Below are 144,179 nucleotides of genomic sequence, written 5' to 3'. Positions count from 1 at the left end.
ATTTCTGTGTTTCATCGTCAATGTGATGGTCGAAGGGTAACAGTAAACCTGCTGTGGTGCATCGGAGTCTAACACTGAACCCCAAGGGAAGAGTCAAAGACAGATTCCGCGAAACGTTACTCTCGTCAATATTAATCGGCATTGTGAATTTTTTATTGAATACGGATGCAATTTCTGTGCTTCATCTTCAATGTGATGGTCCAAGGGTAACAGTAAACCTGCTGTGGTGCATCGGGGTCAAACACTGGGCCCCCAGGGAAGAGCCAAAGTGCATACTCTTCGAAACGGAACTCCTGTGGACACAAATCAGCATTGTGAATATTGTGTTGATTCCCGATGCAATTTCTGTAATTCATCGTCAATGTGATGGTCGAAGGGTAACAGTGAACATGCTGTGGTGCATCGGAGTCTAACACTGAGCACCCAGGTAAGAGCCAAAATACAGACTCCACGAACCGTTACTCTCGTCAATATAAATCGGCATTGCGAATTTTGTATTGAGTCCGGATGCAATTTCTGTGTTTCATCGTCAATGTGATGGTCGCAGGGTTACAGTAAACCTACTGTTGTGCATCGGAGTATAACACTGGGCCCCCATTGAAGAGCTGAAAAACAGACACCCCGAAACCTTACTCTAGTCAATATAAATCGGCATTGCGAAATTTGTATTGAATCCGGATGCAATTTCTGTGTTTCATCGTCAATGTGATGGTCGAAGGGTAACAGTGAACATGCTGTGGTGCATCGGAGTCTAACACTGAGCACCCAGGTAAGAGCCAAAATACAGACTCCCCGAAACGTTACTCTCGTCAATATAAATCGGCATTGCGAATTTTGTATTGAATCCGAATGCAATTTCTGTGTTTCATCGTCAATTTGATGGTCGAAGCGTTACAGCAAACCTGCCGTGGTGCATCGGAGTATAACACTGAGCCACAGGGAAGAGACAAAAAACAGACTCCCCGAAACATTACTCTCGTCAATATAAATCGGCATTGCGAAATTTGTATTGAATCCGGATGCTATTTCTGTATTTCATCGTCAATGTGATGGTTGAAGGGTAACAGTAAACCTGCTGTGGTGCATCGGAGTGTAATACTCGACCCCCGTTGAAGGGCCAAAGTACTTACTCTTCGCAACGGTAATCCTGTGGACAGACATTGTTATTGTGAATTTTGTATTGATTCCCGTTGCAATTCATGTGCTTCAACGTCAATGTGATGGTCGAAGGGTTACAGTAAAGCTGCTGTTGTGCATCGGAGTCTAACACTGGGCCCCCAGGGAAGAGCCAAAGTACATACTCTTCGAAACGGTACTCCTGTGGACAGAAACCGGCATTGTGAATTTTGTTTTGATTCCCGATGCAATTTCTGTGTTTCATCGTCAATTTGATGGTCGAAGGGTTACAGTAAACCTGCTGTGGTGCATCGGAGTGTAACACTGAGCCCCCAGGGAAGAGCCAAAGGACAGACTCCCCAAAAAGTTACGCTCGTCAACATAAATAGCCATTGCGAATGTTGTATTGATTCCGGATGCAACTTCTGTGATTCATCGACAATGTGATGGTCGTAGGGTAACAGTAAACCTGCTGTGGTGCATGGAATACTAACACTGGGCCCCAGGGAAGAGCCAAGGTACATACTCTTCAAAACAGTAGTCCTGTGGACAGAGATCGGCATTGTGAATTTTGTTTTGATTCCCGATGCAATTTCTGTGTTTCAACGTAAATTTGATGGTCGAAGGGTTACAGAAAACCTGCTGTTGTGCATCGGAGTCTAATACTGAGCCCCCAGGGAAGAGCCAAAAAACAGACACACCTAAACGTTACTCTCGTCAATATAAATCGGCATTGCGAATTTTATAATGAATCCGGATGCAATTTCTGTGTTTCATCGTGAATGTGATGGTCCAAGGTTTACAGTAAACCTGCTGTGGTGCATCGGAGTCTAAAACTGAGCCCCCAGGGAGGAGCCTAAAAACAGTCTCCCAATAACGTTAGTCTTGCAATATTAATCGGCATTGCGAATTTTGTATTGGACCTGGATGCTATATCTGTGTTTCATCGTCAATATGATGGTCGAAGGGTTACAGTAAACCTGCTGTAGTGCAACGGAGTCTAAAACTGAGCCCCCAGGGAAGAGCCAAAAAACAGGCTCCCAATAACGTCACTCTTTTCACTATAAATTGGCATTGCGAATTTTGTATTAAATCCGGATGCAATTTCTGGATTTCATCGTCAATGTGATGGTCGAAGGGTTACAGTAAACGTGCTGTGGTGCATCGGAGTCTAGCACTGAGCCCCCAGGGAAGAGCCTAATAAAAGACTCCCCGAAACGTTGCACTCGTCAATATAAATCGGCATTGCGAATTTTGTAATGAATCAGGATGCAATTTCTGTGTTTCATCGTGAATGTGAAGGTCGAAGGGTTACAGTAAACCTGCTGTGGTGCATCGGAGATAAAAACTGAGCCCCCAGGGAAGAGCTAATAAACAGACTCCCAATAAAGTTACTCTTGCAATATAAATCGGCATTGTGAATTTTGTATTGAATCCGGATGCAATATCTGTGTTTCATCACGAATGTAATGGTTGAAGGGTAACAGTAATCCTGCTGTGGTGCATCGAATTCTAACACTGGGCCCCCAGGGAAGAGCCAAAGTACATACTCTTCGAAACGGTACTCCTCTCGACAGAAATCAGCATTGTAAATTTTGTGTTGATTCCCGATGCAATTTTGTGTTTCATCGTCAATGTGATATTCGAAGGGTAACAGTAAACCTGCTGTGGTGCATCGGAGTCTAACACTGAGCACCCAGTGAAAGGCCAAAAAAACAGACTCCCCGAAAAAGTACTCTCGTTAATATAAATCGGCATTGCGAATTTTGTATTGAATCCGTATGCAATTTCTGTGTTTCATCGTCTATGTAATGGTCGAAGCGATACAGTAAACCTGCAATGGTGCAGCGGCGTCAAACACTGGGCCACCAGCGAAGAGCCAATGTACATACCCTTCGATACGGGACTCCTGTGTCAGAAATCGGAATTGTGAAATTTGTATTGAATCCCGATGCAATATCTGTGTTTCATCGCCAATGTGATGGTCCAAGGGTTAAGGTAAACCTGATGTGGTGCATCAGAGTCTAACAGTGGGCCCCCAGGAAAGTGCCTAAAAACAGACTCCCCGAAACGTTACTCTCGTCAATATCAATCGGCATTGCGAATTTTGTATGAATCCCGATGCGAATTCTGTGTTTCATCGTCAATGTGATGGTCGAAGGGTTACAGTAAACCTGCTGTGGTGCATCGGAGTCTAACACTGAGCTCCCAGGGAAGAGCCAAAAGGACAGGCTCCCCAAAACGTTACTCTCGTCAATATAAATCGGCATTGCGTTTTTTGTATTGAATCCGGATGCAATTTCTGTGTTTCATCGTCAATGAGATGGTCGAAGGGTAACAGTAAACCCACTGTGGTCCATCGGTGACTAACACTGGGCCCCAAGGAAGAGCCAAGGTACATAATCTTCGGAACGGTAGTCCTGTGGACAGAAATGGGCATTGTGAATTTTGTATTGATTGCCGATGCAATTTCTGTGTTTCATCGTAAATGTGATGGTCGAAGGGTTACAGAAAACCTGCTGTGGTGCATCGGAGTCTATCACTCAGCTCCCAGGGAAGAGCCAAAAAACAGACTCCCCGAAACGTTACTCTCGTCAATATAAAACTGAGCCCCCAGGGAAGAGCCAAAACACAGACTCACCTAAACGTTACTCTCGTCAATGTAAATCGACATTGCGAATTTTTTAATGAATCCTGATGCAATTTCTGTGTTTCATCGTGAATGTGATGGTCGAAGAGTTACAGTAAACCATCTGTGGTGCATTGGAGTCTAAAACTGAGCCGCCAGGGAAGAGCCAATAAACTGACTCCCAATAACGTTACTCTTGCAATATTAATTGGCATTGCGAATTTTGTATTGAATCCGGATGATATATCTGTGTTTCATCATCAATGTGATTGTCGAAGGGTTACAGTAAACCTTCTGTGGTGCATCGGAGTCTAACACTGAGCCCCCAGGGAAGAGCCAAAAAACAGACTACCCGAAACGTTACTCTCGTCAATATAAATCGGCATTGCGAATTTTGTATTGAATGCGGATGCAATTTCTGTGTTTCATCGTCAATGTGATGGTCGAAGAGTTACAGTAAACCATCTGTGGTGCATTGGAGTCTAAAACTGTGCCGCCAGGGAAGAGCCAATAAACAGACTCCCAATAACGTTAGTCTTGCAATATTAATCGGCATTGCGAATTTTGTATTGGACCTGGATGCTATATCTGTGTTTCATCGTCAATATGATGGTCGAAGGGTTATAGTAAACCTGCTGTAGTGCAACGGAGTCTAAAATTGAGCCCCCAGGGAAGAGCCAAAAAACAGGCTCCCAATAACGTCACTCTTTTCACTATAAATTGGCATTGCGAATTTTGTATTAAATCCGGATGCAATTTCTGGATTTCATCGTCAATGTGATGGTCGAAGGGTTACAGTAAACGTGCTGTGGTGCATCGGAGTCTAGCACTGAGCCCCCAGGGAAGAGCCTAATAAAAGACTCCCCGAAACGTTGCACTCGTCAATATAAATCGGCATTGCGAATTTTGTAATGAATCAGGATGCAATTTCTGTGTTTCATCGTGAATGTGAAGGTCGAAGGGTTACAGTAAACCTGCTGTGGTGCATCGGAGATAAAAACTGAGCCCCCAGGGAAGAGCTAATAAACAGACTCCCAATAAAGTTACTCTTGCAATATAAATCGGCATTGTGAATTTTGTATTGAATCCGGATGCAATATCTGTGTTTCATCGTCAATGTGATTGTCGAAGTGTTACAGTAAACCTGCTGTGGTTCATCGGAGTCTAACACTGACCCCCTAAGGGATGAGACAAAAAACAGACTCACCGAAACGTTACTGTCGTCAATATAAATCGGCATCACGAAAATTGTATTGAATCCGGATGCAATTTCTGGGTTTCATCACGAATGTAATGGTTGAAGGGTAACAGTAATCCTGCTGTGGTGCATCGAATTCTAACACTGGGCCCCCAGGGAAGAGCCAAAGTACATACTCTTCGAAACGGTACTCCTCTCGACAGAAATCAGCATTGTGAATTTTGTGTTGATTCCCGATGCAATTTTGTGTTTCATCGTCAATGTGATATTCGAAGGGTAACAGTAAACCTGCTGTGGTGCATCGGAGTCTAACACTGAGCACCCAGTGAAAGGCCAAAAAAACAGACTCCCCGAAAAAGTACTCTCGTTAATATAAATCGGCATTGCGAATTTTGTATTGAATCCGTATGCAATTTCTGTGTTTCGTCGTCTATGTAATGGTCGAAGCGATACAGTAAACCTGCAATGGTGCAGCGGCGTCAAACACTGGGCCACAAGCGAAGAGCCAATGTACATACCCTTCGATACGGGACTCCTGTGTCAGAAATCGGAATTGTGAAATTTGTATTGAATCCCGATGCAATATCTGTGTTTCATCGCCAATGTGATGGTCCAAGGGTTTAGGTAAACCTGATGTGGTGCATCAGAGTCTAACACTGGGCCCCCAGGAAAGTGCCTATAAACAGACTCCCCGAAATGTTACTCTAGTCAATATAAATCGGCATTGCGAATTTTGTATTGATTCCGAATGCAATTTCTGTGTTTCATCGTCAATGTGATAGTCGAAGTGTAACAGTAAACCTGCTATGGTGCATCGGAGTCAAACACTGGGCCCCCAAGGAAGAGCCAATGTACATACCCTTCGAAACAGGACTCCAGTGGACAAAAATCGGCATTGTGAATTTTGTATTGAATCCCGATGCAATTTCTGTGTTTCAACGTCAATGTGATGGTCGAAGCGTTACAGTAAACCTGCTGTGGTGCATCGGAGTATAACACTGGGCGCCTAGGGAAGAGTCAAAAAACAGTCTCCCCGAAACGTTACTCTTGTCAATATCAATCGGCATTGCGAATTTTGTATGAATCCCGATGCGAATTCTGTGTTTCATCGTCAATGTGATGGTCGAAGGGTTACAGTAAACCTGCTGTGGTGCATCGGAGTCTAACACTGAGCTCCCAGGGAAGAGCCAAAAGGACAGGCTCCCCAAAACGTTACTCTCGTCAATATAAATCGGCATTGCGTTTTTTGTATTGAATCCGGATGCAATTTCTGTGTTTCATCGTCAATGAGATGGTCGAAGGGTAACAGTAAACCCACTGTGGTCCATCGGTGACTAACACTGGGCCCCAAGGAAGAGCCAAGGTACATAATCTTCGGAACGGTAGTCCTGTGGACAGAAATGGGCATTGTGAATTTTGTATTGATTGCCGATGCAATTTCTGTGTTTCATCGTAAATGTGATGGTCGAAGGGTTACAGAAAACCTGCTGTGGTGCATCGGAGTCTATCACTCAGCTCCCAGGGAAGAGCCAAAAAACAGACTCCCCGAATCGTTACTCTCGTCAATATAAAACTGAGCCCCCAGGGAAGAGCCAAAAAACAGACTCCCAATAACGATACTCTTGTAATATAAACCGTCATTGCGAATTTTGTATTGAATCCAGATGCAATATCTGTGTTTCATCGTCAATGTGATGATCGAAGCGTAACAGTAAACCTGCTGTGGTGCATCGGAGTCTAACACTAGGCCCCCAGGGAAGAACCAAATCACATACTCTTCGAAACGGTACTCCTGTGGACAGAAGTGGGCATTGTGAATTTTATATTGATTCCCAATGCAATTTCTGGGTTTCATCGACAATGTGATGGTCGAAGGGTTACGGTAAACCTGCTGTGGTGCATCGGAGTCTAACACTGAGCCCGCAGGGAAGAGCCAAAAAATAGACTCCCCTAACGTTACTCTCGTCAACATAATTCGGCATTGCGAATTTTGTCTTGAATCCGGATGAAATTTCTGTTTTTCATCATGAATGTGATGGTCGATGGGTAACAGTAAACCTGCTGCGGTGCATCAGAGTCTAACACTGAGCCCCCAAGGAAGAGCCAAAAAATTACTCACCGAAACGTTACTCTCGTCATTATAAATCGGCATTACGAAATTTTTATTGTATCCGGATGCAATTTCTGGGTTTCGTCGATAAGTAATGGTTGAAGGGTAACAGTAATCCTGCTGTGGTGCATCGAAGTCTAACACTGGGCCCCCAGGGAGGAACCAAAGTAGATACTCTTCGAAACGGTACTCCTGTCGACAGATATCAGCATTGTGAATTTTGTGTTGATTCCCGATGCAATTGTGTGTTTCATCGTCAATGTGATATTCGAAGGGTAACAGTAAACCTGCTGTGGTGCATCAGAGTCTAACACTGAGAACCCAGGGAAAGGCCAAAGAAACAGACTCCCCGAAAAGTTACTTTCGTCAATATAAATCGGCATTGTGAATTTTGTATTGAATCCGGATGTAATTTCTGTGTTTCATCGTCAATGTGTTAGTCAAGGGTTACAGTAAACCTGCTGTGGTGCATCGGAGTCTAACACTGGGCCCCCAGGGAAGAGCCAAAAAACAGCCTCCCCGAAACGTTACTCTCGTCAATATAAATCGGCATTGCGAATTTTGTATTGAATCCGTATGCAATTTCTGTGTTTCATCGTCTGTGTGATGATCGAAGCGATACAGTAAACCTGCAATGGTGCATCGGAGTCAAACACTGGGCCACCAGCGAAAAGCCAATGTACATACTCTTCGATACGGGAGTCCTCTGGACAGTAATCGGAATTGTGAAATTTGTATTGAATCCCGATGCAATATCTGTGTTTTTTCGCCAATGTGATGGTCCAAAGGTTAAGGTAAACCTGATGTGGTGCATCGGAGTCTAACACTGGGCCCCCAGGGAACAGCCTAAAAACAGACTCCCCGAAATGTTACTCTAGTCAATATAAATCGGCATTGCGAATTTTGTATTGATTCCGGATGCAATTTCTGTGTTTCATCGTCAATGTGATAGTCGAAGTGTAACAGTAAACCTGCTATGGTGCATCGGAGTCAAACACTGGGCCCCCAGGGAAGAGCCAATGTACATACTCTTCGAAACAGGACTCCAGTGGACAGAAATCGGCATTGTGAAATTTGTATTGATTTCCGATGCAATTTCTGTGTTTCAACGTCAATGTGATGGTCGAAGCGTTACAGTAAACCAGCTGTGGTGCATCGGAGTATAACACTGGGCGCCTAAGGAAGAGCCAATAAACAGACTCCCCGAACTGTTTCTCTCGTCAATATAAATCGGCATTGCGAATTTTGTATTGAATCCCGATGCGAATGCTGTGTTTCATCGTCAATGTGATTTTCCAAGGGTTACAGTAAACCTGCTGTGGTGCATCGGAGTCTAACACTGAGCCCCCAGGGAAGAGCCAAAAGGACACACTCCCCAAAACGTTATTCTCGTCAATATAAATCGGCATTGCGAATTTTGTATTGAATCCGGATGCAATTTCTGTGTTTCATCGTCATGAGATGGTCGAAGGGTAACAGTAAACCCGCTGTGATCCATCGGTGACTAACACTGGGCCCCGAGGAAATGCCAAGGTACATACTCTTCGAAACGGTAGTCCTGTGGACAGAAATTCGCATTGTGAAATTTGTATTGATTGCCGATGCAATTTCTGTGTTTCATCGTAAATGTGATGGTCGAAGGCTTACAGAAAACCTGCTGTGGTGCATCAGAGTCTATCACTGAGCTCACAGGGAAGAGCCAAAAAACAGACTCACCTAAACGTTACTCTCGTCAATAAAAAACGGCATTGCGAATTTTGTAATGAATCCGGTTGCTATATCTCTGTTTCATCGTCAATGTGATGGTCGTAGGGTTACAGTAAACCTGCTGTGGTGCAACGGAGTCTAATACTGAGCACCCAGGGAAGAGCCATAAAACAGGCTCCCAATAACGTTACTCTTGTCAATATAAATCGGCATTGCGAATTTTGTATTAAATCCGGATTCAATTTCTGGATTTCATCATCAATGTTATGGTCGAAGGGTTACAGTAAACACGCTGTGGTGCATCGGACTCAAGCACTGAGCCCACAGGGAAGAGCCAAAAGACAGACTCCCCGAAAAGTTGCAGTCGTTAGTATATATCGGCATTGCGAATTTTGGAATGAATCCGGATGCAATTTCTGTGTTTCATCGTGCATGTGATGGTCGAAGGCGTACAGTAAACCTGCTGTGGTGCATTGGAGTCTAAAACTGAACCGCCAGGGCAGAGCCAATAAACAGGCTCCCAATACTGTTACTTTTTCAATATAAATCGGCATTGCGAATTTTGTATTGAATCCAGATGCAATATCTGTGTTTCATCGTCAATGTGATGTTCGAAGCGTAACAGTAAACCTGCTGTGGTGCATCGGAGTCTAACACTGAGCCCCCAGGGAAGAGCCAAAGAACAGACTACCCGAAACGTTACTCTCGTCAATATAAATCGGCATTGCGAATTTTGTATTGAATCCGGATGCGATTTCTGTGTTTCATCGTCAATGTGTTGGCCGAAGGGTTACAGTAAACCTGCTGTGGTGCATCGGAGTCTAAAACTGAGCCCCCAGGGAAGAGCCAAAAAACAGACTCCCACTAACGATACTCTTGCAATATAAACCGTCATTGCGAATTTTGTATTGAATCCAGATGCAATATCTGTGTTTCATCGTCAATGTGTTGATCGAAGCGTAACAGTAAACCTGCTGTGGTGGGTCGGAGTCTAACACTAGGCCCCCAGGTAAGAACCGAATCACATACTCTTCGAAACGGTACTCCTGTGGACAGATGTGGGCATTGTGAAATTTATATTGATTCCCGATGCAATTTCTGGGTTTCATCGACAGTGTGATTTTCGAAGGGTTACAGTAAACCTGCTGTGGTGCATCGGAGTCTAACAATTAGCCCCCAGGGAAGAGCCAAAAAATAGTCTCCCCTAACGTTACTCTCGTCAACATAATTCGGCATTGCGAATTTTGTGATGAATCCGGATTAAATTTCTGTATTTCATCGTCAATGTGATGGTCGATGGGTAACAGTAAACCTGCTGCGGTGCATCGGAGTCTAACACTGAGCCTCCAGAAATGAGCCAAAAAACCGATTTCCCGAAAGGTTACTCTCGTCAATATAAATCGGCATTGCGAATTTTGTATTGAATCCGGATGCAATAACTGTGTTTCATCGTCAATGTGATGGTCGAAGGGTTACAGTAAACCTGCTGTGGTGCATCGGAGTCTAAAACTGAGCCCCCAGGGAAGAGACAAAAACAGACTCCCACTAACGATACTCCTGCAATATAAACCGTCATTGCGAATTTTGTATTGAATCCGGATGCAATATCTGTGTTTCATCGTCAATGTGATGATCGAAGCGTAACAGTAAACCTGCTGTGGTGCGTCGGAGTCTAACACTAGGCCCCCAGGTAAGAACCAAATCACATACTCTTCGAAACGGTACTCCTGTGGACAGAAGAGGGCATTGTGAAATTTATATTGATTCCCGATGCAATTTCTGGGTTTCATTGACAATGTGATTTTCAAAGGGTTACAGTAAACCTGCTGTGTTGCATCGGAGTCTAACACTGGGCCCATAGGGAAGAGCCAAAGTACATACTATTCGAAACGGTACCCCTGTGGACAGAAATCGGCATTGTGAATTTTGTATTGATTCCCGATGCAATTTCTGTGTTTCATCGTCAATGTGATGGTCGAAGGGATACAGTAAACCTGCAGTGGTGCATCGGAGTCTAACACTGGGCCAATAGGGAAGAACCAAAGTACATACTCTTCGAAACGGTACCCCTGTGGACAAAAATCGGTATTGTGATTTTTGTACTGATTCCCGATGCAATTTCTGTGTTTCATCGTCAATGTGATGGTCGATGGGTTACAGTAAACCTCTTGCGGTGCATCGGAGTCTAACACTGAGCCCCCAGGGAAGAGCAAAAAACAGGCTCCCCGAAACGTTACTCTCGTCAATATAAATCGGCATTGCGAATTTTGTATTGAATCCGGATGCAATTTCTGTGTTTCATCGTCAATGTGATGGTCGAAGAGTAACAGTAAACCTGCTGTGGTGCATCGGAGACTAACACTGAGCCCCCTGGGAAGAGCCAAAAAACAGACTCCCCAAAACTTTACTCTCGTCAATATAAATCGGCATTGCAAATTTTGTATTGAAACCGGATGCAATGTCTGTGTTTTATCGTCAATGTGTTGGTCGAAGGGTAACAGTAAACCTGCTGTGGTGCATCAGAGTCTAACAATGGGAACCCAGGTAAGAGCCAAATTACATACTCTTCGAAACGGTACTCCTGTGGACAGATATCGGCATTTTGAATTTTGAATTGAATCCGGATGCAATTTAAGTGCTTCATCGTCAATGTGATGGTCGAAGGGTAACAGTAAAACTGCTGTGGTGCATCGGAGTCTAACATTGAGCCCCCAGGGATTAGCCAAAATACCGTCTCCTCTAAACGTTACTCTCGTCAATATAAATCGGCATTGTGAATTTTGTATTGAATCCGGATGCAATTTCCGTGTTTCATCGTCAATGTGATGGTCGAAGCTTTACAATAAACCAGCTGTGGTGCATCGGAGTCAAACACTGAGCCCCCAGGGAAGAGCCAAGAAACAGACTAACCGAAACCTTAGTCTCGTCAATAAAAATCGGCATTACGAATTTTGTATTGAAATCGGATGCAATTTCTGTGTTTCAACGACAATGTGATGGTCGAAGGGTTACAGTAAACCTGCTGTGGTGCATCGGAGTCTAACACTGAGCCCGCAGGGAAGAGCTAAAATACAGACTCCTCTAACGTTAATCTCGTCAATATAAATCGGCATTGCGAATTTTATATTGAATCCGGATGAAACGTCTGTGATTCATCTTCAATGTGAAGGTCGAAGGGTAACAGTAAACCTGCTGTTGTGCATCAAAGTCCAATACTGAGCCCCCAGGTAAGAGCCAAATAACAGACTCCCCGAAACATTACTCTCGTCAAAATAAATCGGCATAACTAATTTTGTATTGAATCTATGCTATTTCTGTGTTTCATCTTCAACGTGATGCTCGAAGGGCAACAGTAAACCTCCTGTGGTGCATCGGAGTCTAACACTGGGCCCCCAGGGAAGAACCAAAGTACATACTCTTCGAAACGGTTCTCCCGTGGACAGAAATCGGCATTGTGAAATTTGTATTGATTTCCGAAGCAATTTCTGTGTTTCATCGTCAATGTGATGGTCGAAGGTTTACAGTAAACCTGCTGTGGTGCATCGGAGTCTAACACAGAGCCCCCAGGAAAGAGCCAAAAAATAGACTCCACGAAACGTTACTCTCGTCAATATAAATCGGCATTGAGAATTTTGTATTGAATCCCGATGCAATTTCTGTGTTTCATCGTCAATTTGATGGTCGAAGTGTTACAGTAAGCCCGCTGTGGTCCATCGGAGTTTAACACAGACTCACAGGAAAGAGCCAAACAACAGACTCCCCGAAACGTTTCGCTCGTCAATATAAATCGGCATTGAGAATTTTGTATTGAATCCGAATGCAATTTCAGTGTTTCACCGTCAATGTGATGGTCGAAGGGTAACAGTAAATCTTCCGTGGTGCATCGAAGTCTGCCACTGACCCCCAGGAAGAGCCTAACAACAGACTCCCCGAAACGTTACTCTCGTCAATATAAATCGGCATTACGAATTTTGTATTGAATCCGGATACAATTTCTGTGTTTCACCGTCAATGGGATGGTCGAAGGGTAACAGTTAGCCTGCCGTGGTGCATCGGAGTCTAACACTGTGCCCCCAGGGAAGTACCAAAAAACAGACTCCCCGAAACGTTACTCTCGTCAATATAAATCGGCATTGTGAATTTTGTATTGAATCCGGATGTAATTTCTGTGTTTCATCGTCAATGTGATGGTGGAAGAGTAACAGTAAACCTGCTGTGGTCCATCGGAGTCTAACAATGGGCCGCTAGGGAAGAGTCAAAGTACATACTCATCGAAACTGTACTCCTGTGGACAGAAACCGGAATTGCGAATTTTGTATTGAATCCCGATGCAATTTCTGTGTTTCATCGTCAATATGATGGTCGAAGCATTACAGTAAACCTGCTGTGGTGCATCGGAGTCAAACACTGAGCCCCCAGGGAAGCGCCAAAAAACAGACTCACCGAAACGTTACTCTCGTCAATAAAAATCGGCATTACGAACTTTGTATTGAATCTGGATGCAATTTCTGTGTTTCATCGACAATGTGATGGTCGAAGGGTTACATTAAACCTGCTGTGGTGCATCGTAGTCTGAGCCCACAGGGTGAGCTAAAATACAGACTCCCCTAACGTTACTCACGTCAATATAAATCGGCATTGCGAATTTTATATTGAATCCGGATGAAACGTCTGTGTTTCATCGTCAATGTGATGGTCGATGGGTAACAGTAAACCTGCTGTGGTGCATCGGAGTCTAACACTGAGCCCCCGGGGAAGAGCCAAAAAACAGACTCCCCGAAATGTTACTCTCGGCAATATACACTCCTGGAAATGGAAAAAAGAACACATTGACACCGGTGTGTCAGACCCACCATACTTGCTCCGGACACTGCGAGAGGGCTGTACATGCAATGATCACACGCACGGCACAGCGGACACGCCAGGAACCGCGGTGTTGGCCGTCGAATGGCGCTAGCTGCGCAGCATTTGTGCACCGCTGCCGTCAGTGTCAACCAGTTTGCCGTGGCATACGGAGCTCCATCGCAGTCTTTAACACTGGTAGCATGCCGCGACAGCGTGGACGTGAACCGTATGTGCAGTTGACGGACTTTGAGTGAGGGCGTATAGTGGGCATGCGGGAAGCCGGGTGGGCGTACCGCCGAATTGCTCAACACGTGGGGCGTGATGTCTCCACAGTACATCGATGTTGTCTCCAGTGGTCGGCGCAAGGTGCACGTGCCCGTCGACCTGGGACCGGACCTCAGCAACGCATGGATGCACGCCAAGACCGTAGGATCCTACGCAGTGCCGTAAGGGACTGCAGCGCCACTTCCCAGCAAATTAAGGACACTGTTGCTCCTGGGGTATCGGCAAGGACCATTCGCAACCGTCTCCATGAAGCTGGGCTACGGTCCCGCACACGTTTGGCCGTCCTCCGCTCACGCCCCAACATCGTGCAGCCCGCCTCCAGTGGTGTCGCGACAGGCGTGAATGGAGGGACGAATGGAGACGTGTCGTCTTGAGCGATGAGAGTCGCTTCTGCCGTGGTGTCAATGATTGTCGTATGCGTGTTTGGCGCCGTGCAGGTGAGCGCCGCACAGGGCCAACACCCGGCACCATGGTGTGGGGAGTGATCTCCTACACTGGCCGTACACCACTGGTGATCGTCGAGGGGACACTGAATAGTGCACGGTACATCCAAACCGTCATCGAACCCATCGTTCTACCATTCCTAGACCGGCAAGGGAACTTGCTGTTCCAACAGGACAATGCACGTCCGCATGTATCCCGTGCCACCCAACGTGCTCTAGAAGGTGTAAGTTAACTACCCTGGCGAGCAAGATCTCCGGATCTGTCCCCCAGTGAGCATGTTTGGGACTGGATGAAGCGTCGTCTCACGCGGTCTGCACGTACAGCATGAACGCTGGTCCAACTGAGGCGCCAGGTGGAAATGACATAGCAAGCCGTTCCACAGGACTACATCCAGCATGTCTACGATCGTCTCCATGGGAGAATAGCAGCCTGCATTGCTGCGAAAGGTGGATATACACTGTACTAGTGCCGACATTGTGCATGCTCTGTTGCCTGTGTCTATGTGCCTGTGGTTCTGTCAGTGTGATCTTGTTATGTATCTGACCCCAGGAATGTGTCAATAAAGTTTCCCCTTCCTGGGACAATGAATTCACGTTGTTCTTATTTCAATTTCCAAGAGTGTAAATCGGCATTGCGAATTTTGAATTGCATCCAATTGAAATTTCTGTGTTTCATCGTCAGTGTGATGGTCGAAGTGTAAGAGTAAACCTGCTGTGGTGCATCGGAGTCTTACACTGGGCCCCTAGGCAAGAGCCAAAGTACATACTCTTCGAAACGGTACTCCTGTGGACAGAGATCACTCCCCACACCATGATGCCGGGTGTTGGCCCTGTGTGGCGCTCAGCTGCACGGCGCCAAACACGCATACGACCATCATTGGCACCACGGCAGAAGCGACTCTCATCGCTCAAAACGACACGTCTCCATTCATCCCTCCATTCACGCCTGTCGCGACACCACTGGAGGCGGGCTGCACGATGTTGGGGCGTGAGCGGAGGACGGCCAAACGGTGTGCGGGACCGTAGCCCAGCTTCATGGAGACGGTTGCGAATGGTCCTCGCCGATGCCCCAGGAGCAACAGTGTCCCTAATTTGCTGGGAAGTGGCGCTGCGGTCCCTTACGGCACTCCGTAGGATCCTACGGTCTTGGCGTGCATCCGTGCGTTGCTGCGATCCGGTCCCAGGTCGACGGGCACGTGCACCTTCCGCCGACCACTGGAGACAACATCAATGTACTGTGGAGACATCACGCCCCACATGTTGAGCAATTCGGCGGTACGTCCACCCGGCTTCCCGCATGCCCACTATACGCCCTCGCTCAAAGTCCGTCAACTGCACATACGGTTCAAGTCCACGCTGTCGCGGCATGCTACCAGTGTTAAAGACTGCGATGGAGCTCCGTATGCCACGGCAAACTGGCTGACACTGACGGCGGCGGTGCACAAATGCTGCGCAGCTAGCGCCATTCGACGGCCAACACCGCGGTTCCTGGTGTGTCCGCTGTGCCGTGCGTGTGATCATTGCTTGTACAGCCCTCTCGCAGTGTCCGGAGCAAGTATGGTGGGTCTGACACACCGGTGTCAATGTGTTCTTTTTTCCATTTCCAGGAGTGTATATTGACGAGAGTAACGTTTCGGGGAGTCTGTATTTTAGCTCTTCCCTGCGGGCTCAGTGTTAGACTACGATGCACCACTGCAGGTTTACTGTAACCCTTCGACCATCACATTGTCGATGAAACACAGACATTGCATCCGGTTTCAATACAAAATTTGCAATGCTGATTTTTATTGACGAGAGTAAAGTTTCGGGAAGTCTGTTTTTTGGCTCTTCCCAGGGGGCTCAGTGTTAGTCTCCGATGCACCACAGCAGGTTTACTGTTACTCTTCGACCATCAGATTGACGATGAAACACAGAAATTGCATCGGTAATCAATACAAAATTCACAATGCCGATTTTTGTCCACAGGGGTACCGTTTCGAAGAGTATGTACTTCGGTTCTTCCCTATGGGCCCAGTGTTAGACTCCGATGCACCACAGCAGGTTTACTGTATCCCTTCGACCATCACAATGACGATGAAACACAGACATTGCGTCGGGAATCAATACAAAATTCGGAATTCCGATTTATATTGACGAGAGTAACGTTTCGGGGAGTCTGTCGTTTGGCTCTTTCCTGGGAGTCTGTGTTAAACTCCGTTGGACCACAGCAGGCTTACTGTAACCCTTCGACCATCAAATTGACGATGAAACACAGAAATTGCATCGGGATTCAATACAAAATTCGCAATGCCGATTTATATTAACGAGAGTAACGTTTGGGGAGTCTGTTTTTTGGCTTTTTCCTGGGGGCTCTGTGTTACACTCCGATGCACCACAGCAGGTTTACTGTAAACCTTCGACCATCACATTGACGATGAAACACAGAAATTGCATCGGAAATCAATACAAATTTCACAGTGCCGATTTCTGTCCAAAGGAGTACCGTTTCGAAGAGTATGTATTTTGGCTCTTCCCTGGGGGCACAGTGTTAGACTCCGATGCACCACAGGAGGTTTACTGTTGCCCTTCGAGCATCACGTTGAAGATGAAATACAGAAATAGCATCGATTCAATACAAAATTAGTTATGCCGATTTATTTTGACGAGAGTACTGTTTCGGGGAGTCTGTTATTTGGCTCTTACCTGGGGGCTCAGTGTTAGTCTCCGATGCACCACAGCAGGTTTACTGTTACTCTTCGACCATCAGATTGACGATGAAACACAGAAATTGCATCCGGATTCAATACAAAATACGCAATGCCCATTTATATTGACGAGAGTAACGTTTCGGGGAGCCTGGTTTTTGGCTCTTCCCTGGGGGCTCAGTGTTAGACACCGATGCACCGCAAGAGGTTTACTGTAACCCTTCGACCATCACATTGACCATGAAACACAGAAATTGCATCGGTAATCAATACAAAATTCACAATGCCGATTTTTGTCCACAGGGGTACCGTTTCGAAGAGAATGTACTTTGGTTCTTCCCTATGGGCCCAGTGTTAGACTCCGATGCACAACAGCAGATTTACTGTTACCCTTCGACCTTCACATTGATGATGAATCACAGAAATTCCATCCGGATTTAGTTTATAATTCGCAATGCCGAATTATACTGACAAGAGTAACGTTTGGGGAATTCTGTTTTTTGGCACATCCCTTGGGGCCCAGTGTTAGACTCCATTGCACAACAGCAGGTTAACTGTTACCCTTCGACCATCACATCGACGATGAAACACAGAAATTTCATCTGGATGCAATTCAAAATTCGCAATGTCTATTTATATTGACGATAGTGACGTTTCAGGGAGTCTGTTATTTGGCTCTTCCCTTGGGGCCCAGTGTTACACTCAGATGCACCACAGCAGGTTTACTGTTACCCTTCGACCATCACATTGACGATGAAACACAGAAATTGCATCCGGATTCAATGCAAAATTCGCAATGCCTATTTATATTGACGAGAGTAACGTTTCGGGGAGTCTGTTATTTGACTCTTCCCTGGGGCCCAGTGTTAGACTCCGATGCACCACAGCAGGTTTACTGTAATCCTTCGACCATCTCAATGACGATGAAACACATAAATTCCATCGGGAATCCATACAAAATTCGCAATGCCGATTTATATTGACGAGAGTAACGTTTCATGGAGTTTGTTTTTTGGATCTTCCCTGGGGGCTCAGAGTTAGACTCCGATGCACCACAGCAGGTTTAGTGTAAAGCTTCGACCATCACATTGATGATGAAACACAGAAATTGCATCCGGATTCAATACAAACTTCACTATCCCGATCTCTGTCCACAGGAGTACCGTTTCGAAGCGTATGTACTTTGGCTCTTCCCTGGGTTCCCAGTGTTAGACTCCGATGCACCACAGCAGGTTTACTGTAACCATTCGACCATCACATTGACGATGAAACACAGAATTTGCATCCGGAGTCATCACAAGATTCACAATGCCGATTTCTGTCCACAGAAGTACCGTTTCGAAGAGAATGTACTTTGGCTCTTCCCTGGGGGCCCAGTGTAAGACTCCGATGCACCACAGCAGGTTTACTCTTACACTTCGACCATCACACTGACGATGAAACACAGAAATTGCATCCCGATTCAATACAAAATTCTCAATGCCGATTTACACTCCTGGAAATTGTAATAAGAACACCGTGAATTCATTGTCCCAGGAAGGGGAAACTTTATTGACACATTCCTGGGGTCAGATACATCACATGATCACACTGACAGAACCACAGGCACATAGACACAGGCAACAGAGCATGCACAATGTCGGCACTAGTACAGTGTATATCCACCTTTCGCAGCAGTGCAGGCTGCTATTCTCCCATGGAGACGATCGTAGAGATGCTGGATGTAGTCCTGTGGAACGGCTTGCCATGCCATTTCCACCTGGCGCCGCAGTTGGACCAGCGTTCGTGCTGTACGTGCAGACCGCGTGAGACGACGCTTCATCCAGTCCCAAACATGCTCAATGGGGGACAGATCCGGAGATCTTGCTCGCCAGGGTAGTTGACTTACACCTTCTAGAGCACGTTGGGTGGCACGGGATACATGCGGACGTGCATTGTCCTGTTGGAACAGCAAGTTCCCTTGCCGGTCTAGGAATGGTAGAACGATGGGTTCGATGACGGTTTGGATGTACCGTGCACTATTCAGTGTCCCCTCGACGATCGACCAGTGGTGTACGGCCAGTGTAGGAGATCACTCCCCACACCATGATGCCGGGTGTTGGCCCTGTGTGGCGCTCACCTGCACGGCGCCAAACACGCATACGACCATCATTGGCACCACAGCAGAGGCGACTCTCATCGCTCAAGACGACACGTCTCCATTCGTCCCTCCATTCAGGCCTGTCGCGACACCACTGGAGGCGGGCTCCACGATGTTGGGGCGTGAGCGGAGGACGGCCAAACGGTGTGCGGGCCGTAGCCCAGCTTCATGGAGACGGTTGCGAATGGTCCTCGCCGATACCCCAGGAGCAACAGTGTCCTTAATTTGCTGGGAAGTGGCGGTGCGGTCCCTTACGGCACTGCGTAGGATCCTACAGTCTTGGCGTGCATCCGTGCGTTGCTGCGGTCCGGTCCCAGGTCGACGGGCACGTGCACCTTTCGCCGACCACTGGCGACAACAGCGATGTACTGTGGAGACCTCACGCCCCACGTGTTGAGCAATTCGGCGGTACGTCCACCCGGCCTCCCGCATGCCCACTATACGCCCGCGCTCAAAGTCCGTCAACTGCACATACGGTTCACGTCCACGCTGTCGCGGCATGCTACCGGTGTTAAAGACTGCGATGGAGCTCCGTATGCCACGGCAAACTGGCTGACACTGACGGCGGCGGTGCACAAATGCTGCGCAGCTAGCGCCATTCGACGGCCAACACCGCGGTTCCTGGTGTGTCCGCTGTGCCGTGCGAGTGATCATTGCTTGTACAGCCCTTTCGCAGTGTCCGGAGCAAGTATGTTGGGTCTGACACACCGGTATTAATGTGTTCTTTTTTCCATTTCCAGGAGTGTATATTGTGAATAGGAACGGTCCTACGACACTCCCCTGCGGCACATCTGAAATCACTCTTACTTCGAAAGACCTCTCTCCATTGAGAATGACATGCTGCGTTCTGTTATCTAGGGACTTGTCAATCCAATCCCACAATTGGTCTGATAGCCCATATACTCTTACTTTGTTCATTAAACGACTGTGGGGAACTGTATCAAACGCCTTGCGGAAGCCAAGAAACACGGCATCTACCTGGGAACCCGTGTCTATGGCCCTCTGAGTCTCGTGGACGAATAGCGCGAGCTGGGTTTCACACGATCGTCTTTTTCGAAACCCATGCTGTTTCCTACAGAATAGATTTCTAGTCTCCAGAAAAGTCATTATACTCGAACATAATACGTGTTCCAAAATTTTACAACTGATCGACGTTAGAGATGTAGGTCTATAGTTCTGCACATCTTTTCGACGTCCATTCTTGAAAACGGGTGACCTGTGCCCTTTTCCAATCCTTTGGAACGCTACGCTCTTCTAGAGACCTACGGTACACCGCTGCAAGAAGGGGGGCAAGTTCCTTTGCGTACTCTGTGTAAAATCGAAGTGGTATCCCATCCAGTCCAGCGGCCTTTCCTCTTTTGAGCGATTTTAATTGTTTTTCTATCCCTCTGACATCTATTTAGAAATCTACCATTTTGTCATCTGTGCGACAATCCAGAAAAGAAAATAGAGTGCAGTCTTCCTCTGTGAAACAGCTTTGGGAAAAGACATTTAGTATTTTGGCCTTTAGTCTGTCATCCTGATACTTCTGATAAAAATAGAGAGGATGCATCTGATAACATTTACTGTAGACGCTGAAATGTAGCTTCACAGGCTCGTGCATGGAATATTAAACATTCTGGATGTCTTCGGTTTGGCGTGAGCCGGCTCTCGCCTTGCAGACGACGTCCGGCCACCAGCGTGAACAGTGGGTTTGATATCCGAGGATGACACAGGCCAGCCAGGCATGTCTCGGCCTGGCAAGTAGTGTGAACACACCATAATACTCTTCACTGTCTCTGTAACACCAGCTGGGGTGCAGACCGCTCGAGACTTTCTCGGAGGTCTCAGTGCTCTGGTCCAGTCGTGTCGTGGTTACTGGAGCCAGGTGAATGGATCAGTATGGCCTGTAGCACTGTGGATGCTCTATGCGATACACCATTGTGGTGTCTGACTTCTGACAAGCGCCTTCTGGACCTGCCCTGTGAACAGGTTACTCTCATTAGCTGGCATCCCTCCCCGACAGATAGTGTGCCAACAACTGCTGCTCAGCTGTGCAATACGCGTCTGCCACTACCTGGAGCATCCAAATTAATTTGTCCTTTTTCCCAGTAGTGAGATCCACCTGCTAAGACAGAGGTTGGGTCCGACCCCTGTTTGCAAACAGAATCTCTGCCCCCAACTCCACCTTTTCCCACGGTCACCTCTTGTCGGGGAGACATCCCTTGCATCCCCACGGTGTGGACTCCGTCCTCAGCTCTTCCTCCACCTCTTCTGTGGATAAAAAGGCTAAATTGACCCTATAGCTTTTCATCACCTGTTACTGTCCATCCACGATGCATTTCCCAGCTCAGACATGGTGTCCACTGAAAGCTTAATGTCAACAGACAAGCTGCTTTTGGCTACACACGTACACGATACAGTGAACTATGCTCCCTGCCAATCATATGCAGTGTATTCACTGGAGAATTGGTGGCTGTTGCTCGAGCACTTAATTGGCAGTGACTCACTTAATAATCTTCAGGCTGTCAACCAGTGCTACCTTCGATACCCGTCGGTCGTGACTATCTGAGTTCTCATGCGTGGCCTCCATCACTCTGAAGGGCTGGTCATCTTTGTAGAGACCACTAGTCGTCACATTGGGGTCGCAGGGAATGAAAGTGCTGGCCGGTTTCCCAAGTTGACTACCAGGATGCCGACTTTGGAGACGGCAGTACCGGAGACAGACTTTCAGAAGAGTGTACGCCAACAATTGTTGGAGGCTCAGAATGTGGATCATGTGCTCTGGTTTCTCAGAATAAACTGTGAACTGCAAAGGAGTCCACAAGTATGTGGTATAATTTGGTTCATGCTGTACTATCCTCAGTTACCTTCGCATTGGCCACACTCGGCTGACACATGGTCACATCCTCCAGTGTGAAGATTTGCTCCACTGTTTATATGGTGTCCATCTTGTGGTGGACCACATCCAACTGGACTGCCGTAATTTGACATTTCACAGTGAAACCTTAGACTTGCTGAGATACTACCCCTGGTACTAGTGGACAACACCAAAGTGGCTGACTGGTTTTGTGTTTCACCTGTGAAGGAGGCTTTTGCTCCTCTCTGAGACTTGGGGGACAACAGCCTCATCAGCCGCTTGAGGATTTGGAAGTGTGTTCCGTAGCCTGTTCAGCCTGAGATGCCCGTGGCTGCCCTTGCTCGGTGGTGTGGCCTGGCTCCTGCCCTTCTCACCTTTAAAATTCATTTCATCCTTGTACATTTGTCGGTATTTGACATACTGGTCGTCTAATTGTAAAATGTAAACCTTCGTGGCCAGAATTGTCACAATTAATAAAATATTTCGGCCTATTATGCCTGATCGAAGGGATTTCACTTTAAAAGCCGACATTTCGTCCCCATCTGCGGAGGAGATTTTCAAGGGGGATCGTAGCTTTGTTGAATGTCCAATTCACACCCTGGCTCGCTACCAACTGCAGCAAAAATCTGCTTACGCGAGACCCTGCGCAGTGGCCTGATGTCACACGTTTTGAATAAACGATTACAATTGGCCATTGTTGACTGCTGTTGTCCGCTGTTACTATATCCCGTGGGGGAAGACTGGTACAAATATTCTTCAGCACCTGAATCCAGATTTCATTCAATTTCACACAGTCCACCTCTTCGTACAGAAATTCCTGGCGTGTTTCACAATCTTTATGGTCTTCCCATATAGCCTTCTGTGGTATCCGATTGTGGCTGCCAGTACTTGTGTGGTATCAAAATGAATGTGGTGGTATCTTGGCTGTAAAGTATGTTCCACAACAGCTGATCTGTCAGTCTCCCATCTCATGCGATTTCCGTTATGCTCTCCGAGTCATTTTTTGACAAAGAGATTGTGAAACACCAGAGGAATTTCAATAGGAAGGAAGATCGCATGAAATTGAATGACTTTTGAATTATGTTGCTGAAGGAGGTGTGTAGCAGTGTAGCAGTCTTCCGCCTTGGGTGATAGTAGCAATGGAAGACGGCTGTCGACAGTGGCCAATTGCAATCGCGTATTGAAAGCATGTGGCGTCACTGTCCGCCGCTCGTGGTCTCGCGGTAGCGTTCTCGCTTCCCGAGCACGGGGTCCCGGGTTCGATTCCCGGCGGGGTCAGGGATTTTCACCTGCCTCGAGATGACTGGGTGTTTGTGTTGTCCTCATCATTTCATCATCATCCAGGAAAGTGGCGAAATTGGACTGAGCAAAGATTGGATAATTGTACGGGCGCTGATAACCACGCAGTTGAGCGCCCCACAAACCAAACATCATCATCTCTCATGTGGCGTCACTCCCCAGAGCGGGAACTCGCTGAAGCTGAATTTTGCTGTAGTCAGTAGCGTAGTCGGTAGCGAGCCAGAATTGAATCACGCGTTAAACAAAGCTACGATCCCCCTTGAAAATGTCCTCAGTAGATGGTGACAAAACGTAGGGTTTTAAAGTGAAATCGCCGACCACGGCATAATAGCCTGGAATATTTTATTAATTGAGATTTGTTGTCATTGTTCTGTTTCGTGAGATTTTATCCCGTCCTTTCAGCTACTTTTATTGTGGTAATGGAGGGTGTCCAAGCAACTGTTGTATGACGAGTGCGTCTCCAGTTGCATACGGTGTCCTGGGGGCCTCCCAGAGCAGCTCTCTCATTTCTATTTGGTTTTAAGCCTTGGCTTTCTACTTTCTTGGATACAATTGAGTTCATTGGGATTTGTTTCTTTTCCCTCTCTGGGGTTTAATGACTCCAACAATATCCTCGAGGCTTATGCAATAGCCCAGCATCCGCATAATGGCGAGACAGTTCCTGAGGGCGGCATTAGTCTCTTGCATAGACGTCGGCAGGGAGACTGTAGTATGCAGTCAGGAACAAATTGCTGTGTCACATCGTCAATGTGAGGCTGCGAGGTTGACAGTAAACTGGTAGCGGTGAATCGGTTACAAGCCACTGGACTCCCAGGGCAAGTTCCATATGGAAACCGCAGCCGCGCCAGTATCATAGATGTACGCTAGCAGAATGACTCTGACAACGCCCTCGAGACTTATGCAATAGCCCAGAACCCGCCTAATAGCGAGACAACTCCTGAGGGCAGCATTAGTCTCTTGCATAGACGTCGGCAGGGAGACTGTAGTATGCAATCGTGAAGCAATTTCTGTGTCGCACCGTCAGTGTGCGGGTTGCGAGGTTTACAGTAAATGGCCAGTGGTGCATCGGTTAGAAACTACTGCAATCCCAGGAGAGGTTCCATGCGGATAGTAGCCGCACCTGTATCGCAGATGTACACAAGGAGCATGATCCTGACAATGTCCCCGAGACTTACGTAATAGCCCACCAACCGCGTAATTGCGAGACGAGTCCTGAGGGCCGCAATAGTATCTTGGAGAGAAGTTCGCAGGGTGCCTTAGTATGCAATCACGAAGCAATTTTTCTGTCGCATCGGCAATGGGCAGCGATGCATTGGGTACAAGCAATAATACTCCCAGGCGAGGTTCCATGCGGCGACCGCAGCCACGCCAGTATCATAGCAGAATTACACCGATGATGTCCTCTAGGCTTAAGCAATAGCCCAACACCCACCTAATGGCGAAAAAATACCTGAGGGCGGCACTAGTCCCCTGGAGAGACGTCGGCTGGCAGCCTGTAGTATGCAATCGCGAAGTAATTTCTGTGTCACATCCTTAATGTGAGGGTGAGAGGGTTACAGTAAACCGGCAGCGGTACGTAGGTTACAAGCTACTGGACTCCTAGGAGAAGTTCCATGCAGCGACCGTAGCTATGACAGTATGACAGACGTACAATAGCAGAATGGCTCCAACAATGTCCTTGAGGCTTAGGGAATAGCACAGCTCCCTCCTAATGGCGAGACAACTGCCGAGAGCGGCAATTGTCTCTTGGAGAAAAATCGTCAGGGAGCCCGTAGTGTGCAATCGTAAAGCAATTTCTTTCTATTTTTTTTATTTATTTACACCTCAAGTTCCGCCGGACCAAATTGAGGAGCAAACCTCCAAGGTCATCGAACATGTCAGTACATGAAATTGCAACATAAAAGTAATATCAGATAAAAATAAAATATTTGTGAACCTGAAAAAAAGTCCGTCCATAAGTCCAAGAAAACCCAATAAATGGTTCAAATGGCTCTGAGCACTATGCGACTTAACTTCTGAGGTCATCAGTCGCCTAGAACTTGGAACTAATTAAACCTGGCTAACATAAGGACATCACACACATCCGTGCCCGAGGCAGGATTCGAAACTGCGACCGTAGCGGTCGCTCGGCTCCAGACTGTAGCGCCTAGAACCGCACGGCCACTCCGGCCGGCAAAGAAAACGCAATCCAGAATACAACGAGAATCAGCTTAATTTTTTCAAGGAACTCCTCGACAGAATAGAACGAGTGACCCACTAGGAAACTCTTCAGATTCGATTCCAAAATGCGTGGATTACTGCTAAGATTTTTGAATTCGAGCGGTGGCTTGTTGAAAATTGATGCAGCAGTTAATCGCACACTTTTCTGCACAAGGGTTAAGGAAGTCCAATCCACATGCAGGTTGGATTTCTGCCGAGTATCATGTTGTGACTTGGCAAGACAGCCAAGCCACTATGATTGGTAGCCGAAAGGAACGCGTTAAGCTCACGCAGGCTGGCGTGAGGTCTGGAACATTTAAGGAAGTTAGACTTTATCAAAAAAGGTCGTAGCTGTTGGAATACTTAACTTTAATCCATAATTGGTGAACATCGGTCTGACGGTACATGCATCACAAGATAAATAGCAAATGATAATGGCGCCTTGCTAGGTCGTAGTCAATGACGTAGCTGAAGGCTATGCTAACTATCGTCTCGGCAGATGAGAGCGTAATTTGTCAGTGAACCATCGCTAGCAAAGTCGGCTGTACAACTGGGGCGAGTGCTAGGACGTCCCGCTAGACCTGCCGTGTGGCGGCGCTCGGTCTGCAATCACTGATAGTGGCGACACGCGGGTCCGACGTATACTAGCGGACCGCGGCCGATTTAAAGGCTACCACCTAGCAAGTGTGGTGTCTGGCGGTGACACCACATATTAACTGTGTGGGGATTAGCTAATATTGTTAACAATAAGTGACAATAAGGAATACATATAGTGAGAGGCCAATATCAAAACACCCAGACTCGTGAACAGGGGTCGACAGGAGGTTAGTGAACTTACACCACTTATTGCCCGAACCACCCGTTTCAGAGCCAAAAATATCCTTTCAGAATGGGGAGAGTTACCCCAAACTGTAATACCACACGACATAAGCGAAAGGAAATAAGAAAAGTAGACTAATTTTCGTGACGAATGATAACTCACTTCAAATACCGTAAGAATAGTAAAAATGGCAGCATTATATCTTTGAACAAGATCCTCAATCTGGGCTTTCCACGACAATTTACTATCATTCTAGAAATTTGACTGTTCCGTTTCACTAATCATATGCCCATTCTGTTAAATTAAAACGTCACATTTAGTTGAATTGTGTGTAAGAAACCATAAAAACTGAGTCTCACTGAGATTTAGCATTGGTTTATTGTCTACAAGCCATGAACTTATGTCATGAAATGTGCTATTTGAAATCAGGCCAATGTTGCACAGAACATCCTTTACTACCAAGCTAATTTCATCAGCAGACAGAAATATTTTAGAGTTACCCGTAATACTAGAGGGCATATGATTTATACATATATCAAAAAACGTTTTGCATCACCGCAGTTCCCAGAACTCCTGAAGACAGACGTTGACTGTGGATATTGTATCACACACTCAGTCCCTTCGACTGTTCAGAGATCTCACTAAATACGCCCAAAGATGTAAACAACCATGCATGAGCAGCAAATATTAGACGGATGGGGTGCGACAGCCGACCAGTTCCAGTCATTTCACTGTGAAGGAGGTACACGCCTCATGTTGTCTGTAGTTCAGTCATGAACAGACGGTCAATACCGCTGTTCGATCGCGTCCGCATTGTTGCTTTGTGCCAGGAATGGCTCTCAACAAGGCAAATGTCCAGGCGTCTTGGACTGAACCAAAGCGATGTTGTTTCGACGTGAAGGAGATACAGTGAGAGACAAGAACTGTCGATGACATGCCTCGCTCAGGCCGCGCAAGGGATACTACTGCAGCAGATGACTGCTACTTACGGATCATGGCTCGGAGGAATCATGACAGCAAAGCCACCATGTTGAATAATGCTTTTCGTGCAGCCACAGGACGTCGTGTTACGACTCAAACTGTTCGCAATAGGCTGTATGATGCGCAACTTCACTCCCGACGTCAATGGCGAGGGCCATCTTTGCAACCACAACACCGTACACGGCGCTACAGATGGGCCCAACAACATGCCGAATGGGCCACTCAGGATTGGCATCACGTTCTCTTCACCTATGAGTGTGCATATTCCTTTAACCAGACAATCGTCGGAGACTTGTTTGGAGGCAACCCTATCAGGCTGAACGCCATAGACGCAGCAAGGTGGTGGTTCTCTGCGGTTTTGGGGTGGCATTATGTGGGGCCGACGTACGTCGCTGGTGCTCATGGAAGACGACGTAACGACTGTGCAATATATGAATGCCATCCTCCGACCGATAGTGCAACCATATCAGTAGCATATTGGCGAGGCATTCGTCTTCATGGACGAAAATTCGCGCCCCCATCGTGTACATCTTGTGAATGACTTTCTTCAGGATAAGGACATTGCTCGACTAAAGTGACCAGCATATTCTTCAGACATGAACGCTATTGAACATCCCAGGGATAGATTGAAAAGGGCTGTTTATGGACTACGTGACCCACCAACCACTCTGAGGGATCTACGCCTAATCGCTGTTGGGGAGTGGGACAATCTGGACTAATAGCACCTTGATGAACTTGTGGAGAATATGCCACAGGCATGCATCAACGCAAGAGGACATGCTAGTAGGTATAAAGGTACCGGTGTGTACAGCAATCTGGACCACCACCTCTGAAGATCTCGCTGTATAGTGGTACAACATGCAATGTGTGGTTTTCATGAGCAACAAATAGGGTGGAAATGATGTTTATATTGCTCTCTATCCAATTTTCTGTACACGTTCCGGAACTCTCGTAACCGAGGTGAGCCGGCCGCGGTGGTCTAGCGGTTCTGGCGCTGCAGTCCGGAACCGCGGGACTGCTACGGTCGCAGGTTCGAATCCTGCCTCGGGCATGGGTGTGTGTGATGTCCTTAGGTTAGTTAGGTTTAAGCAGTTCTAAGTTCTAGGGGACTTATGACCTAAGATGTTGAGTCCCATAGTGCTCAGAGCCATTTTGAACCGAGGTGATGCAAAACTTTTTTAAATGCGTGTATAAATAAGGAAAGGGAGTGGTCCCAACACTGATCCCTGGGGCAACCCCCCCCCCCCCCCATTAGGCTGTACCCCTCTTAGACCCCACATCACAGACATTCTTAACATTGTGGGTAATGACCTTCTGCTGTCTGTTGCTAAAATACGAGGTGAACTAATTGTGAGATACTCCCCATATTCCGTAATGATCCCACTTCTGGAGTAAAATTTTGTGATCCACACAATAAACTCCTTGGTTAAAACAAAAAATATGCCTAGCGTTCAAATCATTTTGTTTAACCCATCCTTGACCTCACAGAGAAAAGAGATTAATGCATTTTCAGTTGTTAAGCGACTTGTAAAGCCGATTTATACATATGATAGGAATTCGTATGATCTAAAATGATCAATTATCATTACGTACATAGCCTTTTCAATAACTTTAACAAACAATGAAACCATAGAAACAGCTCGAAATTGTCTACATTGTCCTTTTCCCCTTTTTATAAATTGGCTTTACTACTGAGTACTTAAATCGTTCAGGATATTGACCATTCCTAAAGGAAAAATTACAAATATGGCTAAATACAGGGCTAACATGTGCAGCACAGTACTTTAATAATCTGCTAGGCACTCATTCATATCCATGAGAGTCCTTAGACTTCATGGATTTAATTATTAACTAAATCTCCCCGTTGTCTGTATCACAGAGGAGTATTTCACACATCAATCTCGGAAAGGCATTTGCCAAGAAAGTTATATGATTCCCTGTAAAAACTAAATATTTATTTAACTCACCAGCAATGCTCAGAAAATGATTGTTAAATACTGTACCTATATCTGATTTATCAGTAACAGAGATATTTTGGCAATGAACTGACTTTATATCGTCGACCCTGTGCTGCTGACCAGACACTTCCTTCACAACTGACCGTATGGTTTTAATTTTATCATGTGAATTAGATATTATATTTGCATACCAAATACTCTTTGCTTGCCTAATAACATTTTAAGGACTTTACAATACTGTCTGTAATGGGCTACTCTAGCTTGATTGTGACTACTTCTAAAATTTTGATATAATTCCCACTTTGTTCTACATGATATCCTTTGCCCACTAGTCAGCCACCTAGGCTACCTATTACTGCTGCTACCATGTTTAGAACGTTCTAATGGAAAGCAATTCTCAAAAACCATGAGAAATTATATTAATCACCCATGTTATCGGCACTATAAACATCCTGCCACTCTTGTTCCTTGACTAGGTTTAAAAAACTCTCTATTGCTGTGGGATTGACTTTCCTACATAGTTTGTAATTATATGTGACATTTGCTTGAGTACAAAAACCTTTAAGTGTTCAAATTTGTGCATCATGGTCTGAAAGGCCATTCACCCTTTTGCTAACAGAATGCCCATGTAGTAATGAAGAAGGAATGAACAATATTGTCTATGGCTGTGCTACTATTCCCCTGCACCCTAGTTGGAAAAAACACAGTCTGCATCTGATCGTATGAATTTAGATCTACCAACGTACTTTTCCTTCCACCATCATATACAAAATTTACATTGAAGTCACCAAATATAACTAGTTTCTGATACTTGCTACAAAACGAATCAGGAACCGTCTCTAGCTTGTGCATAATTGCTCCAAAGGCAGATTTAGGGGACCTATAAAGAACAACAATTAGAAATTTAGTTTCACTAAATTCGGCTTCCAATGCACATCATTCAAATATCTGTTCAGTGCAGTGGTGTGATACATCTACGAACTCAATAGTGTCTGTTACGTACATAGCCACACACCCACCCCTCATGTAACTCCTTGAAAAACAGCCAGCTAATCTGTATCCTAAAGGATAAAGGAAGCCGCTGAATTGTCAAATTATGTAAGCAGTGCTACGATATACCAATAATTTCAGAGTAAATATCCATAAGAAGTCCACTAACCGTATATCTAATACCTCTTGTATTTTGATGAAATATGCTAATTCATTACATATACAGGCAGCGGTGCATTGGTTATAAGCTATAGCACTCCCAGGATAGGGTGCATTCGGTGACCATAACCGCCCCAATATCATAGATGTACACTATCAGAATGACTCTGACAATTCCACAAGGCTTATGCAAAAGCCCAGGACTTGCCTAATGACGAGGTAACAAATGACAGCAGTAATAGTCTCTTTAAGAGAAGTCGGCAGGGAGCATGTAGGATGCAATCGCTAAGCAATTTCTCTGTCTCAAACGGTCAGCAGTGTATGGGTTACAAGCTACTGGACTCACAGGATAGGTTCGATGGGGTGACCGTAGCAGCGCCAGTATCACAGATGTACACCCACAGGGTGATTCTGACAACGTCCTTGGGGCTTATGCATTAGCCCAGCACTCGCCTAATAGTGACACAACTGCTGACGACAACAATAGTCTCTTGGAGAGAAATCGGCAGGGAGCCTGTACTATGCATTCGCGAAGCAATTTCTATTTTTTTATTTTCTTTATTTATCTACACGTCAAGTTCCGTAGGAACAAATTGAGGAGCAAATCTCCAAGGTCATCGAACAAGTCAGGACATGAAATTAAAGCATAAGTGAAAAGAGATAAAAAGAAAATGTTTATGAACCCGAAAAAAAGTCAATACATGAGTTTAAGTAAACACAGTCAACAATACGACAAGAATCAGCTTAATTTTCCAAGGGGCTCCTCGACAGGATAGAAGGAATCACCCTGGATGAATCTCTTCAGTTTCGTTTTGACACCACTTATTGCCCGAATCTCCCGTTTATGAGCCAAAAATATCCTTCTACAATGGGAAGATTTATCCCAAAGTACAATACCATACGACACAAGAGAATGAAAATAAGCAAAGTAGACTAATTTTTCGCGTCGACCGATCACTCACTTCAGATGTCGTTCAAATAGTAAAAATAGGAGCATTACGTCTTTGAACAAGATCCTGAACGTGGGCTTTGCACTACAGTTTACTATCTATCTGAACATCTAGAAATTTGATCTGTTCAGTTTCAGCAATCATATGTCCTTTCTGTGAAATTGAAATGTCAGATTTTGTTGAATTGTGTGTAAGAAACCGTAAAACCTGAGTCTTACTGTGATTTAGCGTTAGTTGATTTCCTACAAGCCGTGACATTACGTCATGAACTCCACTATTTGAAACCAGGCTAATGATGCACACAACATCCTTTACTACCAAGCTAATATGAGGGGGCATACATTTATATAAATAAGGAACAGGAGTAGCCCCAACACTGGTGCCTGGGGCACCCCCCCCCCCCCCCCCACCCACTTGACAGTACCCCACTCAGACCCGACATCACATCCATTCTTAACACTGCGAATAATGAACTTTTGCCGTATGTTGCTAAAGTAAGACGAGAACCAATTGTGAGCTACTCCCTGTATACCGCAATAGTCCAACTGCTGGAGGGAAATTTTGTGATCAACACAATCAAACGTCTTTGTTAAATAAAAAAAAAAGCCTAGCGTTCGAAACCTTTTGTCTAAGCCATCCAGTACCTCACAGAGAAAACAGAATATAGATTTTCAGTCGTTAAACGACTTCTGAAGCCGATCTGTACATTTAGTAGTAAATCATATGATATAAAATGATCAATTATCATTACATACACAGCCTTTTCAATAACCTTAGCAAACACAGAATCCATAGAAATAGGTCTAAAATTGTCTACATTTTCCTTCTCCCCTTTTTATAACTCGGCTTTACTACTGAGTGCTTTAATTGTTCAAGAAACTGTCGATTCCAAAATGAAAAATTGCAAATATGGCTAAATATAGGGCTAACGTGTGCAGCACAGTACTTTAATATTCTGCTAGGCACTTCTTCATATCCATGAGAGTCCTTAGTCTTCAGTGATTCAGTTATTAACTCAGTCTCCCCCTTGTCTGTACCACAGAGGAGTAATTCAGACGATAGTCTCGGAAAGGCATTTGCCAAGAGAGTTATATGATTCCCTGAAAAAAATAATTTTTATTTAATTCACCAGCAATGTTCAGAAAATGATTGTTAAATACTATCCATATATCTGATTTATCAGTAAAAGAAATATTTTTACTACGAACTGACTTTATATGGTCGTCCCTATGCTGCTGACCAGACACTTCCTTCACAACTGACCATATGGTTTTAATTTTATCCTGTGAATTAGCTATTCTATGTGCATACCACATTATCTTTGTCTGCCTAATAACATTTTAAGCACCTTGCAGTACTGTTTGTAATGAGCTACTGTAGCTTGATTGTGACTACTTCTAAATTTTGATATAATTTCCACTTTGTTCTACATGATATCTTTTGCCCACTAGTCAGCCACCCAGGCTACCTGTTACTGCTAGAGCCCCGTTTCGAACGTTCTGATGGAAAGCAGCTCTCAAAGAGCATGAGAAATGTGTTAAGGAAAGCATTATATTTATCATCTATGTTATCGGCGCTATAAACACCCTGCCACTCTTCTTCCTTGACTAGGTTTTAAAAAACTCTACGGCTGTTGGATTACCTTTCTTACATACTTCGTAATTATAAGTGACATTTGTTTGAGTGCCCAAGCCTTTCAGTGTTATGATTTGTGCATCATGGTCTGAAAGGCCATTCACCCTTTTACTAACAGAATGCCCATGTAGTAATGAAGAATGAATAAAACTATTGTATATGGCTGTGCTACTGTTCCGCTGCACCCTAGTTGGAAAAAACACAGTCTGAATCAGATCATATGAATTTAGGAGATCTACCAACATCCTTTTTCTTGCGCCATCATATAATAAATTTATAATGAAGCCACCACGTATAACTAATTACTGGTACTTCCTACAAAGTGAATCAAGAACCGTCTCTAGCTTGCGCAAAAGTGCTCCAAAGGCAGAGTTAGGGGTCCTATAAACAACAACAATTAGAAGTTTAGTTTCACTAAATTCAACTGCCCCTGCACAACATTCAAGTATCTGTTCAGTGCAATGGCGTAATACGTCAATGGGCTCAATACTGTTTGTTACGTATATATAGCCGCCCCAACCCCTCAAGGAACTCCTTGAAAAACAGCCAGCCAATCTATATCCTGGTAAAGGATGCCTCTGAATTGTCAAATTATGTAAGTGGTGTTCCGATATACCAACAATGTCAGAGTCAATATATATAAGCAGTTCACTACCTTTGTCTCTAATACCTCTTATATTTTCACGAAATAAGCTAATTACTTCTCTACTTGGATACCTGACCTACTGTGAAGGTGATTCCTTTGTTAGAGGGACTTCCTTTAAGCAGAGATACCTATCAGCTGACTTCAGTCTAAAAAAAGGGCAGCTCTAACACCAGTTTCATCAGGAATTTTTCAATGAGTGATCACACCTCCACGCACTACACTACCATCTGACTTCTGTGCAGTTTGCGAACAGCCTTTCGCTCCCTGTATATCACAGCTGTTAGCTTCAGAATATCAAAGAGAATATACCAGTCAACTTTCTCAAAAGCTTTCTCGAAGTCTACAAGTGCTATAAACGTAGGTTTGTCTTTCTTTACCTTTGTTCTAAAATATGTCGTAGGGATAGTGTTGACATCTGTGCTCTTACATTTCTCCGGAATCCAAGCTAATCTTCTCCAAGGTCGGCTTCTGCCTCTCTTTCCAGTCTTCTGTAAGGACTTCATGTTATTATTTTGCAACCATGACTTATTAAAATGGTAGTTAGGGTTTATTCACGCCTGTCAGTAACAGCTTTCTATGGAATTGAAATTTTTACATTCTTCTTGAAGTCTGGGGCTATTTAGCCTGTCTCATACATCTTGCACACCAGATCAAAGAGTTTTGTATGGCTGGCTCTCCCAAGGCTATCAGTAGTTCTGATGGAATATCGTCTACTCTCTGTTTCGACTTAGATCTTAGAGAGTTCTGTCAAATGCTTCTCGCAATCTCGTACCTTCCATTTCATCTTCATCTATATCCTCTTCATTACCTTCAAGTTCATCTCCCTTGTAACGATCCTCCGTATACTGCGTCCACCTTTCAGCTTTCCCTTCTTTGCTTAGGACTGTTATTCCATCTAAACTCTTGTTATTCATACAGTTGCCTCTCTTTCACCCAAAGGCCTTTTAATTTTCCTGTAGCCGGTGTCTGTCTTTCCCCTGGTGAAATAAGTCTCTGAATCCTTACGCAGACCGCTGGTGAAACGCCGTGACGTCATTAGGAATAAGGTAAGCGGGAAGCATTGTTAAAGCCAATTTCCAAATCCTGCGTTGAAACAAACAAAATGCAATAATTGTTTACTTGCTGTTCGTCTTGGTGGTCTCTTTGTTGCATTACGAGCAAAAGTACAAAACATTGTGCTGTTGCTGAATGCTAAAATGCTTAACATAAAACTGCTTATGTCATTTACCACAGATTTCCTAAAGTTAAGGAAACTGCAGCGCAAATGAATGCCTTGCTATAAAAGAACTGCTCTTGCATGTGAACAATGCAAGAATTTCTTGATATAGTTGCCTTTCCAAAGATTATGAACAGGGTGTTTCGTTTGAAAGGATAATTAAAGGGTGACTTTTTGCCATCACAAAAAATTCCAAACTGGCTTGGAGATGCATTCGAGGTGGTTGCTAGGACAACGTACAGGAAACTGTCAGATATTCATCCTGTTTAGAATTAAGTTTCCATGTATTATCGGTTTTGGAATTACTCGCGAATTGTTTATTTATAGCGTTGCAGTCTAATTTCTTGACCAATGATAATGCTGTTCTAAAATATTATGTATTAATAAGTATTATGGGCAAGAGATCGCCGATGTGAAGAGAAAAGCGTACGCTGCCTGCCTTAAAAGCTTTATCTCCTAAGAAAACTAAATAAGATCAGACGACCGCTACAGACGTAGTTCTTGACCTAGACGTTGGTTCTAAACTCGAAACAGACAGACTAAAAACTGAGATAAAACTGTTGAAGAGAGAAAACTACGCTCTGAAAAGAAGTAAGAAGGGCCTCCAAGCAAAATACTCGAAGTATGTTGTGGAACTAAGAGACATGCTTATTCTACATCCACATGACTTCACTGCATTTCACAATTAAGTGGCTGACGGTTCATCCAATAACCTTCAAGCTGTTCCTCTTTTATTCCACTCTCAAACAGCGCACGGGAAAAGCGAGCATTTAAATATTTCCATACGAATTCTAATTTCTCTCATTTATTACGCTGTTCGTTTCTCCCTATGCAGGTGGGCACCAATAAAATATTTTCCAATTCGGAGGAGAAAATTGGTGGTGGAAATTTCATAAGAAGATCCTGCTGCAACGAAAAAAGGCTTTGTTTTAACAATAGCCATCCCCATTCCCATATCATGTCCGTGGCATTCTCTCCCCTGCTTCGCGATAGTACAAAACAAGCTGCCTTTCTTTGAACTTTTTCGATGTCCTCCGTTAATCTGACGCGGATCCCGCGCTACGCAGCAGTAATCCAGTAGAGGGTGGATAGCCGGTCGTAGTGACCGAGCGGTTCTAGGCGCTACCGTCTGGAACCGCGTGACCGCTACGGTCGCATGTTCGAATACTGCCTCGGGCATGGATGTGTGTGATGTCCTTAGGTTAGTTAGGTTTAAATAATTCTAAGTTCTAGGGGACTGATGACCTCATCAGTTAAGTCCTGTAGTGTTCAGAGCCATTTTTTGAGGGTGGATAGGTGTAGTGTAAGCAGTCTCTTTAGTAGATCTGTTGCATTTTCTAAGTGTTTTACCAATAAAATGCAGTCTTTGGCTTGCTTTCTCTCCCACAACATTATCTATGTGATTTATAGTCTTTACATTTGCGTCATTTATCGTGTAACGGGAATTTAGAGGATTTCTTTTAGTACTCATCTGGATGACTTCATACTTTCCATTATTTAGAGTCAACCGTTCGTTTTTTCTGCAATAAAACAACAAATTAGACAGTTTGCCACACGAGGCCAGATTCGATCTTACAGTGGCAGTCCCTTGGGTTCAGTCTCAGAATCTTTTCCGGATTCAGGTTACATCACTGGTAATGGCAGGACGTCAGTAATTTGTAGGGATGGCCTCACTTCTCCCTCAGTTGACTGGTTCAGTAAAATAATGAGGTTTGAAGTGATATTTTACAGTTTTCATGGGCGGCATGTTGCTAAGTGCGACGGAGTGATGCAACAGATAATTTCTACAATACCTTCAAAGTTTCCAGAAATGCATCACGAAGTGGTTTCCCTCTACGTCAGACCAGCAACCTTCGTTAGAAAAAGGCATATGTGCACACAAGCTAGTACAGGGAACATATAAAATTCCTTGAGAAGAAAAATCTTCAATGGGTTACAGCGAGTATTTATGAACGCAGGAAGATGTTCTAGCTCTTAATATTACGTCTTTGAAGGTGGTTTTTATTGTAACATACAGCTGTTTATTTATTATAATTTTAGATTTAAGCGATGCTTAATAATGTGCATCAGCACTTAACAACTAGAATTCATGAGGCTGGTGTTACAACTCTCGCGTACCGCGGTAGAACAATATACATCAAGTAAAACCTTCTCAAAAGTTAATTCTTATTATCCTGCAAATAAAAATGCCAAAATTATACTTTGTCTTTTTACAAATTGAGCACTTATCCCACGGCGTTTTTCAATTGCAAAATGTACCAGTTACTGAAAGTCATGTAATCAAAAACATTGAAAATAAGAAAGTCTGAAGGTTCAGACTTGTGTTTTTAGGTCCAGTTTCCTCAAAAAGCGTCCAAATTGTGAACAAACCAAAATATCAGTCCGGACCAAGGACAAAATATTTCCACATTTCTGGAACGAATCACTAAACGCTCAAACGTTTTACGCAAAATAGTCAGTTTTTATTAACTTGTAAGTATATGTGAACGAAGGAATCTGTGGGTAATCTAATCAAATAACCACCCCCAATTTCAGCCGAATGCTAGAAGTGAGATGTTATACGGTAGCTTCCAGAATTCAGAAGGTCACTGAAGCGTAACTTAAAAAAAGAAACTTTCAAATCTTAAAAACTCTTGTGTCATGAATAATACATATAGTGTCAATGATTAACTAACCGATGTTAATAAAAAACTTATAGCCTATATGCACGATACGTAAAAGGAAACCTCTGTAGTAAAAACAAAATTAATTTTTCTAAAAAACCAAGTGATTTCGGAAAGAACGGAGACTTTCTCTTCTTATGATTCGCTTCTGTTTTGACACTCGATTTACTAAGAGGTAAGTTGCCGAAATCCTTATGTTATATATTTTTTATGGATTAATACGATAATCATTCATAAATATCGGCACCTGCAGTTATTGTAGTAAACCTTTTAATATTACCACCTTGAATTACTTTGAGGATTTTATATTTTTCAGCTAGATATATCACGAAATTGTGGTCACGTTATTTGAAAGCAAAATGAACGACTGTTTATCGCGTTGTGCCGTTTAAGTATATTATTCTCCACAGGTCGGACGTGAATATCTGTTTTTACGAAGTGCGGTCGATTATTCACACTAGTGTTTTACAGTCAACGAGCATTTAAACAGCGGTAGTCGATGGTGTTCAGTAACAACCAGGGTCTAATACATCGAAAGAATGTAACAGCGTTGGCCTAAAGGTTAAAAAACAGTAATGGTTCATTTTACTAAAACAATTAATTATATACATGTAGATGTGCGTAGGGTCACTAACCACACCGTGGCATAGCATTTATAATGTGTCCTCCCCGTGGCAATCTCATAACCATGTACAGAATATTTTTTTTATTAATTTGAATATTTCTCTCACTTTTAACTACCAATAAGGAAAGAAACGTTACAGTGGACACTAGTCTGCCATCTTCCTTGCTTAAGTGGAATATCGCGTTGATTAAATTTCCTTCATAGGTTAACTGAAACTGTTTTCCATAGCCCAGCAAACTGCTACAGCTAACATCTCATCCATATCTTAATACGCTGCACAGTACCAGAAACTAAGACTCTTCATATTAAAACATACATGCGATAGCGACAAACATAACTGGAATGTCTGCCCTGAGAGTTGTCTACCGAATTGAAAATTGTGAGTCTGTCTGATATCGAGAAGTGATCCGTGTCGATTGCTGCTACGGAGGGCGCTAGAGTCGATACACGTGGTATCTGTCGCGCGATGTTACCCCATTAACTCTCGTAGTATTGAGTGCAGCGCTTCGGGCTTGCGGCGTGAGGCTTTCGTTTCCTTTGGGAGTGTAAGCAGTAGTGCCAGAGTTTACGGTAGAAAGTGCGTATTTTGGACGGGAGTTCCGTTTCTGGGTGTTCGGCCGCCAGCTGCGGATAATTTTATTTGACGCCGATCCGGCGAATCGCGTGTACATAACGAAAAGAAGACGAGGGCGACAGCTACGGAGGCGGCTGATCGTATTCTGCGAGCGGAGAGTCCTGGGTCTGTATCTCACTGCTGTTGATTGACGGCGCAGTTCTTGGTGAGTACGGAACGTTCTTTCATGATACCACGCACAGTGCAACTGTTACAAAGTACTGACTTTTTATTGGCTGGCTACGAAACTGCTAATTCCTGATTTCATTAAATGCTGTGTTTAGAGAAATTTGGGAACTTTAATTCCTTAAAGAATTTTCACTTACATTTGGGAAAAAGATAAGTCAGTTGCTTCAACATACTCTTAGAAGCTAAATGAAAATTGTTAGAGCAAATGTTAATTCGGGATTTCTGGCGGCTTGTGCAATAAATGCTTAGGCAGATTTAGTTAGTAGTCAAATGTAGAATTTTCACTGCATATAATGCTCACTCAAAAGATCAAAATGAAATTGGCCAGTGTTGGAAGGCGGGCGGAAAGGGTGTCCCATAACTGCAAGTAACTAATGATGCGGACATGTTAAGACTGTTACAGCTTCCACGAATAGCTATTACGTGGCAACTATAACGTGCCCGTTTATGACGGGATGGTGGTTAGACTACAGTAGCGTGAAGACGCTGCCCCCCCCCCCCCCCTCCCTCCCTCCTACAGTACCAAAGAATGTCACTCTACTGTATTTGATAAACGTAAACTGCAACTTTACGGTGCTGTCCAACTTTGTCAAGAATAGGTCGTGTTGGTGAGAAATTTTTGACGAAAAGCTTGCCAAGATGCCGGATGTTGTCGAGGTTTTGCCGCACATGTTTAATGAGATAGTGTTATTAAAACTTATCTCACTGTATCGTTACTTTCAAAGTATGGAAACTACAATCAAGGGTAAAAACAAAGCAGCACTGTCAATTACCAAAATGGCAGTGGTGTATCTTTCAGGAATAGGTTAAGATCGGAATATTCATTCTACCCATAACATACAGGTGGAAGCACAACGAAGTAAAAAGTAATCAGAGTTGGGTCAACGGAGGCGTGAGATCCCACTCGGCGGCTTTGACCCGTGACGTAAGGATGCTGTGACGTCATGACGGCGCGGAGTTCAGTTTGAGTGAATTGGCAGATGACTTGTTGTGGTTGGTGGTGTCCCCTGGTGTGTATGGTCCGTGTGTTATGTGGTGTATTGGGTTCATTTGGGTGTCGATGCTTGAAGTGTGCATTTATCGGTCGTGACTGTTATAGAACGGAAGTTACTGTCAGAGTTAAGAATTAAGTTTCCGTTTGTTGCTGCAGTGTCGTTTGTTACTCGTTCGTCGCGCAGTAAGTCGTTTAATTCAATTTGTGGCTTGTTATTTATGGATATGACTTCTAAGTATAGTAGTGTGCGTCTGCCGGCTGAAATGGGGGATGACATGTTTTGACATTTTCTGCAACTTTTTGGGCTTGTTACGGAAATAGTGAAATGCGGCGTATGCAAGCAGATATGGGAGTTGGGGATTAGTGTGGAGCGTCGGAGCTTTTTTATTGTAAGTAGTTTCTTTGGGTCATTATTCGCGTGTTATGATCTTCGGTGGGATTTTTGTTGTCGGTGTTATTTACTGCATGTGTTGGTGGTTGTTTTGGTATCTGCACTTGGGGTTCATTTATGTATCGTACGGGAAGTACTAGATTTCAGTTTTTTTGTATCGTTAGCTGTATGGGAAGTGACTGATTCCCATTTTTCGTAGCTATGTTTTGGTATTGAGCTGTTGTTGACCTATGTAGGTCAAGGGAAGTGTCAGATTCCAATTTTTATTGGTTCAGGTGTTCGTTTGTGTTATCTATAGTTGCGATGTGGTTACAATTTTTGTAGTTGGTTTCTTAATTTGTGGTATCAACAATTGCGGTTGAGCTATGTATGTGAAGGGAAGTGAGATTGCTGTCGATATAAGTGTAGCGGAATTTGGCAGTTTTGTGGTGTTCCTATGTCGTTTTGTGTCGTTTGGGATCGCGGTGTCTGTTTATATTTAGTTTGTACCCACGCAAAACCCCAAATTTCCCGCGCTGGTCCTGTTAGTTTCATTATATTTTTGGAGAGATGTTTCTTGGTTTTGCGTGTATTTTCGTGTTTATGTAATGACGTCATGGGCGCCATATTGGAGACGTTGAGAATGGTAGTTTCCGCCATATTGGTGACGTCATGGGTCAAAGCAGATGAGTGGAATCGGACGCTTCTGTAATATTTCCTTTCGAAGAGTTTCGTGCGTAAATATCGCCATTCTAAGCCATTACCTGAACCAGCGCCCTTTTTCATCTTTAAACAGCGTCGAAATAGAAACCACAGCTGCTTTATCTGCATTAATGGCCATTCTCACTGTCAAAATACGAGTAGGGCCTGCTTCAAAGTGTGGTAAAACTGACCAACTTCTTGCCTGTACGGGTTTGTTCGTTAAATTTGCCCTTGTCCAGCTGCGGATTCGTCATAATTGTCGTTTATGGGGTCTTTCTCTCAGCACAAGGGATTGTAGGTCCCTGTGATAATGATTCATAATGCTTTCGCAGAACACAGGTGTTGGCAGCCAGCGCCAGGAAGTGGAGAGCCATGGTCTGGTGTCACTCCCACCTCGTATGTAGGAAGGACTAAATTCACATTTCCGCTCGCGACAGACTGCCAGTTTTGGCGTCTGCAGGGTAGGTGAGATTTTGCGACCCCACACTTCTCTGCCCTAGCCCCTGTAATCTTCGTTGACAGATTAATATGCAGCATGGCTAGAGGTTTAAATTATGTTGAAAGGTGAATTGGCGAAGCTAATGGATGTGAATGACAGGTTGTGGTAAGGCCCCTGCACACGAACCGACCGATCGACATATTGAATATGTGTAAGCGTTTTGACCGACCGACAGTTTCCTTGTAGGGATATTGGGCGGTGGTGCTAACCGCCTGCAACACGTTTGTTGAGGAATCTGCAGATGTTTGTGAGACACGTGGAGTATATCAATATAGATAACTGTTCCCTCAGTTTCTAACGAATCCATCGTGACTCCGTGCAGCACAAAGTCGGCCGACCTGTATTTTTCATACCCGATACTTAACGGAAATTATTCCGAAAAATGAAATATCGACACTCAGTTGACGTAAATTGATGAAATATGCTTGCTTCATTGTTAGTCCAGCCTATATCCAAGCCCTCAATGAAGAGCAAACTAGGGGATAATTTTGTTCCAACAGATTCTGAATGCTTAGTTTATGTTTGCTGTATTAATTACATGTGAGCCACCGATGTGGGTAGTGTTGGTTGTTGTCCATTGATCAATCGCACGGTATGGTAGCCGTTACAATGTGGAACATGTCAAGTGCACAAGAAATGCAAATGTAAAATAAGATTTTAATATATATAACAATAGTTACAGATTAATACTTCTATTTATCCCATTCTCTTAAATGGCACAAAATGCGTCTACTATATTTATAGATTTATTCCTGTTCAAGAATTCGTCTGTGGTATAGGAGTTGTCAAGGAAATAAGATTTCAGTTTATTTTTGAAGCTATTACTGCTGTCATAATTTTTATTTCATCTGGTAATTTGTCGAAAACTTTTATAGCAGCATATTTGACCTCTCTGTGTGCCAAAGATAAGTTGAGTAAAGGGTAGTGTCTTTCATTTTTCTGGTTTTACAATCATGGTCACTGTTTTAAACTAGTCCATGTTGAGAACAAATTTCACTAGTGAGTAAATGTACGGTGAGGCTGTTGTAAGGGAAATATGGAAGCGTCCGATCCCGCCCGTCTGCTTTGACCCATTACCTTTATTTGGGTTCTTGGCCATGTCAGTATCCCTGGGAACGAAGCTGCAGATGCCGCGGCCAAGGCTGCGGTCCTCCAGCCTCGGACAGCTTATTGTTGTGTGCCTTCGTCTGATATTAGCAGGGTTATTTGTCAGTACATTTTATCGCTGTGGAATGCCGATTGGTCTACACTAACTGAAAACAAGCTTCGAGCCTTCAAACCTATCTCCACAGCTTGGACGACCTCTTCACGCCCTTCTCGGCGGGGGAGGTCGTTTTGGCCGGTTACGGATTGGACACTGCCAATTCAGCCATCTGTTGACGACTGCACCGGCGCCGTTCTGCCCATGTGGGCAATTGCTGACGGTAGGCCACATTTTAACGTCCTGTCCGAATTTTAATACACTGCGCATTGATCTTGGCCTGCCATTTACTCTGGATGAAATTTTAGCAAATGACCCAGCAATAGTTACTGGAGTTCTTCGTTTTATCCACTTGACAAACCAAAGGAAATTTGATTAAGCTGTTTTCTTTTAATCCCTTGCCTGTTAATGTGCCTTTTATAGTGTTGGCCTTTTTAGTTGCTGTTTTAACATTGTGCCGCGCAGTGCATTCATAATTTAGTTTGGGCGCTAATGACGACTAGTTGTGCGCCCTAAAACCACAAAAATCTTTCGACAATGATCATTTTTCCAGTTTGCATTGTAGATCTACTTCTTGAGCTGCCTTTATTCTTCTTTACTTACTGTAACATAAACATTGACTTTTCGGCTCATTGCATCAGCATTCACATGTTGTTTACTAGGTTGGTGAATAACCTTAAATTGGTACTCAGTCTTACTGCCTATCTTGTTAAATCTCCAACTTGGATTCTTTAAGCTCAATAAAAAATTAAGTGCAGCATGATATGTAATAACTGTAAATTCTCTTCCTGTTAAGAAACATCTGTTACGTGTTATACCAAAAACCAACTCCTCCTCAGTAGTATAATTACATTCTTTAATTGTCTGAAAGCCCATGAGATTGGACGTCCATGACCAACTTCTTGAGACAAGATTTGTCCATGGCAAAATTGGATGCATCTGTTCAAAGAATAAAAGGTTTACTGAAATCTGGATAGGCTAACACTGGGGCTGTGATTAGAGCAGTTTTAAGTTCTTTCATTGCCTTTTTGCATTCTGTGGACCAATTGAATGTGGCTCCTTTCTTCAGTAGCTGTGTCATTGACCGTGCTATATTCGCATAACCGGCTATAAAGTCTGTGGAAATGACTATCTCAAGAATAATTGTAGTTCTTTAAAATTGTGGTTCAGGAAAATTCTTTACATCTTCAATTTTGGATCAGGTCGACCACCTTCACTGGCTATATCATTAACAAGATAGTTAACCTTACTTTGTGCGAAATGACATATCTATTAAGACAGGTTTGCTTTTCTTATACGCTCAAAAACAGTTTGTAGCCTCAGTATGCTGCTTAATGTTTTCACCAAAAATTATTACATCATAAAGGTAAAAAAGTGCTTGTGTTGGGGTGAGCCCTGATAAAACTGAATCCATCAGACATTGAAATGTAGCTGGAGCAATACGAAGTCCAAATGGCATACGGAGATACTTTTATACTCCTGTTGCTGTTAAATAGGTTTTTGCTTGATCTGGATGCACTGTTAACTGGTGATAACTCGTTAAATCACATACTGAAAAAATTAGGAATCTGCCCAAGAAATCAAATGTTTCCACTAAATTTGCTAAGGGGGAAATGTCAGGTGTGGTCACAGCATCCAAAGAGCAGTAATAACACAAAAATGGAACTGTGGTTCTCCAGGAATTGATTTCTTTACATTTAAAACAGGTGAACACAAGTGGGTCTGAAGGATCTCTTGGTTGTATGATTCCAGCTTCTAATTGTTCTTTAACCATGTCTTCTACCAACTCTTTGACTGAATGGTATTCGGTAAGGTTTCTGTGAGATTGGGGCAGCATTCCCTGTATGAATACGATGCTGACCTAAATGAGTGACAGGTAAATTTGCACGTTCTCGGAATAAATCTGCATACTCCAACAAGACAGGTGCTGAAATCTTCTGTTCATCAGCTGTCAAATGTTCCATATTCTTCCAAATCTGGCGCTTCAGTTAATAATTAACTTAGTCTCCTTGTTGCAATTTTGTGGTACTGTTACAAAAATCTGTGTTTACAACTGCAGCATTTGTTACCTCACCTGGAATCTGTATTACATCAGTGTTATCAGTGTTACTTAAGCTTGATACTTCAGCAACTTTCGTTCCTCGTGGCAAAACAGCATCCTCATTGCTCATTTGTTGTTGTAACCAGGACTTTCACGACATTCTCACCATTGTAGCGACACCTACACTTCTATTACAATAACAATGCATTGTATCCAATAACTCGCTTTTCTTGGATCACTCAATACCAAAGGTCCTTCCTTGCATTGGGGTGACTTAACTTCAACGTAGATTGTCTTTCATGCTCCCTTGGGAATTTGCTGAGGCTGATCAATTTGAACATCGATTCGGTGTGAACGATGCATCGTTTGGGCGGTCCATTTCCATGTCGTCAGTATTGCTGCTCCTTTGAGTACGATCTGAAGAACTATTTACTAGGTTGTAGTTGCTAAGGCTAGTCTAATCTTCCTTTCTGCGACAAATATCTGCCTCGTTAGTGGACAAGAAATCAAATCAAAGTACACTGTTGTAATGCATTTCGTTATTTGAAACTACTTGTACCCTTGCTTTGTATTTCTTTATTTTCGCCTTGGCCCAGAATTAATTCAATGGTGAGCTAAGAAAAGAAAAGGCTGCGCTAGTTAATACTGCGCGCTGTGGGCGGCGCCCAGTGGTGTACTCGCTGTCTCTCATTCGGCCGGACGCACGTGTAAGGCCGGTTCCCACTAGGGCTGCCGCGCGGCAGCGGCGAGGTTGCCATAGAAATGCAGTCAGCGGCGCGGCATAGAGGCCTCTTCGTCGCGGTTTGACCATGTCGAACCTCTGCCGCGTGCCGCGCACCAGGTCCGCGCCGCCAATCACAGAACGCACTGAGCGTGACGTCAGACACAGAACCCCGGCTACACGAACTTTCGCCAAAGCGCGGACGCGGCGGCAGCTATGAAACACTTATCCGATTCCAAAGAAACTATTTGGTGAAAAAATTCATTCTTGTCTCTTACAGACTGATATCTTTGCTCGATAAAGGAATAAATTTCTTTTAGTTATTCGTCGTGGTTACTTGCTGTATCGCTTTTATGTAAACCACTACCCGAAATTTTGAGTATGCAGAGGCAAAAACGCATTGCGTGGACTTTGCGTATAGTTCATTTTAGGTAGTATATTATTGCGTATGAAATGTAGTAAACATACCGAAATTGTTTAAGTTAAGAGCAGAACGATAGCTATCATCGTTCTCGAGATATTGTATGACATGTCGGCGGACGGACCGCGAGCGGGTCGCCCTCGAAGCAACCGATACTTCGTCTTGCTCGTCGTAAGCCATATCGTTGTATCAGCCCCAAATTTCGTGAACGTTTCAAGAAATCGAAATGTGGTATTTTTGCAAATGGTAGGTCGTAAGGAGTTACATATTTAGTTGCATGGTAAGTATGTAAAATCTATTGACATGTGAAAGTACCTACAGTTTCTCGGAATGGATCAATGATTTTTTAAACAGCATTTAATAGCATGTGAAATGAGAATTACAGCGACGTGGAACACACATTTACAATATTCTGTATAGACCTACAGAAGTTAAACTGAAACTAATTTGCTGGTATGTCATAAGATGTAATTTCCTAAGTATCTACAGCTATTGATTATTTTGTTTGGTAAGCAACAAATGCTTCGTTCTTAGTGCGGTGTACTTTATTTGTTAAAGGTGCATTTCACCTTTCACTTTAAGGCATCTTCGGTGGAATCTAGAATGACTCAGTTTTGTATTGATGTGATATTTTCAGAGTAGAAAACAGTTCACATCTTATTCTTTAGCGTAAAGAAGTGCTCATTTACAGTTAATAGTTTTTGGCGGACTTTGCGTTTCCTTTCATGTGGTCACATGCTGCAGGTTGAATTAAAACTTAGCTTATGGAACATAAGCACATTTTCATGTTCGCTCTTTTTTCACAATTTTCGTATTCTTGGCGCTAACGGTTGTGGAGTACAATTACTGTTCTGTCACTAGCTGTAGACATTTTACTGGAAACCGATTTAAAGTCGTAACTATGTGTTCGCTTTAAAACTAACCTGTTTCTTTCTGCTCCTTACATCTGTATGGTGTGTGGCTACTCAGCGAGGTACAGAAAGTTGAAAGTGAATGCAGAATTTCAGTGGTTGAAAATTTTGGCGTTCGGCTGGTTTGAGTTTTGGTTTAAATGTTCTATGGAGGGGTTCATGTGAGTAGACTGAGAGTATCACTGCTTGCCTTAATAAATGAGATAATAAAATATTTCATCACATGATTATCTACTAGCAAGCAGCTCCTGTGTCCTCGCTCTTATGTGAATCCTACAAAATATTAAACCAAAACCTGAATCAGCTTAACATGAAAACTTTCACTCACGCACGCACACACACACATATATATATATATATATATATATATATATATATATATATATATATATATATATATATATATAAACAAAGCAAATAACAAGACATAAATTGACCACAAAGTAGTTAAGACTTTGCTCAAATACCTGCAGCTAGCAACAGATCAATAATTGTGCTCCACACCAATTGGCACAAAGGAACTGAAAATTTGAAGAAAAGTCTAACGTGAAAATGTGCTTATGTCTCGTAAGTGAAGTTACAGTGCGACCTACAGTCTGAGACAAAGTGAGAGGAAACGCACATGCCAACCAAAAACGATTAACTGTATGTAGTCAATTATTCACTTTTAAAAAATATTTGAACTGTTTCACAATCTGCAAGTATCGCAAAAAGTCCACAGGAAATGGCGGTCAGACAAAAGCGTCTAGAACAAATTATATACATCATAGCAAGAAAATGGCGTTTGTTATTTACTAAACCCATATTTCTGTGCTTGCTGCAGGTGATATCCACTTAAACCTCTTATTTAGTTTTGCCTTAAAACATTGTTTATTTGTAACGTTTAAAATACTTTATAATTACATGCAATAACAAGATTGTCAATTACTCTTTCCAGAATCGCTAAAACCGTCTTCACAGGCAGGGTATACAGCCTTAGATAAGTCTTTCTTTTACTGAAAGATTTTACGTCGCTGATCGAATCTTTGTCAAACACCTTGGCATAAAGTACCAAGTATTGTATTAGGTGAATCGTGTACAATAACCTTAGTCTGACTGATCTCGGTCTTGCAAGTAGTTATGAAGGACCAATCGTAATAACTGGTTTCATAGTTACCACTTCGGACGTTATAATCCAATTCCCGATTCGATATTTCATTGTCAAAATGCTGTATTTATTTTTTGATTAACCTGCTTTCCCCGACAAACGGGAATGAAAAATAGTTCCATGCGACGTTAGTGCTTTTGTGGCGGCGTTCGTAGCGACAAACACTTCGCTGTAGAAACGGCTTACGAAGTCACCGCCACACTTTTAATAGCGGGCCGACCGGTCCGCTGGAACAGTGAACAGAAAGATGAAAACCCTAACACTCTGATTAAATAAAAGTCGGTACTTATCTTTATTAACGAAGATACAGAAACACAGTAGTGAACTCCGTGTCTACAGAAATCTGTCTAGTTCGAGTCGGAGCGGCTAGGTCTGCGTCGGCTGACGACAAACAACTACTCTGCTGCGATGAACACACAGACTAGCAAGTACACAAATCGGTGGCGAGTATAAAACTGAGCGGCGAATACAGAACTGTCCTAGCGCTCGCGACTCCAGCGCTTAAGAAGCCAGAAGCCAGCGGTGGCGCGCGCAGACTTGCGGCGATTTCCTGTATCGCTGGCGCTGCTTATGCGGACGGCATCCGGACTTTGATGCTGCCAACCTTTTGGCAGCGGGCTCGGTTGGCATTACTGGCTAGGATATAACACTCCTCCCCCCCAAATCGCCGCACCGTCGTTGAATAATGACGTGGCGAGCGTCGACGGCGGGGGAGGGGTCTGGCCGCAGGCGTAGCAGAAGAGACCGGGGCGGAGACTGTTGTCGGTGGCAGTCCCCGGTCCGCACCCCAGCATTGGCTGCGCGGGGCCTCGGGAAACACCGACTGAAAACCGAGGTCAGGGTGCACGCCTGTGACCACGGGCGCAGCTTCTGGTACTGGACGCGACGGGGCGTCGGGACCCACGAAGAGAGGCAGCGTCTCCTGACGGCTGCTGAGTGGGCGCCGGACAAGGCGCTGCGGTGTCATACTCCTTGGGGGTGCCCAAGGAAAGCGGCTGCAGGACAGGCTGCACAGCCACCGCTTGGGATGGCGGCCCGGCTGAGGGGTCGACGTCCATCTGCTCCGAAGGCGGTGGCGACTGAAGAGGGACCGCAGGCGCCGGAGCGACCACCTGGGGCGCTCCCGAATGAAGCTGCACGGGAGGCATCAACGGGACGGGCTGTCGGCGTGGTAGCGGCGACGGCTGCTGCTGCTGCCCTGGTGGCGGCAGCGAAGTCGGAAGGCGCGGCTGGAACCCGCCGCGGACCAAATCTGTGGACAAAGAACGATCGGCAGAATCCGGGCGGCCAGCGCGGCGCAACTGGTTCTGATGCCTCCTGTGCACCCCAGTAGCACCTTGAACAGTATAAAAACCGCGACCCTGGACACTTATCACGGTGCCTCGTTCCCAACGACGGCGACCGTGATAAACTCCGAAAAAAAGGGCGTCGTTGCGCTGAAAACGCGTGCGATGCTCAGAAGCGGCGGGTCGATCCGGGGGGGGGGGGGGGGGTGCGTGCAACAACCGTAGTAGGGTGCGATGACGACGGCCGTGGAGAAGCTCCGCAGGCGAAGGGCCGTCGCGTGGCGTGGTCCGGTCCGGTACGACGACAGGAGCGTGATGAGGGCCTGCTGACGAGAGTGCGTAGCACGAAGGCGGTCCATATGATCCTTGAATGTGCGTACAAAACGTTCCGCTGCACCATTCGATTGAGGGTGGAACGGCGGAGTAAGAACATGGCGAATGCCATTGGCAGAACAAAAACTTTCAAATTCAGCAGAGGTAAATTGTGGACCATTGTCAGACACTAAAACTTCTGGAAGACCCTCAATACAAAAAATTGAAGTCAACGCCTGTATAGTTTGTCAGACGTTGTAGACTGCATGGGCACAACAAACGGAAAATTACTAAATGCATCTATCACGATGAGCCAACGATAATTCCAATATGGACCAGCGAAATCAATATGTACTCGCTGCCAGGGACCGGCAGGGCGTGCCCACTCAAAATAGCGTTGAGGCGGAGCAGCTTGGTGTTCGGCAGACGTCGAACAATCTGTAGACATCTGCGTAATCTGCTTATCAATGCCGATCCATGTACAATGACGGCGGGCAAGCTGCTTGGTGCGGACCACTCCCCAATGACCTTGATGCAATAAGTCGAGGACCTTGGTTTGGAGCACTTGGGGAACCACTACACGAAGCTGGTCATTCTCGGTGCGTAACAGCAAAACTCCTTGTGAAACAGACAACAGATAACGTTGCGGATAATAGCGACGAACCACAGGATCCGATATGTCCTTTGCCTTGGACGGCCAACCACGTTGAACAAAACGTAATAGTAAACTCAGATGAGGATCCGTAGCTGTCTCACGTGCCACCTGACGATAATCAATCGGAAAATCCCGGAGGGATTGATGCTCATCGGCGTCAATCTGATGGCAAGAGTCTTCAGAGGAATCGAAGACATCATCCGCAGCAATCGGCAATCTAGAAAGCGCGTCAGCGTTTGCATGCTGAGCTGTAGGGCGATACAGTATCTCATACTGGTATTGTGATAACAAGAGCCCAACGTTGTAGTCTCTGAGCTGTCCGCTGAGGAACTGGTTTAGACGGATGAAACAGTGACGTCAGAGGCTTGTGATCCGTTACTAAATAGAATGGTCTACCATAGAGGTAGTGATGGAATTTTGTGACACCGAACACAATAGCCAACGCTTCCTTGTCCAATTGGCTATAATTACACTGAGCTTTGTTTAGCAATTTAGATGCGAACGCAATAGGACGTTCGGTGTTACCGACTCGGTGAGACAACACAGCACCGAGGCCGAAAGAAGAGGCATCACAAGCTAACACTAGAGGCTTGTTTGGGTCGTAATGGACCAAACAACGATCATTCAATAAAGCCTCTTTAAGCTGCTGAAAGGCTGATTGGCAATAAGCTGACCACACAAACGGAACATTCTTACGGCGGAGACGATGCAACGGTGCAGCAATCTGTGATGCATTAGGTATAAACCTAATATAATATGTCAATTTGCCAAGAACTGCTTGCAATTCATGCAGATTGCGAGGGGCGGGCAAATCACGAATAGCTGCTAAATGTGACTGGGAGGGATGAATGCCTTGAGCATTAACATGTCCCAGATACTCCATCTCCATAAGGAAAAATGAACATTTATCGATGTTGCAACGTAGGCCTGCCTGAGACAACACTGTAAACACACTCCGAATTACGGAAATGTTCAGCAGGCGTCCGACCGGACACAACAATATCGTCTAAATAGTTGCAACACGATGGCACATTAGCCAGAAGTTGTGACAAAAAACGCTGAAAAACAGCTGGAGCTGACGCACAACCAAAAGGCAAACGCAGAAAACGGAACAACCCCAACGACGTGTTTATGACAAAATACTGTTGTGATTGCTCGTCGAGGGGCAATTGCAAATATGCTTCACGGAGATCAATTTTGGAAAAGAAACGAGCTTCCCCTAACTTATCCATCAGCTCGTCCGGTCTAGGCAAAGGAAAAGAATCAATGACAGTCTGAGGATTAACTGTCGACTTAAAATCAGCACACAAACGTAACTTGCCAGACGGTTTCTTTATAATAACTAAGGGAGAAGCCCACTGGCTCGCTGAAACGGGTTGAATAACACCGTTGTTTTGCCAACGACGAAGTTCATCTTCTACGGGTGCCCGGAGGGCGTGAGGCACTGGACGAGCACGAAAAAATCGAGGCTGAGCATTATCTTTTAACGTAATATGAGCGGCAAAGTTCGCAGCACAACCTAGTTCGTCTTTAAATATGTCACTGTATCGGTTACACAAATCGGTTATGCTGTCTTGAGGAACAACAACAGAATTAATTTGCAACACATTGTCTTGGATAGACAGGCCAAACAAGTCAAAACAGTCTAATCCGAAAATGTTTACACTGTCTGTAGCGCGGAGCACTGTGAATGAAACTGTTTTTGTATTGCCACGGAATGTGGCTGGCACGCGACATACACCTAACACAGGAATTTGTTCTCCACTATAAGTAGCCAAAGAATGTTTTGCCGCTGAAAGTTTAGGGCGGCCTATAGCTGCATACGTAGCACTATTTATTAGTCACAGACGCACCAGTGTCTAATTGAAAATGGAAGGTCTTATCCTGGATGCGTAGCTTCACAAATAGTTTATTACACTGTCTCGGGATCGGTGCAGTGGAGGCGGAAGACAACAAATCAGCGCGTTTAGCGCGTGTTCGCTGCTTACAACTCGTGGGTTGGGCAGGTGGGACAACAACTCCCGCTTCACTTGCAGTCTGTACATCACTTTTTACAGCGTTTGAATTACGCTTGGGTCGCATAGCAGAGGGCTGGGTGGGTGGCTTATTGCGAACAAGTTTATTACCCACACGAACCGTGGAAGAGTCTTTAAACGCGACCTTCTGGGCGGGTTGGCTTTGAATAACATGAATATCCATGGGCTGGGCAGCACTAGAAGTGTTCCTGCGTTTACGCAAACAAACAGTCTGGATGTGTCCTTTCCTTTGACAAAAGTGACAAACCGCGGTTCTTAACGGGCAACGTTCACGAGGATGAGCAAGAACACACTTAGGGCAAGACTTAACTCTATCATTTTGCACACGCGGCCGACGAATGTGTTTAACATGAAGCGGCCGGCTAGTGTTTACAGTCTGACGCTGCTGGTGGGGCCGCGGGCGTGACATAACTTGCTTAGCACAGGCAATTTGAGAAATACATGGCTGATCTAACTCACACTCAGCATAGTCAAAAGTATCTTGGGCTTCAATGATGTTCATCAGTCTGTAATGACGGGTCAGGCAACTTTAAGATAGCAGCACGAATACGAGAATCGGCAATATTTTGAGTAATAGCGTCTCGTAACATGACATCACTGTAGGAAGCTCCACACACACAATTAAATCGGCACTGACGGGTGAGGCCCCGTAAATCTGTTAACCACTGTTTATTCGATTGATGTGGCAGTTTCTTTAATCCGAAGAACTTGAATCTGGCTGCTGCCACTTGAACTCGCGACTCGAAATACTCAGCAAGCTTGTGAACAACGTCATAGTCCAAAGCTTCTGGCTTGGATTCCGGGAACAACTTACAAAGTAGTCTATAGACTTCCACGCAGGCAGTGGAAATTAAATAAAGCTGCCGCTCATTACCTGTGATTTTGTAGACTATCATGTGCGCCTGCAACTGCGCGAAATATTCTCGCCATTCTTCTCTTGATGCATCAAAAGCACGGAAAGGTGGTGCTGCCTGTGCTTGTTCCTTTTGTGTTCGTGGATTAGCCGCTTGTTTGGCGATTCCTTCCTCCAGACTTTGTATTTGCTGACTCTGTAACAAGATCAACTGTTGTAATTCGGCAGACATAGTGAACACAAATTAAACCAGCCCCCAAAATTTTATCGCTATAATTAGTATAAGAAGAAACAAGTTGAACCAGCCCTGCACACGAGTTCGGAAGTCCTCGTCGCCAGTTTTGTGGCGGCATTCGTAGCGACAAACACTTCGCTGTAGAAACGGCTTACGAAGTCACCGCCACACTTTTAATAGCGGGCCGACCGGTCCGCTGGAACAGTGAACAAAAAGATGAAAACCCAAACACTCTGATTAAATAAAAGTCGGTACTTATCTTTATTAACGAAGGTACAGAAACACAGTAGTGAACTCAGTGTCTACAGAAATCTGTCTAGTTCGAGTCGGAGCGGCTAGGTCTGCGTCGGCTGACGACAAACAACTACTCTGCTGCGATGAACACACAACTGACTAGCAAGTACACAAATCGGTGGCGAGTATACAACTGAGCGGCGAATACAGAACTGTCCTAGCGCTCGCGACTCCAGCGCTTAAGAAGCCAGAAGCCAGCGGTGGCACGCGCAGACTTGCGGCGATTTCCTGTATCGCTGGCGCTGCTTATGCGGACGGCGTTCGGACTTTGATGCTGCCAACCTTTTGGCAGCGGGCTCCGTCGGCATTAGTGGCTAGGATATAACAAGTGCATCCTTTAATCTGCCTGAGAACGGTCACATGATATTTGAAGTCAGCGGAAAAGCGTCCACTGCACAAAAATATGGCAGCATATGTAGAACTGCGTTATGATACGTTTGGCACGGATGACTTCTACAGTTTCAGAACTGCCATGCATTAGACAGTCATGGGTGATAGGTAACCAGTAATTGGTTGTTTCATGAACACGTGTCTTATGGAAAATGATACAAATGTCAGTGGCCAAAACAGTAGTACAACTTCATCATTTGCCGACAGTCGCCATAAGAAAACTGCATTCTAGTTGTAAGTTTTCTAACGTAAGGCTGTTTGCAGATAGTAATAGGGATGTATTGGTGTATACATCACAGGCATATGTGCTAGAGGCTATATTAAACATTCTGGCAATGAATGCGCAACAGACATACCTAATGAAAGGTGACGTTATTTGCTGTTGGCCTGTATTAACCAGAAATAAAATTAGTCTGTTGATACAGTGTTTCGCAGTAGTCGAGCCTGTGTAGGCCTCTTCACCTCTACGTAACTACTGCATCCTACACCCATTCTAATCTGCTTACCGTTGGCCAGCCGTGGTGTCTCTCTACAATTTAGCCTCCATTACCAAACTGACGGCTGGCAGGGGTGGCAGAGCGGTTCTAGGCGCTTCAGTCTGGAACCGTGCGACTGCTACGGTCGCAGGTTCGAATCCTGCCTCGGGCATAGATGTGTGTGATGTCCTTAGGTTAGGTTTAAGTAGTTTTAAGTTCTAGGGGACTGATGACCACAGATGTTAAGTCCAATAGTGCTAAGAGCCATTTGAACCCAGCTGGAGATCGCTTGAGGCCTCATATGTCCTGTCATCTGACCCCTCTTTTAGACAAGTTGTGCCATAACTTCCTCTTCCTCATCTGTTTAATTCAGTACCTCTTCTTTAGTTATATGATCTTTGTATCTAATTTTCAGCATTCTTCTTTATCCCCCAGGGGCAGACAGTTCTTTTGTGGGTATGCATGTGGCACGCATAGGGCCCCAAGCTACTGCAGCTTCCTTTCCTTTCCTTCGAAGACTGCATTACCATCCCTGTTCCTCTTCCTCCCTCTCCTTGTTCCTTTGTCCCTGCCCCCTCTTTTCCCTCTTAGTGGTCTTCATGTCGACCTGGCTATCCTCCTGGCCTTTTTTGGTCTGTGCTATTGTTTAATTTGCTGTTTCCATCTACATTTCGGTGTTTATGGTCCCCTTGGGCATTTCCAAAAATTTTCAGTGTGGTACATTTGGGGATCAACTCCCTACCTAGTTAGGTGCAGTTCTTCTCCCCCCCCCCCCTTCCCCTTTGCACCCTGGCCCCCATCCTGCTAGGTCACCAGCATGATAGCCAGTCTGTGTGGTGGGGCTGTTAAGTACCCACTTGGCTGAGCCCCCTGAAACCACAGGGATTGGAGTGGGTGGTACTAGGGCGGACACCTTGCGCATGAAGCAACAAAAGCTTCACCATCCTGGCCATCTCTAAGAGTGGTAGCAGACACTCCTTCCTCTGATCCTTCAGCCTTTCCCTCCCTGGCCACCCCGTGAGAGGAGGGGCAAGCTTGGCAGTCTTCGGTTGAAACCTTTCCTTGGTACCTGTTTTGTACCCGGATGGATGGCGGTAGTTTTGCCACGACCAAGCCTTTGTTTTTCGTGGAGATAATTGAAGAAAAGTATGGCGAAGTTGAATTGATGAGTAAAATGCAGTCCGGTGCTTTGCTCATAAAGACATCATCTACTGCCCAATCTGACGCCCTGTGCGCTTGTGACAATCTCGGTGACATCCCAGTCTACATCACGCCCCTACCAATCTTTGAACTCAGTACAGGGCATTGTTTTCCACTGAGGTCTCCTCCTGCAAACTGACAAGGAGCTCCGTGCTAACCTCGAGCGGTGAGGGGTTCATTTATCCGCCATGTGCAGCGAGGCCCTCCAAACAATTGCATCGCTACTGGCACTTTTATCCTGGCCTTCGAGTGGGATATCATCCCAGAGGTCAAGGTAATGGTGTATTGGTGTTCTGTCAAACCTTATATTCCACCACCGATGAGATGTTTTAAATGCTTGTTTGTGCATGTCTTTCTGCTGCACCACTGATCCCGTCTGTGGTGACTGTGAGTGCCACCTCCATGAGGGGAGTGCCTGTGCTCCCCTGACAATGTGTGTAAATTATAGTGAACAGCATTCTCCATGCTTGCCTACATGTACGGTGTTCGTGATAGAAAGGAGGGTTAGAAAGGACAAAATCTTAGATCGGCTCACCTACACGGAGGCTTATCAAAAACGAGACAAGCCCATTCCATGTCTGACCTCTACTTTTGCTTCAATTACGTCCATTCCCCTCCTACCCCCTCCTCTTCCCATCCCCACCCCATTCATCCCATGCCTTCAGTCGCCTCCCCCTCCTTCTCCTCCTCCCCCACTCCCCCTCCCCGTCAGTGCTCATACCCACCTCTTCGGGTGCTGCTCCCCCTCCCCTGCCAGAGAAGTGCGCCTCTCCTTTGGCAGCCGCTGGTACTGGAGCTCCCTCACAGGTCCCCCTGCGGGTTCAGGGGTTAGAATAGGTCCGCAGTATTCCTGCCTGTCGTAAGAGGCGACTAAAAGGAGTCTCACATGTTTCGGCCTTATGTGATGGTCCCCTCTCGGGTTTGACCTCCATCTTTCTAAATTATTCCGAAGAGCGAGCCAATTGGGGAAGGGCGCCTTACGTGGTGCACTGTATCCGTCGTGCATTGAGACCTTTAGCCGGCTTTTTCGTCGTTGCAATGGTGTCCCGCTCGTTTTCCATCTCTTGGGCGAGGATACGTCCCTGGGTGCGATTCCCACGCTGCACTCCGCAGTGTTTCTTTTAACTGCGACGACGACCTTGGACAGTTTTGCACCTAAGATCCAGCACGGTAGCCAGTCCGTTGTGGTGGGGCCGCCATGTACCCTCTTGGTTGTAGCCCCCTGACAACACAGGGATCGCTCTACTGATGCCTGCGCCGTTAACTCCCCACGTATGCCAAGGAGTAGATGCCCGTCTCCCTGGGGCATCAGGACTCCCGGCAATGGACATCCTGCCAGGTGGCTATTGCTGCGGCTGGGTGGCGCCCGTGGGGAGGGCCCTTGGTCGGAGTAGGTGGCATCAGGGCGGATGACCCCCCCCTGCGGGTCCGGGGATTAGAATAGGCCCGAGGTATTCCTGCCTGTCGTAAGAGGCGACTAAAAGGAGTCCATCCCCCTCACGGGGGTAGTTAGCGCCTGCGTCCGGAGACGGACGGTTTCACGACCTATAATCGTGGTCTTTTTGGTTTTAAACTTCTCGTTTCTTCCTTCCTTTTGTTGGTCCCTTTCTTTGCTCTTCTCCACCTCACTGTCTTCCTTAATCTTTCCCTTGACTTCTCCTTGCCTTCTCATTGCCTTTTTCTCCTTGCCTTCTCATTGCCTTTTTCTCCTTGCCTTCTCATTGCCTTTTTCTCCTTGCCTTCTCATTGCCTTTTTCTCCTTGCCTTCTCATTGCCTTTTTCTCCTTGCCTTCTCATTGCCTTTTTCTCCTTGCCTTCTCATTGCCTTTTTCTCCTTGCCTTCTCATTGCCTTTTTCTCCTTGCCTTCTCATTGCCTTTTTCTCCTTGCCGCCTTCTCCTTGCCTTTTTCTCCTTGCCGCCTTCTCCTTGCCTTTTTCTCCTTGCCGCCTTCTCCTTGCCTTTTTCTCCTTGCCGCCTTCTCCTTGCCTTTTTCTCCTTGCCTTCTCATTGCCTTTTTCTCCTTGCCGCCTTCTCCTTGCCTTCTCTGGTCTCCGCCTCGGCGTTTGAGACAGTCTGTCCTCTTTCCCCCTCTCTCTCTTCTTTTTCATCTTCTTCCTTCCTCCCTGTGCGTGTCTGAAGGCCGACCCACGCGTTCGCACGCGTAGCCAGTGACGGGGTAACGCGTAAGTCCCCGCCCTGGGTAGACATGTAAGGCACGCGCGTACCCCCTGGTAAAGGCCAGGCCCGGGGAGGGGTGATTGCCTGAGCTGATACTTTCTGACCATGCCGATTGGTCCCTCCGTCTGTTTCTCGGGAGGTGTGACCTGAGGTGTAAACATTCACCTAAGGCGGGAGTGCCCTCTGAGAGGGTCCCCACAAGGAAGGAGCGCGCCATCGGAGACGCTGGCAATCATGGGGGATTCCTCCGCAATGGATTCTACTCCATCGCTTTCGACTTCGACCCAAAAACGGAAACGTGACCAGCCAACAGTGACAAAAGTACTACCGCCTGCCCCACAGTTCCTCGTAGTTTCTCGCACTGAGGACGGAAAGGATTTTTCCTCTGTCAACCCTTTTGTTATTCAGAAGGGCGTTGATGCCATAGCCGGATCTGTCAAATCTTGTACCAGGTTGCGTAATGGCACCTTATTACTAGAAACTGAGAGTGCCTTTCAGGCACAAAAACTGCTTCGGGCCACCCTCCTGTACACGTTCCCTGTCCGGGTGGAGGCCCACCGTACTTTGAATTCGTCTCGTGGTGTAGTGTATACTAGCTCCCTCGACGGATTGACTGACGAGGAGCTTCAATCTTTCCTCGCTGAGCAGGGCGTGACGGCTGTCCATCGGGTCATGAAAAAGGTCAACAACGACCTTGTACCGACCCGGACACTCTTCTTGACCTTCGATAGTGTTAAGCTGCCATCGCGCATCAAGGCGGGCTACGAGGGTATTTCTGTTCGCCCCTATGTCCCGACACCTACGCGCTGCTACCAGTGTCAGCGTTTCAATCACACTCGACAGTCTTGTTCCAATGCGGCTAAATGTGTCACTTGTGGCAGGGATGCCCATGAGGGTGACTGTCCACCTCCGTCTCCTCGCTGTGTGAACTGTCAAGGTGACCATGCCGCATCCTCCCACGACTGTCCTGTCTATAAGGACGAACGTTGCATCCAAGAAATTCGTGTCAAAGAGAAAGTGTCCACCTCGGCTGCTCGCAAGCTATTGGCTAGTGGGAAGCCCACGCTGCTCCCAGCGGGGAAATATAGTACTGTCCTCGCCTCTCCTCGGACTACCCGGGAGGTCGCAACCCAGACATGCGATCTGACCTTCAGCACCACGGTCGTCCGTTCGGCCAGTGCTAAGATCGCGCGGTCGACGTCTCCTCTTCCTCCCATCACACCACAGACACCAGCCACTTTCTCAGCTTCTGCTAAGTCGAAGCCCCCGAAGTCAGATGCACGGTCCTTCAAGAAGGAACCATCCCGTGCAGACTTCCTCCGTCCCTCGACCTCCCAGCCTTCGACCGGTACTTCCACCAAACGTCCTTCCAAAAAGGCTCATAGGAAGCACAGTTCTCCTTCTCCGCCACGGTGCATCTCTTCTCCTGCGCCACCCAGCAGTTGCCGCCCCAGGCCGTCATCCGTTTCGCCTGGCCGCACCGCCGGTAGCCGTACATCTGGCCGTTCACCGGCGGAGGAAGCTCCCCCTCCCGGCCATCCTCCCGAGATGGCCGATGACCCTATAGATCCCATGGACGATGACTGTCCGCCTACTGATAGCGGCGGCAGTGCTCGCTCGAAGCCAGGCCCTAAGCGGCCTTCGAGGTGACCCCTTCTCTCATCTTCCTTTTCTTACGATGGCACTTATTCACTGGAATATTCGCAGCATTCGCTCCAACCGAGAGGACTTGAAGTTGCTGCTCCACTTGCATTGTCCGCTCGTCGTAGCCCTCCAGGAAACGAAGCTACGCCCATGCGATCAAATTGCCTTGGCACACTACACCTCTGTGCGTTTTGACCTACCCCCTATGGTAGGAATCCCAGCTCATGGAGGGGTTATGTTGCTGGTCCGGAATGATATTTACTACGATCCCATCACATTGCACACCGGCCTGCAGGCAGTCGCCATCCGCATTACTCTCCCCACTTTTACGTTTTCCTTTTGTACCGTTTACACTCCCTCGTCATCTGCCGTTACCAGGGCAGACATGATGCAACTTATTGCTCAGCTACCTGCACCGTTTTTGTTAACTGGAGACTTCAATGCCCACCATCCCCTTTGGGGCTCTTCAGCCTCCTGCCCGAGGGGCTCCTTGTTAGCAGACCTTTTCAACCAGCTCAATCTTGTCTGCCTTAATACTGGCGCCCCTACTTTTCTTTCTGACACATCTCATACCTATTCCCATTTAGACCTCTCTATATGTACTCCCCAACTTGCACGCCGGTTTGAGTGGTATGCACTTGCTGATACATATTCGAGCGACCACTTCCCGTGTGTTATCCATTTCCTGCAGCATACTCCCTCTCCGTGCTCCTCTAGTTGGACCATCTCCAAGGCACACTGGGGGCTCTTCCCATCCAAGGCGACCTTTCAGGATCAAACCTTCACAAGCTGCGATCGTCAGGTCGCACACCTCACGGAAGTCATTCTCGCTGCTGCTGAGTATTCCATCCCTCACCCTACTTCTTCTCCACGTCGCGTACCGGTCCCCTGGTGGACCGCAGCATGTAGAGACGCTTTACGTGCTCGTCGACGTGCTTTACGCACCTTTAAACGCCACCCTACAGTGGCGAATTGTATTAATTATAAACGATTACGTGCTCAGTGTCGTCGTATTATTAACGAAAGCAAGAAAGCCAGCTGGGCTGCTTTCACAAGCACCTTCAACAGTTTTACCCCTTCTTCTGTTGTCTGGGGTAGCCTGCGCCGGCTATCAGGCTCTAAGGTCCACTCCCCAGTTTCTGGCTTGAAGGTCGCGAATGAAGTCCTTGTGGCCCCTGAGGCTGTCTCCAATGCCTTCGGCCGCTTTTTCGCCGAGGTTTCGAGCTCCGCTCATTACCACCCTGCCTTCCTCCCCCGCAAACAGGCAGAGGAGGCTAGGCCACCTGACTTTTGCTCCTCGAATTGTGAAAGTTATAATGCCCCATTCACCATGCGGGAACTCGAAACCGCACTTGGCCGATCACGGTCCTCCGCTCCAGGGCCTGATTCTATTCATATTCAGATGCTGAAGAACCTTTCTCCTGCAGGTAAAGATTTTCTTCTTCGTACATACAATCGCATCTGGATTGAGGGACATGTTCCCGCATGCTGGCGCGAGTCTATTGTTGTCCCGATTCCTAAGCCGGGGAAGGACAAGCACTTGCCTTCCAGTTATCGACCTATCTCACTTACCAGCTGTGTCTGTAAAGTGATGGAGCGAATGGCTAACTCTCGATTGGTTTGGCTGCTCGAGTCTCGAAGCCTACTTACCAATGTCCAATGTGGCTTTCGTAGGCGCCGCTCTGCTGTTGACCATCTGGTTACCTTGTCGACCTTCATTATGAATAACTTCTTGCGGAAGCGCCCGACCGCGGCTGTGTTCTTTGATTTGGAGAAGGCTTACGACACCTGTTGGAGGGCGGGCATTCTCCGCACCATGCATACATGGGGCCTTCGCGGTCGCCTCCCTCTTTTTATTCGTTCCTTTTTAATGGATCGACAGTTCAGGGTACGTGTGGGTTCTGTCCTGTCCGACACCTTTCGCCAGGAGAATGGGGTGCCACAGGGCTCAGTTTTGAGCGTCGCTCTGTTCGCCATCGCGATCAATCCAATAATGGATTGCCTCCCAGCTGATGTATCAGGCTCCCTTTTTGTGGACGATTTTACCATCTATTGCAGTGCGCAGCGTACACGTGTCCTGGAGCGCTGTCTTCAGCGTTCTCTTGACCGTCTTTACTCCTGGAGTGTCGCCAATGGCTTCCGTTTTTCTGCCGAGAAGACGGTCTGTATTAACTTCTGGCGCTACAAAGAGTTTCTCCCACCGTCCTTACGACTTGGTCCCGTTGCTCTCCCAATCGTGGAGACAACCAAATTTTTAGGTCTTACCTTTGACAGGAAACTTAGCTGGTCTCCACATGTGTCATATTTGGCCGCCCGTTGTACCCGTTCTTTAAATGTCCTCCGTGTTCTCAGTGGTATGTCGTGGGGTGCTGATCGAACCGTCCTACTTCGTCTATATCGGTCGATCGTCCGCTCCAAGCTGGATTATGGGAGCTTCGTATACTCCTCTGCACGGCCATCCATCTTACGCCGCCTCAACTCCATACAACATCGGGGTTTACGACTTGCGATCGGAGCATTTTATACCAGTCCCGTAGAGAGTCTTCATGCTGACGCTGGCGAATTGCCACTCACTTACCGGCGCGATATACTGCTTTGTCGGTATGCCTGTCGGCTACTGTCAATGCCCGACCATCCGTCTTATCGTTCCTTTTTTGACGACTCTCTTGACCTTCAATACGGGTTGTATGTCTCTGCCCTGCTACCCCCTGGAGTTCGCTTTCGTCGCCTCCTTCAACACCTTACTTTTTCACTCCCTGCAACCTTTCGAGTGGGCGAGAGCCACACGCCACCTTGGCTCCAGGCTCAGGTCCGCGTTCACCTTGACCTCAGCTCGCTCCCAAAAGAGGTCACCCCCGGTTCGGTCTACCACTCCCGTTTTTTGGAACTTCGTTCGAAGTTCATCAACATGACTTTCATTTATACAGATGGCTCTAAGACCAATGACGGGGTCGGGTGCTCCTTTATAGTCGGGGCACAAAGTTTCCAATACCGGCTCCATGACCATTGTTCGGTCTTCACAGCTGAGCTCTTTGCCCTCTACCAGGCTGTTCTTTACATCTGCCGCCACCGACATTCTGCTTATGTCATCTGCTCAGATTCGCTGAGCGCCATCCAGAGCCTCAGTGATCCGTACCCGGTTCACCCTTTCGTACACCGGATCCAACGCTCTCTTCAGCGGCTGGTGGACGTCGGTCCGCCGGTTAGCTTTATGTGGGTTCCTGGCCATGTCTGTATCCCTGGGAACGAAGCTGCAGATGCCGCGGCCAAGGCTGCGGTCCTCCAGCCTCGGACAGCTTCTTGTTGTGTCCCTTCGTCCGATTTTAGCAGGGTCATTTGTCGGCGCGTTGTGTCGCTGTGGCATGCCGATTGGGCTGCACTTACCGACAACAAGCTTCGGGCCTTAAAACCTCTTCCCGTGGCTTGGACGTCCTCCTCACGCCCTTCTCGGCGGGAGGAGGTAGTTTTGGCCCGGTTAAGAATTGGGCACTGCCGGTTCAGCCATCGCCATCTGCTGACGGCTGCGCCGGCGCCGTTCTGCCCATGTGGGCACTTGCTGACAGACACATTTTAATGTCCTGTCCCGATCTTAACCAACTGCGCCTCGATCTTAACCTGCCTAATACTTTCGATGCCGTTTTAGCGGATGACCCACGAGCAGCTGCTCGTGTTCTTTGTTTTATCAATTTGACAAACCTCGCTAAGGACATTTGATGTTGTTTTTTAATCCTATGCCTGTCAGTTTCTTTTAGCGTGTTTTCCCTTTTAGTTGTTGTCCACTTGTGCCTCGCGGTGCATTTTTAGAGTAGTCAGGGCGCTAATGACCATTGAAGTTGTGCGCCCTAAAACCACAAAAAAAAAAAAAAATGGCGCATGACCCGCAATGAAGCGTGGTACATCATCTCTCGCTGGCGGCCAGCCGCCAGCAGTCTCCAAGCGTTCTCGGGCTCAATTTAATGCTGAAAAGTACAATCCGAAAACGTTGCCCTCTCTGGCCACGCCGTGGGAGGAGCGTAAGTCTCAGGATGGAGGTAATAGTTATTCGCCCCGATTCTTAGTTTGTACGAGAGCCGATGGGGAGTCTTTTCTCTCCACAAAGCCTCAGTTCTTCGTCGAGCATTTAGAGGACAAGTTTGGGGAGGTGGAGGGCTTGTCAAAAATGCGCTCTGGATCGGTCCTGATCCAAACGGCATCCTCTGCCCAGTCACGACGGTTGCTTGCTTGTGACAAGTTGGGGGATGTCGCTGTTACGATCACGCCGCATAAGAGTTTAAATATGGTTCAGGGAGTTATTTACCATAAGGACCTTCTTTTGCAGTCTGATGACGAGCTGCACGCCAACTTACAGTACAGGGGTGTACATTTCGTCCGGCGCGTTCATCGGGGTCCGAAGAAAAATCAGATAGCTACCGGTGCCTTCATCTTGGCCTTAGAGGGTGATACGTTACCGGAAAAGGTCAAGGTGATGGTCTACCGATGTGACGTCAGGCCCTATATTCCTCCCCCGATGCGGTGCCTTCAAGTGCTGGAAGTTCGGCCATATGTCTTCCCGCTGCACCTCCAGCCTCACATGTCGAGATTGCGGACGCCCGTCTCACCCCGATACTCCATGTGCCCCGCCTCCCATCTGTGTCAACTGCGGGGAGCACCATTCACCTTGCTCGCCTGACTGCGAAGTCTTTCAGAAAGAGCGCAAAATTATGGAATATAAGACCCTGGACTGGCTGACCTATATTGAGGCCAAAAGGAAATGGCAGACTCCATCCTGTGAGGATGACATCTTCTTATGCAGCTGCTACGACAACTGTGCTAGCCCCATCAGTTTCGAGACTTCCAGCCAGCTCGATAAGCAGTAAGACTCCTCCTGCCCCCTTGCCTGTGGGGGCTCTACCCAACCGGTTGCTCCTGCACCACCTACCTCAGGAGCAACCTCCTCCCACCCGTCGGGGACGTCCGTCCCCGCTTCACAGCCGGAGAAGCGTCTAACTTCTTCAGCTACCCTCGCCTGTAAGAGTTCCCTTGGGACCCTCCCTTCCCAGGGTTCCACCAGCGGGAAGGATGACGGCCGCCAGTGGCATAAGTCCTCGCCAGCGGCCGGGCGTAGGGCTTCACGATCCTCCTCTTTCCCGGAGACTGAATCAGTGAAGCCTTCCCAGCCGGTGCAACCCAAGGTTCAGCGAGAGAAGTCCAAGAGAAAGACCTCTAAGGCCAAAGAACTTGCGGTGGCGCCAACCCCACCGCACCTTTCGCGCTCTGCGTCTGAGGATGCAGTCGAGATACTAGCGCCCGCTGAGGACCTTGATCTCGCTGGTCCCTCAGACGCCATGGATGCCTCTCGTATGGGTACTGAATCGGTGGCAGTGAGTGAACAAGCGGCGTAAATTGCCTTCCCAGTCCTTTCACGCCTTTCTCAGCCATGGACAATATCATCCTCCAGTGGAACTGCGCGGTTTTCTCCACCATCTAGCTGAGCTCCAACAACTTATCAGCCTTCACCCTTTCTTCTGCATTGCTCTTCAGGAAACTTGGTTTCCAGGAATGCGAACCCCCGCCCACCGTGGCTATCGGGGTTGTTATAAGAACCGGGCAGCATATGAAAGGGTGTCGGGTGGCGTCTGCCTCTATGTCCTTCACACTCTGCACAGCGAGTCTGTCCCTCTCCACACACTTTTAGAGGCTGTCGCTGTTCGGGTGTGGACGCCACAGGCTGTTACCGTCTGCAGTCTTTACCTTCCACCGGATGGTGATGTCTCGCAGCATGTCCTGGCTGCGCTGATAGCCCAATTGCCGCCACCTTTCTTGCTATTGGGCGACTTCAACGCCCATAACCCTCTGTGGGGTTGGTGAGTGGCAACAGGTCGAGGCGCCATCATTGAGCATTTATTTTTGCAGCTCGATCTCTCGATTTTAAATGATGGTGCCTTCACACACTTCAGTGTGGCGCATGGCACATACTCCGCCATTGACCTTTCAATATGTAGCCCTAGCCTCTTACCGTCTGTCCAATGGAGTGTGCATGACGACCTGTGTGGTAGTGACCACTTTCCGATCTTTCTGTCACTACCACAGCGTCACTCTTCTGGGCGCCCTAGCAGATGGGCTATTCCCCCTGCGGGTCCGGGGATTAGAATAGGCCCGAGGTATTCCTGCCTGTCGTAAGAGGCGACTAAAAGGAGTCCATCCCCCTCACGGGGGTAGTTAGCGCCTGGGTCCGGAGACGGACGGTTCCTCGACCTATTATTGTGGTCTTTTCGGTTTTTCACTTCTCGCTTCTTCCTTCCTTTTGTTGGTTCCTTTCTTTGCTCTTCTCCACCTCACTGTCTTCCTTACTCTTTCCCTTGACTTCTCCTTGCCTTCTCATTGCCTTCTTCTCCTTGCCTTCTCATTGCCTTCTTCTCCTTGCCTTCTCATTGCCTTCTTCTCCTTGCCTTCTCATTGCCTTCTTCTCCTTGCCTTCTCATTGCCTTCTTCTCCTTGCCTTCTCATTGCCTTCTTCTCCTTGCCTTCTCATTGCCTTCTTCTCCTTGCCTTCTCATTGCCTTCTTCTCCTTGCCTTCTTCTTGCCTTCTTCTTGCCTTCTTCTCCTTGCCTTCTTCTCCTTGCCTTCTTCTCCTTGCCTTCTTCTCCTTGCCTTCTTCTCCTTGCCTTCTTCTCCTTGCCTTCTTCTCCTTGCCTTCTTCTCCTTGCCTTCTTCTCCTTGCCTTCTTCTCCTTGCCTTCTTCTCCTTGCCTTCTTCTCCTTGCCTTCTTCTCCTTGCCTTCTCCTCCTCATTGCCTTCTCCTCCTCATTGCCTTCTCCTCCTCATTGCCTTCTCCTCCTCATTGCCTTCTCCTCCTCCTTGCCTTCTCCTCCTCATTGCCTTCTCCTCCTCATTGCCTTCTCCTCCTCATTGCCTTCTCCTCCTCATTGCCTTCTCCTCCTCATTGCCTTCTCCTCCTCATTGCCTTCTCCTCCTCATTGCCTTCTCCTCCTCATTGCCTTCTCCTCCTCATTGCCTTCTCCTCCTCATTGCCTTCTCCTCCTCATTGCCTTCTCCTCCTCATTGCCTTCTCCTCCTCATTGCCTTCTCCTCCTCATTGCCTTCTCCTCCTCATTGCCTTCTCCTCCTCATTGCCTTCTCCTCCTCATTGCCTTCTCCTCCTCATTGCCTTCTCCTCCTCATTGCCTTCTCCTCCTCATTGCCTTCTCCTCCTCATTGCCTTCTCCTCCTCATTGCCTTCTCCTCCTCATTGCCTTCTCCTCCTCATTGCCTTCTCCTCCTCATTGCCTTCTCCTCCTCATTGCCTTCTCCTCCTCATTGCCTTCTCCTCCTCATTGCCTTCTCCTCCTCATTGCCTTCTCCTCCTCATTGCCTTCTCCTCCTCATTGCCTTCTCCTCCTCATTGCCTTCTCCTCCTCATTGCCTTCTCCTCCTCATTGCCTTCTCCTCCTCATTGCCTTCTCCTCCTCATTGCCTTCTCCTCCTCATTGCCTTCTCCTCCTCATTGCCTTCTCCTCCTCATTGCCTTCTCCTCCTCATTGCCTTCTCCTCCTCATTGCCTTCTCCTCCTCATTGCCTTCTCCTCCTCATTGCCTTCTCCTCCTCATTGCCTTCTCCTCCTCATTGCCTTCTCCTCCTCATTGCCTTCTCCTCCTCATTGCCTTCTCCTCCTCATTGCCTTCTCCTCCTCATTGCCTTCTCCTCCTCATTGCCTTCTCCTCCTCATTGCCTTCTCCTCATTGCCTTCTCCTCATTGCCTTCTCCTCCTCATTGCCTTCTCTGGTCTCCGCCTTGGCGTTTGAGACAGTCTGTCCTCTTTCTCCCTCTCTCTCTCTTCTTTTTCCTCTTCTTCCTTCCTCCCTGTGCGTGCCTGAAGGCCGACCCACGCGTTCGCACGCGTAGCCGGTGACTGGGTAACGCGTAAGTCCCCGCCCTGGGTAGACATGTAAGGCACGCGCGTACCCCCTGGTAAAGGCCAGGCCCGGGGAGGGGTGATTGCCTGAGCTGATACCTTCTGACCATGCCGATTGGTCCTTCCGTCTGTTTCTCGGGAGGTGTGACCTGAGGTGTAAACATTCACGTAAGGTGGGAGTGACCTCTGAGAGGGTCCCCACAAGGAAGGAGCGCGCCATCGGAGACGCTGGCAATCATGGGGGATTCCTCCGCAATGGATTCTACTCCATCGCTTTCGACTTCTGCCCAAAAACGGAAACGTGACCAGCCAACATTGACAAAAGTACTACCGCCTGCCCCACAGTTCCTCGTAGTTTCTCGATCTGAGGACGGAAAGGATTTTTCCTCTGTCAACCCTTTCGTTATTCAGAAGGGCGTAGATGCCATAGCCGGATCTGTCAAATCTTGTACCAGGTTGCGTAACGGCACCTTATTACTAGAAACTGAGAGTGCCTTTCAGGCACAAAAACTGCTTCGGGCCACCCTCCTGTACACGTTCCCTTTCCAGGTGGAGGCCCACCGAACTTTGAATTCGTCTCGTGGTGTAGTCTATACTAGCTCCCTCGACGGATTGACTGACGAGGAGCTTCAATCTTTCCTCGCTGAGCAGGGCGTGACGGCTGTCCATCGGGTCATGAAAAAGGTCAACAACGACCTTGTACCGACCCGGACACTCTTCTTGACCTTCGATAGTGTTAAGCTGCCATCGCGCATCAAGGCGGGCTACGAGGTTATTTCTGTTCGCCCCTATGTCCCGACACCTACGCGCTGCTACCAGTGTCAGCGTTTCAATCACACTCGACAGTGTTGTTCCAATGCGGCTAAATGTGTCACTTGTGGCAAGGATGCCCAGGAGGGTGACTGTCCACCTCCGTCTCCTCGTTGTGTGAACTGTCAAGGTGACCATGCCGCATCCTCCCGCGACTGTCCTGTCTATAAGGAAGAACGCTGTATCCAAGAAATTCGGGTCAAAGAGAAAGTGTCCACCTCGGCTGCTCGCAAGCTATTTGCTAGCAGGAAGCCCACGCTGCTCCCAGCGGGGAAATACAGTACTGTCCTCGTCTCTCCTCGGACTACCCGGGAGGTAGAAACCCAGACATGCGATCTGACCTTCAGCACCACGGTCGTCCGTTCGGCCAGTGCTAAGATCGCGCGGTCGACGTCCCTCTTCCTCCCACCACCCCACAGACACCAGCCCCTTCATCAGCTTCTGCTAAGACGAAGACCCCGAAGTCAGATGCACGGGCCTTCAAGAAGGAACCATCCCGTGCAGACTTCCTCCGTCCCTCGACCTCCCAGCCTTCGACCGGTACTTCCACCAAACGTCCTTCCAAAAAGGCGCATAGGAAGCACAGTTCTCCTTCTCCGCCACGGCGCATTTCTTCTCCTGCGCCACCCAGCGGTTGCCGACCCAGGCCGTCATCCGTTTCGCCTGGCCGCACCGCTGGTAGCCTTACATCTGGCAGTTCACCGGCGGAGGAAGCTCCCCCTCCCGGCCATCCTCCCGAGATGGCCGATGACCCTATAGACCCCATGGACGATGACTGTCCGCCTACTGATAGCGGCGGCAGTGTTCGCTCGAAGCCAGGCCCTAAGCGGCCTTCTAGGTGACCCCTTCTCTCATCTTCCTTTTCTTACGATGGCACTTACTCACTGGAATATTCGCAGCATTCGCTCCAACCGAGAGGACTTGAAGTTGCTGCTCCGCTTGCATCGTCCGCTCGTCGTAGCCCTCCAGGAAACGAAGCTACGCCCATGCGATCAAATTGCCTTGGCACACTACACCTCTGTGCGTTTTGACCTACCCCATGTGGTAGGTATCCCAGCTCATGGAAGGGTTATGTTGCTGGTCCGGGATGATATTTACTACGATCCCATCATGTTGCACACCGGCCTGCAGGCAGTTGCCATCCGCATTACTCTCCCCACTTTTACGTTTTCCTTTTGTACCGTTTACACTCCATCGTCATCTGCCGTTACCAGGGCAGACATGATGCAACTTATTGCTCAGCTACCTGCACCATTTTTGTTAACTGGAGACTTCAATGCCCACCATCCCCTTTGGGGCTCTCCAGCATCCTGCCCGAGGGGTTCCTTGTTAGCAGACCTTTTCAACCAGCTCAATCTTGTCTGCCTCAATACTGGCGCCCCTACTTTTCTTTCGGACACATCTCACACCTATTCCCATTTAGACCTCTCTATATGTACTCCCCAACTTGCACGCCGGTTTGAGTAGTATGCACTTGCTGATACATATTCGAGCGACCACTTCCCGTGTGTAATCTATCTCCTGCAGCATACTCCCTCTCCGTGCTCCTCTAGTTGGACCATCTCCAAGGCAGACTGGGGGCTCTTCTCTTCCAGGGCGACCTTTCAGGATCAAACCTTCACAAGCTGCGATCGTCAGGTCGCACACCTCACGGAAGTCATTCTCGCTGCTGCTGAATATTCCATCCCTCACCCTACTTATCCACGTCGCGTACCGGTCCCCTGGTGGACCGCAGCATGTAGAGACGCTTTACGTGCTCGTCGACGTACTTTACGCACCTTTAAACGCCACCCTACAGTGGCGAATTGTATTAATTATAAACGATTACGTGCTCAGTGTCGTCGTATTATTAAAGAAAGCAAGAGAGTCAGTTGGGCTGCTTTCACAAGCACCTTCAACAGTTTTACTCATTCTTCTGTTGTCTGGGGTAGCCTGCGCCGGCTATCTGGCACTAAGGTCCACTCCCCAGTTTCTGGCTTGAAGGTCGCGGATGAAGTCCCTGTGGCCATTGAGGCTGTCTCCAATGCCTTCGGCCGCTTTTTCGCAGAGGTTTCGAGCTCCGCTCATTACCACCCTGCCTTCCTCCCCCGCAAACAGGCAGAGGAGGCTAGGCCACCTGACTTCCGCTCCTCGAATTGTGAAAGCTATAATGCCCCATTCACCATGCGGGAACTCGAAAACGCACTTGGCCGATCACTGTCCTGATTCTATTCATATTCAGATGCTGAAGAACCTTTCTCCTGCAGGTAAAGATTTTCTTCTTCGTACATACAATCGCATCTGGATTGAGGGACATGTTCCCGCATGCTGGCGCGAGTCTATTGTCCCGATTCCTAAGCCGGGGAAGGACAAGCACTTGCCTTCCAGTTATCGACCTATCTCGCTTACCAGCTGTGTCTGTAAAGTGATGGAGCGAATGGTTAACTCTCGATTGGTTTGGCTGCTCGAGTCTCGACGCCTACTTACCAATGTACAATGTGGATTTCGTAGGCGCCGCCCTGCTGTTGACCATCTGGTTACCTTGTCGACCTTCATTATGAATAACTTCTTGCGGAAGCGCCCGACCGCGGCTGTGTTCTTTGTTTTGGAAAAGGCTTACGACACCTGTTGGCGGGCGGGCATTCTCCGCACCATGTATACATGGGGCCTTCGCGGTCGCCTCCCTCTTTTTATTCGTTCTTTTTTAATGGATCGACAGTTCAGGGTACGTGTGGGTTCTGTCCTGTCACACCTTTCGCCAGGAGAATGGGGTGCCACAGGGCTCAGTTTTGAGCGTCGCTCTCTTCGCCATCGCGATCAATCCAATAATGGATAGCCTCCCAGCTGATGTATCAGGCTCCCTTTTCGTGGACGATTTTACCATCTATTGCAGCGCGCAGTGTACACGTGTCCTGGAGCGCTGTCTTCAGCGTTCTCTTGACCGTCTTTACTCCTGGAGTGTCGCCAATGGCTTCCGTTTTTCTGCCGAGAAGGCGGTCTGTATTAACTTCTGGCGCTACAAAGAGTTTCTCCCACCGTCCTTACGACTCGGTCCCGTTGCTCTCCCAATCGTGGAGACAACCAAATTTTTAGGCCTTACCTTTGACAGGAAACTTAGCTGGTCTCCACATGTGTCATATTTGGCCGCCCGTTGTACCCGTTCTTTAAATGTCCTCCGTGTTCTCAGTGGTATGTCGTGGGGAGCGGATCGAACCGTCCTACTTCGCCTATATCGGTCGATCGTCCGCTCCAAGCTGGATTATGGGAGCTTCGTATACTCCTCTGCACGGCCATCCATCTTACGCCGCCTCAACTCCATACAACATCGGGGTTTACGACTTGCGATCGGAGCATTTTATACCAGTCCCGTAGAGAGTCTTCATGCTGACGCTGGCGAATTGCCACTCACCTACCAGCGCGATATACTGCTTTGTCGGTATGCCTGTCGGCTACTGTCAATGCCCGACCATCCGTCTTATCGTTCCTTTTTTGACGACTCTCTTGACCGTCAATACGGGTTGTATGTCTCTGCCCTGCTACCCCCTGGAGTTCGCTTTCGTCGCCTCCTTCAACACCTTAATTTTTCACTCCCTGCAACCTTTCGGGTGGGCGAGAGCCGCACGCCACCTTGGCTCCAGGCTCAGGTCCGCGTTCACCTTGACCTCAGCTCGCTCCCAAAAGAGGTCACCCCCGGTTCGGTCTACCACTCCCGTTTTTTGGAACTTCGTTCGAAGTTCATCAACATGACTTTCATTTATACAGATGGCTCTTAGACCATTGATGGGGTCAGGTGTTCCTTTATTGTCGGGGCACAAAGTTTCAAATACCGGCTCCATGGCCATTGTTTGGTCTTCACAGCTGAGCTCTTTGCCCTCTACCAGGCTGTTCTTTACATCTGCCGCCACCGACATTCTGCTTATGTCATCTGCTCAGATTCCCTGAGCGCCATCCAGAGCCTCAGTGATCCGTACCCGGTTCACCCTTTCGTACACCGGATCCAACGCTCTCTTCAGCAGCTGGTGGACGTCGGTTCTCCGGTTAGCTTTATGTGGGTTCCTGGCCATGTCGGTATCCCTGGGAACGAAGCTGCAGATGCCGCGGCCAAGGCTGTGGTCCTCCAACCTCGGACAGCTTCTTCTTGTGTCCCTTCGTCCTATTTTAGCAGGGTCATTTGTCGGCGAATCTTATCGCTGTGGCATGCCGATTGGGCTGCACTTACCGACAACAAGCTTCGGGCCTTAAAACCTCTTCCCGTGGCTTGGACGTCCTCCTCACGCCCTTCTCGGCGGGAGGAGGTCGTTTTAGCCCGGTTAAGAATTGGACACTGCCGGTTCAGCCATCGCCATCTGCTGACGGCTGCGCCATCGCCGTTCTGCCCATGTGGGCACTTGCTGACGGTTCGACACATTTTAATTTCCTGTCCAGATCTTAACACACTGCGCCTCGATCTGAACCTGCCTAATACTTTCGATGCCATTTTAGCGGATGACCCACGAGCAGCTGCTCGTGTTCCTTGTTTTATCAATTTGACACACCTCGCTAAGGACATTTGATGATGTTGTTTTTTAATCCTATGCCTGTCAGTCTGTCTTTTATCGTGTTTTCCATTTTAGTTGTTGTTGTCAACTTGTGCATCGCAGTGCATTCTTAGAGTAGTCAGGGCGCTAATGACCATTGAAGTTGTGCGCCCAAAAACCACAAAAAAAAAATACGAAGTTTAAATTGTAGAGTTCCTCACATTTCTTGTCTCTGCCTGGAATATATTCTTTAGATATCTTCAGGGTATATGCATCTTTGCTGTTACAGTAACTGCCCTCACAAAGCTGTTGCTGTCATGGGCAGAAAGAAGAATTAAATCCAGGCACTAATCAGTTTTTTACACGAAGTCATACCAATCAGCTGTTGTACGTTCTCTTTGCACAGAGGAATTAATATTGAGATAGTTGCCCTGATTTCTACTGGAGTGAGGAAGTAGTAAATGGGGGAAAGCTGACAATTTTGAGTTGTGACAAACTGATGGTTCCCATCAGCAATGACAAAACAAAAGTGTGTGTCGTTCTCTAGTTCCAAGTGGCTTAACTGAAGCCATCTGTCTACAGCGTTGAAAACAAAATGCTTTTTTCCTACGGCCTCCTTAACAAATGTTCGAAGAACATGTCGGCCAAAGGAAGAGATAGTAGATACCAGTTGAGATTAGTTCACCAGTTTTGGTGGTAACTTAAGTGTCTTGAGATGGTTAGCAGGTAAGCATTTCTATTGTAGTCCAGACATGTTGGCTACTCCGTAGGCATGATGTATGTCGCAACAACAGTGTTGTATCACAGTATGTTCTCCTCTAGAGATTAATTGATCTCCATTACCTGTATGACTTCCCTGTAGGACATATCGTTGCTTTTGAACAGAATGTTCCGTAGAATTTCTGCTAATGCTCTCGATGTTCATTTGACAAATACTTGCTCCCATTTTCCTAGAGATATGGCCCTGTGAAAAGATCTTTTGATGTACTGTTGATTCATTCCTTCTATGTTAGATGTCTTGGCATACATTCAGGAGACGTGCAGCTATCGTCTGGCACACAGTTGTTGCTCTCCCAGTACCACATGGGGGTCACATGTAGGACACTTTTAGGTAACACCTATGGATGTGAAGCTACATAGACCCCTGAAACAGCTGTAAATTGTGAAACTTCTATGCTTCATGTTACTTTAGGTAAGAACTCCGTTCACAACAGAGTAGCACAAGTGGTGAGAGACAATGCTGTAGTTCACTTATGGAGTAATATTCCATGAACTTTTGAGCTCAGTGGAAAGGAGAGGAAAAAGTTACAGGGCAGCATATTTAGCATCTCCACAGAGCAGTGACCTGTTATCATTTATTTGGTGTTACACATGTGAAATTCTGAGTTGTTCAGACAATGGAATCCTTGATACTGAAACACATTAGAGAACTATATGTATTTAGGTGCACTGGCAAATCAGTTTAGCCAACTGAGAATACTGCAGATTCTTGTGCTTACTTTACACATGAGTCTACTCACTTCACTAAGCAGTGAAGATGGTCTGGGAAGGAGAATAGGTGGTCCAGAAGACAATTACGTAAGACTTATAGATGGCATGGAAACAAACTATGCTGCTTTTGTGACTGTTTCTCCAATATGAGAGAGCCTTCTTGATGCAAAAGTTGCTGAGCTCTTTTTTTCTCAGTTTGATGAGTGTCACGCTCCCAGTGTAGTTCAGTTGGCACAAATGCCCAGGAATGTGGTGCTACCAACTCACCTGGTGGCTGTTGACTGTCTTTTTCTTATGACTTGATCTAAAATTTCTTAAATCGAAAGGTAATCATACGTGCAAGTCAGTAAACAATTCGGAATAAATTAAAATATCAACACTGTTTACACACCTTAGACCCAAGAGAACCTTGAAATGTATGATACAGCAAATACAATAACAGTGATTTGAGACACAGGAATAAAAGTTTAACAAAATGCAATGTAGCTTTCTCTGACGAAACCTTGGCCAATGCAAGACACCACAGTCAACTTCGGGGTTCAGTGTTGCTAACAGCTGTTAACCTACAGTTGGTGGCAACTGATGTCACATCATTTCAGATGCCAACATTTACTGGACCTCAAATGCCCATCCAAGCACATGTTGGATACATTTTACACAATCTCAAATGAACCTTAGTTAGTTTCTGGAAACCAACATTCATAAAATTGATAGCCATAGCAAGGACAGTCACAAGATAACAATGACAGCATTAATGAGGCTATCCTTACTTTAAAATTCACTTCCCTTGATAACCGCATGGCTACTTCCATCAGTTCGTCACATTCTCCTACATTATACAGGTAAACCCACATCTCTACACAGTTACATCAAGCCCATCAAAGGTTAGCAGCAATGCTTCAGGAACCTTCCATTCAATAAAACTAGTGAGAACCTATGTTTAACATAGTCATGTTCTCTGTCCATCGGTTAATGAAATAAGAATTGACTACCAACACTTCCCACGCACAATGTCATATGCTGTATCTGACAAAGATGTGGAGTGTTAGGTAACACTCTGGAAGGGTATTGTGAGATGAGAAACATCTTAGGTAACTCAAACTTACTATCTTGATACTGCCACGACCATCAGAAGTACATTAATACAGGGAATAATCTGCCTTCTGCTACACCAGTTGTGAGCCACCCAAGTGCAAGAGGTCTTTAATCACAGTGAAAGTATAGAAATGTATAGGGATGTGCAAGCTGATATAAAGAATTAATCCTTTGCCTGCCAAAAGTAACACCATATTTCGCCATAGGGAAGTCCAATAATCTTGACTAATTTCTGCCTAAAATCTGCAATTGTAAGAAATCTTACCATGCAAGTAAGGTAAGCACTGGCATATCAGCAGAATCAAGTCAGTGCCATTCATCAGACACATACTTCAAATGCACCATCATTGCTCATACACTGCAGCATTGTCTTGCCCAGCCAGCCTCCATCACTTGACTCCACACTGCTCTCCTTTGATCCCCTTTGTGCCACCAATGCATGTTAAGGGGGCTGTAATTTGCAGATGTCACTCATCGTCCTAACAGATATACTGTTACAATGCTAGTGTTATGTGCAAATGTAAGTTTATTCTACACAGACAACTGCATGCAGATCATGAAAATAAATCAGATGAGGATGGACACAGGACCAAAGACAATTTTTTCCAATGACTATTCCACTGATCTTACTAAAAAGGCTAATCAGATTCATGACAGTACCAGTTCCATCTTGGATATGTGATAGCTTCCTGGGTCAACAGAAATGTAATCTTCTGAGATAAAAATATATGTAATATTGAAAATAAAATTGCCATGATTTACTCAGTAATAGGTATGATCTTCCATCAAGCATTCAACATATGAAGAAAAGTATTTGTCAGAAACAGTGTGTCGTCAGGCAGTGCAAAACTTAAGTGTTCCATAATGAGCACTTCATTGCTTCCACAAACATTAAACATAATTTCAAACCTTTCCTAAATGCTTAATGGCAGACATGTAAAACATTATAATCCCCAAAGTATCAGAAGTTTAAAGAAACTGCAGTGTATAAAACTGCTTCAAATAATTGTAAGTTAGTGAGCAGCAATTAGAAACAATAGCAAACGTTTTTTTTCTCCTAGTTTGTATTTGCCGTCCTTCCATAAAGTTTCAAAGTTAGTGCTAGTAAATCCTCGCCAATGAAAACCATATTAGAAGTGTGAGATTTTAGCACACTTCTGTTCGAATTCGATCATCCATTTAAAATAAAAAGGCTTAAAACAAATGTATTAAATTTCTGCTTTGTGCCCTGTAGCCTTTTCATTATCCATGGTTTTTATTGCATTCTGTTGAAACTTTAAGAACATAGAAATAATAATATAAAACTCTTGTCCTTGTCATTAATAGATTATAGTTATGTATGAGGGTTGAATGAAAAGAATGCCTCCACCTTCGTTAATTGGGTTTGGATGGGAATATTTCAATAAACCAAATCCAGAAATAAAACATAAAATGTAGTCTTTAATTACAAATATTCATTTTTCCACATACTCACCAGTGAATTGGATGCATTTCTGCCAACGACGAAAAAGTATTCTGAAGAAGCCGACACTGTTTCCGCAACCAGTCTGTTCTCTCAGCATCATCAGAAGCATGATGATGATCATGCTGATTGTCCTTCATTATGGGGAACAGATGGAAGTCAGATAGTGCTAAATCTGGACTGTATGGAGGATGCTGTACAGTGGTGAGATTGCCTCTCAAGTTCTGCTGTGGTGTCATGCATTATGCATGTGAAGTAACAATGTGACACACATGTTCTTGTGAAATGCTCATTGTGCTTGCATTTTCTCTCAGCGTGATAAGACGATCGTCCTGAATCGGTCAATATTCTGCTAGCTAAATTTGGTGGTTGCTGTCACAGGACGTCGTAATCTTTGTTTGCCATGCAGGTCAGATGCTCCCACCTCAAAATCTTTAAACTTACTCGCCCAACGACTCAGTGCTCACATCAACACAATCACCATAAACTTTCATTCTCTGAATATCCTTTGGGGTGACACCTTCTGTCAAGAATTCAAGGCCTGCATGTTGTTTAAATCACATTGAGTGACCGTCTGCACAGGGTTCTATACTTTATACTGTAAATACAAAACTGTTCAATTCTAAGGCTTCCTGCCAACTGGAGCTGTAGAGAAAAGGCTACAAAACAAGTCAGTACTGGCTGCATACCAGTGCTGCTAACTGTTTAGGAGTTACAAACGTGGAGGCATTACTTTTCAGTCAACCCTCGTTAATGACACTAGTTAGAGCTAGTTTCCTATTTATAAATGTAATGTCTATAGTGTTAACTGAACTGTGAGCGTGTGTGTGCCAAATTTGTGGTCTTCATATTATATTTTCTTGTAAGTTTTTGTACACACTACTGTAATTCAGTTGCAAACGGTTAACTTTAAAGTGAACAATTGTGCATAGATAAATGCCACAAGCACTTGCCTGTTGTTCACCTCCCACCCCTGGTCTTAAGTACTACCACATTGATGTATGGTTAAATTATAAAGAACTCGCTGTTATTTTGATGGGTTGTTTGTCTATTTAATGTGATTATGCATAAGCTCATGGAAGGCTAGTTACTTAATAAGATTGTTAGATACACACACTGCCATTTCTTCATGTTGTTATACTTCATAAATAATAGTAGTAATGCATCTATGTTTCTTAAGATATAATTACATCGGGGACTTCAGTGTGTTTAGTGATTGAGCTGCTTGTGACAGGAGTTTTGTTCCTCCTACATATGTTACAGTTTGTACACTGCTTTTTTACCTTTGTATGGCATGTATACATCATGTGGCCCCTGTACATGTCATGTGGGTGATTTTTAAAAATGCTTTTGTTGAACAAAGCTTTTTTACTGTCATACATTTGTACAAACATAACTTAAAACTGTTTCTACCTAATATTATGTATTATGCACATTTGTGCTCTTTGTTCGTATTTGCTTCAAATTGTTAACTTTAGCACTTCATATGGTACCTGCATACCTCAAAGGCAGTGTTTTGCTTTAGAATTAAAAAATTACGTTCACTGTTCCATACATTTTCATTATGATTGCTCTTCATATACGACAATGTTTCAGTTCTGATGTAATAGTAATTTTCTCAAAAAAGTCAACTTAGTAATGTTACTGGTTCTCCTGTTCTCTTTTGATGTTAGATTCCATTTCTTCTGTTTCATCGTTTACACAAATGGTAATGACCAAAACCAGTCGTAATAAAAAGTAACTTCACGTTACAGTTTTCTGTCTGAAAAAGGAATTATTGGTTTAAGAAGCCATAATGGTCTGTTAAATTTTTCTGTTATTACTGTCTTCATATGACTTGCATTCACACTGTTACAGGACATGTATTAAACAGTTGATATAAAATTAATTTTTCATGTTAATTATTCTAGAATGAAATTTTCACTCTGCAGTGGAGTGTGCGCTGATATGAAACTTCCTGACAAATCAAAACTGTGTGCCAGAGCAAGACTTGAACTCAGGACAGAGTTAGTCTCGGTCTGGCACACAGCTTTAATCTGTCAGGAAGTTTGTTTACATTCTGACAACTTGAATTTGTAGTATACACTTGCAGTTTCAAAAGTAGTTAATGAAATTGGAATTTGTGTGCTTGGACATGGTTCCCTTATCCAGAGACACTCATCAAAATATTTGTATTCCACAAATTTGTTTAAATTTGTACTACTAGTCTTTGCAATTTGTTCTCTTTCAAAGGAAACAAGAGTACTTCCCATTGCCATTACTGAAGCTCTTAAATTAGTGTTCATTCTTGCAAACACTGTAAAATGTCTGTTGCAAACATTTAAACGAATCAGAACTTCATAAAGTTCAGTTAGATGATGCAGAGCAAAGCAATGGAATGCAATGTTATGGAGTCTAGATGTAACAATATTTGCAGATCAACACAAGAAATTGTAGACTGTTGATGTAGAAAATGTTCGTTACTCTTCATGTAACATACAGCTACTATTTAGCTTGCATGTTCCATAATTTGAAAATATTTAAATTGTTATTCTTCACTTGCCTCAAATCTTCACTCAGCTAGATGTAAAACATCCTATCTTACCTTTAAGGATGTACATTATACCTTTTGTTACGGGTGCTTACATTGATTGACTTGCATATTGTCTTCAATTTATGTTTGGCAGAAGTTAGAACAGCTAACTAGGACTTAATGCTGTATGTTGTTACTAGTAGATCAGTTGTGGTTTGCACATTGAGTGTGGTTCTGAAGTAAAAGGCCAGAATCTTTCATAAAATTATATTGTCTACCATTCTTCACATTGTTAAAAGCTCTTCTGTTGCTATTTGATAAACATACCATTATGCATACATGGCTATATATGTGGACTGATGAGTGCACCACATCTTGTGGGACATAATGCATACTGTTAATATATTTTTAAATAATGCAAACTGAAATTAGGATTGTCATGGGGTTTCTGAGTTTTCTAGACAGAATAAAAGTTACATATTACTCTGTTGGTATGCTCTCTTCATAGGTGGTTTATAATAGCATGGTAGTATAAACTGGCCAATAGCACACTAAATCAATTGTAAACATTCAACTTACATTTTCTTTTGTGCAGTACTTGAAGAGTCACACAAGTCAATAACAAATGATAAAATTTGATAAGCAGTAGATAAAAATTGTTAGCCCAGATGGTGTAGCTACAGTGGAGGTGTTAACATTGTAAATGTAATTTGTAAATTTTGAAATTAAAAAAAAACCATTACTACTTCTGTAAGTATTATAGAAACACATGGAAACTACAGAAAAATTTTTACTCTTCTATAACCTATGTATTAAAGTCTTGGTTGAAGTCAGTTGTTACCCAAACATGCATGGGCTGTCATGACAATACATTTCACTACAAAATTTTTCAGCTGATGGAGACACATCAGCTCTAAAATGTCAGGTTCATGTTGAATATTCAGTGTTACTGCTGTATGATGCATTTCTGTAGGTACACATTGAATATCTAATTTAGTATTTTAGACAAAGATTATAACATCTCAATGTGGAACCATTTCAATTTTCTAATGAGGAATATTATCTTTTGTACCAGACCAAACACCATGTGTAGTTATTTCCACTACAATTAAAATGAGGAAAATAATTTAGTGTGAAGTAGTTCTAATTTTTAGCTAATGAGTGACCTGTGTGTAGCAAGTAAAGTTTTCAATGTCAAATTGAATCATACATGTAACAAGTATCTGTAAAATGTCAGCATGTTGTAAAAATTACATTTATTGAATAACAGTTCGGTTCCTGTTAAACCTTATTTTTTATGTGCTGACAGAAAAACACTTAGTACTTAAGTTTGCTTACATGGATTGAGTGTACTATTCATCGTCTAACAATACAAGAATCTTCCTTCTCTTTGTGTCAAATAGCCTTACATGATCCAGTGCTCAGACACTGCTTCTGCTCACTTGCAGACTTCTGTTTTCCTTTCCTGTCGGTCTCTCTTGGCCAACTCTTGATTTTTCGACCCCGACGGTATTAGGTTGCGAGGCCCGAGGGTGTCGTTCATTTTCTTTCTCTAATCTTAGATTACATGGGGGAGGAGGGCTTCCATAGATGAAGTCAGCCCTCCTTGGGGTGCAAGCCTGTGAGACAAAACGTGGTCCTCCAAACTGAGTGTCATGACAATGCTGGTAATCTGTGCAAGAATCTTAGTACTCAGAAGCTGCAGAACAAGCCCCAGAATATGGAGGTTCATGAAGAGATCGTGAGAACAGGCCATACTTCGTGTGTACACATCGTTCGCCTCGACTACTCTCATTTGGGAGCAATGTGACCTGAAGTTGGGGACATATCTCTGCATCAAAGTGGACATGTCAACGACATCAAATGGTAACTGTTGCTGCCCTTGTAAGTATCATCACCAAAAGAAGTGGGAATAATGAGAACTGGTAACCCCCATCTTGGAGCCATTACTAGAGGGACAATCCTGGAGAGAAGCAAAACACTGTGCCGAGAGAAATGAACAAATGAGACAGAAGAGGTTGGTGTTCCAAAACTACTGTGAATTCATGCACTGGGTTGGTCATTATGGAGGGACAGAATGAAAGTAATGTTGTTGGTGCTAAATGTGAAGAGAAGACTTGAGTGAAAGTGACAAAACATTGTGGGGGACTGTCGCTGAAATTGAGGCACCAGTTTTCATTCCAAAACAGTTCAGTACACAGCCTCTCAAAAGATGCAATGTTCCAGATTGTCAACCCAGACCTAATGGATGTATGCACTAATAGCCTTCATTTGGAATTTGGTGATCACTACTAGGAGAAATGAATGTTACTAAAGAAGATGGTTCTGCACCTTTAACAGGAAGATGACATGATGTACAGTCAGCTTGAGAAGAGGCCTGATGTATCTTCACCTGCAATCTTCTATTTGGGAGAGGGACATACATTGCCTGTAGGTCAATGTGGTTCAACAAGTGTTAAAACTGTGACAAATCAGCTCTCCCTGCCAACCAGCCAGCTCGTTACTTCCTGCTGTGTACTTGTTTCACCTTTGCTGGAACGTCCAGCAGAAGAGCCAAGAAACCAAGGTACAAAGAACAGTTGACGACAACTACCTGTGGCTACATGCTGTGAAATTGACGTGCTTCTACATCAGTCACTCGTAACACATCGTATCTCAGAATATTCAGCTGAATGCGGTCTTAAATACCAGTGTACTACTACTTTATCCAGTTTGGAAGCAGACAGCTTAGAATTTATGTAGTGCGAGATGCCAGTCTAGGCCGTCTCATCCCAATCAGCGAGATATGTTCGTACTGTGCATGTTCTATAAAAAGTCAAAGAACAGTTATAGCTCCATGGGTGGCTGTTCCTAAGTTGGCCTGGCCCTGGATTTATATCTCAGTATTGCTTGAGGGTGACAGGATAACAAGAAGAGTGCAATGTGCTGTGTGGCACAAGAAACTACCACGTTTTCAAAGATCTGTAGACTTTGCACTGAACTACACAAACAAAATACCATCCAGAAGTTGTAATACATGGTAATAGGGTACAAAGAAACATGGTGTGAGGAGGAAATTGCCCCCAATCACTTCTGTTAACATGTCTCCAGTGTAATATCAGCCACAGTTACCACAGGTGTGATGTATTGTTATGACATCAGTTGTGACCAGGACACAAACACCTCACGAGCAAGAGCAGTATTACTGTAAAAACAGGTTGTTTCACTTCATATATTCCTCACAAGCTATTTATGTATGTGCATTTCCTGCAGCTTTGCTATTTCTTCTCTTATTGATTGTATTTAATCATAGAATATTATGTACATAAATGTTACCTGAGCATTGTTCTCCACCTCTGCTCTGCAACAATTTTGCAGCAGATAGCCTGTGGAAGACCCCAACTGATGCAAGTGATGAAATGTTAGACTAACATGCAGGCAATAGTGTTAACATCTTAAGATAACCTATGTTGTGTATGCATTGAATAAGTGAGGTAAATTGGCAGCTATAATATAACAAAACCTATGTATATTTTTCTGATAATAGGTGGCAGAAGGCCATGATTTAAGAATTGAATATACTGGAAGTAACTGGACATTATTTTGGCCATTCACTTAAAAACGCTGAACCAGTTTATTGCTCCTCATGTTCAGCACTGATAAAAACATTAAATATAGGTTTATTTTGTAGTAAAAGTAGCACTCAAAGCTGTTGAACGTTATTTTATTACTCTGGCTACCTTGGCGTGGTTATTTCACACCAAAATGCGTTCAATGCGTTCCATGCAGTCTGTGCAGCAGAACTTTCATATTTAAGTGTATGTGTTCTGATCCTATGTTTTCCATTGTCATATTTAGGGGTCAGTGATAGACTTAACAGGTGATTGAGCTAGTGGAATGATGTTTCTTTAATACAGTAGTTTGTAACAGATAACCATATGAATGTAGAGTTCCTATTTAATACTTTATAACGTGAAAATTAAGAGGCTCGTTTGCACATTATAAAGTGCAGTTATCCACTCAATTTTTGATTACAAAAATAATATCTATGAATTTGAACCTTACCAGCTGAATGGGACTTGTTAGTTGTGGCACTACAGTCAAGTGACTCGCTATAATACTGCCAAGCTATACAAGAATTGATGAGGAGTTGTAATTTTGTCAATACACAAATTATGTTGAAGTATACTGAGAAATTCTGAAAAATTTGGAGACTGCCAATTCGGCAGTTGCATCTGTTCATTAAGGAAGTCTTACTGCTCACTGTTTGTATGTGCTGAAGGTGATCCACAGTAAGTTTCTCCTTGCCAGCCCAAGAAAGATAAAAAATCTAAAATTTGCTCTCGCTATTGTCCCCTGTGTGGAGGGTGTTCCACAATTCCTAATACAGGTCTTCAGGGGTTATAGAGGACACTCTGTACATTTCTAGACATGAGTTCCTTACCAAAACTTCATCTACTGAACTTTCTATCTAAGCCTGTGACAGGAATCGTGAAATGCCCTGCGTTTATTAGTGATCAGATTGATGACAAATGGTTTGCATGGATTATTGTGCCTCAGTAATACAGTGTCTTATCTAGTTTTGAAACATCTGCTGCTATGTAGCAAGTGGAATTATGTGGAATTATTAGATTAAAAATTATGAAGTTAACGTCTAATTACTGTTTCTTCCAATGTTGGGTTCTTTGGAAGTTTGTTGTTCTTTAGAAATTAGTTGTTTGTTGAAAAGCTAACATAAGTAATAATGTAATGAGTGAAGTTTGGATATTTTTAGATGATGGAATCTTTGTTCGGGAGAAATTTACTTGGCGGTCAAAAAAATGTGCTTCCACTTGACAAGCTTTCCGTCAGTCCTCCTTAATGAACATCAGTATGCAGTAATAGAAATACCTTGTTATTATGTGGTGCTAATACAATTGACTGTTGTGGTTTCACTGTAGAAATATTACCGAAGTCTGCAAAATTTATAGCAAAGTTCCCCATACGAATTAAATCGATGACTTTAGTGTTTATGAATGTGAACAAAACACTTAGTTTCTTCGTAGCAGTATTCACACTCCGATAATGTTTACAAATGAAGTAATGTATTATGCAAATACTGGTTTGCAATATACTGTAATTCTCTTACAAAGAAAAAATAAGTTTAATTTATTGCTAAGCGGGCTTATGTAATTTTGAATGCAAATGTATTACTGCAGTGATATTACCATGTTTGTGTAATGTGTGTGAAAATTCTGTGCCTTACACGGGTCTTAAAATGTACCAATAAACCTTGTCTAAAGATGCCCAAGCATAAGCGGAGCAGACTCACCGCTCTGTAAATTGTGTTAATTGACTTGAAACATGTAGTGAAGGAAAGATCAGGAAAGGTTTGAACTTAAGTGTCAAGTTTGATGGAAGTCGGTAAGTTCTCTTTTGCCAACACTAGATGGATAGTTCACGTATATACATGCAGTCTAGTGTTATGCAGTGTGGGTCAGCCATGGTTAGACTGGAAATAGAACCCTACTTTGGTTCCATCACAATTGCAGGTGGTAGAAGTACTCCTTCCATCTTATGGCGATTGCAGTTGTCCGCAACGATTTTACAATCTCTGACAAAATCTTTTGTAGCCTGTGACCCTTTAATAAAACCCTTCACCATTATAAGCTTAACTGTGATCCTGTTTGCTCTGAAATGTTTCTGCCTCCATGATGCCTCGATACTTCCACTTGACTCTTCTCAGAGTCATTAGGGTAGCTAAACCTCCTGAAATAATGCTTAATCCTGAACAAGATTTGTCTCCAGCTACCACCTTCTCATGGTTTCAGAACAAATTAAACCTCAAACAAGATCTGGTCACATTATTGGTAAATGCTCTGTTGCTAGTTGACCCAGTGGCATCACAGAGAAGATAAAGCTATACGTGATATTAAAGCGTTAACCGAAGTTAGAGGTTTTTACGTATTTTTCTGCAAACAGTTTAGCTCCTTAGTGATGAAAAATGCAATTTCAACTTCTAAATAGCAAGGAATTTTGTGAATGCTGATGGTGGGAGCCTTGCAAAAGAGGATTCTTTCATGTTCCACCTATTTAAAGTGGCGATACTCACAATCAAGAGACATTTTTTCCTCTGTTCCCTAATGAATCATTAAACTCACTTAAAACTAAGGAACTGTAAATTATTTTTTTTGAGAATGGGGTCTGTATAGTATAGGTACAGTGACTGTCATAAACTAATATCCAAAACACGATAAAATCATTCTAGGCAAAACTTAGAGCTAATTTCCTGTTCAGAACACCCTTCTTAGCAGTGATAGTGCATCCAGAAAACTCAGTGGCGCAATGGATAGTGCACCTGACTGTAAAAAATGGTCATATGTTCAAATTTAGGAGGGTCATATGTTTTTAAGTCTTACACGAAATATGAAAGCAGCAGTTAGCAAGAACTGATTGTAACAATTCTTTAGATTGTGGGATGCATTATACATAGCGGCATGTTAGTCTGTCTGAGAAATGGTCAATGGACGATAAATTCATTTACTTTGCGAACAGACAGTTCACTTTTCTGGAAAGCATTGCTAGTAGTGAAGATCTCCATACGCCCACAATAAGAGGTATTTTGGGCTGTATTGTTTGAGAGTGTAACATTAGCGTCTGAAGCAGACTTCGGCTTACTTCATCTTTATGTGAGATGACAAAATTGCAAAATAATCCATTAAATTTTGGGCATGCAGCCGCGCAAATAAAATTTCTTCTACTGATATTTCGGCCGCGTATCGTCCGGCCATCTTCAGAGCGAGTCACAAGACTGACGACAAGGTGCCAAGCGCGGCCTTATATGCTCCACCGCGGCGGTACTGCGCATGCGGGTCACAGATGCTTCGCCGCCTGTGGCGAAGGCGTACGGACGTTCGATGTGCTTATCGATGTTTGATCGGCGGCGGTGACACGGTGACGACTTCTCTGCAATTTAATTAGTCCAAGAGCCGGATTCCATGCTTTGTCCAAATTAAAACCTTTATCTCTGTTTATTAAATTGTTGGCTAATCGAATTTCTATGGCTTCCTTGAATACAGATTCCCAAAAAGAAGAGGTGGATGTTAAAATCTTCACATCACTGTAATTCATGGAATGACCCGTATCAATACAATGTTCGGCCACAGCTGACTTGTCTGGTTGTAATAGGCGTGTGTATCTTCGGTGCTCCACACACCTCTCATGAACGGTGCGTGTTGTTTGACCTATGTATGACTGCTCACAATTTCCGCAAGGAATCTGGTACACACCCGCCTTACGAAGCAGTAAATCGTCCTTCACAGAGCCGAGTAAAGCCGCAATCTTCGTGGGGGGGCCGGAAGATCACCTTAACACAGTGTTTCTCAAGAATACGGCCTATCTTTGAAGAAAGAGCACCCACATAAGGCAGAAACGCCCTAGATCTGAAGAAATTACTATCTTCTTCCGCATCGTATACCTTCTTTTTAGGTTTTGCATCGAATGCTCTACGAATTTGTTGCGGAGAATATCCATTCGATTTAAAAATACTCTTGAGGTATGTTAGCTCTCCTTGTAAATTGTCTTCATCGGATACACAGTGCGCCCGATGCACTAAGGTCTTAAGGACACCCATGCTCTGAGAAGGGTGATGGCAGGTACTGGCATGAAGGTATAGATTTGTATGCGTTGGTTTCCGATGTACGGCATGTCCTAATGTGCCATCACTTTTACGGCGAACGACAACATCCAGAAAGGGGAGGCACCCGTCTTTTTCTATTTCCATGGTAAATTTAATGCTAGCATGGATGGAATTCAAATGCTGAAGAAATCGATGTAATTCATCCATACCATGGGGCCATACCACGAATGTGTCATCCACGTAAGATAGATAGTAATTTCTTCAGATCTAGGGCGTTTCTGCCTTATGTGGGTGCTCTTTCTTCAAAGATAGGCCGTATTCTTGAGAAACACTGTGTTAAGGTGATCTTCCGGCCCCCCCCACGAAGATTGCGGCTTTACTCGGCTCTGTGAAGGACGATTTACTGCTTCGTAAGGCGGGTGTGTACCAGATTCCTTGCGGAAATTGTGAGCAGTCATACATAGGTCAAACAACACGCACCGTTCATGAGAGGTGTGTGGAGCACCGAAGATACACACGCCTATTACAACCAGACAAGTCAGCTGTGGCCGAACATTGTATTGATACGGGTCATTCCATGAATTACAGTGATGTGAAGATTTTAACATCCACCTCTTCTTTTTGGGAATCTGTATTCAAGGAAGCCATAGAAATTCGATTAGCCAACAATTTAATAAACAGAGATAAAGGTTTTAATTTGGACAAAGCATGGAATCCGGCTCTTGGACTAATTAAATTGCAGAGAAGTCGTCACCGTGTCACCGCCGCCGATCAAACATCGATAAGCACATCGAACGTCCGTACGCCTTCGCCACAGGCGGCGAAGCATCTGTGACCCGCATGCGCAGTACCGCCGCGGTGGAGCATATAAGGCCGCGCTTGGCACCTTGTCGTCAGTCTTGTGACTCGCTCTGAAGATGGCCGGACGATACGCGGCAGAAATATCAGTAGAAGAAATTTTATTTGCGCGGCTGCATGCCCGAAATTTAATGGATTATTCATTACGCCGCGAGAAGTTGAAAATGCACAAAATTGCAAAAGTTTAAACAACCAAGATCTTAAAGTGATAGTACAAAGATAATTGTTTCTAATAAAGTAAAAATGGTTTGAGCACATAAACTAGAAAATATCTATATGAACGTAATGTGTGTGAAAAGAGATTGCAAATTGGTCATTCCATATCAGTTCAACCAGGGGCTCCAGTTCATAGTCTGATTTGACTGAAATTCAGTACACACAATTCTACCATGTGTGGAACACTCGTGTACAAAGTATTGGTTTCCCCTGCCAATTAGTTCCAGAATTATGACTTGTGAAAGAAGATGGCGTGACCTGGAAATTGCAATCTGCATCTGGCAATCTATCTTAAGACCCAACTTCAGGTCTTAATAACTTTGAACTATTCTGTTCTGCACAGTCCAGCGAAATTTTTACAACCCAGTAACATCCATTTAGAGAACACACTCCATGAATCAAAACAGACATACTTCTGAGGGAAAATAAAAAATTCCAAAATGTGATTAAAAAATGTAATACGTTAAAAGGTACATTTCGTAGGTGCCCTCTATGCCAAATAAAATTCACTCATAAAGGGTATAAATTTTTTGTGGTAAGCTTAATGTGGCCTAGACACACACGGAACTCATCATACCCATATCAGTCACAAAAACTGAGTTATATGCACACGAAAATACAAATTTGAAAAATTACCTGAAAAAACATGGATTGTCGAAGTGTAGTAGCACAAAATGGACAAATGGTATTCAAGCCAAATTTCACACACTGCATAAGTAGACCGTAATGATATATATCTTAATTTCAGCATGTTATTGCAAGACATTTGTGTACAATGGAAGTTGATAGATGTTTTTTGTGATGTGACCATTGTTCCAAAACACAATTTTGTAAAAACATTGTAAACTGTTCTGCCTCTTCTTATCCTCTCCAACAGCTGTTTAATCACTAAGCAACAACATATAGACAGATTAACACAACCTGTCATTAATGTTTACTGCACCTTAACTGCTAAAAATCAGTCAATTGTGCTTCGAACAGAAGTTCTCCCACACTTCAGCTACTGTACACCGTACATTGAGTGGCAAATTGTACTGTCTTCCTGACACTGTGGTAGGAATTGGAACTGTCATAAGAATATGTTCAAAAGGAATCAAACACCTGTCAGCTAAATGTGGCGAATGAAATGATCTTTCTGGTCCTACTGGGGCCATGAAATTAACAAATACAGGGTTATTACAAATGATTGAAGCGATTTCACAGCTCTACAATAACTTTATTATTTGCGATATTTTCACAATGCTTTGCACACACATACAAAAACTCCGTTTTTTTAGGCATTCACAAATGTTCGATATGTGCCCCTTTAGTGATTCGGCAGACATCAAGCCGATAATCAAGTTCCTCCCACACTCGGCGCAGCATGTCCCCAACAATGGGTTCGAAAGCATCGTTGATGTGAGCTCGCAGTTCTGGCACGTTTCTTGGTAGAGGTGGTTTAAACACTGAATCTTTCACATAACCTCACAGAAAGAAATCGCATGGGGTTAAGTCGGGAGAGCGTGGAGGCCATGACATGAATTGCTGATCATGATCTCCACCACGACCGATCCATTGGTTTTCCAATCTCCTGTTTAAGAAATGCCGAACATCATGATGGAAGTGCAGTGGAGCACCATCCTGTTGAAAGATGAAGTCGGCGCTGTCTGTCTCCAGTTGTGGCATGAGCCAATTTTCCGCGGGCTACTCGTGAAACTTGACCGCACGCGTTCAACCGTTTCTTCGCTCACTGCAGGCCGACCCGTTGATTTCCCTTACAGAGGCATCCAAAAGCTTTAAACTGTGCATACCATCGCCGAATGGAGTAAGCAGTCGGTGGATCTTTGTCGAACTTCGTCCTGAAGTGTCGTTGCACTGTTATGACTGATGAGTGCATTTCAAGCACGACATACGCTTTCTCGGCTCCTGTCGCCATTTTGTCTCACTGCGCTCTTGAGTGCTCTGACGGCAGAAACCTGAAGTGCGGCTTCAGCCGAACAAAACTTTATGAGTTTCTGTACGTATCTGTAGTGTCATGACCATATGTCAATGAATGGAGCTACAGTGAATTTATGAAATCGCTTCAATCATTTGTAATAGCCCTGTACATTACCTTCTGCTTCACAGCACTCTGTAACACATCCTAAGTACCATTTGTCATCATAAACAGCAATAACATAGCAACCTGGTTGTATGTTGTTGCTTTTGCTTCTGAATGCTGAGTCATACTGTGAAGACACATGTTGTGCATGAACCTATACTTACAACCCGACAGTTTGCTCATCTGCACATTGTCAGTCTGCTGGAGAGAAGTGATGGCTCCTTGTGCCTGCAACAACTTTAATGTGTTCTAGTCTGGTTTTTAGCAACTCTCTGATTTCACCTCATCTTTCTAAACATAGAATGACTGTATGCCAGAGATACTTTTCTGTACCCAGGTAAATAATTGGAGGTGTTAGAATGTGACCTTCTGTAGGGTGCTGCAGACTAGATTGTGATGCGACTCGTTGTGAAAAAATTCCATTCTGTGGGAATCTGAAAATGATGGTAATGCATGAATAAATTTTTGAGATTTTTACAGTTTTTGTAGTGACTAGCTGCCCCATCACTGAAGTATTTTGCAAAATGTATGTGAGGAAGCTGGTTTTTTCACATATACCATGACAGTGCGAATGTGGGCATGAAATGCAATGGCATCATGAATTAAACAGTCACTAAAAATGCACAGGTTCATGACACACATCACCTGATTCACCTATAGTAAATCACAAATGGCTGGAGAGTTGCATGACTGTTGTCCTGATATCTTTGGATGGCATCTTGAACTATAAATGCATAATTTTCAGAAAAGTCTAGTATTACTATAATTTCATGTTTCAAATTATCCTTACAAAACTGGAGATAAGCTGATTGTGCTGTTGCTGTGAAGCTGTGTGTGGTCAGTTTTATTTTTTGACAGCATTTCAACAAAATCTTCAACTTTGCTTCGCTTCAAGACTTGTGTGATCCATGTGTGTCCATTGTTTATAGGAAAAAAGTTCATCTATAAGGAGTTCTCTTACGATCCTACTCGCTGGTCATCTTCTGTCTTCAGGAAACAAAGCTGTGTCCCCATGACCACTTTGTTCTCCCTCATTTTCAGTCCGTCCGATATGACCTCCCCTCTGTTGAAGGCACTCCAGCCCATGGAGGACTCATGATTCTTCTCCATGATACTCTCCATTATCACCCAATCCCCTTAAACAGTTCCTTCCAAGCTGTCGCCGTCCGTCTTTCCCTTTCTGGATACACGTTCTCTCTTTGTACTGTATACATTCTATCATCCACACCAATGGCACGAGCTGATCTCCTTCATCTTCTTGGTCAGCTTCCACCCCCCTATTTGCTGGTTGGGGACTTCAATGCCCACCACCCGCTTTGGGGATCTCCACATCCTTGTCCACGTGGCTCCATATTGCTAGACGTCTTCCACCAAGCGGATCTAGTTTGCCTCAACATTGGGGTCCCCACATTTTTGTCTGCCTACACGACAAATTTATTTCCTTTGGACCTTGCGGTCGGTACTGTTCCGCTAGCTCAGCGCTTCGAATGGTTCGCCCTTGCTGATACACACTCGAGTGACCACTTTCCATGTGTCCTTAGACTGCAGCCTCCACTGCCATATATGCGCTCGCGACGCTGGAAATTTGCCCAAGCCGATTGGACACTTTTTTCGTCTCTAGCGACATTCGATGACCGTCGCTTTCCCAGCGTCGACGATGAGGTCACACATATTACCGACGTTATTCTTACAGCTGCGAACGTACAATACCACGCACCTCCGAATTGCCCCGGCGCCCCCCAGTTCCTTGGTGGAACGAGGCATGCCGTGACGCAATACGTGAGCGGCGACGTGCTCTTCGCATTTTCCGTCACTATCCTACTTTGGCCAACTGTATCCGCTATAAGCAGCTCCGTGCGCGATGCCGTCGCGTCATCCGCGATAGCAAGAAGGCAAGCTGGAAATTCTTTATTAGCTCATTTAACACCTTCACTCCCTCCTCGGAAGTTTGGAGTCGGCTTCGACGGTTCTCAGGCGCGCCTACTTTCTGCCCGGTCTCTGGGCTCACTGTCGCGCATGATACCTTAGTGGACCCCGTCGCAATTTCTAACTCGTTGGGTCAGCACTTTGCTGAGATTTCGAGCTCTTCAAATTACCCGCCAGCGTTTCTCCCGAAGAAACGTGCAGCAGAAGTGCGACATCTTGCTTTCTCCTCTCCAAATCGCGAAAGATACAATACTGTTTTCTCCATGCGGGAACTCCAACATGCACTCTCTTCTTCTCGCTCCTCCGCCCCAGGACCGGATGGTATCCACGTCCAAATGTTGCTGCATTTATCAACCCATAGTCTGCGTTACCTCCTTCGCCTTTATAATCGAATTTGGACCGACAGTACCTTTCCCAGACGGTGGCGGGAAGCTATTGTCGTTCCCGTTCCGAAACCTGGAAAGGACAAACATCTCCCCTCTAGCTATCGTCCCATTTCTCTCACGAGTAGTGTCTGTAAGGTTTTGGAGCGTATGGTGAATTACCGTTTAGCTTGGTCGCTGGAATCCCGCAGTCTTTTAACACCTGCCCAATGCGGATTCCGAAAGCATCGTTCTGCAGTTGACCATCTTGTTGCTCTCTCCACTTACATCATGAACAATTTTCTCCGGAAACGCCAAACGGTAGCAATATTTTTTGATCTAGAGCGCGCATACGATACCTGTTGGAGGACAGGCATCCTCCGCACACTGTTCTCTTGGGGCTTTCGAGGCCGGCTGCCCCTTTTTCTTCGCGAATTTATGGCAGAGCGCACATTTAGGGTGCGGGTGAACACTACTCTCTCCCGTACTTTCTCCCAAGAAAACGGGGTACCCCAGGGTTCCGTGCTGAGTGTTGTACTGTTTGCCATCGCCATAAATCCAATTATGGATTGTCTCCCTCATGATGTCTCGGGCTCCCTCTTTGTGGACGATTTTGCGATCTACTACAGCGCTCAACGGACCAGCCTTCTTGAACGACGTCTTCAAGGATGTCTCGATCGCCTCCACTCGTGGAGCATCGAAACTGGCTTCCGTTTCTCACCCAGTAAGACCGTTTGTGTCAATTTTTGGCGACGTAAGGAGTTTCTTCCGCCCTCCTTACATCTAGGTCCTGTCAACCTTCCGTTTTCAGACGTCGCTAAATTCTTGGGTCTTATGTTTGACAGAAAACTATGCTGGTCCTCCCACGTTTCCTATCTTTCGGCTCGCTGTCTGCGATCGCTTAACACCCTCCGTGTCCTGAATGGTACCTCCTGGGGAGCGGACCGAGTGGTCCTTCTCCGCCTCTATCGCGCCTTAGTGCGCTCGAAATTGGATTATGGAAGCATAGTCTACTCCTCTGCTCGGCCGTCTATTCTTCGGCGTCTCGATTCTATCCACCACCGTGGATTACGTTTAGTGTCTGGAGCTTTTTACACTAGCCCTGTGGAAAGCCTTTATGCTGAGACTGCTGAACCTCCGCTGTCCAATCGGCGAGCAGTCCTCCTGAGTCGTTATGCTAGCCATCTGTCTTCCATGCCTGCTAATCCAGCCCACGGCCTTTTTTTCGACGCCTCCTTTGATGTAGGGTATGCAGGCCGCTCCTCCTCCCTACTACCCCCGGGAGTCCGCTTCCGTCAACTGCTCCATTCTCTTTCCTTCCGCTTTCCTAAAACCTTCTTGACAACTTGGGGTACAGCACCGCCTTGGCTCCGTCCCCGGATCTGCCTGCTCCGTGACCTTTGTCAATTTCCCAAGGATGGTACCCCTACACTTATTTATCGTCGGGCATTTGCTGCTCTATGTGCACAAATGACGGACGCCACATTTATTTACACCGACGGCTCGAAAACATCGTTAGGTGTAGGGAGTGCCTATATTGTTGGCGACACCCCAAATCGCTTTCGGCTTCCCGACCAATGTTCGGTTTATACTGCGGAGCTTTACGCTGTTCTCCAGGCTGTCCACTACATCCGCCGCCATAAGCGGATACAGTACGTTATCTGCTCAGATTCTCTCAGCTCTCTCCTCACTCTCCAAGCTCTTTACCCTGTGCACCCTCTGGTCCACCGGATTCAGGACTGTCTGCGCTTGCTCCACCTGGGGGGCGTCTCGGTGGCGTTCCTCTGGCTCCCGGGACACGCTGGTATCTGTGGGTATGAGGCGGCCGATTTAGCGGCCAAGGCTGCAGTCTCTCTTCCTCGGCCAGCTATTCAGTCGCTTCCCTTCACCGATATACGGAGCTGTTTATGTCGCCAAGTTGCTCATTTATGGCATGCGCATTGGTCGGCACTTCCCCGTAATAAATTGCGGGAAGTGAAAGCCCTTCCTTGCGCTTGGACCTCTTCCTCCCGAACGCGTCGTCGGGAGGAGGTAATTTTAGCTAGACTCCGGATAGGGCACTGTCGTTTTAGCCATCGACATCTTTTAAGCGGCGATCCTCCCCCACTCTGTCCCCACTGCTCTCAGCTGTGGACGGTAAGACACCTTTTAATTGAATGCCCCTATTTTAATCCGTTACGCTCCCGTCTACAGCTATCGCCTGATTTATCGTCGATTTTAGCAGATGACACGCGCTCAGCCGACCGCGTTCTCCAGTTTATTAGTGACAGTGAAATGACGTCAGTCATTTGAAGCTTTTTTTGGGGACAACCACCCCCTTTCTGTAGCAGATTTTTAAGCTTTCTTCTATTTTTAGTTTCTCCAATTTTCTGACTTTGTTCCCATTGCTGCTGGTTTTCAATTTCGGTTTTTTACTGTCTTAAGTCACGGGCTGGGCGCTAATGACCATAGAAGTTTTGCGCCCTAAAACCACAAACCAAAAAAAAAACTACAGTTTCCTGGAACTGTACTTCTTGTGCCCACAGTGTGTTACATTCAGAATTGGGCTGTATACGTGATAATTTTCCATGTGCTGGTTCCGCATGGTTTAGAAATGTTGACATCTTTGCCATATGGAGCCATGCTGAGGCTGACCTGTTAAAATTCCTGGTATCTCTAAAGACCTTCTCCCAATTAAATAGTTTAGATTACTACTGAAATTAAATATGGTAAAGAGAGAATAAATTTCTTGGACACATTATTATGCCCCAGGATGTCCTAATTGAGGAAACAAAAATAAAACATGTTCATCGCTTCCTTGTATCTGAGAGAAAAAGACAAAAGTATCTTTAGATTTAGGCAACTTCTGTCATTTCATTCCAGAATCATTATTAAATGCAGAACCATTACTAAACTTTATTATGAAACGGATACTATACATTTTGTCAGAAGTATGCCAATCTTTCAGGAAGATCAAAGATCTACTAGAGAATACAGTTGTTGCACTATCTAGATGTCTCAGGATTTTTGCTTGACAACTGATACTTCATTTACCAGATTGGGAGGTATTGATGGCAGATGAACTTGCTAATGGGCATACACAGCCACTGAATTGGAAGTTCTCACAATTGTGTGCACTTTTAGGAACTTCCATCACTATTTTGTTGGTAATCGCACCATAGTATTGACTGGAAGTTTCTTCATGCATGATCATTTCAATTCAAGAATACAAGTTTGAAATAGTTTACATAAAGGGAGAGAACAATGTAGTACCTGAGTCATTATTGTGTGTGCCTGAAGAAATGTCAAGTAACTTGGGATCTAAGGAATGAAGTACGAAATATGAGGTCTTACTGAGGCAAAACAACATTTATCACCTGCATTACACATCTGCAGTGACGTGTGTAATCTCAAATATGGAAAACCTATGTGGAGAGAAATCGGAACACAATTTACACTTAACTGACTTGAGGCACTAGTTAGATACTATATGCTTCACAATAATGTATTCACATGATATGAATGGTATAACAACTTGTATGATTGCATTGCAGAGAAATGACTGGAGAACCTAATCTTGTACACCCACAGAGCATTGGGGATCCTAGAGTGGCTAAATGTGCCTAGGAAATCATTGACTGTTGCTATTTTCCTTACCTTCAAAGGAGAGTACAATATATTATCTAGAGATGCCAACTTTGTCAATGTGAAAGCTTCAAACTATGGTGCCAAAGGTGACACACACCCAATCATTACCAAGAAACACATGAAAATCCTTGCCATTAACTTTGTGGCCCCCATTCCTCGGGGCCACATAGGTGTTACGCATGTTGTTACAATACATGACCTATTTTCCAAATATATTTAATTACATATCTTCAAAAGTGCCTCTGTGCACTGCCAATCTGATAGTGACAGTACCACCCTGAAAGTAAACCTAAAGAAAGTGCTTTGAGAGTTGAATAGATTAATGATACCTTTCTGCTTGAAACAACACACGGGAGCCAAATAACTTTCCATTATTTTAATGATAGATTATTAAAATTTGTCATACCTCTACAGAAAATCCTCTTCTCCTGGTGCTGCTCTCGCCACATTCTTTGGGTATGTGTGGCAGCACCATCTCCTGCACAAAGAAATTCTGTATGAGAACAGACCTACGTAAAATAGTTAAAATATGATCACAAAGAGATGAAAGTGTTTCTGAAAGACATTTTGCTTTAACTCTATAAAGAAAGGTGTGAACATGGGTCATGACTTCCCTTGGGTATCTGTTGGTATAGTACATGCCCAGAAAAGGCAAAGGTCTTGGGTTCATGTCCTGGTGCACCACCACATAGTTTTAATCTGCCAGCAAGTTTGATATTGAATCACACTCGACTGAAGACTGAAATATTTATTATGGGGACATTTAACACAGCTTCAGTAGCCACAGGTATTTAACACTGAAGACAAACCCACAAATTTCAGTCTTATTACTAATTTTTGTAAAAACCTTCACATGTCTCTGAATATCATAAAACTGTTTACAATCAACAAATGAGAACTGTCATTACCTAGCCAATGGATGACTGCGTTCACTTGTAGAGGTGGGACACATTCTATGTAATGCTACTTTTTAGTAGTATAATAGTACTTAGTTGTAAGTTTGTTATGAAAATAAAACCTCTAAATTATTTCAGATGTAGAATAAAAAATTCTGAAAAATTTTAGTAGTGCATTTGTAATACACTTCATAGGTTAAAAGAAATATTTAACTGAAATGTGATTCAAATCGAATTTAAATTCTTACCTTGTAAGTCCATTGGAGATAAAGAACATACTGGGTTACGCAATATGTTAATATTGATTGTTTTATTTTTATTTAGTTGCATGTCTCAGTTGTTACTCTGAAAATCTGTTCTGATATGAGCTAAGAGCTGCAGCAGCAGCAGTGAAAGGGGGAGGGGTCAAGAACCTGCAACTATCAACCATAACAGCCATGCTTGCAGAATTTTGAACTGTCATCTCTCCTCAGTTGCTCAAGAAGGAGATGAGCATGAGATTCAAATGCTTTTCGTTTTAGCAGCTGACAGTCTCATAACAAGTTTAAAAAATTGGGTATTCAAATATGCCTCACTAACAAACTTATTGGTGGGTAAACGGTTGGTGGTATAGCTGTGTAAAAGTGTTCTGTTGAAATTCTACCCCAGAAGAAAAAGATATGACATGATACTAAAAGGAGCCAATAATTATAATGCAGAACTACAACAGAATTTGCCAAACATCAACAGATACGTTAAGGCAGAGGGAAGAGACTTGTACAACAATACCATGCACTGTAGAGAATTTTTCCAACAGTGGTTCTTAGATGCTGTACACATTCAAATCACCCACTAGATGCAACAGGTGCTCACTGTAATCTAAAGTTTAGTGATCATTGTGCCATCACTGAATGCTATTTTCACATCTTGTACATAACCTTATGTGAAAGCTTTTTTAAAGAAGCTTTGTAAAATAGGCAAGTATGGTCTGTTCCCCATAAGCTACATTAATGCACTTTAAAGTATGTGTGATGATTCATTATTCAGGTTTTAAGCCTATAATCAAACCTATGTCCCAAAATGGTGAGTGTGGAGGAGGTTGTTAAATAGAATGCCTTCTGCCTCCCAATTGACAGTAGCTATTGCTCCACCAGCTGAGGGTACTCCTTCAAAATACTTCTTTAAAGGAGTTGGGTTGTACCCGAATGTGGATTGACATTTCGTTTCTGGCTGAACATGACGAATCCACATTTTGACATTGACAATGTTTCACAAGTCAGTGTCAGCCTCATAATGAGCTTTCATGTTGATGCTCTTTGGTTAGGCATTGAGGAACGAGGTGGCCACAGAGCTTAGAAACTGCACAGTTGTCAGCTCTACTGGCAAAGATGAAAAGGTGAGCACAGAGTTGTTTTATAGTTACTCGTTGATTACCTTGAATAAGTGTGTCTGCACGAAGTTGTGTATAGCTCTTCATTCCATGGGAGATAATAAAGGTATCCTTTTTCATGGTCTTTCGATGAACTTTCTCGGCAACTTACCACTATTTTTATTCATTGCCTGGTGTCTGTAGATGGCTGTGAAAATTAGACAATCTGGTTTTTTGCAGAAATAAATTTGAAAACCGCAGTTTGCTTGGAATGTACCTCAGTTCCAATGCACAATTTGGAGGACCAGTTAAATGCTGCTATCTGGTGGGAGTTTGTGGAAATAGAGATGATACATGAATGTTTAAGGATGTCACAAACAGCTTAATTCTCGTGTAAATATTTCAGGGACAACATCACTCTTTCCGTTTCAAGATGGAGCATGTTGGAGAAAAAGAGGTGGTTCTCATGTTTGCCTGAATTTGGAGTGAGCAGTTTGGATTCGATCCATTATGGATAGTCAGGGTCACTGTCACTACTCATGCTGTTACCACCTTCAGCTTAAAACAAAATGACAGTCCACTTCGTTCCCATATTACCCAAAGGGATCTTTTGCGGAAAGGGTGAATTGCAATTTGAAATCTACTATTATATACCATCAAGACTCTCTCAAGGTGGATTTAAGTCTCCAGTGGATTAGTTTCGCCTTTAACACCGTGTGTCATGTAGCTATGAAGGCAGCCCCGGCTTCTCTGGTGTTTGTTTTCCCTGTTAATTCTCCTCTTGCCAATCTGTGGGGAATTAAAGATTTAATTCTGGCAGTGATTACTCCCCAGTTGATTAAAGACAATTGGAGTAGAGCTAGGCATAACATTATGGCTGCTCACAACAGACAAGCTGTTCGTTAGAATCGGAATATGCGGGAGTTTCAGGGAAAGCCTAGTGACGAAGTTTGTTCATAATTTCCCAGGGAGGAAGGTACGTGTGGGCTGATTTGGAAAATTTACTCTGAACCTTTTGGATATGTGTACTATTGAAAGGAAATTAGGCCCAGTGAGTCGCCTAGTTCGTGAGAAATCAGGGAAAAGACAGCAGGTTCACCTCAGTCAGGTTAAGCTGGGGAAGCATCTCCCTTAGTAGGGCTTGGGGAGGCATGCTTGCAGTTTAAAAGGGGAGGTTGTGCCTTGTGTCGGCTCTCAACATATATCGCACTGTTAAGATTTTTCAGAGTTCTTCCATTCCATCGTTGATTGTTTTATATTTATCGTTATGCTGTGTACAATTCTGTTGAGATTCCCCTCTGGTGGTGTCTGGTCTAATCGGTCTTAGTCTTTGATTCCTGTTAGCTTTATGTAAGGGAATAAGATCTTTGGGGGATGGCCGGTTGGTTGCCTAGTGGTGACGAGTCAGTTGGTTTGTTTTTTAAAATCGGGAATTGGAGAATGTCGTACAAGGAGACCGCGACGTGGCGTGGTGCTGAAGAGTTGGCTGCTGTTCTGAGAAGCCTCGTGGTCTATCCTGGCGGTGCCACACATGTGGGATTATTTGACTGGACAAGGCTGTAAGCTCTTGATGTGAACACCCGGGGGCCACGGCTGTGGTTCTGAGTCCCTACTTCGTGGGAGCGGCAACAGATGTCTTTAAATTGTCCATCTGGAGGTGGGAATGATGGACTAGTAACTCGCTTAACCCGAGGAGTGGTGTTTCGCCACCGTGGGTGCAGAGAAGACGAGGGCTCCGGTTACAGAGCGCGTGGCTGCGTGACTGTGCCCAGTTGGGTACGCTGGCGATGTGGACACGGTCGGGTGTGAGGAACCTTTGCATCAGAGTTCACCTGCTGTTTCTCTGATAAACTGCATGTTAAGTTGGTTAAAGGTTTAGATGTTAATTGAAGAATTTTGGTTTGTGCAACCAGCGTCTCTTCTGCCTTGTGGCCTCCTGCGTTCAGGTTTCCTGTCCCTGTCGCTGGTGTATTTATAGACAGTGATATTTCCCGCTTCTTATTAGTACTGCCCGGTAGGAAGTGTATTTTTGGGCAGGGATTATGGTTCCTGATTCCTCCTCCTCCTCCTCCTCCTCCTCCTCCTCCTCCTCCCTGAATGTGAGGCGTTGTGGGTCTGTTAGTCCGCTTCTAACCTGAGCATCCTTCAGGAGACAATTGTGGCTGCCCTTAAACCCAGTCGGTTAATTATTTCTATCCCAGGACATTTTAGTGGCAGGGCATGGTATTAAAGTTGTTAGTTATGGTAAAATGTTAAATGGTTGTAGTTTGCTCTGTTTTCGGTCACTGTTTAAAACGGTTAAGTTTACCTTCCATTGGTGGGTTTTTAAAATTACGTGACTTTAAAATTGTTAGTTATTGTAAAAGGTGAATGACTGTGTCTTTACTTTGACTGTTTTAACCTACTTGTCATCCTTTGAAAATGCTAGTTCTGCCTTGCTGTTAGCGAGCTCCTGTAATTTAATATCTTGTTGTGCCGAAATTTAAAAGAAGTGGCTCCCTACATGTTTGGTAGCGAAATAGTATGCAAATCGGTGTTTTTGTTTCATTACTTGGAAAGTTTTAATTTCGTTATTAAATGCGTTATCAAAGTCAGTTTTAAGTAAACTGGCTTTGCTATTAATGATAAAGTAAAGTTTTTAATTTCATTAATTAGAAAATTTTGATTTGTTATCAAATGTTCTATCAAAGGCGGTTTCAAGTAAAATGGCTTGGCCGTTAACTGTAAAGTAAATTGTTTCAAAAAGGCATGCATGACGGCTAGCTTTTTGGATCTGTTCCTAGTAGAGTGGTAAAGATATGACTTTTAATGGTTGAAGTAATAAAGAAATTGTCAATTGCAACTCGACAGTAACCAACCAATTTTGGCCCCGTTTCCCAACTGGGGGTTTTACTTGATTAATTGTAACACCCATCTCAGCTTCGGTAGCAGAGCGTGGTTACGATCCACGGACCTCTGGGTTATGGGCCCCAGCATGCTTTCACTTTTTTAAAGTGCATGTCATATTATGTAACTAATGGTGGTCCGCAGCTCGTGGTCGTGCGGTAGCGTTCTTGCTTCCCACGCCCGGGTTCCCGGGTTCGAGTCCCGGCGGGGTCAGGGATTTTATCTGCCTCGTGATGACTGGGTGTTGTGTGCTGTCCTTAGGTTAGTTAGGTTTAAGTAGTTCTAAGTTCTAGGGGACTGATGACCATAGATATTAAGTCCCATAGTGCTCAGAGCCAACTAATGTTGTTTCCTTAATGTCGAATGTCAGCGTTGTCTCAGTATATCCACCAGCTGCTGCTTTCCGCCCCTGCCACCAGCAACTCACTCAGCTCTTCTGCCGCCCCCTCCTTGGCCACCTCTATCAGCTTCCCACCTCTTTCCTCTTCAGAGAGACTCTGCAGGCGAGAGATCGCCGCGCCGGGAGTGTGGCGGGGAGCCGCACCGGGGCTGAATTCGGGTGGTGTCTCCGCCAGCAGCCTGCTGACCTCTGACGGCCACGCAGGGCTGGGCTGATGAAGTGTGCACGCAGCCAGAAAACATCACTTGGTGCGCGTGGCTCTTTACGAAGGAGATGGCGGTCTGCCTGAGGCGAGGGCACCAGTGTGGCACCGCAAGAACAGCTGTGGCCACCGCATTTTCCACCGTCAGTCCAGTGGCCAGCTGCTGCTCACACTGGGCCTTGAGGCTTGCCACACCGCACTTGACGGCAGTGAAGAGTAACTGCAGGGCCAGGCTCACTAGCTGCGTGGCACGGAGGGTGTACATGGACGTCGGCAGCTGCCTCGGCACCGGCCTGTTCACATCTGTGATGTTGATGAGGCCGCTGCTGGACTCTGCGGTGTCGTGGCGGAACATTGCGGCAAACATGGGGCTCCCGGCAATGAGGATTGCTCTGTGCACCACCAGCCGCGTCTCCCCCCACCACCAAAGTCACGGTGGCACCCTCCCCGGCAGGTCGCCTAGGTATATGGGTCTCTCCTGAGCTTCCTTGCCTGCTGTCATGGGAGTCACTGTGCCACCATGTTAGAGCAATTTTTCATGTTATTAATCAGCAAAGTAGGTGGCTGTCCTCCTGCGGGCTTTTGATAAAAGATGCAGATGTTGCTGTGGGAAACTGTTTCAAAGTTCAAGCAACTTCCTATCAAATGTGATTGTAAGTGATAAAGCCTTTTGGGAGAACAAACAAGTTTTGGAAACTGAACTTCAAAAGGAAAGTCTTGGAAGTCCCAAGAAAAAGAACATTGGTCACATGAGCACAGAAGTTTCAGAGAATGCTTTCATAAGATATGTTACATCCAGAATTTTCTTTTATCACAAATATAGAAACGGGATCTGCAAATCTGATGACTGTTGCAGTGTGTACAGTGAGTTGAGGGAAGAAAATCACTGATGGTTGTAAATCATTGAGGAGTTCCCATTGGTGAACATGGTCCCTCGACCAGGATTTATTTGATCCCAGGTACTGGAAGTGAGCTGATGATTCATAGATAAGTTCAGTAGCAGAATTAGATATCCTGTCATGGTTTGAACTATAAATGAAATGTACCTTGCATCAACATTTTTCCTGTGATTCGATTCTTCACAGCACCTGCATATTTCTTATTTGAAATACTTTATGCAGGCCATGCTGGACTACATTAATAGAGGTTGAAAATTGTGCTGTGTAATACATAACTGCGCTTCTTTATTTCTGTTACAGATAATAGGTTTGGTCACAAACCTGACAATCCTTGGATCAGTTGTAACAAAAGAGAATATGCTAACAGGTGTATACAATTATTATACTGAATGTCTTATAAAACAATATTTTGAGCTTTATATACATTACAGGCACTGTAACGTAATATGTTCCACGTTAATGCTTGAACAGTTGCAATACATGATGAAACTGTTTGTTCCATTTAATACTGCTACCCATATGTAACAGTGATGTAATGTAAGCATCAAACAGATTAAGGTCTGCCACAATTCCGACTGACTTTTGCAGACATTCTTAATAAAATGTTACACTGGCATAAGTCATTTTTGTTTGGACAGATTTCTTCAATTTTACATGCAAGGGGGGGGGGGGGGGGGCAGAGGGACAGGGGAAAGGGAAAAGGAGAAAAAATTGAAGATGTAGAGGGATAAAGGGAGGGTGGAGAGAAGAGGGAAGTGCCGAAAAGGCGGTTAGGCGCTTAGGGGGAAAGAGGGGGTAGGGGAGAGGGAGAATGCCAGTGTGGGAGGGGGGAGGGACGAGCAACTATCAATGATGCATTGAACACAATTACACTCTACCTGTGGAACACCGGTGCCCATGGATTCAAGCTGGACGTAGGATAAAGGTCCACAAGATGTGGATCTGTCTCGCTGAGTGCACTGTAAAGACATAACAGTTGCTGATATTAATTTGAGACAGTTTATCAACAGAAAATTCTATTTGGCAGTTGACACATTAAAATTACATTTGAAAACCAGCACAGCATCAAGTATGAGTACTAGATGGGAAAGAGATTTAATTATATCAAACATGAGCATACCATACAATACCTCACGAAAATTGGCGCCTCTGGATTCAGGACATGTTTTTCGTCTCTCTTGCCCTGAAATGGAAATATTTGTGCTACGTTAGAAAGTGAAATGAACATTTTTAACATATTTTAACATATTTTAACATAGAATCAAGCAACTACTTACATCTGTAATAGGGAAACAAAGATAGCAAAGTCAACATAAATAAAATAGCAATTCACACCATTGTCCCACATGCCATAGGATTTAAATAGTTTGCAGATACAGGTAGTTACAAAAATAGATACATCAGATTGTATGCAGACATTTCCTGCACCATTCATTATGCTGATACGATAGCTGTAATCATTTGTGAGCATGCAACTGTCATTAGTTCTTGGACTTCAATAAGCAATACTTGAACAGAGAAGCATAAATTCAATTAGTACCTTTGATATGGTACCTTGAGGTGCAATGAAATACCTTTTTGCTATACCCATATTTTGTGGTATCCATCACGTATAAAATCATTAACGCAAGCTAACCAGCATCTAACAATTCCTTTTATCCAAAATCAGCTGATAATTTGTCTACACAAGCTATTCCAGGATTTGGAAAAATATCTATGCTGAGGGCCACACAAAATTGGACACAAATAAACCATAACAAGGAATGATCCCACGTATGTTAACACCCTCAATTGTGCAGACCACAAACTTAGATCATGCTGAAGCATATGCTATTAATGTATGCCTTTGTGTGGATGTAGTCCTATACCAACAGAAATGATCATCATATTATCAAATGTCACAATAGGAATGAAACTAAATTAAGAGTGGGCAGACAGCATCACTCTAGGCTCAGTACATGGCACACAGGACACTGAAAGAATGACTAATATGAAATTACACAAATCCACAGACATGTTCCAGAGAACACACTGACAGGCATAGGACTGACTGGCATAGGATTAAAAAACAGCATCATCAAATGTCCTTAGAGAGGTTTGTCAAATTGATAAAACGAAGAACACGAGCAACTGCTCGTGGGTCATCCGCTAAAATGGCATCGAAAGTACTTGGCAGGTTAAGATCTAGACGCAGTGTGTTAAAATCTGGACAGGACATTAAAATGTGTCGAACCGTCAGCAAGTGCCCACATGGGCAGAACGGCGCCGGCGCAGCCGTCAGCAGATGGCGATGGCTGAACCGGCAGTGTCCAATTCTTAACAGGGCCAAAACTACCTCCTCCCGCCGAGAAGGGCGTGAGGAGGACGTCCAAGCCACGGGAAGAGGTTTTAAGGCCCGAAGCTTGTTGTCTGTAAGTGCAGCCCAATCGGCATGCCATAGCGATAAAATGCGCCGACAAATGACCCTGCTAAAATCGGACGAAGGGACACAACAAGAAGCTATCCGAGGCTGGAGGACCGCAGCCTTGGCCGCGGCATCTGCAGCTTCGTTCCCAGGGATACCGACATGGCCAGGAACCCACATAAAGCTAACCGGAGAACCGACGTCCACCAGCTGCTGAAGAGAGCGTTGGATCCGGTGTACAAAAGGGTGAACCGAGTACGGATCACTGAGGCTCTGGATGGCGCTCAGGGAGTCGGAGCAGATGACATAAGCAGAATGTCGGTGGCGGCAGATGAAAAGAACACCCTGGTAGAGGGCAAAGAGCTCAGCTGTGAAAACCGAACAATGGCCATGGAGCCGGTATTTGAAACTTTGTGCCCCGACAATAAAGGAACACCCGACCCCGTCATTGGTCTTAGAGCCATCTGTATAAATGAAAGTCATGTTGATGAACTTCGAACGAAGTTCCAAAAAACGGGAGTGGTAGACCGAACCGGGGGTAACCTCTTCTGGGAGCGAGCTGAGGTCAAGATGAACGCGGACCTGAGCCTGGAGCCAAGGTGGCGTGTGGCTCTCGCCCACTCGAAAGGTTGCAGGGAGTGAAAAATTAAGGTGTTTAAGGAGGCGACGAAAGCGAACTCCAGGGGGTAGCAGGGCAGAGACATACAACCCGTATTGACGGTCGAGAGAGTCGTCAAAAAAGGAACGATAAGACGGATGGTCGGGCATTGACAGTAGCCAACAGGCATACCGACAAAACAGTATATCGCGCTGGTAGGTGAGTGGCAATTCGCCAGCGTCAGCATGAAGACTCTCTACGGGACTAGTATAAAAGGCTCCGATCGCAAGTCGTAAACCCCGATGTTGTATGGAGTTGAGGCGGCGTAAGATGGATGGCCGTGCAGAGGAGTATACGAAGCTCCCATAATCCAGCTTGGAGCGGACGATCGACCGATATAGGCGAAGTAGGACGGTTCGATCCGCTCCCCACGACATACCACTGAGAACACGGAGGACATTTAAAGAACGGGTACAACGGGCGGCCAAATATGACACATGTGGAGACCAGCTAAGTTTCCTGTCAAATGTAAGGCCTAAAAATTTGGTTGTCTCGACGATTGGGAGAGCAACGGGACCGAGTCGTAAGGACGGTGGGAGAAACTCTTTGTAGCGCCAGAAGTTAATACAGACCGTCTTCTCGGCAGAAAAACGGAAGCCATTGGCGACACTCCAGGAGGAAAGGCGGTCAAGAGAACGCTGAAGACAGCGCTCCAGGACACGTGTACGCTGCGCACTGCAATAGATGGTAAAATCGTCCACAAAAAGGGAGCCTGATACATCAGCTGGGAGGCAATCCATTATTGGATTGATCGCGATGGCGAAGAGAGCGACGCTCAAAACTGAGCCCTGTGGCACCCCATTCTCCTGGCGAAAGGTGTCGGACAGGACAGAACCCACACGTACCCTGAACTGTCGATCCATTAAAAAGAAACGAATAAAAAGAGGGAGGCGACCGCGAAGGCCCCATGTATGCATGGTGCGGAGAATGCCCGCCCTCCAACAGGTGTCGTAACCCTTCTCCAAATCAAAAAACACAGCCGCGGTCGGGCGCTTCCGCAAGAAGTTATTCATAATGAAAGTCGACAAGGTAACCAGATGGTCAACAGCAGAGCAACGCCTACGAAATCCACATTGTACATTGGTAAGTAGGCGTCGAGACTCGAGCAGCCAAACCAATCGAGAGTTAACCATTCGCTCCATCACTTTACAGACACAGCTGGTAAGTGAGATAGGTCGATAACTGGAAGGCAAGTGCTTGTCCTTCCCCGGCTTAGGAATCGGGACAACAATAGACTCGCGCCAGCATGCGGGAACATGTCCCTCAATCCAGATGCGATTGTATGTACGAAGAAGAAAACCTTTACCCGCAGGAGAAAGGTTCTTCAGCATCTGAATATGAATAGGATCAGGCCCTGGAGCGGAGGACCGTGATCGGCCAAGTGCGTTTTCGAGTTCCCGCATGGTGAATGGGGCATTATAACTTTCACAATTCGAGGAGCAGAAGTTAGGTGGCCTAGCCTCCTCTGCCTGTTTGCGGGGGAGGAAGGCAGGGTGGTAATGAGCGGAGCTCGAAAGCTCTGCGAAAAAGCGGCCGAAGGCGTTGGAGACAGCCTCAGGGGCCACAAGGACGTCATTGTGAAAGCAGCCCAGCTGGCTTTCTTGCTTTCGTTAATAATACGACGACACTGAGCACGTAATCGTTTATAATTGATACAATTCGCCACTGTAGGGTAGCGTTTAAATGTGCGTAAAGTACGTCGACGAGCACGTAAAGCGTCTCTACATGCTGCGGTCCACCAGGGGACCGGTACGCGACGTGGAGAAGTATGGTGAGGGATGGAATATTCAGCAGCAGCGAGAATGGCTTCCGTGAGGTGTGCGACCTGACGATCGCAGCTTGTGAAGGTTTGATCCTGAAAGGTCGCCCTGGAAGAGAAGAGCCCCCAGTCCGCCTTGGAGATGGTCCAACTAGAGGAGCACGGAGAGGGGGTATGCTGCAGGAGATGGATAACACATGGGAAGTGGTCGCTCAAATATGTATCAGAAAGTGCATACCACTCAAACCGGCGTGCAAGTTGGGGAGTACATATAGAGAGGTCTAAATGGGAATAGGTGTGAGATGTGTCCGAAAGAAAAGTAGGGGCGCCAGTATTGAGGCAGACAAGATAGAGGTGGTTGAAAAGGTCTGCTAACAAGTAGCCCCTCGGGCAGGATGCTGGAGAACCCCAAAGGGGATGGTGGGCATTGAAGTCTCCAGTTAACAAAAATGGTGCAGGTAGCTGAGCAATAAGTTGCATCATATCTGCCCTGGTAACGGCAGATGACGATGGAGTGTAAACAGTACAAAAGGAAAACGTAAAAGTGGGGAGAGTAATGCGGATGGCGACTGCCTGCAGGCCGGTGTGCAATGTGATGGGATCGTAGTAAATATCATCCCAGACGAGCAACATAACCCCTCCATGAGCTGGGACACCTACCACAGGGGGTAGGTCAAAACGCAAGCGGAGCAGCAACTTCCAGTCCTCTCGGTTGGAGCGAATGCTGCGAATATTCCAGTGAAGAAGTGCCATCGTAAGGAAAGGAGGATGAAAGAAGGGGTCACCTCGAAGGCCGCTGAGGGACTGGCTTCGAGCGAGCACTGCCGCCGCTATCAGTAGGCGGACAGTCATCGTCCATTGGGTCTATAGGGTCATCGGCCATCTCGGGAGGATGGCCGGGAGGGGAGCTTCCTCCGCCGGGAAACGGCCAGATGTACGGCTACCAGCGGTGCGGCCAGGCGAAACGGATGACGGCCTGGGGCGGCAACCGCTGGGTGGCGCAGGAGATGAAATGCGCCGTGGCGGAGAAGGAGAACTGTGCTTCCTATGAGCCTTTTTGGAAGGACGTTTTTTTGGAAGTACCGGTCGAAGGCTGGGAGGTCGAGATACGTAGGAAGTCTGCACGGGATGGTTCCTTCTTGGAGGCCCGTGCATCTGACTTCGTGGTCTTTGTCTTAGCAGAAGCTGATTAAGGGGCTGGTGTCTGTGGGGTGATGGGAGGAAGAGGAGACGTCGACCGCGCGATCTCAGCACTGGCCGAACGGACGACCGTGGTGCTGAAGGTCAGATCGTATGTCTGGGTTGCTACCTCCCTGGTAGTCCGAGGAGAGGCGAGGACAGTACTGTATTTCCGCGCTGGGAGCAGCGCGGGCTTCCTACTAGCCAATAGCTTGCGAGCAGCCGAGGTGGACACTTTCTCTTTGCCCCCCAGGGGGTCCACAACTCTTTTGTGGATACGTGCGTAGCGAGCACGGGACCCCGAGCTAATGTGGCCTTCCTTCCTTTCCGGGCTGCATACCTTCCCATTCCGCATCCTTCCCCATCCCTATCTTCGCCCCTCCTCCCCTCACCTCTGGCTCTTTCCTTCTCTTTCTCCCCATCTGGGAGTATGGTTTGTGCCTACGTCCGGAGACGGACGCTCGTAAATGTACTGCATTTCTTGCCTTCCTTGCTTTTATGTCTTCTTCCTTCCTTTGTCCTTCTCTGTCTTTTTCCTTCCTTTGTCCTTCTCTTTTCCTTACCTCTTCTCTTTCTCTTTTCTCCGCTGCGGCGTTTGAGACCTCTCTTCCTTCCTTTCCCTTTCTCTTTCTTCCTCCCTGTGCGTGTCTGAAGGCCGACCCACGCCCTTCGTGCGTATCCGGTGACGGGGTAACGCGTAATTCCCCGCCCCGGGTAGACAGGTAGGACACGTACGTACCCCCTGGTAACGGCCAGGCCCAGGGAGGGGTGATTACCCGAGCTGATACCTTCCGAAAATGCCGATTGGTCCCTCCGTCCGTTTGTCGGGAGGTGTGACCTGAGGTGTGAACAATCACCTAAGGCGGGAGTGCCCTCAGAGAGGGCCCCCACAAGGGAGGAGCGCGCCATCGGAGACGCCGGTAATCATGGGGGATTCTTCCGCAATGGTTTCCTCACCTTCCACTAAGTCTAGTCACAAACGTAAGCATACTGAGTCTCAGCCACAGACGATTCTTCCATCGCTGCCACAGTTCCTTGTTGTTTCTCGGTCTGATGAAGGTCACGACTTCTCCACGGTCAACCCTTTCATTATTCAGAAAGGAGTCGACGCAATAGCAGGTCCTGTAAAGTCTTGTTCCAGATTACGGAATGGCACCCTGTTGTTAGAAACACACAGTGCCCTCCAGTCACAAAAATTGCTGCGTACTTCTCTGCTCCACACCTTCCCTGTCCGGGTGGAACCGCACCGTACCTTGAATTCCTCGCGTGGAGTCGTTTATACACGCTCCCTCGATGGATTGTCTGACGAAGAAATTCAGCACTATCTGTCTGACCAGGGCGTAACGGCAGTTCATAGAGTAATGAAACGGGTTGACACGAACATCATTCCAACCCGTACTGTCTTCTTGACATTTGACACAGTTCAACTCCCATCGAAAATCAAAGCAGGCTATGAGATAATTTCCGTTCGCCCTTACGTCCCAAACCCTACGCGTTGCTATCGATGTCAGCGGTTCAATCACACCAGCCAGTCCTGTTCCAATCCAGCCAAATGTGTTACGTGTGGCACGGATGCCCATGAGGGTGCTTGTCCACCTCCATCCCCTCGCTGCATCAACTGTATGGGTGACCACGCTGCTTCCTCTCGAGATTGCCCCGTTTTTAAGGATGAGAAGCTCATCCAGGAAATAAGGGTGAAGGAAAAGGTGTCGACCTTTGCTGCTCGAAAATTATTCGCCAGTCGCAAGCCCACCGTGCCTCAGACAGGAAAATACAGCACTGTCCTTGCTTCTCCTCGGCCAACAAAGGAGGCGGCCACGCAGACTTGCGACCTCACCTTTAGTACCACGGTCGTCAGATCGGCCAGCGCAAAGATCGCTCGTTCAACCTCACCACTTTCGCCTGCCCACTCTATGGCTCACCCTTCGTCGGGTTCTGCTACATCTCGAGCCCAAAAGTCGGACGCCAAGTCTTCGAAAAAAGAGCATACTCGTGAAGAGTTTTTACGGACCGCAGCTTCACAACCATCGGTTCCTCCTTCCTCTAAACAACATTCTTCCAAGAAGGCTACAAAGAAACCCAGTTCCTCTCCTTCTCCGCCAAGGCGTGCCCCCTCTACAGCACCACCTGGCGGAAATCGCCCTCGGCCATCTTCTGTGTCGCCGAGGCGCACTGCTGGTGGCCGGTCAACCGGCCGATCGCTGGTGGCAGGGACTGCTCCTGACCAACTTATGGATCAGGATCTTCTGCCTTCGGCTGAATGCCATTCCATGCTGTCGGTTGCTAGCTCCGAGCAGTCTTTGAGTTGACAGCAACTTTGGTCACATTCCTCCATTCTCTTTTCACCCCATGTCCATTATCCACTGGAATATCCGCGGCATTCGAGCCAATCGGGATGAATTGTCGATCCTCTTAAGATCCTACTCGCCGGTCATCTTCTGTCTTCAGGAAACAAAGCTGCGTCCCCATGACCGCTTTGTTCTCCCTCATTTTCAGTCTGTCCGATATGATCTCCCCTCTGTTGAAGGCTCTCCAGCCCATGGAGGACTCATGATTCTTCTCCGTGATACTCTCCATTATCACCCAATCCCCTTAAACACTTCCTTCCAAGCTGTCGCCGTCCGTCTTTCACTTTCCGGATACACGTTCTCTCTTTGTACTGTATACATTCCATCGTCCACACCAATGGCACGAGCTGATCTCCTTCATCTTCTTGGTCAGCTTCCACCCCCCTATTTGCTGGTTGGGGACTTCAATGCCCACCACCCGCTTTGGGGTTCTCCACACCCTTGTCCACGTGGCTCCGTATTGCTAGACGTCTTCCACCAAGCGGATCTAGTTTGCCTCAACACTGGGGTCCCCACATTTTTGTCTGCCTCCACGACAACCTTATCTCATTTGGACCTTGCGGTCGGTACTGTTCCGCTAGCTCGGCGCTTCGAATGGTTCGCCCTTGATGATACACACTCGAGTGACCACTTTCCATGTGTCCTCAGACTGCAGCCTCAACTGCCATATATGCGCCCGCGACGCTGGAAGTTTGCCCAAGCCGATTGGACACTTTTTTCGTCTCTCGCGACATTCGATGACCGTCGCTTTCCCAGCGTCGACGATGAGGTCACACACATTACCGACGTTATCCTTACAGCTGCGGAACGTTCAATACCACGCACCTCCGAATTGCCCCGGCGCCCCCCAGTTCCTTGGTGGAACGAGGCATGCCGTGACGCAATACGTGAGCGGCGACGTGCTCTTCGCATTTTCCGTCACCATCCTACTTTGGCCAACTGTATCCGCTATAAGCAGCTCCGTGCGCGATGCCGTCGCGTCATCCGCGATAGCAAGAAGGCAAGCTGGGAATTCTTTATTAGCTCATTTAACACCTTCACTCCCTCCTCGGAAGTTTGGAGTCGGCTTCGACGGTTCTCAGGCGCGCCTAGTTTCTCCCCGGTTTCTGGGCTCACTGTCGCGCATGATACCTTAGTGGACCCCGTCGCAATTTCTAACTCGTTGGGTCAGCACTTTGCTGAGATTTCGAGCTCTTCAAATTACCCGCCAGCGTTTCTCCCGAAGAAACGTGCAGCGGAAGTGCGACCTCTTGCTTTCTCCTCCCAAAATCACAAAAGCTACAATACTGTTTTCTCCATGCGGGAACTCCAACATGCCCTCTCATCTTCTCGCTCCTCCGCCCCAGGACCGGATGGTATCCATGTCCAAATGTTGCTGCATTTATCCACCCATAGTCTGCGTTACCTCCTTCGCCTTTATAATAGAATTTGGACCGGCAGCACCTTTCCCAGACGGTGGCGGGAAGCTATTGTCGTTCCCGTTCCGAAACCTGGAAAGGACAAACATCTCCCCTCTAGCTATCGCCCCATTTCTCTCACGAGTAGTGTCTGTAAGGTTTTGGAGCGTATGGTGAATTACCGTTTAGCTTGGTGGCTGGAATCCCGCAGTCTTTTAACACCAGCCCAATGCGGATTTCGGAAGCATCGTTCTGCAGTTGACCATCTTGTCGCTCTCTCCACTTATATCATGAACGGTTTTCTCCGGCAACGCCAAATGGTGGCAATATTTTTTGATCTGGAGAGAGCATACGATACCTGTTGGAGGACAGGCATCCTCCGCACACTGTTCTCTTGGGGCTTTCGAGGCCGACTGCCCCTTTTTCTTCGCGAATTTATGGCAGAGCGCACTTTTCGGGTGCGGGTGAACACTACTCTCTCCCGTACTTTCTCCCAAGAAAACGGGGTACCCCAGGGTTCCGTGCTGAGTGTTGTACTGTTTGCCATCGCCATAAATCCAATTATGGATTGTCTCCCTCATGATGTCTCGGGCTCCCTCTTTGTGGACGATTTTGCGATCTACTACAGCGCTCAACGGACCAGCCTTCTTGAACGACGTCTTCAAGGATGTCTCGATCGCCTCCACTCGTGGAGCATCGAAACTGGCTTCCGTTTCTCACCCAGTAAGACCGTTTGTGTCAATTTTTGGCGACGTAAGGAGTTTCTTCCGCCCTCCTTACATCTAGGTCCTGTCAACCTTCCGTTTTCAGACGTCGCTAAATTCTTGGGTCTTATGTTTGACAGAAAACTATGCTGGTCCTCCCACGTTTCCTATCTTTCGGCTCGCTGTCTGCGATCACTTAACACCCTCCGTGTCCTGAATGGTACCTCCTGGGGATCGGACCGAGTGGTCCTTCTCCGCCTCTATCGCGCCTTAGTGCGCTCGAAATTGGATTATGGAAGCATAGTCTACTCCTCTGCTCGGCCGTCTATTCTTCGGCGTCTCCACTCTATCCACCACCGTGGATTACGTTTAGTGTCTGGAGCTTTTTACACTAGCCCTGTGGAAAGCCTTTATGCTGAGACTGCTGAACCTCCGCTGTCCAATCGGCGAGCAGTCCTCCTGAGTCGTTATGCTAGCCATCTGTCTTCCATGCCTGCTAATCCAGCCCACGACCTTTTTTTCGACGCCTCCTTTGATGTAAGGTATGCAGGCCGCCCCTCCTCCCTACTACCCCCGGGAGTCCGCTTCCGTCAACTGCTCCATTCTCTTTCCTTCCGCTTTCCTAAAACCTTCCTGACAACTTGGGGTACAGCACCGCCTTGGCTCCGTCCCCGGATCTGCCTGCTCCGTGACCTTTGTCAATTTCCCAAAGATGGTACCCCTACACTTGTTTATCGTCGGGCATTTGCTGCTCTATGTGCAGAAATGACGGACGCCACATTTATTTACACCGACGGCTCGAAAACATCGTTAGGTGTAGGGAGTGCCTATATTGTTGGCGACACCCCAAATCGCTTTCGGCTTCCCGACCAGTGTTCGGTTTATACTGCGGAGCTTTACGCTGTTCTCCAGGCTGTCCACTACATCCGCCGCCATCTGCGGATACAGTACGTTATCTGCTCAGATTCTCTCAGCTCTCTCCTCAGTCTCCAAGCTCTTTACCCTGTGCACCCTCTGGTCCACCGGATTCAGGACTGTCTGCGCTTGCTTCACCTGAGGGGCGTCTCGGTGGCGTTCCTCTGGCTCCCGGGACACGCTGGTATCTGTGGGAATGAGGCGGCCGATATAGCGGCCAAGGCCGCAGTCTCTCTTCCTCGGCCAGCTATTCAGTCGCTTCCCTTCACCGATCTTCGGAACGATTTATGTCGCCATGTTGCTCATTTATGGCATGCCCATTGGTCGGCACTTCCCTGTAATAAATTGCGGGAAGTGAAAGCCCTTCCTTGCGCTTGGACCTCTTCCTCCCGAACGCGTCGTCGGGAGGAGGTAATTTTAGCTAGACTCCGGATAGGGCATTGTCGTTTTAGCCATCGACATCTTTTAAGCGGCGATCCTCCCCCACTCTGTCCCCACTGCTCTCAGCTGTGGACGGTAAGACACCTTTTAATTGAATGCCCCTATTTTAATCCGTTACGCTCCCGTCTACAGCTATCGCCTGATCTATCGTCGATTTTAGCAGATGACACGCGCTCCGCCAACCGCGTTCTACAGTTTATTAGTGACAGTGAAATGACGTCAGTCATTTGAAGCTTTTTTGGGGACAATCACCCCCTTTCTGTAGTGGATTTTTAAGCAGTCTTCTATTTTTAGTTTCTCCAATTTTCTGACTTTGTTCCCATTGCTGCTGGTTTTAAATTCCGGTTTTTTACTGTCTTAAGTCACGGGCTGGGCGCTAATGACCATAGAAGTTTTGCGCCCTAAAACCACAACAAAAAAAAAAAAAAACTTTCTCTTTGACACGAATTTCTTGGATACAGCGTTCTTCCTTATAGACAGGACAGTCGCGGGAGGATGCGGCATGGTCACCCTGACAGTTCACACACGAGGAAACGGAGGTGGACAGTCACCCTCATGGGCATCCCTGCCACAAGTGACACATTTAGCCGCATTGGAACAAGACTGTTGAGTGTGATTGAAACGCTGACACTGGTAGCGGCGCGTAGGTGTCGGGACATAGGGGCGAACAGAAATAACCTCGTAGCCCGCCTTGATGCGCGATGGCAGCTTATCACTATCGAAGGTCAAGAAAAGTGTCCGGGTCGGTACAAGGTCATTGTTGACCTTTTTCATGACCCTATGGACAGCCGTCACACCCTGCTCAGCGAAGAAAGATTGAATCTCCTAGTCAGTCGATCCGTCGAGGGAGCTAGTATAGACTTCACCACGAGACGAATTCAAAGTTCGGTGGGCCTCCACCCGGACGGGGAACGTGTACAGGAGTGTGGCCCGAAGCAGTTTTTGTGCCTGAAAGGCACTCTCAGTTTTCAGTAATAAGGTACCGTTACGCAACCTGGTACAAGATTTGACAGATCCGGCTATGGCATCTACGCCCTTCTGGATAACGAAAGGGTTGACAGAGGAAAAATCCTTTCCGTCCTCAGATCGAGAAACGACGAGGAACTGTGGGGCAGGCGGTAGTACTTTTGTCACTGGTGGCTGGTCACGTTTCCGTTTTTGGGCAGAAGTCGAGAGAGATGGAGTAGAATCCATTGAGGAGGAATCCCCCATGATTGCCAGCGTCTCCGATGGCGCGCTCCTTCCTTGTGGGGGCCCTCTCAGAGGGCACTCCCGCCTTAGGTGAATGTTTACACCTCAGGTCACACCTCCCAAGAAACAGACGGAGGGACCAATTGGCATGGTCAGAAGGTATCAGCTCAGGCAATCACCCCTCCCCGGGCCTGGCCTTTACCAGGGGGTACGCGCGTGCCTTACACTTCTACCCAGGGCGGGGACTTACGCGTTACCCCGTCACCGGCTACGCGTGCGAACGCGTGGGTCGGCCTTCAGGCACGCACAGGGAGGAAGGAAGAAGAGGAAAAAGAAGAGAGAGAGGGAGAAAGAGCACAGACTGTCTCAAACGCCGAGGTGGAGACCAGAGAAGGCAATGAGAAGAAGGCAATGAGAAGAAGGCAAGGAGAAGAAGGCAAGGAGAAGAAGGCAAGGAGGAGGAGGCAAGGAGAAGAAGGCAATGAGAAGGCAAGGAGAACTCAAGGGTAAGAGTAAGGAAGACAGTGAGGTGGAGAAGAGCAAAGAAAGGAACCAACAAAAGGAAGGAAGAAACGAGAAGTGAAAAACCAAAAAGACAACAATTAGAGGTCGTGGAACCGTCCATCTCCGGATGCAGGCGCTAACTACCCCCGTGAGGGGGATGGACTCCTTTCAGTCGCCTCTTACGACAAGCAGGAATACCTCGGGTCTATTCTAATCCCCGGACCCGCAGGGGGGACTGTTCTAGATTGAAATAATAAGATAATTACTGTGAAGATAGTTCAATGACCCCCCTGTCAGGCACTTAAGTGTGATTTGCAGAGTACCCATGTAGATTTTATTGAGTTGAACAGTTCATAAGGCGAGGGACCCTCCATGGTATACAGTATGAAACAGAGATTACTGCATAATAGGTGTAAAACAAATTGTAAAGCCGTAGATAGAGACAACCTAAAGAAATTCTGGTTGTATGTAAAGGCTGTTGGTGGCACCAGAGTTTGTGTCCAGTCCATAGTGAACGAGACAGGTAATGAAATTGAGGGTAGCAAAGCAAAAGATGAAATGCGTAACTCCACTTTCAACTGTTCCTTTACAAAGGAAAATCCAGGAGCACTGTCTCAATTTAATCCTCGTATCACTGAAAACAAAGATGAATCAAATAAGTATTAGTGTCAGCAGTGTTGAGAAACAGATGAAATTGTTAAAATTGAACAAAGCTCCAGGGCTTGGTGGACTCCCTGTCAGACTCTATACTGAATTTGTGATAGTTAGCCTCTCTTCTAACTCTAATCTATCACAGATCCCTCAAACATAAAACTGTGCACAGTTCTTCACATCAAACCCACCTACAAGGGCAGTAGAAGTCATCCACAGAACTACCACCCAATATCCTTGACATCAATTTGTTGTAGAATCTTAGAACATATACTGCACTCAAACATAATGAGTTATCTTGAACAAAATGGCCTCCTCAATGCCAAACAGCATCGAAAACGTCGAGCAAGTGAAACCCAACTGGCACTTTTCTCACCACATGACAAATAGTAATTTTGAATCAAAGCAATATTTCATGATTTCCAAGAAGCACTTGACTCAGAGCCACACCTACTCATATTGTCAGAAGTATGATCATATGGGGTATCAAGTGAAATTTGTGACTGGATTGAGGACTTTTTGATAGGGAGGATGCAGCATGTTATCTCGTATGGGGAGTTGTCATCAGATGAAGTAATTTCTCATGGTGCTCCAGGGAACTGTGTTGGGACCCTTGCTGTTCATGTTGTATATTAATGACCTCATAGACAATATTAATAATAAAATCAGGCTTTTTGCACATGATGCAGTTAGCTACAATGAACCACTACTTGAAAGAAGCTGTGCAAGTATTCAGTCAGATCTTGACATGATTTCAAAATGGTGCAGGGATTGGCAACTTGCTTTAAATGTTCATAAATGTAAAAGAATGCACTTCACACAATGAAAAAACTTAATGTACTATGACTGTAATATCAATGAGTCACTGTTGGAATTCGCTAACTCATTCAAATACCTGAGGGTAACATTTTTTAGGGATATGAAATGGAACGATCACAGAGGTTCAGTCATGGGTAAAGCAGGTGGTAGACTTTGTTTTATTGGTAGAATACTGGGGAAGTACAATGAATCTACAAAGGAGATTGCTTACAAATTACTCGTGCAGCTGTTTCTAGAATATTGCTCAAGTGTGTGGGACCCGTACCAGTTAGGAATAATGGGGGATATTGAAACGTATACAGAGAACGGTGGCCCAAATGGTCAGAGGTTTGTTTGATCCATGGTACAGTGTCACAGAGATACTGAAGGAAATGAACTGGAAGACTCTCTAAGAGAGACGTAAACTATACCGAGAAAGTCTATTGACAAAGTTTCAAGAACTGGCTTTAAGTGATAATGGCAACTTCCTATGTATCACTCACGTAGGAATCATGAGGATAAGATTAGAATAATTATTGCAAGCACAGAGGCATTCAAACAATCATTCTGCCTAGACTCCATACAAGAATGGAACAGGAAGAAACCCTAATAACTGGTACAATGGGAAATACCCCTGCCATGCACCTCAAGGTGGTCTGCAGAGTATACCGTATTTACTTGAATCTAAGCTGCACTCGAATCTAAGCTGCACCTGAAATTGGAGATTCAAAATTCAAGGGGAGAGAAAAGTTTTAGACCGCACCTCCAAATCGAAACAAAGTTTATCCATTGTAACATGAGACACAATTTAGGTCAAATGGATGAAGATTCAGCTACAGTAGCTTGGTTCCAGTAGTAAGCTTAGCAGTTAAGCTTTACCAGGTAGCCATTGCTATGCGTCAGGCGCTCCGCCCGTATTTATACAGGTACCCTTCCTTTTTCACGTGCTTCGTCTGGTTTGAATCGATCACTTATTTTGCTTTGATCTGATAAGTGCCATTCTCTTTGTTATAGGTGTTTGTCACTCTAAGCTGAAAATGGATTATTTGTTGCATTCTGATAATGAGTGTTTACAACTTGTCACCGCTAACGGCATGGCTTGCTTTTGTGTGCGCTACCGCCGCTTACAGTAAAAAGAATAAAGGAATTGTCTCATTCATTTAAAATCACTTCTAGTGCATGATATGGCCACACTTTGGGTCACTAAATGCTTTCCTGCTACTTCAACATTCAAATAATTTGTCTCCCTGCAGTCACCATCGCCCGATGTTGCTCTCATCAATCCTGTATCGCAGACCTGAAGCATAATTAGAACTTTGCTCCACAAAATAAATAACTCCCGTCTTGAATTTGGCACTATAATGAAAGCGCTTCATTATGGTTCACTAACACCAACAAGCACTTCACTAAACTCCACGAAGCAATAGGTGCCTCTGCGTGAAATCTGAATGAGCCCCAGCGTATCAACTCGTGCAACAATCCAAAAGCCTTTTGCATTGTTGGTATTTTTGTGTGAATAAATTTATTTTTGTTGCTAAGAATATTTAAAAAGCTGCTACATTCGAAGATGAACAATACTGAATTTATATTTACTTCATTGGATGATGTATGAAAATGCAGTGGTTGAAACTCTGAGCAGAGAAAAAAGCTTGTCTTCTACTTTCTTTTTTAATTTATTTACTGACGCAGAGCTATTGGCGCCAGTATTTATATTTTGTGCCTGCAAAGCATGCCTGTGTAGTGCTACATATATTTGATAGCAGAAGGTAGTTGTGGTGACACCTACCAACATTTTTCAGAACTTCTGCTTACTTTGCACTCTATTCTAAGCTGCAGGTGGTTTTTTGCATTACCAAAACTGGAAAAAAAGGTTTGTGTAATATTATACATTTTTCAAGGGGAAGAAATATGAATTTAACTTATACTGGTGCAGTGTAGTGACATTTTTAAGAAATGACGTATCTACTGGAACTTTGATCCTTCTCTCTCCTGTTTTAGCTCGAAAATTTTGGCCTTACTTTCCTCAGTATCCAAAGTCATTGTAAACTTCTGATGCAGGGATTGAAATTGCCTCTGCACATTGTACTTCTTCCACTCCAATAAAGTAGCAATACAAGACAGACATCGAGGGCCAGTTTGCATTTCAATAAAAAAAAGTAAACTTCTTCCCACTGTGGGTCAAAAGTGTAGGGAATTGACCAGTTTTCGTTTTGCTCATCTTAACTCCTCCTCAGTCATTTTCATCTCACTTTTGCCCTACTATGAATGCCAGAGAGACTTTGACTTCAATGTCGACAACATTGATGACACGAAGTAAATGGGCCTGTCTCTGGCCATGCACATCTGTAACAAACGGGTTATGTTAGCGGAGAGGTGGAGTGTACAACTGCAGGCTGACAGTGGCCGCAGGCAAGCAGTGTGGGCACTCTCTCGCACCCACGCCCACATTGGTGCATTTGTCCATCCCTGTTCTGGGCCGTGTCGCATGTAACAATGGCAACTACTCAGTAAATAAGAGTTTGCAATCAAGTTTCTGTCAAATTCTTGAGCTTTCGCTCGACCCGTGACCTACTCATGTCTGACGGTACCATCTCTGAGATGCGTTTTGGCACCGTAATTTACTCACATGATGGAAATTACAATCAGTTTACCACAATACATTTTGTTAACTTAATTTTTCATTAATTTCCTTTGCTGTTTAATCAGAATGTAGAAATCTGAACTAAACTGGCCAAGACATGTTTGAGATTTTTGGTAACAACTTCTCCCTTTCATATATTGCATACGTGTAGGATGAGTCAGATTATGAGATCTTATGTAGACAGTGATCTTCCTCTTGTCTTGAAGGTAAAGTGTGCAAAATTTCATCAATATCAGAATGAAAATATGTTGTTGTGGTCTTCAGTCCAGAGACTGGTTTGATGCAGCTTTCCATGCTACTCTATCCTGTGCAAGCTTCTTCATCTCCCAGTACCTACTGCAACCTACATCCTTCTGACTGTTTAGTGTATTCATCTTTGTCTCCCTCTATGACTATTACCCTCCACAGTGCTCTCCAATACTAAATTGGTGATCCCTTGATGCCTCAGAGTATGTCCTACCAACCAATCCCTTCTTCTAGTCAAGCTGTGCCACAAATTTCTCTTCTCCCCAGTTCTATTCAATATCCCCTCATTAGTTACGTGATCTACCCATCTAATCTTCAGCATTCTTCTGTAGCACCACATTTCGAAAGCTTCTATTCTTTTCTTGTCTAAACTATTTATCATCCATATTTCACTTCGATACATGGCTACGCTCCATACAAATACTTTCAGAAACGACTTCTTGACACTTAAATCTATACTCAATGTTAACAAATTTCTCTTCTTCAGAACGCTTTCCTTGCCATTGCCGTCTACATTTTACATCCTCTCTACTTCGACCATCATCAGTTATTTTGCTCCCCAAATAGCAAAACTCCTTCACTACTTTAAGTGTCTCATTTCCTAGTCTAATTCCCTCAGTGTCATCCGATTTAATTCAAGTACATTCCATTATCCTAGTTTCGCTTTTGTTGATGTTCATCTTATAACCTTCTTTCAAGACACTGTCCATTCCGTTAAGCTGCTCTTCCAAGTCCTATGCTGTCTCTGACAGAATTACAATGTCATCAGCAAACCTCAAAGCTTTTATTTCTTCTCCATGCATTTTAATTCTTATTCCAAATTTTTCTTTTGTTTCCTTTACTGCTTGCTCAATATACAGGTTGAATGACATCAGGGTTAGGCTACAACCCTGTCTCACTCCCTTCCCAACCACAGCTTCACTTTCATGCGCCTCGACTCTTACAACTGCCATCTGCTATCTGTACAAATTGTAAATAGCCTTTCGCTCCCTGTATTTTACCACTGCCACCTTCAGAATTTGAAAGAGAGTATTCCAGACAACATTGTCGAAAGCTTTCTCTAAGTCTAGAAATGCTAGAAATGTAGGTTTGCCTTTCCTTAATCTATCTTCTAAGACAAGTCATAGGGTTAGTATTGCCTCACATGTTCCAACATTTCTACAGAATACAAACTGATATTCCCCGAGGTCGGCTTCTACCTGGTTTTCCATTCGTCTGGAAACTATATTTGTTTTTGTGATTTGCACAACTCTAAACAGTCAGTCTTCTTCCCACAAATAAATTTTAAAATTTGTGATTTATAAAATTCAATAAGCGTAAATTGCAGTTCTAGGTTAAAAACAAAGAACTGCCTCAGATTTTATGAAATTCCCTGAGATTTTCCCAATTAGTCCAGGTTTTCCTGAAGAATCTCAAACCTGCAGCAGCGTCTCGCCTAATGACAATCGTGTCTTTGGCTGCTTCGGTGGTGGTATATCCACACATTTCCACAGCTCGTTTTGCTCCTTTGTCTCAGAGTTACTGTAAAAACAAATTAGGAAAATTAAAATCGTCCACCCAAGCACACTGCTTGCCTGTGTCCCATTTCTGACCTACCATACTGGTGCCCCCCCCCCCCCCTTTTGCCCACCCGCACCTTCACAATAGGTGCACTCTCTCTCACTATGGGGTCCGAATGAACCCTTCCCGATCTTCTATTACTTCCAAAGTATTTCCAGTGTGTTTCTTTTACGTTTATGTGTGTATCAACAGTCCAACATCTTTCGCCTTCTGAAGCTGACCAGTGAACTGTGTTTGATATTTGGTAATGGAGGAGAGCACTGAGGGTGAAAATTATGGAGGTTGACCAACACTCGACTATTGTAAGTGGATTCAACACACGTGGACCACCACGTTGCGATCGCCGATTTACTTCAAACTTTGTAAACCTGTAGTAGGGCATTGAAACAAAATAATGTACAAGTTGTAAGATGCTAGAAAATCATGAGAGAAGTTTTACGCGTCTACTACGTGATTTATGAAGCTGTGCGTAGGTGCGAGCATTAGCGCTAACAGTGATCAGCTGGTTACAGTCGGAGTCTCTTAAGACAAACGTGTACGAGGTGATGCTTCGACTCCCACTCAAGCCTTCATTTCTGTATTACAAGTGTAAATTCTGTGACGATACAAAAATTTGCACTTACACTATTCATTCTTGCTATGTTAGCAACGTCTCACTGGTAAGTCTCAAATGGGGGCTTCCTGTGTATCTGCAGCTCGAAGCACCGAGGTGCAAAGTAGTTCAGAGTACCTTACCAGATTGCACCTATAAAGGATTTTGCAAATCACGACAGGCATAAATTTTCAGGAAAACTGTGTTTCTTCATTTACATGTTGACAATTGTAAATGTTTCTTCTAATAATTAAATTTAATTGAAATTAGCAAGTAGTCAAATAACATGAAAGTCACTAAAGCTTCATGCAAATAAACGTAGTTTTTTTTAAAATTATATTACCTCTCAAATGTCAAACTAAATAATATGGCCAGTAATGATGGCAGCAGAAGAAATTAATTAAAATTTGGGCAACAGATGGAACTTGAATCCATGTCTTTTTGCTTGCTAGGCAGAAATGCTAACCACTACACCACCGCAGCACTATGATCAATATTGCTGCACAAACTACCCAAGTCAAATGCCCTCCCCAACACAAACTTCAGTTCCTATCTTCAGCCTATTTTCCTCCTACATTGTCACTATTGCCAGAGCTCTCCGGCACTGGAATAGCACCCCAGCATTGGACGTAACAGGGAAGCCCTGTTATCTTATAGATCTTATAATTAAATTTTTCCCGAGACATTTGAGTCTCATCTTTATCTACATTAATGATGGAAGCAGAATAAATGAATTAAAATTTGTTAAAATTTCTGCCTAGTAAGCAAGAAGACCTGGGTTCGAGTCCTGGCAGTAGAAAAAATTTTAATTAATTTCTTCCGCTTCCATTATTATCATAGAGTAGACTTAAATGTCTTGCGTAAAAATCAATTACAATATGACCAGTGATAAAAAAAATATAGATTACAAATTAAATTTGAGCGGGAGTCCAACCGTCACCCCACATACACTCATCTTACAAAGCTCAAATGCTATCACTTGATCACCACAAACTGCAACATTCTGTGCCTAGCACAGATACACACATTACATAATGGACATGTAAAACTTCTGTTATGACTTTCTCAGAACTGCCAGAGTATTGCACCTTACTACTTGCAAATTGTAGTGTTTTAATGGCCTACTAAATGCGTACAAAGTTTGAAGTAAATCTGTGATCCAATGTGGTGCCCCCCTCTTGTCAGTAATTAAGCAGAGATGAACAGACACTCTCAGAATTCACTACCGTGGGAAGTTGCATCTAACAAATCTCCAAAATGAAGACTTCGACAATGGTTTTTGACATGGAATATATGTAGCCCTATAAACAGTCCACAGCAAAATATCATTCATTTAAATAATGTCACAGAATAATGATTAAATCACAAGAAAATAAAACAATTCTTTTAAAACCTTACCATGAACTGAGAGTCTGAGGAATAGAAAAAATTTAGAAAATGATAAAAATGCGTAAATGATATAGCTTCGAAGAGTTGATGACACCCTTCAACTATGGGAAAAAAACAAGCTTATGAGAGTATATGGAATAACATTTACATAACCTTGTATTACATCTTTATAAAATGTGTTGGAAACCTAAAATTGTACCAAAAAGATTGGTAAAGGCCATAGTGTTAGTAAACACTGCACTGTTTTCTGTTATTTATTGCAGTGGTTTTGAAGTATTTTATACACTACATTTACTGATGATGGTCGTGAAACTCGATTTAAGATATGTAGAAGTTGAATACTACTTATAAAGCTAAAATTGCCTCTCTTAGTCCATGCACGAACTGAGGAAACTGAACAAACTATGATTTTTCTTAATGTAATGATACTTATTGTAATGGCACTCAAAAGCTCTCGAAAAATTGAAGTAGAGTGGTGTAACGGTTGTTAATTTTGGCATTGAAACTTTCCAGTAAGACACTCAAGAAATGAGCCAAAAATGAAATGCAAGGTGGCTAGATCCTGCTATTGATAAGCCGGCTGGCATATAAATGCCCTTACCCTGTATCTGCGTTGTGTAAAGTAGGGCCAACAGGAATTACATTTATTCTCAGTAGCATAGGTCTACTTTTGCGTTGCATATAAGAATGGAGCCTGGCATGAAAGCCCCACTCGAAGTTTACATTGCCGTGGTCAATTCCAACTGCCTCACTTTTCAATTGTAGCTCATTTCTCAGATACTTTGTTGGTGTTGGGATTTCAACTTTTCACCAAACATTATATCACCGTACTCATATTTTCGAGATGTTTCGAGTGTCATTAAAAGTGTGTATAATTCCACTAAAAAAACATAGCTGCTTCAACATCTGTTATTACAGCAGTTCAGTCAACACAGCTAAACTACATGCTCCTCTACGTACGAGCATATGCTGAAAACAGGGCTCAAGTTATCACTGTAGGAAAGCAAACAAACGAACACACACACACACACACACACACACACACACACACACACACACACACACACATTTGTGTGTGTGTGTGTGTGTGTGTGTGTGTGTGTGTGTGTGTGTGTGTGTGTGTGTGTGTGTGTGTGTGTGTGTGTGTGTGTGTGTGTGTGTGTGTCCATTCACACACCAGACGACTAGAAACCAAAATGCTAATGTACTCACCACTTTTGCCACACTCCCTGCATCCAGCACAACGTGGCAGAAGTTAAGCTGTGCTTTTTTGCCTTCAGGACATATTCCATTTCCTGTGTATTGTAACTGGAGACGTCGGTGTGTATCTCCACCAGCTGCGGACATGCATCCACCAGATCACGAAGCCTTACAGGCAACACACACCGCAAGTCCTCGAACACTACCACACAGGTCAAATGTTCCAAGGTGGAAAAGAGTCCCTCAAATAGCCAGTAACGCAGCAGGCTCGCTGATAGTTTCAGCTTCTGTATCTTTGGGCACTTCTGAAATGTACTGCAATTTGTTCTTCCCGCAGACTATGAAGCATATATCTGTTCGGAAGCTAGTCGCACATTCCACAGATTAAATCTCATTATGTAATGTAACTGTTAACCCTGAGGCTGCTGCACCTGCCTCTTATTCCTGCTGTTTCAACTATAACATGTAACTGTAGATATTGCTTGAGAAGAAAATTAATTTTAATTCAGTATTTAAAATTGTTTCAATAATCAGTATCAATACTGATAACAGTGATCATAACAACAATAACCAATATATCAAGTTACACTAATACACAAAACGTATGACAAGTTTGAAAATACAGCATTTGAGGGAAAATAAATTTTAAAGAAGCATTTTATATTGAGGCCCCGGGAATAGACAACATTCCATTAGAACTACTGATGGCCTTGAGAGAGCCAGTCCTGACAAAACTATACCACCTGGTGAGCAAGTTGTAAGAGACAGGCGAAATACCCTCAGACTTCAAGAAGAATATAATAATTCAAATCCCAAAGAAAGCAGGTGTTGACAGATGTGAAAATTACCGAACTATCAGTTTAATAAGTCATGGCTGCAAAATACTAACGCGAATTCTTTACAGACGAATGGAAAGACTGGTAGAAGCCAACCTCGGCGAAGATCAGTTTGGATTCCGTAGAAATATCGGAACACGTGACGCAATATTGACCCTACGACTTATCTTAGAAGAAAGATTAAGGAAAGGCAAACCTACGTTTCTAGCATTTGTAGACTTAGAGTATTCCAGTTAACATTGTCAAAAGCTTTCTCTCTTTCAAATTCTGAAGGTGGCAGGGGTAAAATATAGGGAGCAAAAGGCTATTTACAATTTGTACAGAAAGCAGATGGCAGTTATGAGTTGAGGGACATGAAAGGGAAGCAGTGGGTGGCAAGGGAGTGAGACAGGATTGTAGACTCCCCCGATGTTATTCAACCTGTATATTGAGCAAGCAGTAAAGGAAACAAAAGAAAAATTCAGAGTAGGTATTAAATCCATGGAGAATAAATAAAAACTTTGAGGTTCACCAATGACATTTTAATTCTGCCAGAGACAGCAAAGGACTTGGAAGAGCAGTTGAACGGAATGGATCGCGTCTTGAAGGGAGGATATAAGATGAACATCAACAAAAGCAAAACGAGGATAATGGAATGTAGTCGAATTAAGTCGGGTGATGCTGAGGGAACTAGATTAGGAAATGAGACACTTAAAGTAGTAAATGAGTTTTGCTATTTGGGGAGCAAAGTAACTGATGATGGTCGAAGTAGAGAAGATATGAAATGTAGACTGGCAATGGCAAGGAAAGCGTTTCTGAAGAAGAGAAATTTGTTAACATCGAGTATAGATTTAAGTGTCAGGAAGTCGTTTCTGAAAGTATTTGTATGGAGTGTAGCCATGTATCGAAGTGAAACATGGATGATAAATAGTTTGGACAAGAAAAGAATAGAAGCTTTTGAAATGTGGTGCTACAGAAGAATGCTGAAGATCAGATGGGTAGATCACATAATTAATGAGGAGGTATTGAACAGAATTGGGGAGGAGTTTGTGGCACAACTTGACTAGAAGAAGGGACAGGTTGGTAGGACATGTTCTGAGGCATCAAAGGATCATCAAAATAGCATTGGAGGGCAGCGTGGAGGGTACAAATCGTAGAGGGAGACCAAGATGAATACACTAAGCAGATTCAGAAGGATGTAGGCTGCAGTAGGTACTGGGAGATGATGAAGCTTGCACAGGATAGAGTAGCATGGAGAGCTGCATCAAACAAGTCTCAGGACTGAAGACCACAACGACGAACAAAACAATGTGTGAAAGTTAATCCAATGATATCTGTATTACAAATACAGATGGGAAGTTTTATTGGTTTGAGATATGAACTGAGTGAGGATATTGTGTTCTTTCCTAAACAGCAAAGGTGGACCACAGAACAATTTTATCACGGCATCTACCTGCATTAAAAAGCACACACTTGAATTTTTGCCTGTGCCAGGGGTACCTGCCTCAACCTGTATTCAATATTTCAGGAATGCTTTCTGCAGTGTCACCACCGAGATAAACACTACCGTAGAATGATTACCTGACAGCTTTACTGCCCCCCCCCCCCCAAAAATATCCCTTGCCGCCCACACCACCACCACCACCACCACCACCACCACCACCACTACCCCCCCCCCCCAAGAGTTTCTGATCTGATTTTGGTACTAATTCTGAACGTTACTATCACTTTCGGATTCTCTGGGGCATTACATAATGAACAGATAAAATCTAACTCAGCCCGAACAGGCCATGAAGGCCCAATGGTACCGATCCCCTCAGCCCACAGGTGTCACTGGATGTATATATGGAGGGGCATTTGGTCAGCACCCCGTTCTCTCAGCCGTATGTCAGGTTACGAGGCTGATAATGAACAGACCGTTGCCAATTATTTTGGACATTGTGATACTAAGACGCAATATTTTATACGTTAAAACTTGTAGTTGTATAGTCCTACACTTGTCATATTTATAGAAGTTGATAAGCTTGAGACAAAATTAGGCACTTAATATGCAAATTTAATTAACTTATGCAAATATCAGAATGGGTGTGAGACAAGGTGATATTATTTCACCACTGTTATTAAATATGGTCCTAGAGAAAGCAAACCAAGAAATGAAAAGAGAAAACAAAGGGGTGATGCTAAACTGTAGGACAGATTTGTTGGATTACGCAGATGACATTGCAGTTCTAGCAGAATCAGAGGAAGAGATGGCAGGAACTGTAGAGGACCTAGCGCAAAATGCAAGAAAGATTGGGTTACGGATTAATGCGGAAAAGACAGAGTTAATGGAGGTACTAAGAAAACCCCTAATGACATCCCATTACCGGTAAGGATATAGAAATTTGCTAAAGCGGAAAACTGTAAATGCCTCGGTTCATGGTTCAACAGGCAAAATAATTTAAAACAGGAAATAAACCAGTGTATTGTGAAAGGGTCTAAAACATATTTCAGTCTAAAGTAGATAATTCACAGATTCTTGGATGACATTAAGACCAAACTTAAAACATAAAATGCCACAATAGTGCCAGTATTGTTGGTCTTCAAAAGAAAAATTACGAGAAGCATCTTTGGACCAGTCCAGGAAGGGAGCTCACGGAGACGTAGAAAAAAACAAAGAATCGTATGAGCTGATGAGGCAACCGAACATCGTTCAAAAACTGAAAACGCCACATTGCTAGACCAGACAGCTCTTGGGCAAAAGCTGTACTTATGGGAAGACCTGAAGGTACCCGTCCAATCGAAAGACCCAGGAGCACTGTGAAGTCAGCACACGATCTACAGGTTCCTCGATCACCAATTTGATAGACTGAGAAATAACGCCGAGTTAAACTAGCAAGGGCTTAAGACGGGGAAGTGCAGTAGGTGATGTAGCACTTAGGAGCCCCATCAGTCAAACAAATCAGTAACAGCTTGCACTGTACGTGCTTGAGCATTGTCCTGCAAAATGATGGTCAGGTCCTGCATAAAGTGTCATCACTTCTGTCTCTAAGCTGGTCATAGGTTGTGTTCCAAAAACGAACAGCATATAGACAGAAGTGATGACACTTCTGTCACGTATTGCACGGCCCCTCCCACCAGAGGTTCCAGTCCTCCCTCGGGCATGGGTGTGTGTGTTTTTCTTAGCTTAAGTTAAAGTAGTGTGTAAGTCTAGGGACTGATGACCTCGGCAGTTTGGTCCCTTACAAATTCACACACATTTGAACATTTTGATGACACTTTCTGCAGGACCTGACCATCATTTTGCAGGACAATGCTCAAGCAAGTACAGTGCAAACTGTTATTGATTTGTTTGACCGATGGGGCTGCTAAGTGCTATACCACCTACTTCACTCCTCTGGCTTAATCCTTCCTAAGTTCAACTCAATTTCTAAGCTGAAGGAAATACTTTACGGCATTCACTTCAGAACTGCTACAAATCGTCAGGCAATAGACCACTGCACAAACTGTCAACACAACTGGCACTGCTAAGAGTATCCTATGACTTCCACATCGCTGGCAATGGGTTATACACAATGCTCATCACTACTCTGAAGGTCAGTAAAACTTTGAAACACCTATATATTTTGTACCAGCCGTAAACAAATAGTTGCCACTATTAAAGTTCCAACCCTCGTATGTTGCCTGTGTTACTAGGAAAACACCTTCTCCCCCATTTGCTTCACCTGGTCCTACTCAACCCAACAAGCCACCTTCCTAGATGTTGACCTCCACCTCAAAGATGGTTACATCAGTACCTCCGTCCACCCCCCTGCGGGTTCGGGGTTAGAATAGGCCCGCGGTATTCCTGCCTGTCGTAAGAGGCGACTAAAAGGAGTCTCGCATGTTTTGGCCTTATGTGATGGTCCCCTCTCGGGTTTGACCTCCATCTTTCTAAATTATTCCGAAGAGCGAGCCAATTGGGGAAGGGCGCCTTACATGGTGCACTGTATCCGTCGTGCAATTAGACCTTTAGCCGGCTTTCACGTCGTTGCAATGGCGTCCCGCTCGTTTTCGATCTTTAGGGCGGGGATACGTCCCTGGGTGCGATTACCACGCTGCCCTCTGCAGTGTTTCTTTTAACTGCGACGACGACCTTGGACAGTTTTGCACCTAAGATCCAGCACGGTAGCCAGTCCGTTGTGGTGGGGCCGCCATGTACCCTCTTGGTTGTAGCCCCCTGACAACACAGGGATCGCTCTACTGATGCCTGCGCCGTTACCTCCCCACGTATGCCAAGGAGTAGATGCCTATCCTCCTGGGGTATCAGGACTCCCGGCAACGGCCATCCTGCCAGGTGGCCTTTGCTGTGGCTGGGTGGCGCCCGTGGGGAGGGCCCTTGGTCGGAGTAGGTGGCATCAGGGCGGATGACCCGCAATGAAGCGTGGTACATCATCTCTCGCTGGCGGCCAGCCGCCAGCAGTCTCTAAGCGTTCTCGGGCTCAATTTAATTCTCAGAAGTACGATCCGAAAACGTTCCCCTCCCTGGCCACGCCGTGGGAAGAGCGTAAGTCCCAGGATGGAGGTAACAGTTATTCGCCCCGATTCTTAGTTTGCACGAGAGCTGATGAGGAGTCTTTTCTCTCCACAAAGCCTCAGTTCTTCGTCGAGCATTTAGAGGACAAGTTTGGGGAGGTGGAGGGCTTGTCTAAAATGCGCTCTGGCTCAGTACTGATCCAAACGGCATCCTCCGCCCAGTCACGCAGGTTACTTGCTTGTGACAAGTTGGGGGATGTTAACGTTACTATTACTCCCCATAAGAGTTTAAATATGGTCCAGGGTGTTATTTTCCATAGGGACCTCCTTTTGCAGTCTGATGACGAGCTGCGCGCCAACTTAGAACGTAGAGGTGTTTATTTCGTCCGGCGCGTTCATCGGGGTCCGAGGGACAATCAGGTTGCTACCGGTGCCTTCATCTTGGCCTTCGAGGGTGATACGTTACCGGAAAAGGTCAAGGTGATGGTCTACCGATGTGACGTCAAGCCCTATATCCCTCCCCCGATGCGGTGCTTCAAGTGCTGGAAGTTCGGCCATATGTCTTCCCGCTGCACTTCCAGCCTCACATGTCGAGATTGCGAACGCCCATCTCATCCCGATACTCCATGTGCCCCGCCTCCCATCTGCGTCAACTGTGGGGAGCACCATTCACCTTGCTCGCCAGACTGCAGAATATTCCAGAAAGAGCGCAAAATCATGGAATATAAGACCCTGGACCGCCTGACTTATACTGAGGCCAAACGGAAATACGACCGATTACATCCAGTGAGAATGACTACTTCCTACGCCGCTGCTACAACACCTGTGCTAGCCCCATCAGTTTCGCGCCTTCCGGCCGGATCGACGAGTGGTACAACTCCTCCTGCCCCCTTGCCAGTGGGGGGCTCTACCCACCGGATTGCTCCTGTGCCACCTACCTCAGGAGCAACACCATCCCCCCCATCGGGGACGTCGGTCCCCGCTTCTAAGCCGGAGAAGTGTCCAACTTCTTCGGCTTCTCACGCTCGCAAGGGGTCCCTTGGGTCCCTCCCTTCCCAGGTCTCCACCGGCGGGAAGGCTGACTATCGACAGTGGCGTAAGTGCCCACAATCGGCAGGTCTAAGGGCTTCCCGATCCTCCTCGGTCCCGGAGACTGAATCGGTGAAGCCCTCCCAGCCAGTTAAACCCAAGGAGCAGTGTGAGAAATCAAAGAAGAGCAGCTCTAAGCCTAAGGAACGCGCGGTGGTAGCCACCCCATCGCAACCTTCTAGCTCTGCGTCTGCGGACGAGGTGGAGATTCTGGCGTCCGCTGAGGACCTCGATCTCGCCGGTCCCTCAGACGCCGTGAATAGCAATAGCACTAGCACGGGTGCTCAATCAGAGGCAGCAGGTGACCCAGCGGCGTAATATGCCGTCCCAGTCCCGGCACGCCTTTCTCAGCCATGGACAAAACCATCCTCCAGTGGAACTGCAGCGGTTTCTTCCACCATCTAGCTGAGCTCCGCCAACTTCTCAGCCTTCACCCTTTCCTCTGCATTGCTCTGCAGGAAACTTGGTTTCCAGCAATGCGCACCCCCGCCCTCCGTGGCTATCGGGGTTATTATAAGAACCGAGCAGCTTATGAAAGGGTGTCTGGTGGCGTCTGCATCTATGTCCTTAACTCTCTTCACAGCGAGTCTGTCCCTCTACAAACAGCTTTAGAGGCTGTCGCTGTTAGGGTGTGGACGCTGCAGGCTCTTACCGTCTGCAGTCTTTACCTTCCACCGGATGGTGATGTCTCGCAGCATGTCCTGGCTGCGCTGATAGCCCAATTGCCGCCACCTTTCTTATTACTGGGCGACTTTAACGCCCATAACCCTCTGTGGGGTGGGTCAGTGGCAACAGGTCGAGGCGCCACCGTTGAGCATTTATTGTCGCAACTCGATCTCTCGATTTTAAATGATGGTGCCTTCACACACTTCAGTGTGGCGCATGGCACCTACTCCGCCATTGACCTTTCAATCTGTAGCCCTAGCCTCTTACCGTCTGTCCACTGGAGTGTGCATGACGACCTGTGTGGTAGTGACCACTTTCCGATTTTTCTGTCACTACCACAGCGTCACTCTTCTGGGCGCCCTAGCAGATGGGCTATGAATAAGGCTGACTGGGACTTGTTCTCCTCCACTGCCGCTATTGAGCCTCTCTCAACTGATGCCATTGATGCGGTGGTTACATCGGTCACCGCCGGCATCGTCACTGCCGCCGAGTCTGCCATTCCCCGTTCTTCTGGGTCCCCTCGGCGGAGGGCTGTGCCTTGGTGGTCGCCTGAGATCGCTGCAGCGATTAAAGATCGCCGGCGGGCGCTCCAGCGTCACAAGCGACATCCCTCCATGGACCACCTAATCGCCTTCAAACGGCTGCGTGTGCGGGCCCGCCTCTTTATCCGCCAAGGCAAGGAGGAGTGCTGGGAGCGGTATGTGTCCACCATTGGACTCCATGTCACTCCATCGCAGGTCTGGGCCAAAATTCGGCGGGTCTTCGGCTATCGGACCCCTGCCAGCGTCCCTGCGCTCTCACTGAATGGAGCAGTTTGTACTGACTCCGACGTCATTGCAAACCGCTTAGCAGAGCATTTTGCTATGAGTTCCGCTTCTGCGAATTGCCCCCAGGCCTTCCGCTCCATTAAAGAGCGGATGGAACTTCGGAGCCTTTCTTTTCTCACCAACGCTTCTGAACCCTACAACGCTCCATTCAGTGAGTGGGAATTTCAGAGTGCCCTTGCCGCTTGCCCTGATACCGCTCCCGGGCCAGATCGCGTCCACTGTCGGATGCTGAAACACCTTTCAGTGGACTGCAAGCGACGCCCCCTCGACCTTTACAACCGTCTCTGGGTCGAGGGTGAGTTTCCGTCGCAATGGCGGGAAAGTATTGTCATCCCCATTTTGAAACCTGGAAAGAACCCTCTGGAGGTGGACAGCTACCGTCCCATTAGTCTCACCAACGTTCTTTGCAAGTTGCTTGAACGGATGGTGAGCCGGCGCTTAAATTGGGTGCTGGAGTCTCGAGGCCTTCTGGCTCCGTCTCAGGGTGGGTTCCGTAAAGGCCGCTCCGCCACCGACAATCTGGTGAGCCTTGAGTCGGCCATCCGTACAGCCTTTGCCCGCCGTCAGCACCTGGTCGCTGTCTTTTTCGACATGCGGAAGGCGTACGATACGACATGGCGTCATCACATCCTTTCTACGCTTCATGGATGGGGTCTTCGGGGCCCTCTGCCGATCTTTATCAGAAATTTTCTGTCGTATCGTACCTTCCGCGTGCAAGTCGCGGCCTCGTATAGTTCCTCCCTCGTCCAGGAGAACGGGGTACCCCAGGGCTCTGTCCTCAGTGTCTGCCTGTTTTTAATTGCAATAAACGGTCTCGCTGCGGCAGTAGGAAATTCTGTCTCTGCTTCCCTGTATGCTGACGACTTCTGTCTTTACTATAGTTCTATTAGCATTGCAGCAGCTGAACGTCAGCTACAGGGCGTAATCCGCAAGGCGCAGTCTTGGGCTGTAGCGCGTGGTTTTCAGTTTTCGGCTGCCAAGACCCGCGTTATGCATTTCTGCCGGCGCCGAACGGTCCATCCTGAGCCGCGGCTTTATCTTGCCGACGAACTTCTTGCTGTGGTGGAGACCCACAGGTTTTTGGGTGTCCTTTTTGATGCCCGGTTGACTTGGCTGCCTCATATCCGGCAGCTTAAACAAGCGTGTTGGCGGCATCTCAACGCCCTGCATTGTTTGAGCCACACCCGCTGGGGCGCCGACCGATCTACCCTGTTGCGGCTCTACCAGGCGTTAATCCAGTCTCGCCTGGATTATGGGTGCCTAGCTTATGGCTCAGCATCCCCATCTGCGTTGCGGGTGCTGGACCCAATTCTCCACAGCGGGATACGCCTTGCCACTGGTGCTTTCCGCACCAGCCCTGTGGACAGCGTCCTAGTGGAGGCAGGTGTACCTCCACTGCGGTTCTGACGCCAACGTTTGCTGGCCGCTTATGCTGCCCATGTTTTTAGCTTGCCCGGGCATCCAAATTATCGTGTCCTGTTCCCGCAGTCAGTCGTCCATCTGCCAGACCGTCGGCCCCGGTCGGGTTGTCCGATCGCCGTACGCATCAAGGAGCTTCTCTGCGGGCTTGGGTTTTTCCCAGTTCCACCTCCTTTCCGGGCGCCTCTGCGTACACCCCCGTGGTGTGTTCCTCGCCCTTGCCTTCGGCTCGACTTGGCACAGGGCTCGAAGGACTCGGTCCCTCCAGAGGCCTTCCGCCGCCGCTTTTATTCCATCCTGGCCACGTATCAGGGCTCTGGAATTGTTTACACCGACGGTTCGATGGTTGCTGGTCGTGTCGGGTATGCGCTAACTCTAGGGGACCATTCCGAACAACGGTCCTTGGCGGCTGGCTGCAGCGTTTACACTGCTGAGCTAGTCGCCATCTTTCGTGCCCTAGAGTATATCCGCTCCTGCTCAGGTGAGTCCTTCGTTATCTGTAGCGATTCCCTGAGCGGTTTACGAGCTCTCGACCAGTGTTTTCCTCGTTCTCGTCTGGTGATGGCTATCCATGAGTCCCTGCATACTCTAGCGCGTTGCGGCCGCTCTGTGGTCTTTGTGTGGACCCCCGGTCATGTCGGTATCCCGGGCAATGAACATGTTGGCCGCCTGGCGAAAGAGGCCACGAGTAAACAGTCTCTGGACGTTGGCCTCCCAGAGACTGATTTGCGGGCAGTCCTCTGCCGAAAAGTTTTTGCGCTTTGGGACGCTGAATGGCGCAATCGGACCATGCCCAATAAACTCCGTGCCATCAAGGAGACGACGACTGTGTGGCGGTCATCCCTGCGAGCCAACCACAGGGACTCTGTCGTCCTTTGTCGGCTCCGCATTGGCCACTCCCACCTGACACACAGTTATTTACTGCGCCGGGAGGACCCTCCTGTATGTCGCTGCGGGGCGGCTTTGACAGTGGCCCACATTTTGTTGGCCTGCCCCCTTTTAGCTGTGGTCAGGCAGACATTTGCGCTGCCTGATACGCTCCCTGCCCTCGTATGTGATGACCCTGGTATGGCTGACTTAGTTTTCCGTTTTATTCGGGCAGGGGGTTTTTATTATTTACTCTGAGTGTTTGTTCTGTTCGTTTGTGTTGATTCTGGCCATTGGCCTACGATTTTACGCTGAGTTTTTAATGTGTTCTCAGTGGTTGGCTTTTCCTTTTTATCTCTATGGTCGGCCAACCACTGTCACACTCTGTGTGATTTTAATTTGTTTCGAAACTTCCTGGCAGATTAAAACTGTGTGCCCGACCGAGACTCGAACTCGGGACCTTTGCCTTTCGCGAAAGGCAAAGGTCCCGAGTTCGAGTCTCGGTCGGGCACACAGTTTTAATCTGCCAGGAAGTTTCATATCAGCGCACACTCCGCTGCAGAGTGAAAATCTCATTCTGGTTAATTTGTTTCGTCTGATCTCTGTAGGGGTATTTCTTGTCCTGTGTCGTCTGACGTCTTTCCTGTTGTTCGTTTTTTTATTCTCTTTGGGTGGTTTTACTTTTTTGGAAAAAGGGACCGATGACCGTCGCAGTCTGGTCCCTTTCATCCCCCCCAAACCAACCAACCAACCTCCGTCCATATCAAACCTACTAACCACCAGCAATACCTCCACTTCAACAGCTGCCACCCATTTCATATCAAGAAGTCCCTTCTGTACAGCCTAGCCACCCGTGATCGTCGCATCTGCAAAGACGAACAGTCCTTCTCCAAATATACCGAGGGTCTCACTGAAGCCTTCACTGACTGTAATTATCCTCCCCCATCCTTGTACAAAACAAATCTCCCGTGCCTTATCTCGCCAGTTTCTCACCACCTCCCAAAGTCGAACAGTCCGGAAACAGAGGAGCATTCCCCTCGTAACTCACTACCACCCGGGACTGAAGCAACTGAATTACATTCTCCGCCAGGGTTTCGATTACCTCTTGTCGTACCCTGAAATGAGAAATGTGCTACCCACTATCCTTCCCACCCATCCTACTGTGGTATTCTGCCGTCCACCAAACATACACAATATCCTCGTCCTTCCTTAAACAACCCCTGCTCCCAGTCCCTTAACTCGTGGCTCACACCCCTGTAATAGACCAAGATGCAAGACCTGTCCCATACATCCTCCTACCACCACCTACTCCAGTCCAGTCACTAACATTACGTATCACAATAAAGGCAGGGCTACCTGTTAAACCAATCATGTGATCTACAAGCTAAGCTGCAACCACTGTGCTGCATTGTATGTAGACATGACAACCAACAAGCTGTCTGTCCACATGAACGACCATCGACAAACTGTGACCAAAAAACAAGTGGACCACCCTGTAGCTGAACACGCTGGCAAACGTGATACCCCTCATTTCAATGACTGCTTCACAACCTGTGCCATTTGGATCCTTCCCACCAACTTTTCTGAATTGCACAGGTGGGAACTTTCCCTACAATACATCCTACATTCCCGTAACACTCCTGTCCTCGACGTTCGTTAGGCACTGTCCTCACCCATCCAGCCCCCCTCCCTGTTCCCATTCCAGCACTACACAGCTGTCATTTCACCGCCACACCCAGTCTTAATTTCTTTTATTTTTATTTCTCTCCTTTCTGCTACTTACCCCCTCCGCAACTTCTCTCCTACGCTCTGTGTAAACTGCAACACTTCACTGTCCGCCACTCCCACCATACTACCATTCCCCTCCCCGCCCCAGCCTTCTCCTTACCCCCACCCAGTCGCCACTCCCATCATACACTCGTGCCGCCGCTCGCAGTGTAGTTTCAGCTCTCTGAGACTGCAAACGTGTGTGCAAGTTGCGCTTGTGTGTGTGTGTGTGTGTGTGTGTGTGTGTGTGTGTGTGTGTGTGTGTGTGTTTGTCTGTCTTGACTGCTGACAAAGGCTTTAATGGCCAAAAGCTACGATTGTGTGAATCTTTTTATTGTGCCTACTGCGGCTCGGCATCTCTGCTACATGGAGAGTAGCAACTTTCCTTCTCTCATATTGTTATTTTCTTTTACTAGGGTGTAATTATTGGGTGAAGCCCATAAATCTCACAGTCAGTTGGCTTCAAGCTTTCTGACCATTTTCGGATGCGCAGTAACAGAATATAATTAAAGAAAGTGCATGTCAGGTCCAAATTACATATGTATCGGTTGACAAGTGTATATGCTGACCACTCAAAAGAGGCCAAAACCACCTGTCTCTCATTAGAATGTAAGCTTCTGTCTCATAACTACAACTTAACAAACAAAAAAATTATGTCACAGATTTTTATAGGCTGCACACATCAGTTGCGTGCAATTATTAAATACACATGATTTACACTGAAGCAACCGCAATCATACTTTAAAGCAAAGCTGAACTTACTAAAACATTCAAAGCCTGATTAGATTCAATCTGTAGTCTTGTGAGGTTTGGACAGCTTATGCAGAGCTCGCGCAGTACACTGTCTCTGATGGGACGCATAATCGTCAGTCTGCGCAGTTGCGGCATCGTGCCCACCGACCGCAGGACCTCTTCATCCGTTTGCTGGCACCTGCAGTGGACGCACTCTGAGAAATTGACTCCACAGCAGTTCCTCCCTTGCTCTATCATGCATCTGTGAGAGAGAGGCAATGAGAATAATTGATAACTATTCGAAGTCTTATACTGAGATATACGAGGGTGGTCCCGTAAGTACCCAGCCCATCAAAGGAATCACATTTATTTTTCAACATAATCTGCTTCTCAGTGATTTTTAATAAGTTTGATACCTTTTTTATAATGAGAACAGTCTAACTTCTCAAAATAGTCGTTAACTGCCAACATCATGTGTTTATTTGTTGAAAATCTTCAACCACTGAGCCATTTTTTTCAAGTTTGAGAAAAGAAAATAATCCGATGGGCCTAAATCTGGCAAATAGCATGGGTGAAGTAGCAATTCAAACTTTAATTCATTAATTCTGGCCATTGCAATAACGGACTTCTGAGTCAGTGCATTGTCGTGAAGAAACAACACTTTCTTCTTGGCCAAATGCGGCCATTTTTGCTTGATTTCTTTGCCAAAATGTTACAATAAGTTCGCATAATACTCGCTGTTATAGCTTTTCCTTTTTCTAAGTAGTCAATGAAAATTATCCCACGCACATCCGAAAAAAAAAAAAAACGGACGCCACAGCCTAGCCTGCAGATGAAACGGTGTTCACCTTCTTTAGAGTCAGTTCTCCCATTTGTATCCATTGTTTTGATTGTTCTTTAGTCCCGGGAGTGAAGTGGTGGTCCAACATTTCATTCACAGTTATGAAACGGTGCAAAAAATCACCTCTGTTGCTGCAAAACTTCGCTAAATGCTCAACTGAAATATCTTCACGACACTATTTTTGCTCGAGTGTGTGCAAGGTTTGTGACGCGTTTGCTCACAGTTTTCTCGTGTCCAATTTTTCAGATAATAATATCAACTTTTCGAAATACCTACTACATTGCTAGCATGCGTGAGCTTTCAGTCGATCATCCAGTACAGCTTTGTGGATTTTCTTGATAATTTCTGGAGTCGTCACCTCATTTGGGCGACACTGTGATGCGAGTCTTGGCAGTTCGTATGGCCTTGTTTACACTCTGCTCCTTAATTGGCAACAGTAAATATTGGGTAGCTGACTCGCCCAAAGTAGAATCTAGCTCAGCTTTAATATTGGTTGCACTGAGGCCTTTCAAAAAAAATGTTGTATCACATAAGGATGACCAATTTTCTCCATTTTCACATTTTCACCCACAACATTCACTATTGGTGGCTTCCATACAAATACTAAACAATGTGGTGTCTTCCAACTTGAAACATATGCTTCATATATCGTTTACTTTCTAATTGAGAGATATTTTTCAATAACAATTGCCACCTCTTGGTCAGGCCGGATACTTATAGGTCCACTCTCATGAAGTCCCTGTACATTATGACTCTCTCAAATATAGAGTGGGAAGCCATATACTTTTATTTACACAGATAGAAAGAAAAATTGCAACACCAAAAAATCATTAATGTACGAGGCATGATTTTTAAGTAAGCACCGTTTTGCCACACCGCGACTGCAGCACTGCGGTCCACGTTCTGTGCATGGGCACTGGGTACCTACATCTGTTGTCTATGCACTGACGCCATTAGTGTCTGATTCTTCCTTGTTCAATTTGTGTACTGAGTGTTGAAGATGCCTCCGATAATTATGAGTCCCGCCGACTGTGAAGTATGGGCTGTTGTAAGATTTCTTAGTGCTAAAGGCCTAAAAGCGATCAATTTTCATCGTGAAATCTGTGCAGTTTACAGAGAAAACACTAGGAGTGATTGAATCATAAGAAAGTGGGTGAGAGCATTTAAAGATGGCCGCACAAATGTGCATGATGAACAATGGTGTGGGCGTCCTTCGGTCGTTAATGAAAGTTTGGTGCAGGAAGTGGACAATAAGGTGAGAGAAAAAAGACGCTTTATGATTTCCTCCTTGCGGGATGACTTCCTAATGTTTCTTATAGTGTTTTGTATGGCATTGTGACCGAGCGCTTGAATTACTGAAAATAGTGCGCACGTTGGGTACCGAAAATATTGACGGATGTGCACAAAACCAAATGTTTAGACATTGCATTGACTTTACTTAAGCAGTACCACATGACGGTGATGATTTCTTAAGCCAAATTGTTACAAGGGATGAAACACGGGTGGCCTACGTCACACCAGAATCAAAGCAACAGTTCATGGAATGGCGGTATTCAGATTCACACAGAAAAGTGAAGTTTAAGCAAACAATTTCTGACCGGAAAATCATGTGTATAGTTTTTTGGGACAGAAAAGGAGTATTGCTTGTGGAATTTCTGTCTCATAATGAGACAATCAATGCAGCAGCTTACTGTAAGACATTTGCACAATCTGCGCCGTTCAATTCAGAACAAAAGATGTGGCAAGTTGAGCATGGGCATCGTTTTGCTGCAAGACAATGCCTGTCCGCATGTGGCGAATCAGACCAAAGATCTCGTAACATCTTTCTGAAGGGAAACTCGAAGTCATCCTCCGTACAGCCCCGATCTTGCACCCAGTGACTACCATCTGTTCCTGCACTTGAAGAAACACCTGGGCAGTCAACGTCTTCAAGACGATGACGAAGTCAAAACAGTGGTGATGCAGTGCTTAACAGGTCAGGCGGCAGACTTCTATTGAGAAGGGTATTCAGAAACTGGTACAACATTATGACAAGTGCCTCAATATGTAGAAAAGTAGATTAAGGTACAGGCTTTCATGTAAAAATAAAATTATTGAGATACATGCTAAGATATTTTTTTAATTTCAAAACGGTACTTCCTTAAAAAACACGCCTTGTAGAGTAATGAAATTTCGGGAATGCATTTTTCTAGGAAATTTATGTAAGTGATTAACATTGCAAGCTCACAGTTTAATTCAGGTACGAGATAAGCCATTGCAAATGTGAAATGCTGGTATGTTAATAACCAGTGTAAACGTCACAGTGTCAAATGCAAACATTCAAACTGCATTGTCGCGCAGGTGCCGGATTTCAGTCTGTGCGACAGAGTTCCATGCTTGTTGCAATTGGTCTGTCAGTCAGTTAATTCTGTTTGTGGATAGACTTGTCACCTGATAATGTCCCACAAGTGCTCAATTGGAGAGGGATATGGCGATCTGGCAGGCCGAGGGACATGCTGACTCGCCACGAGTGTGTCGGGTTGCAACAGTGGTATGTGGGTGAGCATTACCCTGTCGGAAAATGCCCCCGGAATGCTGTTTACGAGTGGGAGCACAGGTCAAATCAGCAGACTGACAAACAAATTTGCAGTCAGGGTGCACGAGATAACCACAAGAGGTCCCCTGCTGTCGTACAAAATCGCATCTCGGACCGTAGCTCCAGGAGTAGGTCCATTGCATCTAGCATGCACACAGGTAGGTTCCAGGTCCTAGGCTGGCCTCCTCGTAACTGAAACACGGCCAACACTGGCACCGAGGCGGCCCCAGCTTTTGTCGGAAAACACAGCAAACCCCCATCCTGCCTCCCTGTGAGTGCTCACTCGATACCACTGAAGTTGCAAAGTTTGGGGTCTGTGGAACGCACACTACAGGGCTTCTGCCTCGCAGCTGGTCCTCGAAGTAACCGATTTGTAACAGTTCGTCGAGTCATTGTGGTGCCGACGGTTGCTCAAATTCCTTCTGCAGATGTACTACGGGTGCACCGGAGCTGCCGTGGTGTGCACAGCCACACAAACGCAACGGCCGGCTACCGCGGCAGAGTTACGCAGCGCCTGCTACGTAGTGGCGCCGCGTTTCGCCAGCCGGCACTAGAGGCGTTCCCGCCAAACAGTCAAGCAGCCGCAAACTGTGTACGTGCACGAGCCTTTTTCCGGTGCGGATGGTCACACTACGATATCACTATCCACCAATCAGGGATCGCCAATAGCCGCCAATCATCACTCCGGAATCAGCAGAGGAAGACTGGAGCTGCCGTGTTGAACAGCCAGAAGAAAGGGAAGCAGGAGTCTTTCGATCCGCCACGGACTGCCGCCCGGAAGATAAGTCGATGCAGCCGGAACGTCCAGGTGCCACGTCTTCGCTACGCCGGCCAACGACCCCAGACTCTGAGACCATTTACTTCCTCATCATCCGCTGGAAAGCGTCAAGAGAAAACCTGACAAGAGAATGTAAATTCAGTTCAGTTGCTAATATTTCAATTCAATAAGGTGGCTTGTTATAAAATTTTGGTAGGAGAAGAAGCCTATTGCTTTTTGAAGGAAGTTTATCTTTTTGTGAAATTCAGTGGTGGCCTTGCTTCACCTAATAATTTTTTGTTTGCACAAGTGTGTTAATCTGTGGATATAACAGGAGACGTGTCCCAAACATGACGGTCTCCCCTCTCGGTAGTGCCGTGTGGAGTGCAGACTTCTTGCCCCCGTACGTTCTCGTCACCACGCTGCCAGCTATCACATACGGTGGGTACGTTCCTGCCTAGACTTTCTGCAATATCGCAAGAGGAATATCCAGCTTCTCGTAGCCCTATTACACGACACCGTTGAAATTCAGTGATGTGCTGATAATGGCATCTGTCACCTTAAAGACCGCAAACGCTGCTGCTCTCGGTCTTCGAGTGAAGGCCCTCGGCCACTGTGTTGTCTGTGGTGAGAAGTAATGCCTAAAATGTCATATTCTTGACACATTCTTGACACTGTGGGTTTCACAATTTTGACAATCCAGTAATCTCTGAAATGGAATGCCCCACGCGCAAGCGTGCAAATTCGTACATTTGCTTTTAAAGTCCCGTGTCAAATATTTACATTCGTGGCATGCACTACACATTTTAAGTAATGACTAATGCAATATGGTGGCTTAAACCATTTTAACCCTTCGTGCGTAAAGATGGTCTGAAACTGAAACCGGTAGATGTTTGGGTGTAAAATAAAAACAGCTGATGGTTGAAATATGCATTTTATCTACTAATAAAGCTTGTTCATTTACATTCATAATTAGCATGAGATTTCACTTCCATTCAATGAAATTACTTATTTCTAAACTTTGGCTATGTAACATCCGAGATTCGAGTAACAGTGAACTAACTAAAAAGGAATAGATAATAGTAACGTTAAAAAACTTGTAGTTATCTGTTTATAAGAGATGCTGGAAATAATGGCCACGGGCGTCCAGGCATCACTACCTTAGTGTGATGCCATGCAGCAATTCTGCAGGTGTGATGTTTCCGTAGCAATGTTCCAGTTCAGATTGTATATTACGCGAGGATTGTCAGTGTACATTTTGCTTTCTAGTGTGCTCTGTAAATAAAACTTACACAGTGTTAAGTGTGGGGACCTTAGGGGCTTCACTACTGACAAGGCTGTCTCGACGGGAACGCGTCGGTGGTGTCGCCCACACTTCGGTCAAATGAGTCAGTGTTTGCTCCGTCTTGTCAGAATACAGCATCTCTAGATGTGCGGCACTGTTCAAACCTTGAACACTGAAAAATATGTGGCCAGTAATGCGCATACTCGGCAGTGCACACTAAACACCTATCTTGTGCATAATATGTGGGTTTTTCTGCGACCAGATTTGCTTTTTCTGCGACCAGATTTGCTTTTTCTGCGACCAGATTTGCTTTTTCTGCGACCAGATTTGCTTTTTCTGCGACCAGATTTGCTTTTTCTGCGACCAGATTTGCTTTTTCTGCGACCAGATTTGCTTTTTCTGCGACCAGATTTGCTTTTTCTGCGACCAGATTTGCTTTTTCTGCGACCAGATTTGCTTTTTCTGCGACCAGATTTGCTTTTTCTGCGACCAGATTTGCTTTTTCTGCGACCAGATTTGCTTTTTCTGCGACCAGATTTGCTTTTTCTGCGACCAGATTTGCTTTTTCTGCGACCAGATTTGCTTTTTCTGCGACCAGATTTGCTTTTTCTGCGACCAGATTTGCTTTTTCTGCGACCAGATTTGCTTTTTCTGCGACCAGATTTGCTTTTTCTGCGACCAGATTTGCTTTTTCTGCGACCAGATTTGCTTTTTCTGCGACCAGATTTGCTTTTTCTGCGACCAGATTTGCTTTTTCTGCGACCAGATTTGCTTTTTCTGCGACCAGATTTGCTTTTTCTGCGACCAGATTTGCTTTTTCTGCGACCAGATTTGCTTTTTCTGCGACCAGATTTGCTTTTTCTGCGACCAGATTTGCTTTTTCTGCGACCAGATTTGCTTTTTCTGC

At 45.6% G+C, this 144,179-nt stretch overlaps 1 protein-coding gene across 1 annotated transcript in view; it reads right to left on the bottom strand.

Annotated features, from left to right (window-relative positions):
* Nucleotides 1-143,396: 143,396 nt before the first annotated feature.
* Nucleotides 143,397-144,179, bottom strand: part of LOC126106155 (zinc finger protein 568-like) — a 1,716-nt gene continuing 933 nt past the window's right edge. The window contains exon 1 of the mRNA XM_049912396.1: nt 143,397-144,179. This exon is cut by the window's right edge and continues 933 nt beyond it. Coding sequence (XP_049768353.1) covers nt 143,397-144,179 — 783 coding nt within the window.

This window comes from Schistocerca cancellata, chromosome 10 (assembly GCF_023864275.1).
Source record: "Schistocerca cancellata isolate TAMUIC-IGC-003103 chromosome 10, iqSchCanc2.1, whole genome shotgun sequence".
NCBI lineage: Eukaryota > Metazoa > Arthropoda > Insecta > Orthoptera > Acrididae > Schistocerca > Schistocerca cancellata.
This window is presented reverse-complemented; position numbering and strand designations above follow the sequence as displayed.